This window comes from Dromiciops gliroides, chromosome 4 (genome assembly GCF_019393635.1).
Source record: "Dromiciops gliroides isolate mDroGli1 chromosome 4, mDroGli1.pri, whole genome shotgun sequence".
Classification (NCBI taxonomy): domain Eukaryota; kingdom Metazoa; phylum Chordata; class Mammalia; order Microbiotheria; family Microbiotheriidae; genus Dromiciops; species Dromiciops gliroides.
The window spans coordinates 232158576-232300787 of NC_057864.1; the positions used below are offsets into that span (position 1 = coordinate 232158576).

The following is a 142212-nucleotide window of genomic DNA, read 5'->3' on the forward strand; positions in this document are numbered from 1 at the left end:
GGGTCTCTTTCAGGAGGTGATCAGTGGATTCTTTCAATGATGATTTTATCTTCTGATTCTATGATATCAGGGCAGTTCTCCTTAATAATTTCCTGGAGTATGGTGTCTAGATTCTTTTTCTGGTCATGGCTTTCAGGCAGTCCAATGATTCTCAAATTGTCTCTCCTTGATCTGTTTTCCAGATCAGTTGTCTTTCCGATGAGGTATTTCACATTTTCTTCTATTTTTTCATTTTTTTTATTCTGCTTGACTGATTCTTGGTGTCTCATGGATTCCTTATCTTCCAACTGTCCCACTTTAATTTTAAGGCATTGTTTTCTTCAGTGAGATTATGCACCTTTTTTTCCATTTGGCTAAGTGAATTTTTTAAGGTATTGTTTTCTTCAGTGAGATTATGTAGCTTTTTTTCCATTTGGCCAAATGAATTTTTTAAGGCTTTGTTTTCTTCAGCTTCCTTTTCCAAGCTGCTGATTCTTTTTTCATAGTTTTTTTGTTTTGCTTTCATTTCTCTCCCCATTTTTTCTTCTACCTCTTGCAATTGATTTTTAAAATCCTTTTTGAGCTCTTCCAGGAAGGCTTTTTGTTCTTGGGACCAATTCACCTTCCCTTGTGAGGCTTCAGATGTAGACAATTTGAGGCTATTGTCCTCATCTGAGTTTGTGTTGGCTTCTTCCCTATTGATACAGAAGCTCTCAATGGAGAGGGCCCTTTTTTGCTTCTTACTCATTATTGCAGCTTATTTATTTATTCTTTAAGTTGAGGTCTGCTCTGGGGGCACCAGGGTCCCTGTTTTGGGCTTCTTGTGCAGGTGTATAGGTGCTGTGTGACCGGGCTTTTACTCTGAGGCCTTTATGGTGTGTGGAGATCCCCTGCCCTGCACTTCCTGTCTGATTGTGCTCGGCCAGCCAGGCGCCAGACCCCGGCGTCTGATCCCGCTGTTCGTGGCCCTCTAGGCCGGTGCAGGTAGGTTTTTCCACTGTCCTTCTTGGCCACCAGATTTTTGAACCAGGTTCCGGGAGCCTCAGTTGTTCAGCTGTGGCCCGCAGCTCCTGCTGACTTGCCCCGACCCCCTGGGCGCTGGGTTGCTGCCCTGCGCTGGGCCTCCTTTTTGCCCGAGTCAGACCGACCTTTTCCTGAAGTCTTCAAAATTATCTCTGGTTGGAGGACTGTGTCTCTCTGTCTCTTTGCAGGTTCTGTAGTTTCAGAATCTGTCCAGAGGCTTGATTTAATGTTCGTTTTGAGGGAACAGAAGGAGAGCTCAGGCAGCTTGCTGCTTCTTCTCCGCCATCTTCGATTCTATAGGTTCTTAATTGGGGTCCTTGAACTTGTCTTAAAAATATTTTTATAACTATATTTCAATATAATTGGTTTCCTTAGGGGACAGCTAGGTGGCGCAGTGAATAAAGCACTGGCCCTGGATTCAGGAGTTCAAATCCGGCCTCAGACACTTGACACGTACTAGCCGTGTGACCCTGGGCAAGTCACTTAACCCCCTTTGCCCCGCAAAAAAAAAAAATTGGTTTCCTTGGTAATCCTATGTATTTTATTTTGTGCATTTAAAAACATTTTGAGAATCAGCTTCACCAGACTGAAGGGGTCAGTGATTTGAAAAAGAAAAGTTAAGAACCCCTTTCTTATGGGGGTTCTTTTAAAGCCAGTGTTACATATTTCTATAGATTTATACATGTTTATATGTATGTAAATATGTATGCACATATATATAGTCAATTTGTCTTACCAAAAAGAACAAGCATTTATTAAGCACATATCATGTGAAAAGTGAAAGGTAGTTTGGCTTACTGGATAGAGACTGCTGAATTTAAGAAGATGAAAAATTCTATTTTTCTGACACTTAGATACATGACCATGAGAAAGTTATTTAATCTCTTTAAGCCTCAGGCAACTCCCTAAGACTTATCTAATAAGTTATAGTAGATTTATAAGTTATAGTAGGTTGCAGATAAAAATTTAAATTGTTTTCACCTATTGACTTTTGTGAAAGGTATAGTTATAGGTGGCAGGATTACCAAGTACAAAAAAGTACTTCCCCTTTAGGTTGGGTGAGGAGTGAGTATGGTTATAACCACTATACAGATAAGTAAATTTAAAAAATTGACTGGGCAGAGGGCATTTACTTATCTGTGTAGTGGTTATAAACATACCCCACAATCCAGCAAATGCTGGCAATTTGGTCTCCAGTTCCTTTGCCTCTTTGAAAACTGTCCTGCTCTTCTGCTAATTCTCAGTTCAAATATTGCTGAAGCCTCGCTTGCAGAATCTTAAGCACAACCTTGTTGGTGTGTGAAATGAGCACTATTGTTTGGTAATTTGAACATTCCTTGGTATTGCCCTTCTTTAGGCTTGGGATATAAACTGATATTTTCCAATTCAATGGCTGCTGTTGTGTTTTCCAAATTTGGGGGCATATTGAGTGCAGCCTTTTAATAGCATCATGGTTTTTTTTGGTTTTTTTGGTTTTTTTAGTGAGGCAATTGGGGTTAAGTGACTTGCCCAGGGTCACACAGCTATTAAGTGTTAAGTGTCTGAGGCCGGATTTGAACTCAGGTACTCCTGACTCCAGGGCCGGTGCTTTATCCACTGCGCCACCTAGCTGCCCATAGCATCATCTTTTAGGGTTTTAAATAGCTCAGCTGGAATTCTATCTCCTCTACTTATTTTTAGCTGAGTTCAAAACTAGCCTCAGATACTTATTAGCTATGTGGTCCTGGACAAATCATGTAACCCTTTTTGCCTCAGTCATCTATAAAATGAGCTGGAAAAGGAAATGGCAAACCACTCAAGTATCTTTGCCAAGAAAACCCTAAATGGGGTCATAAAGAGTTGGACACGACTGAACAATAACAAAAAAATAGCTCTGAGAATCATCTGCATAGATGTTTCAAAGAAGCAAAGGAACTGGAGACCAAATTGCCAACATTTGCTGTATTATGGAAAAAGCAAGGAAGTTCCAGAAAAAAACATTCTGCTTCATTGACCACACTAAAGCCTTTTACTGTATGGATCACAACAGAATGTGACAAGTCCTCAAAGTACCAGATTATCTTACTTGTCTCCTGAGGAACTTGTATGAGGGATAGAATAACTAATTGGTTTAAGATTAGAAAAGGAGTATGACAGGGCTGTATATTGTTACCTTATTTATTTAAGTTAAAGGCAGAGTACATCATGCAAAATGCCAGGCTGGATGAATCAAAAGCTAGAATTAAGGTTGCTGAGAGAAATAACAATCTGAGATACAAAGAGGATACCATTCTGATGGTAGGAAATGAAGGGGAATTGATAAACCTCTCAATGAGGGTGAAAAAGGAAAGTATAAAAGCTGGAAGGTCATTTGACCTTCATTCTCGAAGAGAATGAAGTGACATCAGGGTGATGTTATGACTTGCACTGAATTGAATTTAAGTGAGGGAGGGCTGTGCAAGGTCACCCACCTCACTTTCTCCCCCAAACTCATATGGGTCCAGTGGCAATATAATATACATACATACACACATACAATACATATACACACATATGTGTGTATATATACATATAATATGTATATCAGGATGACTGGATGTTTAAGATAATTGGGGTTAAGTGACTTGTCCAGTGTCTGAGGTCACATTTGAACTCAGGTCCTCCCAACTTCCAGTGATCTATACACTGTGCTACCTAGCTCCCCCTATCAAAAAAACTAAGATCTCGGTAACTGTTTCCATCACTTCCTGGCAAATCTAGGCAAAAGAAATGGAAGCATTATCAGATTTTATATTCTTGGAGCTCAAAGATCACTGCAAATGTCAACTGCAGCCATGAAATTAAAAGATGCTTGCTTCTTGGAAGGTAAGCTATGGCAAATCCCAGACTCAAATACCACCTTCTGCAAGACAATTTCCTAGGCTCCCTCTGCAGCCTCCTCCTCTTCCCCATAACTTATTTCTTCCCTCTGATATTACCTCCAATTTATACTACATATATCTTGTATTCAGTTGTTTGCATGTATTTCCATTTGAAAGATGAGCTCCCTGAAGGCTAGAACTGTGTTTCTTCATTTCTTTGTATCCACAGCACTTAACACGGTGCTTACCCCATGGTAAGAGCTTTATCAACTTTTTGTTGACTGAAAGGTGGAGACAGGTAGGAGTTAATTCCAGATATAGGTGATGGGGGAGGGGGGAAATTCACATGAATGCATGGAAACAGATAAAACTTTTAAAAATATTATAAGAAGGATAGAAGTCTGATTATAAAGGCCTTAAACACTTAGCTAAGGAATTAGTATTTTATCTTCTCCCTTGGTTTTTGGTATACCATTCTGTTATAGTTTTTAACCTGATAAGCTCAATATCTTTTCAGGGTTCATGATCTGTTTCCTGCCTTCTGTGTATAAGTATATCCAGGGGTCTGTTCTGGGCCCTAGCCTCTTTCAACAGCCTCTCTTTTGGTGATCCCATCTACTTCCATACATTCAATTATCACTTATGAAGTGTCCCACCCCTCTTCTGAGCTCCAGTGTTCTATCTCCAATTGTATTCATTCTCTCCACATTCTATTCCATCTTCCATAGAACCATGAGAATGTTATTTCTAAAGCATAGGTATGACCATATCACCTCCCCTGGTCTGTGGCTCCCATCTGACTCTAGGATCAAATACGCACTCCTTTATTTGACATTTAAAGCCCTTCACATTACTCCTCCTTGAGCATTATTTATTCTAGCTAGACTGGTCTACTTGCTGCTCCCTCTGCAAAATATCCCATCTCCTACCTCCATTTGCACAGGTCTATGTCTAAAATGCTCTTTCTCCATCCTGTTGATGCTTAGAATTCTTTTTTATTTTTTATTTTATTTTATTTTATTTTTTGATGCTTAGACTTCTTAACCACCTTTGAGGCTCAGCTTATGTGCCAACTTCAAGAGGGCTTGCTTGATATCCCTGGTTGTTAGTGACTTTTCATTTGATGTATTTAAAATACATACATATATATATATATATGTTTATAGTTTAAAAACATTTATATATACCTACCTGTGAACATAATGTAACCCCCTAGTAAGCTCCTTGATGACAGGGACTGTTACTTTTGTACTTGTATCCCCAGCAACTAACAAATTACCTGTAGCCACTTAATATTTGTTAATTGATTAGTACTTAAGGCATTTTGCTGTTAAAGGGTTTTGGGTTGTTTTGTTTTGTTTTTGTGGGGCAATTGAGGTTAAGTGACTTGCCTAGGGTCACACAGCTAGTAAGTGTTAAGTGTCTGAGGTCGGATTTGAACTCAAGTTCTCCTGAATCCAGGGCCAGTGCTCTATCCACTGCACCACCTAGCTGCCCCTATTGAAGGTTTTTAAGCTAGGCATATTCATGGTTATATTTTTTTTGCTATTTTGGGGAGAATGAATTGGGGTAGGGGTTAGACTAGAACTAGGGATTGCAATTAAGCCACTACTATAGTTCAGATAAGAGGGAGTTTAAATAGGGTGATGGGTAAGTGAGTGGAGATATGAAACACTTAAGTTTGGTTTTGCTGATCTTTGGTTGTATTATTTCATATGGGTCTTTCCTATTGTTTTTTTTTAATGTCATTGGGTTCTACACATGTTAATATAGTTAATGAAAATTCAGTGGATTAAAAAGTGTAGAGCTGAGGAAGGTGGGCTTTGTGTCATTCCAACGGGTTAAATTCTGGCTTATTACCCATTTCAGTTCCTTTATTTCACACCAAATGCCTTTCCAAATGAGTGATAATGTGGTAACCTTGTATCCAAACTAGGGGTAAACCAGAGATCCACATACTAAACTTATGTATCCAAAGGAGATTTTAAAAAGAGTATATATATATATATATATATATATATATATATATATATATAATTTTATTTATTTATTTGTTTGTTTGTTTGTTTGTTTGCAGGGCAATGACTTGCCCAGAGTCACATGGCTAGTAAGTGTCAAGTGTCTGAGGCCAGATTTGTACTCAGATCCTCCTGAATCCAGAGCCAGTGCTTTATCCACTGCGCCACCTAGCTGCCCCCTAGGATATTATTCTTTATAGACAGTTGGGAATGGGAGTGGACTGCTGCAGATGCCAAAATTTGGATCCAGATTGGGTAGCTAGTTTGGCAGTACCCTAGATTTGGGCAATATAGCTTTTCCAAAGATAGCTTCCTCTCCTTTTTTATATAGGAAAAGTCACATTTTTGTTGTGTATTAGACATGTTCCTTTCCTCCTTTTCTTGGGTGTCAGGATAGTGACTGGTAGGGACCATTCCTGTTTTCAGAACAATTTGAGATCTTGGAGTGGAGTTGTTGGTTGAGGAGGATGAGAGTATAGGAATGGAATATTCCTTTGTTCAAGGTTAATTAACAAGGAGGTTCCTATTTTATGGGACTACCTGGGCCCAGAAGGACATTTATTGCAAGGCAAAGAGGTAGCTACCTTCTGCTGCTTTTAGGGTTGGAAACACAAAGCCAGGGATATATGTCAATTAAGCATCAGGAAAATGACCTTGGGTTATTCTCTCACTGAATGTCTATAGATTTTTGCCCGCTTTGGGAATTCTACAAGAGAAATATGTGTCTGTACATATTATATATTACATATATAATGTGTGTGTATGTATAGTCTTTGCAATATTTACTTGCTATGTTACCCTGGACAAATCACTTAATCTTTCTCAGCCTTAGTTTCCTTAGCTATAAAACAGAAATAATAATAGCACATAGTTCATAGCATCATGAGGAACAAATGAGATATGTTTAAAGTGTTTTACAAACCTCAAGGCCATATATAAATGCTAGCTATTGTTATTGTTATTAGCAAGAAATTCATTTAGGGTAAGGATAGATTGTTATAAAGTTATGAAATACAAAATCACAATAATAAAGACTTACAGAGACCAGACATTATGGAAAGCATTGTAGCAGTTTTGTTGGCCCTACCACACAGGTGTAACAGACTTTGCCTAAAATATTCTTTCTTCCCTTGGCTTCTTTGACATGGCTCTCCTACTTGTCATTTGTTTCTTGATGATCTCATTAGCTCCACTAGGTTCAATTCTTGTTTTATAAAAACATGCTTTATGTGACTTCACATGTAGAATTGATATCATATTCCTTGCCTTTTCAGTGGGTGGAGGAGGAGCAGCAGGAAGATAAAATTTGGAAATCAAGTTGTTTTTTTTTAAACGAAGGTTAAAAATAAATTACCATATAAACAAACAAATAAATAAAAGCAGGAAAAGAACCCAAACTTCCTTGTTGTATTGAGGGTACCACCATCTTCCAAGTCAACAAGGTTTACGATCTCATCATCATCCTTGGCTCTTCATTCTCCTTCACTTTCCATATCTAATCAGTTGTCAAGTTCTGTTCATTTTTACTTTCATAATCTCTTTTTTCCCCAGAATATTCACAACTGCTACCCTAGTTCAGAACCTTATCATCTCACATAGCTGTAAAAACAATTGTTTGACCATGTCACTTCCCTGGGATAAAATTGAAACCCTTGCATTTAACACAATTTGGCTTTGATACAACTTTATATCTAAAGAAAGACTATTTTTCAGCCAAACTAGACTATGTACTTCTCAAACTCAACATGCTTACCTTTATGCATTCACACAAGCTGTTCATACCACCCCAGAAACCTTATTTTTCTTTAAGGCTTACTTTAGTTACTGCACCCTCTAGGTAGCCTTCCCCAAATCCTCCAGTTATTAGTGTTCTCCTTTCTCAAATTACGTTGTGTATCTGTGTGTAGTGCGGTTGAATTGGCCTATGGGGTTAATCCATGGAGAATGCTCAGAGTTGCCATTACTGGTTCTGGTTGACCACATGGACATTTTGGGGGCCTGCTTCCAACTACCTGTGACTCAGGGCTTGCACTTTGAAATGAAGGAGAGTCCCTTTATTAGATGTGGAGCTGGAAGAGGTGATGACTCAGTGAATATATAAAAGGGATAGACTGCCCTCTCCTCCCCTTTTCTTTCAGTTGACAAATCATGTCAATTCTGTGGGGTAGGAAAAGAGGCAGACTGCCCTAATTCCAGCCTTGACCTCCATGTAGCTATGAGTACATGGCATCTAATGCACATGTCTTGCCTAAGCCTGGATTTAGACTTCCTCTTTTGTGTTTGTTCTTTTGATTTTAGGCAAGCAAATATTTATACCATAATGGATGTTGCCAGGCTTAAAGGCAACCTTCTGAGCGATAGAAGTCCTAGGCCCATGGGGTAAAGCTGAATGGTGGCAAGGGAGGAGTCCATGGCAACCTCTCTGGCTCTCTTAGAAAGAATTAGCCCAAAACTGGCTGTTGTGCAAACACTTTCTGGAAGATGGTACAAAGCAAAAGGGGAAAAGTAAAATGTTTATTTGTTGTTCATTTGTATCCATGACCCAATTTGGGGTTTTCTTTGTAAAGATGCTGGTATGGTTTTGCCATTTCCTTCTCCAGCTCATTTTATAGATGTGGAAATTGAGGCAAACAGGGTTAAGTGACTTACCCAGGGTCACACAGCTAGTAAGTGTCTGAGGCTGAATTTGAGCTCAGGTCTTCCTTACCTGGGGGGTGGGTGGGTACAGAGAGAGTAGGGGTGAATGCTTTATCTACTATGCCACCTAGCAGCCCTAAAAAATTATATAGTTAACAGTACTAAAAACTGCTTTCTACCTCCTGAGGTTAGGTTTCACCTTCTCAGCATATTGTAATAGTAAGTTCTAAGTTTTTACCGAATCTTGTTTTAAGTCTTTTGGTTAATGCAAAATATGAGCCCTTTATGTTTAACATTTCTTTTGTATGGGATTGTAGGATTAGATTGCCCAATTCACATTGTAACTGAGTATTCTTTTTTTAACTTCCCCTTTTTAGGGAAACCCTGGATGTCAGTCATAACCTAAACTATACGTAAAAACAGATCAGAGATAGCTGGGCAAAGGGTCAATGAGGTGGATTGTGAGAAAGGGAGCCTAGCCCCTTTCTTATTGGAGTCCAGGCTCCATAGAACTGAGCCCAATCCAAATCCTATGCCTGGAGTACAGGGCAGGGACTCTTTTTTGTTATCCTCAGGTACAAGGTTCAACAAACTTTTATTGAAATTGAATTGGCAAGAATAGCCTTTTGTTTGAGGGCTATTCATGGCCTGCTTTGTTACCTAGGTATACATATGTATTAAACATACACATATTTAATCCCAGTGGTCACTGGAAGAAGAAAGGAAAGACACTTCCTTGGTTGCCCTGCTCCTTCCCCTATTCCAGGCTTCTCATCAAGTCACGGAGTGTTTTGATTTTTAATAGATTTTTTTTTGGACTCCTCAGTCACTGAGTGGGTCCTTATGTGGAAATGCCTCCTAGGACAAGGAGTGCAGAGAGGGGAGGGGAAGGGAGGGCTGGTTGGGAGAACTCTGAGCAAGCCAGGAAAGCAATTTCTCTGGAAAAGCAGGACTATCTCCAGATTCCCCCAATCAGAAAAGTGTTGGCAGACCTCAAGACAGGGTCCAGCGCACAAAAACAGGGTTTCAGGTTATGGACATTGAATCCCTTCCCCTATTTTTTTTGTGGGGAGAAGCCAAGGACTTGGGGAAGGGAAAGTGGGTATAATAATGATTGAGCAGATACTGCTCTCTGACAGTATGATCATCACATTAAGAGGAATATAACTGTTTTCTCTTACATTATAAACAGGGGAATCCATTGAAAAGGAAGGAGGGCCAGCAGCTGTGAGAAAAGAAGGGGGAGCTCTAACACCCTGAAATTTAATGGAAAAAGGATGTGTAAGGGGAGACACTGTGAAGGATCCAGAGGAAAAAGTTTAGAGAATGGGTGGTCCTGAAAAAGAAAGATCTACAAAATGGGGTGCTGTGATTCCTCCACTTTCAGAAGTTGTTGTCAGTATTCCAGACATCTCCACTGAGGGCATTAGCTGCTCCCTGCAGGGTCCAGGTGAGCAGAGCCAGCTGGCGGCGTAAGTGACCCTCTTCCAAACGAGGTCTTGAATATCTTAGGGAGCCATTCACAGCCCCCTTGCCCCTCAGCAGCTGCAGGTGTTCGAGCAAGGCCCCCAGAGTGTGGTCCCCTTGACCCAGGAAGATGTGGCGGAATGGGTAGATTGCAGGTGACACATACTGGGATAGGAAGTAGAATTCTACCTGCCACAAGGGGGCATAGGGGGTGGTCAGAGAGGAAGCAGAGGATCACTTTTTTTTCCTCAACCCTACTTTGGCCACCCATCAATACTATAGCTTCAGTCCCCTCCCCCCTTCCCCCACCCCGCCCCTGCCATCCCCGGCCTTCCCCGCCAACCCACAGTTATACCCAATCATTTTCTCTTTGCTTAGTTTCCCCACTCCCTCTAGCACTCCTTCCTGATTCCCCAAGTTCCTTAGCCTTACCCCTCCCCCCTGCTCTTTTGCTATAAGATTTAAATCTGGAAAGAACCATTGATCATCTAGCCTAATCCTGGGATTTTTTTTTTTTTCAGATGATGAAGCCAGAGCAGTTAAACAATTTGCCCAGTGTCACATAAGTAATCAAGTACTTCTCACCTCCCCACTTGGTTCTATAGCTACCCTGACCTCCCTCACTTTCCTCCCAAACACTTCCCAATTCCATCTAATCTTCCCCTCTACGTCCTCACATGATGTGAGCTTTTCATGGCAACCATGTCCCTCAACAACTGCCTCAGTTCTCTTTCCAACCACCCAAGCCTTTCTCCCTCTGATCACTCTTTCTAAGTCTTTCCTTATTCCTGGACAGGTAATCTGGGGTTTATACTGTCAGTGGCATTCTAGTGAGAAGCAGTTGATAGCAAATAGCCAGGGAAGAGACTGGATCCCCTATCTCTTGCATCATTATTTCCTTCCTGCTCCATTGGCTCTGCAAGTATGCTCAGGTCTTCCTTTATCCTAAAAACACAGCAACAAGTCCTTCCCTCTACTTGCTGAATACTTCAAGCCCTATTTCAGTCATCATGTGGCAAAACATCTAGAAAGAGTATGAGTAGTGTGCTTTGGATGTCTTCCTTATTACCCATTCACAGCCCAACCCCCATTAATCTTCTAAACCAACTTCCCTGAGTGAAAGATGACCTCATCAGCTAAATCCAGTGGTCTTTTCTCATTCCTCGTTGCACTCTATTACATTGGCTTCTTTGGCATTATTTTCTCCTGATTCTCTTCTTTTATCATTCTCCTGCCTAAGTGTAGCTGTCTTTTCCTGGTCCTTTTTCTCAATATTCTCTCTTCTTTGGTAATTTAATCCCAATTAAATCTAGGTGTTCCCCAAAGCTCAATACTTCAATCCTCAACCCTCTTCTCTTTGCTCATTCTCCCCTAGTGATTCCAGGCGGGAGAGGAGAAAGATGAAGGAATAGGGCAAGGGGGTTATTAAAGGAATTGGAGAAAAGAGATAGGAAAGGAGAGGGAAGATAAAGGCAGGGAACAAGACAGGGAAGTATGGGAGGATAGGATTGGAGCTAGACACAAGAAAGAGAATAAGGATACGGAAAGGCCAGAGGAAGAACCTTGGGATGTAAGACCCGAAAAGCAGAGAAGTAATAACAGCAAAGGGAATAAGGTTTCTTCACACTGCTAACTGGGGTTGCTGGCATTGGGGATACCCTATGACAGTGGTTATAAGGATAAGGCTGACATGTGAGTCTGACTCACTCTCATGATTCGGACATTGTACATTCGCATCAATCTCTCATTGCTGTCCTCTGAGCTGTAGATCTCCTTCTGCAGCTTCTCAGCTGACCGGATGTAGTCTCCTCGTGCTGAGTAGATCCGCTGCAGGGTTAGGCCCCGGGCCTAGAGATTAGAAAGGGGCTAAGGATAGTGCCAGGGTGCCAAGGAAGGAAGTGGGAAGCATAACTTGGGGACTTTAGGGAATAGAGAAGGGAAAGGCTGGAGATCAGGATGTGTCAGAGAAATGAATTAAGATTCAAATGGTTTAGAGAAATGAAAGGAGGTAGGATAAGGGGCAAAACTGTTCCAAAGGGATTGACATTTAGAATATAGGGTTCAGGGAAGAAATCTCAACTCTGGCTAGGGACTGATACCCAATTTCTAACCTTGAGATCCCCAGAAAACTCATTGAGTCTGGCAATGTGCTTCAGAATGACATCACCATAGCAACTAAAGTCTAAGGGTAGCAGGTGATCATGGCTGAGCCGGATGAGTAGTTGGCCTGCTACCATGGCCACAGCTCGGGCCACAGCTGGCAGCCGCCCTTGTAATGCTCCATGTAGATTGTCATATGTGTCCTCTTTGGTGTTCAGGAAGGGGTAGCATGGGCCTTCCTGATGACAAAAGATAGGGAAGAACAAGGTCCATAACAGTTAAAGATATAGAAATAAGGGTAGAGTTTGGGGATAGGATAATGGGTCTAGGATTTGGAATGGTGACTAAGGTTGGAATGATGGGGTTGTGACAAGCGAGGGCATATTTGTAAGTGGGGTTGGGATGGGGCTTACCTCAGTGAATGAGAACTCAACAGCAGGGACTCCTCCAAAGGCAGTGAAGGAGTAAGCACTGCTCTCCATGGGAAGAGGCCGGATCCTGAGGATAGGAGGCATGGCCAAGAGTAGCCAAGAGTGGAGAACAATTTCCTGCTCAGATTTCTCAGATCTCAGTAAGATACCAGCACCACCATTACCACCAAGATCTGTTCCTCTCCCTCCCCTCCCTTTCCATGACAGACTTGAACATCCCATCCCCTGAAAACCTGTCACTTACACCTCAGTCTCCCAGCTCTGGCCTGGAATCACCACCTGATCATAAAGGGTTTGACCACTGTGGTTGGGAGAATCCACCTGGATCAGGAAAGGATAGAGGAAAATACCTCAATGGTCAGACTTCACCTAGACTTCTGATCGCCATGGTTTTTTTCCTATACCCTATTTCTGTTCTCTCTAGCCTCTGTGGCACTGAGCAAGTTACTTCTCAATTCTGGGTCCCAGTTTTCTCTATGAAAGGAAAGAGTTGAATGATGTACTTTCAGGTTCCTTTCAGTTCTGACAATCTGTGGGTCTGAGACATCTTAGGGACCTCACCTGCTTTAGGATGCTCTCAATGAGGCTGGTGAGAAGAGGACTGGTTTTTGCATGGAACTGGTCATCTCCTGAGGAAACAGGTGGAGATGGGAAGATAATTAGGTTCAGGGCTCAAGCTGTAACTTCCCTTCTAAACTTTCCAGCTTAGATTTCAGCTCACCAAGCACAGCATTGTCCAGGCTCACATAGACAGCAGCTTTGAGGTGCAACATGGTGAGGTAACCCTGAAGGAGAGAGAAAACTAAGGATAAGCCTATTCCCAGCACCCAGGACCACCATCCCCAGACTCTCTCCATTTCTGGCCCATTACCTCTAGCCATTCAGTGGCTCCCACATTTCCAAAGTCACCAGCATCCCAGCTGACAAAAAGCAGACTTCGTCGAGGCTGAAAACCTGATGAATGGGAAGAAAGGGAGTGAAGAAGAATAATTACTTTTCTCATCCTTATTTAAGTAGCCATCCCTAGAATTATCACCTTGTTTTAGTTCTTCACGTACCCCCATGTACCTTCAATCTCCCCTTCCTACCTTTGGTTTGGAATCTTCCTTAATTCCTTAATAGAAATTCCTTTCTCCCCAGTCTTTTCCAAGCCCTCTTTCTGCCCCCTCCCCAATCTTGTCCTTGGATCTCCTCAAATCTTAGTCCCCACTTACATTTAATTCCTGAGGCCCTCTTTCTCTACCTTCCTCACCTTAGTATCTTAGCTCTGGCCTTACCATTCCTCACCATGGCAGAGAAGGTGCGCACCAGCTGCAGCAGGATGGCTGTGCCCACAGCAGATTTGGCTGCCCCTGGACCCCAGGCATCTCTCTGAGCCCCAATGACAATGTAATGATCTGGGGCAGGAAGAAAGAGTAAAAGAATGAAGGGGCTGTATCTGAATCTTTAATTCTGCCTACAAAAGAATTGATTTTTTTTAGTTCTTTTCCATGTGGCCCCTTAAACACACACACACACACACACACACACATATACAGAAAGAGAGGGAAAAGCAGTGGTGGCTCTAAACTCTTTCGGGGGGTCAACTTCAAATGCACCGAGATACTTTGGAAGCTGACATATAGGGGAAGTTAGTTCCTCAACATGATTGATTCCCACTTTTTTTTTTGGGGGGGGGTTCCTCTTGAGTGGAATAAGGACCTCTCTCTTGGTTGAGCTATGATCTCATCTCATTGCCATTTAAAGAGCCATTCTTATGCATTTCTCATATTCAAAACTATATAAATTCTCTAATTTCTACTTGCCTTTTGCTTGGGAAAATGGGTTTACTCATTCTCTATTTGTGATGGCCTTCTATGTAACCAGAGTTTGGTGGGAAGGGGTAAAGGTGATGGATATAAGCTTGGAGCAACTTTCCCCAATTTAAGGGGTAGTGGCCAGGAAAGCAGCTTTGTTCTGAATCTGTATACTTCTAGACCAGCAATATGTAGTGGGGAAGATAAATATAATTCTAGTCTGATATGTCTTTTGGAGACTGAGGAAAAGGATGCTGAGTGCATGCCTTGCCATGCTCTGGAGTTTGTCTCTCTTCCTCCCACAATCCTGTTGGCTTTTCCTTCTCTTCTCATAGGTAGTCCAGGGGGCAGCTAGGTGGAGAAATGGATAAAGCACTGGCCCTGGATCCAGGAATACCTGAGTTCAAATCTGGCCTCAGATATTTGACACTTACTAGCTGTGTGACCTTGGGCAAGTCACTTAACCCCCATTGCCCCACAAAAAACAAACAAACAAACAAACATAGGTAGTCCAGACATCAGATCAAACCAATACCTCCCTAAGAGCATCTATTTAGACAATCCATTTGGACATATGTATCTTACACAGGCAGCACAAATTAGAAGCTGAACCTAAACCAAAGCCCACATCTCCTACCAGGTTCAGAGTGACCTTCAATGCAGCCGAAGATGCTGATAATGGGAGTTGAAATTTGATGGTTATTGACAACAAGGCGCAAAGTTGGCCCAGGTCCCAGTCGGTATGGAGTGTCAGAGAGAGTCCCTTTCCATTCATGGGGGGCGTTGGGCCCTGACAGCTTCCTAGGAACAGGAACTAAGTCAGGGAGGCAAGAGAACTCTAGAATAGGCCCAGGTAAAAACAGGGTTGAGGGGAAAGGCCACAGACTTGTCACAGAAACTTTGCTTCTAGGATCTGGAGATAGAGAAGGGGCAGAGGCACAGAAAAGGGTGAAGAAATAGAGAGGGGAGATGAGGGAAGGAGGGAAAAGGAGATGACAGCCAGAGATAAAGGGATAGAGAGAAAGGGAGAAGGGAGATGGGGTAGGACTGAGAAGAGAAGAATGGAAAAGACAGGTCTTTTTTGTCTTTGTGTCTTGGCATCTTTGTGATCTTCCCCTACTCACCTCAGAAGTTGGGCAGTGATGTTGGCACTGATGGGCTGTACTGGGATATTAGGGAGACCAGAGGATTCCACAGGTGGGAACTGGGTTTGATTAAAGGAGGGGAAGCCAGGAGTATAGGGATCCCCTGTTCCCAAGTGAACCTGTTGGGGGAGTTGGGGCATAGCTATCAAGGATAGAAACAGAACAAAGCATCATCCCTATCCTTATCTCCCTGTTCCCATTCCCCACCCAGTCCTACATGGACTCATGCCTGGTCTTCCTTTCTGAGGATGTCAGGGTCCTAAAAAGCAAGAAGGGCCCTTTGGGTTCCAGGTGCCAGACTTACATGTCCATATACAGCTGTGTGGTTAGAGAGCCTCAGCTTCTTGTGGGGTTCTGGGTGGATGTCAGCAGGGTCTGGGTAGATGAGAACGCCCAGAGCCCCAAAGGCCTCAGCATTTGACACCTAGTGTAGGAGTCAAGCCACATCATTCTCCTGAATTCACCTGCATGCCACTTCCCAGTTCTCAGACCCTCCTGAATCCTTGCTATACCCCCATGTTTTCCATTTCTGAACCCTAAGAATCCACATCCTGTTTTCTGTGCTCCCCATACTTATTGTTTCTCCAAAATCCATTTCCAATTTCTCTATATGGTTCCTACTTCCCTAACAGTTACTACTTCCCTGTTTCTGCATGTCATTTCCTCTTTCTAAAGAGGTTTTTTTTTTTTTTTGGATTTCTTCTGTTCCCTTCCATTGCCTATTTCCTAATCATAACAATAATAGCTCTCACTCTAGAGTCCTTTAGGGTTATCGAGTGCTATCTGCTATCTGATTAGATCTTCATGAGAACTCTGTGAATGAAGCAGGGCAGGGACTGTTATTCCTCATTAACAGAGGAGGACATAGGTTAGAATTTAGATTTCTCTAAGTTCACAAAGCTGATGAGTGACAGTTAAAACTCAAACCCAGGTCTATTGACTCCATGTCCAAATATCCTATTTCTTTCCATTGGCTTTCTATGATAAAAGCTCTAAATCTAGCTGAGGAGGGAGTGGAAGGTAGTAGAATTAGGGTGCTTTTTCTAGTCTCTGCAGCCTGGGTCTTTCCTCCCTCTTCAGTATCTACTCTCCCAGAGAGGTCCCTCACCTTCTCAGCAAAGCTCACATGTCCTATTCGCACCAGTAGCAGGTGTCCCTTGGGGTCCAAATTCTTCTTTTGGAGCTCTTCCATATCCTTCAGTCGCCCATAGTTGGCATAGATGAGTCTTCCCTACAGAGTTCAGCAAGGCAGATAGTGACCAAGTCAATAGACGCCCCAGCCACTGAGCCTGGCCCCCATGTAAGGAATAGAATGGTGTAGAACTGGGGTGGGGCAGTACTTCTGGGGCAAAAAGAGGCCAAAGGGAACCAGGAATGGGGTAGGAAGTCTGGGGAACAAGTTTGTCTGGATCTGTGAGAACTAAAGGGATGTGGTAGCTGGGGCTGGCAAGGTATATCTGGGCCCCAGGAAATCCTCTTACAACAGCACTGCCTTTGGCACTGTAGGGACAATAGACATCAGGATCCTCCAATTGTAACTCTCCCAAAACATTGCCAGATCCATCGACCCAATGCAGTGTGTTTGGCCGGACCCTGTGTTGGGAGAAAAGTCAGGGATCTTCCCACCTCACCTTCTATCTAGTCACCATTGTCCCACCAGACCATACTTTCTTTCAGAGCAGAGTCAATCAGGCCTAAAACCACCCCAACTCACGGGTCAGGGAACTGCAGCCCCACATAATGGGTATCCATCCACACATGGTCTAGCTTCTGCTGGGAGAACATATCTCGGATCTGGTGAGACAGAGTAGTCATTCCAGGAGAGCCTGAGGATCTCTCTAGAAGGCTGATGGTCCTGTTTGGGGAGAGTGCCGGACACTTGGATTCTGGGAGAGGACTGATCACTGAGGGGTTAGATATCTGCCTCCTACAAAGAAATGTAGGTTCTTTTGTCCTAAGTTACTCCCTTTCTCAGTTATTGTCAGTCTCCTCTGATTCCTTTTCTTTCTTTTTCTTTTTTCTTTTTTTTTTGCAACAAACATTTATTTTATTTTTTTCAGTTACATGTAAAAGTAGTTTTCAATATTCATTTTCATAAGATTTAGAGTTCCAAATTTTTCTTCCTCCCTCCCTTTCCTCCCCCTCCACAAGACAGCAACCAATCTGATATAGGTTATATATGTACAATCCACAAGTGTTCTTCTTTCCTGTGTTCAGTCAATATCAGTTCTTTCTCCAGGAGTGGATGGTATACTTCATCATTAGCCGCTTGGGATTGTCTTGGATCATTGTATTGCTAAGAGCAGTTAAATCATTCACAATTGCTCATAGAGCAATACTGCTGTCACTGTGTACAGTTCTGCTCACTTCACTATACATCAGTTCATATGAGTCTTTCCAGGTTTTTCTGGAATCATTCTGCTTGTCATTTCTTATGGCACAATAATATTCCATTACAATCATATGCCATAGTTTCTTCAGTCATTCCCCAATTGAAGGACATTCCCTTGATTTCCAATTCTTAGCCACCACAAAGAGTTGCTATAAATATTTTTTTTGTACAATTTCCCCCCTTTTCTCTTTTTCACAATTACTATTATGAGCTGTTTTCCTCCATCCCATTCCCTTCCCTATGATATTTACTCCATTATCTATCTTCTTTCACCCTATCCCTCTTCAAAAAGGATTTGCTTCTGACTGTCCCCTCCCCCAATCTTCCCTCCCTTCTTTTGCCCCTCCCTCCTACTTTCCTGAAGGGTTAGATTGCTTCACCCAATTGAGGGTGCATGTTATTCCCTCCTTGAGCCAATTCTGATGAGATTAAGGTCTTTGAGCCAATTCTGATGAGTGTTAGGCTCTTCCCCCACTCCATAAGCCCTTTTCTATTTCTTTCATGTAGGATTTCACCCCATGCTACCTCTCCCCTTCCTCCTCCCCCAGTGCATTCCTCTCACCCCTCAATTTTACCCTAAAGATGTCATCATGGGGCAGCTAGGTGACACAGTGGACAAAGCATCCACCCTGGACCCAGAAGGACCCCAGCCCCAATCTGGCCTCAGACACAAGACACTCACCCACTGCACAACCCCAGGCATGTCACCTAACTCCAACTTTTTATGGTTCTCTAGGGTCTTGTATTTGAAAGTCAAATTTTCCATTCTGTTCAGGTCTTTTCATCACAAACACTTGAAAGTCCTCTTTTTATTGAAATCCCATTTTTTTCCTCTGAAAAATTATAATCAGTTTTGCTGGATAGGTGATTCTTGGTTGTAACACCAATTCCTTTGCCCTCTAGAATATCATATTCCATGCCCTCTGATCCTTTAATGTAGAAGCTGCTAAATCTTGTGCTAGTCTGACAGGGGTTCCACAGTACTTGACTTCTTTCTTTTTGGCAACTTGCAATATTTTCTCCTTGACCTAGGAGCTCTGGATTGGCTATAATATTCCTGGGAGTTTTCCTTTTGGGATCTCTTTCAGGAGGTGATTGGTGGATTCTTTCTTTTTCTTTTCTTTTCTTTTTTTTTTTTGATTCTTTCAATTTCTATTTTACCTTTTGCTTCTAGAATATCAGGGTAATTTTCCCTGACAATTTCTTGGAAGATGATGCCTAAGCTCTTTCCTTGATCATGGTTTTCAGGTAGACCAATAAATTTCAAATTATCTCTCCTGGATCTGTTTTCCAGGTCAGTAGTTTTTCCAAGAAGATATTTCACATTGCCCTCTTTTTTTTTTTTAAATTCATTTGGATTTGCTTTATTGTGTCTTGGTTTCTCATAAAGTCACTAGCTTCCATATGTTCAATCCTAATTCTTAGGCAATTATTTTCTTCAGAAAGCTTTTGTATCTCCTTTTCCATTTGGCTTTTCAGGCTGTTGACTTTTTTCCTCATGTCTTTCCTGCATCACCCTCATTTCTCCCTCTACCTCTCTAACTTTATCTTCAGAGTCCTTTTTGAGCATCTCTCTGGCCTGAGACCAATTCATATTTTTCTTGGAAGCTTTAGATATAGGGGCCCTGATGTTTCCATCCTCCTCTGAGGGTGCACCTCGATCTTCCTGGTCACTAAAGAAACTTTCTATGGTTTTCACCTTTATCTGCTCATCTTGCCTTTCTTTTACTTGACTTTTAACTCCTTAAAGTGGGGGCACTGTCCCAAGCCTCAGGGGGTCTCAGGTGGTATGATTTGAGGAGAGGCACATTCTGCACTTCTCTGGCCTGTTCCCTGGTCTGTAGATAACCCCAGACCAACTTTCTAATCAACCAGACAGCAAAACTTTGTGTGCTGTGGTTGTCAGCTTCAATGAGCCTGTGTCCTTCCCCAACCTGGGCCACTGCTACTCAAGCCTACCTCCTGATTCCCAGCAGGGGTGAAAAACCCAAGTTCTGACTCAGCACCCGCAGAGACCCCTGTAATCTCCCCCCTGCCAAGGGCTCAGCCCTCTCACCAGACCTTAGTTCCAGATGTCACTGGCACTGCAGCTGATTCAGAGGCTCTGGGGGTCTCTTTCTCTGGCAAGGCCTTCCTGGGACTGGATCTATGTCAGGGTGACTGTGGGGTTGGGTTCCATTCCTGTCTCAGCATAGCAGCTCCCTCCTTCTGACCTTCCAAGCCATCCTTGGTTGGAAAATGATCTCTGCACATTCTTCTGTGGATTTTGCTGCTCCAGGAATTGTCCTATTATTTGGAGGTTTTTTGTAGCAATCGTGTTGTAAATTTGAGAGCTCACTGCCTTTCCTCTTCCATCTTGTGGTTTCTTTTCTTTCATCATCAAACATTCTCAGGTCTCCTCAACCCCCCAACTCCCTTCATCCTCTGACTCTCCCATAGTACCAGAATGTCATTTACTTCTCTATCTAACACTCAACAAAAACTGCTCCTCCAGTGTGTGTCTCCCAAATCAACATTTCCTGAGTCCTTCCAATCCTATATCTCCAACTAACTGCTAGATATCCTTTGGATATCCCACAAGTTCTTCAAACTGAACATTCCTTGAAACCTCCTCCTGGAACATTGTACACAGTAACAGCAACATTGTGTGATGATCAGATATGAATGACTCAGCTCTTCTCAGAAATACAATAATCCAAGACAATTCCAAAAGATTCATTATGGAAAATGCTCTCTATATCCAGAGAAAGAGCCATGGAGTTTGAATGCAGATTGAAGCATACTATTTTCACTTTTTTGTTTGTTTTTCATGTTTTTTCCCCTTTGTTCTGTTTCTTCTTTCACAACATGACTAATGTGGAAATATGTTTAACATGATTGCATAGGTATATCAAATTTCTTGCTGTCTTGGGGAGGGAGGAGGACAGAGAGGAAGGGGGAAAATTTGGAACTCAAAATTATATTTAGAAAATTAATGTTTAAAATGATAATTGGAAAAAATTAAATACTATTAAAGTAGGGGGTAAAAGAAAACCCCTCTTGTTAATAGAGCCACCATACTTGTTCTTGAAACCTCAAGTTCTTTTTTTCTATGAGGGGAGAAGGGGAGGGTTCCAGACCTGGGATTTCACTGGTGTGGGGAAATCCATCCACTGATACAGATCAGCAACTCCTGTGTAATTTATAGTTTCAGAGAGTTGTCACCAATTTCTGTTACTTGAGCTCAAACCTTCAGTTTTAGACATATCATCATAAAAGTCATTCACATTTACATTTTGCTTTAAGGCTTTTATAAATCACCTTTCTCACAGCAGACCCTGAGATATGTAAGGGCTAAAATTCTAGCTATGATGTCTAAAATCTATTAAAATCTATTAAAATTTAGACTTTTAAGTATTTATTAAATATATTAGGGGTTAGTAAAGAGAAACACTTGGATAAAAAATTAGATCTGACAGCTCTCTCCCTAATCTCCTTCCCCTACTCCCAAGTCGAAGTGTCCAACCCAAAAGAGACCCCTCCTCAGGGGCTTCTTCCCAAAGCTTCCTGCAAAACAGGAAACAAGGCCATCCATACACACAACTCCAAGCTAATTGACTGGTAACACTGATTGACACAACTAACAGGTGGTTCTATAGATGTAAGTTCGGGATGCCAGTTAACTTCTGGATGCTAAAGTCACATGGTTTCTAAATCACATGCTTTTTCCTCATGGTGGAGCTTCCCTGCAATATCTTTCCCAGCAGGGGGTGCTATTGCAATTCTCACAGATGTATTGCAAATACTATTTCCACTTCACAGATGGGTAAGTGAGAATAAGACAAGGGTCTTAGAGATCACCTAGGTCAACTTTCTACCCAGTGCAGAGAATCATTCTACAGCTTCCCTGGTGAATGGCTGATATACCTTTGCTTGAATACTTCCTGTGATATTAGTCATACTACTCCACGGTGAGATCAACCCATTACATTGTTGCACAGCTCTAATTCTCTCTCTCTCTCTCTCTCTCTCTCTCTCTCTCTCTTTTTTTTTTTTTTGGTGAGGCAATTGGGGTTAAATGACTTGCCCAGGGTCACACAGCTGGTAAGTGTCAAGGGTCTGAGGCTGTATTTGAACTCAGGTCCTTCTGAATCCAGGGCCGGTGCTCTATCCACTGCGCCACCTAGCTGCCCCACAGCTCTAATTCTTTTTTTTTTTTTTTTTTTTGGTGAGGCAATTGGGGTTAAGTGACTTGCCCAGGGTCACACAGCTAGTAAGTGTTAAGTGTCTGAGGTCGGATTTGAACTCAGGTACTCCTGACTCCAGGGCCAGTGCGCTATCCACTGCGCCACCTAGCTGCCCCCCAGCTCTAATTCTTAAGAAGCTTGTTCTCATATTGGGCCAAAAGGGGCTGCCTTCTTAGAACTTCCACTGTTTCAGCCCTCGGAAGGAAGGAAAGAAGGAAGGAGGGAAGGGAGGGAGGAAGGAAGGAAGAAAGGAAGGAAGGAGGGAGGGAGGGAAGGAGGGAGGGAAAGAAGGAAGGAAAGAAAGAAAGAAGGAAGGAGGGTAGGAAATAAGAATTAATAATAATAAGCACCTGCTGTGTGCTGGGCATTGTACAAATATCTCATTTGGTAAGTATTGGTTTTACACCTATTTTATAGAAGAAGAAGCTGAGACAAGCAGAGTGACTTGTCCAGGGTCACACAGCTAGTTCGGTAGATTTGAATTGAAGACTTCCTGACTGCAGACCTGGAACTCTATCTGTTGTGCAACCTAGCTGCCTCTCCTAGTAGGAGAAGAATGGAATTATGATTCAAGACTTCTAGTCCTGGCTACACCCCTAACTTGACTGACCTTTTCTCCCATCATGAGGTGCAGACCTGGACTGCTGTATCTTCCAGCTCTGTACCCCTGAGCAGCTGGGGCAGTGCTCCTGCTATTGGCCTGGCCCGGCCTTGCATGTGGTGAAAAGTCAGAAAGGATGTCATCTTGGGATGGAAGTGGAGCCATACACAGGGTTATGTGTAAGGGACTCCTTTGGGAGGTAGTACCTACATCCAAAGCAAGTCAAGAAGGCTTTGGAGACTGCATCTTCCCTGTGATGGAGTCGGCTATTGAATTGGAGACAATAGTTAATGAACTGTCTTTACCATATTCCATTATGCTTCCCAGACCCCCAGAAAATTGAACCTATGGAACAGTACAATATAAAGAAGGTTGGTTTGAGGGTCTGGAGATCAAGGTTCAATTCTGGGTGCTACAGTCTACTAGCAGCTCATTTTACAGATGAGGAAACTGAGGCAAACAGAATTAAGTGACTTTCTCAGGGTCACAGTGCTAGTATCTGAGGCCTGATTTGAACCCAGGAAGAGGAGTCTTCTTGACTCCAGACCCAGGGCTCTATCCACTGTGCCACCAGTGATCCTAGTCTGTTCCTCAAACAAAAAATACCATCTCCTTACTCTGACATTTTCAATAGAAATCTCCCATGCCTGGAATGTTTTCCCTCATCTCCACTTCTTGGTCTCCTTCGAGCCTAGCTAAAATTTCAGGAAGCCTTTCCTGATTCCCCTTAAGATTTTAAGAGGGGAAAGAAAGAGGAAAGTAAAATGAATACATTCATGTAGAAAGGAAGAAGGGGATAGAACTTGAAGTTTCTCATAACTTGGATATATGAGAAGAAGAATGTATGAACATGGAAGAAGGGTAAGGGGAGGAGGGGAATCAGATAAACCTCACTCTTATCTGAACCTGACAAAGAAGGGTTGAACATATCATACATAAAGAGGTTGGCATAGACTGTATCAAATGCATTAGGTGTGTATCAGGAGGGGGAAGTTAAGAGGGAGAATCATATGAGGGAGGGTAAGAAATGACAAGACAACTTGAAAGAATTCTGGGAAGTATGAACTGATATATAGTAAAGTGAGCTGCAACAGGGGAGCATTTTACGTAATGATAGCCAAACTGAGAAGAAAAACAACATTGAAAGCCCTGAGAACTCTCTCAAAGCAATGATCACTCTCCAGAGGACCTATGATGAAGCAGGTTCCAGTCTTCTGGACAGAAAGGTAATGGACTGGAGGTGGTGAAAGATACAGTCTCTTTGCACATGGTTTTTGTGTTAATTCATTTTGCTTAACTATGAGTATTTGTGACAAGGTGTTTTTTAAATTTTAATTTCTCTACTTTTAATTAGGATGGTAGTGGAGTCAAGAATAGTGATAGGGGGAAACATACCCAGAAGAGAACAGAATGAAGTTCAGAAAGAAGCACAGAAAAGCAAGATAGTTTTGAAAATAAGAGGTTGAATGCATTATATGCTCTCTCTCTCTCTCTCTCTCTCTCTCTCTCTCTCTCTCTCTCTCTCTCTCTTTTTTGGTGAGGCAATTGGGGTTGTGACTTGCCCAGGGTCACATAGTAAGTATCAAGTATCTGAGGCCAGATTTGAACTCAGGTCCTTCTGACTCCAGGGCCAGTGCTCTATCCACTGTGCCACCTAGCTGCCCCCATATGCTTTATTTATTTATTTTTTTTGCGGGGCAATGGGGGTTAAGTGACTTGCCCAGGGTCACACAGCTAGTAAGTGTCAAGTGTCTGAGGCCGGATTTGAACTCAGGTACTCCTGATTCCAGGGCCAGTGCTTTATCCACTGCTCCACCTAGCTGCCCCTTATATGCTTTATTTTTTAAAAAAAGCAAGCATGGGGCAGCTAGGTGGCACAGTGGATAGAGCACCGGCCCTGGATTCAGGAGGACCTGAGTTCAAATCCGACCTCAGACACTTGACACTTACTAGCTAGCTGTGTGACTCTGGGCAAGTCACTTAACCCCAATTGCCTAAAAGAAAAAGAAAAAAAAAAAGCAAGCACTATGGGGGCAGCTAGGTAGTGCAGTGAATACAGCACCAGCCCTGGAGTCAGGAGGACATGAGTTCAAATCCGGCCTCAGACACTTGACACTTACTAGCTGTGTGACCCTAGGCAAGTCACTTAACCCCAATTGCCTTTATTTATTTTTTAATTATTTTTGTGAGGCAATTGGGGTACTCTATCCACTGTGCCACTTAGCTGCACCCCCAATTGCCTTTTTTTTTTGTGGGGCAGTGGGGGTTAAGTGACTTGCCCAGGGTCACACAGCTAGTAAGTGTCAAGTGTCTGAGGCCAGATTTGAACTCAGGTACTCCTGAATCCAGGCTGGTGCTTAATCCACTGCACCACCTAGCCGCCCCGCAATTGCCTTTTTAAAAAAAGTAAGCAGTATGAAATGGAGAGTCACAGTTTTGTATACTTTTTGTACTCTGTTGTGTATATGGAAATGCTCTTTTTTCTTTTTCTTTTTTTGTGTATTTGTTTTTGATTTTTGGTTCAGTATTTTAAAAAATTTAGTATAAAAAACAAATAAGATGAGGGGGAGTTGTACTAGATGACAGGTTCTATCTGGTTCCAAATCCTATGATTGTATCCTATGAACCTAAGTGATAACTATGGTGAGATTTAAAATGCAGTCAAATTCATGAATCCTGGGTAGGTCACAGATAGTATATCTATGTCTGTTGCTGAATTTGAACTTAGGTCTTCCAGGTCTACCAAGTCTGCCTTATTATATTGGGTGAGCTCCAAGAGACCCAAAGAAAGGAAGGCAAAGCAACAGGAAGTCTCATTCATGAAAGCAGAAAATCTGGCACTCAATTACAAATACAAATACAAATACATATACAAATACAATAATTATTGTATTTGGGTTATATCAACCTGCTTCTAGATTCCCATGATTTTCCGAATGGTTCCTTCATTTCCTAGGGCTGCTCAATGTTCCTAGGCATTGAGATATCGTGGAAAGGGGATAGGATCTGGTAACAGAAGAACTAACAGTGAGTGTGACCTTTGTTGGGCATGTCATTTAACCTTTCTGGGTTCTTAATTTTCTCACTTAAAAATGAAAACATCTTGTCCAGTTTCCTTCACAGGTTTGTTAGCAGGAAAGTGCCTTGTAAATCTTAAAATCTTTATAGAAATATGACATTTTGTATTGTTAAGCTTATCCTTTAAGCTAAGGCTCTGTCAGTGTCATTGTTGTCATCATCATCATGTCAATAGCCTCTACTCTCTCCTTTCCCCCTTCCATCTTCCACATAGCCACCAAAATGATATGCCTAAAGAACAGGCCATTCCCTTGCTTAGTAAACTTCAGTGGTTCCCTATTACCTTTAGGGTCAACCCAAACTCCTCTATTTGGCAATTAAAGCCTTTCACCACCTGACTCTAGTTTTCCTTTCCTACTTCTTCATGAACTCTACAATCCTGTCAAACCATTCTTCCTGCTGTTCCTTACATATACCACTACATACCTTTGTACAGATATGCCTGGAAAGTCCTACAAGTAAGTGGAGACTATTGGTATCAGAGACCCAAATCTTCTCTATCTTAAACATCTCCAGTTCCTTCCTCTTGACTCTTCTGGAATTTTTTTTTCTTTTAAGAAAATTATTGATATCTTTTATGTTTACATTGTTTTCATTTTCATATATATAGACTATATAGATACACCTTGATTTTTTGGTAATTAAATTTTTTTTAAACATATATATATATATGAGAGAAGAAAAAAACATTGCCATGTAAACAGCAGAATACAGGACAAGATTCAATATAAAACAATGAATTTACATTTCAAGAAAATTCACAAAATGAAATACTACACATTATTTTCTTTCTTTCTTTCTTTCTTTTTTAGTGAGGCAATTGGGGTTAAGTGACTTGCCCAGGGTCACACAGCTAGTAAGTGTTAAGTGTCTGAGACCAGATTTTTTTTTTTTTTTGCAGGGCAATGGAGGTTATGTGACTTGCCCAGGGTCATACAGCTAGTAAATGTCGAGTGTCTGAGGTCGGATTTGATCTCAGGTACTCCTGAATCCAGAGCCAGTGCTCTATCCACTGTACCACCTAGCTGCCCCTGCTATGTACTTTTTTGTTTGTTTGTTTTTTGTTTTTTGGGGGGTTTTTTGCAGGGCAATGGGGGTTAAGTGACTTGCCCAGGGTCACACAGCTAGTAAGTGTCAAGTGTCTGAGGCTGGATTTGAACTCAGGTACTCCTGAATCCAGGGCCGGTGCTTTATCCACTGCGCCACCTAGCCGCCCCCCTGCTATGTACTTTTAACTTTATTATTTTTCTCCTTCCCTCCCCTGTCCCCACTCTAAAGAAGGCTGCAATTAAGTGTATGTATATATACACACATACATGTATACACATGTATATATGTATACATAGGTATCTATGCACATACATATATATGTATATACACATATATACTCATACACACATATGTATATATTACTATGCTTATTTCCACTCATCATCTGTTTCTCTGAAGGTGCATAGCATCTTCCTTCAGAAGTCCAAGGCTTTCCATGACTTTCTAAGTCAACTGGTTCATTAATCTCCTATACCACAGCAATATTGCAACCCATTCACATCCTATCTGAGAGATTGTCCATGAAAGTTTTCCCCCAATTTTCTGCATTCTATTCTTGGGTACATAGATTTTATTTATACAAGAAAAATTGAATTTAAAATAATTGAAAATATCCATTTTACACTTCAACAATGATCTCACCTTATGGTATAGTTTAAGTGATATTGCTGAAACTCTTTCCTTTATATCTTTATTCCTAGATTCTTTGAAGTTCCTGACCTTTTGTTTTTCCTACTGAGATTTGTTATTATTTTTTCTAACTCAGAAAATAATTTTTAAATAATTTAATTGGGATGAACTCCGGTCTGTAGATTTAATTATGGTAAAATTGTCATTTAAAAAATTACATTGGCTTTACCTACCCTTTATATGTCCGAAAGCAATGTATTATTCAATTCAAATTTTTATTCGGTTATCCTTTTCTGTTTTATGGGTAAATTCATCCTTCCTATTTTTCTTCACTATCCTTCTCACCATATTTATTCTTTTTTTTTCCTTTTTCTTTTTTTTTTGCGGGGATGGGGGGCAGGCAATGAGGGTTAAGTGACTTGCCCAGGGTTACACAGCTAGTGTCAAGTGTGTGAGGTTGGATTTGAACTCAGGTCCTCCTGAATCCAGGGCTGGTGCTTTATCCACTGTGCCACCTAGCTGCCCCTAGTAATTACTCCTTTTACTCTCTCCCTACAGAGTTTTATTTTTCTTAGAATCACCCCATCATGCTCAGGTCAGCCAAAGCATTTCTATCAAACTACCCAAATAATAATGACATTCATAAAGGTGCTGCTAATATTTTTACACATAAGGAAACACTTTGTCCTTATTGCATCCCTTAAAATTGATCTTTAATGTTTACCTTGTGTTTCTCCAAATATATATTCTTTGTAACAAAGAATTAAGAGGAAAAAATGCATGGCAGCAAAACTAATTAACACATCTACCAAGTCTAAGAGCATATGAGATGCTGCACACCTATAATCCCTGGCCCTGAATGGGCCATTTCCTCCTCTCTTCCTCAGAACCAAATTTGACTATTATAATTACTCAGCAGAATTTTCTCTTTCTGACAGTTCTTAGTAGTAGAGTGACATGCTTTCAGATGAATTTTATCTATTTATCCTCACCCTCTTTCTTATTGGCTTTGGGCTCGGTCCTAATAGTTGGCTCTTCCAGAGGTGACTAGACATCCTGGTTCATGGACTGTGCAAAAATGATGAAATTCAGGAGCTAACATAGCTTTTCCATGGACACTTCCAGACACAGCTGCCTTTCTCACAGGGGAAGTATTTTGCCAAGGAGGCATAGAAATCAGCTATCTATATCACACAGGGCATTATTCTTATCCTTGTTTATCTGTTGTCCAACTCTTGCAAGAACTCCCTGCTGAGATATTTTTCTATTTCTCCTGTCTTGTGTCATTCATGAATTTGATATTTCTTCACCCAATTGACTGACTAGAGGACAGAGGCCTTCAGCACCCCACTAGAGATTTCTGGGTCCAGTTAAACACTGTCAAGTCCATCTAACATCAACCAGTCTATAGATTGCCCATAAGGATATCAGGAAAAAGTTTGAATGTGTTGCTGAAATACAAATACAAAAACTCTTCTTATAACCTTCCCCTCCTGATCACCTTAGCAAAATACAAGTATAATGTCTGACTGTTCCCTGTCTCTTAATATGTAATCAGTTATCAAATCCTAGTAATTCTTCCTTCATAATGTAGTCCTTGGTAGGAAAACAGAAGGTCATCTAGGCCTTTGCATCCAAGTGAAACCATAGAAAGCTGAGTAAAAACTGTCCTGCATGGGTAGAGTAAGGGATGTTCAACCTTGCATCTGGATTACTGTAAATCTATATATCTATATATAATACTTATAGCTGGGTTTATAACCCCTTCCTCTCATAAAAGGGTAGAAATTAATAGGGCCCTTTAAGAAGCAAAATGAACCATGCAGCTGGAGCTGCTATTGCTGCCAGAGACAAAGAAACAGAGAGATCCATGAGGGAGACAGTCAAGCCCAAGTGCCACTGGGCATGAGAGGTTTACCTTGAAAGGTAGGATACAAAACCTCAACTGCCTGGAACCTTGGAGAAATGAGCAAGGTGAGTATGCTTGCAGCCAGAGAAGCAGGGCTGGTTTGCCTGCAGTGGGAGTTGTTGAATCCTGGGAGATTTAAGAGTCACCTGTTGATAAGCCAGGGCTATGCACCCACCAACCCACAAAAGTGAAAGTGTGGGACCACTCAGAATGTGAAATGAGGCTACCCCTCTTCCCTGAGCTATGACTATAATATTGCAGCCTGGGAAGTGGGGTGGGGAGGACAGTAATGACTGACAGTTCTTGTTTGTTTTTGTTTTGTTTTGTTTTGTTTTGTTTTGCAGGGCAATGAGGGTTAAGTGACTTGCCCAGGGTCACACAGCTAGTAAGTGTCAAGTGTCTGATGTCGGATTTGAATTCAGGTCCTCCTGACTCCAGGGCCGGTGCTTTATCTACTGCACCACCTAGCTGCTCTGACAGTTCTCCTTTACTAAGGGCTTCTGGGATGAATGGCTTTTTGGGGAGGTGCTCAGACCCCAGTTCTCTTGGGACAAGTCCATGTGTGAACTCAGGCATTGATCTTGGGCAGCTGCTAGACTTACAACAGATGGCTGATCCCTTTTTTTAAAAGCCAAGTATAAAGCACATTTTGGGAATCTTAATATGTACTATTATCTCTCAGCTCCTTGCATCAAATATGCTTAAATTATAGAGTGTTTTTCTTTTGAGTCACTTGAAACTGGGATAGAAATAAAAATCTTATTGAGGAAATTAGACATGAGTTAAATTTTGGAGATTTGCTCAAGGTAATTTGTGATAGATTGGTGAAATATATGCAAAAAGATTATTTTATATTTAAAACCCAAGACCAAGCCTAAAGAAAGTTGGGCTAAGGTGAGGTGAAGTGTGTGTGTGTGTGTGTGTGTGTGTGTGTTTACTACAGTTGGGATGATTCAACTCTTCAGATGAAACTAAATCTCTGCTTTCCTTTGCCTACCTTGAGTGAGAGGATTAAACTCATCAAAAAAGGTGCATTCTCAAGGTATATGTGGGATGAACATCATTATCACCTTTAGATCTTTATATCTGTAGTCATAAGGGTGCTATTATCCCAAACTCTTGGAACTCTTTACCTTTTTCCCAAATACCTCATTTCTGTCAGTATGACCTACCCCTTTTCCAGCCTCCAAGACTACAATTTTAGGAGGTACATTTGATACAATCCAAGTTGTCACCAACTCTTATTATCCTACTTTTTCAAATATCTTTAGTATTTTTCTTCTCCTTCCCACTACTACTACAATTACCTTAGCTCAGGTCCTCATTGCCTTGCACCTGGGCCATGTAATAAGTTGGTCTTTTAGCTGGTATTTTACTCTCTGAGCTCTTTTCACTCTAGTCTTTCTGTGTCAGCTTCTCCTTTCTCTAGGTATTCAGTCTCTACATCATGGGTGGGAGAAAGGAGGAAATTTCAGACATATACTCAACCAGTTGGTCCCAATTTCAACACTGCCATGCATGATGGTAATCTGACCATGCTATGGCCAATCCCTGGCTTCTCCACCTTCTGGTAGTTGAACACAGATTGACCAGGGCCTCTTCCAGAAACTATTCTTTTCACAAGTACACAGATACACACATACACATGTGCTAGACAACATGTCCTGTCCCTGGCTGGACCATCTTTACAGAATGAAAATAGATCAACAGGAAGGAAATCTCCTGATAATTGAAGGCTAAGAGAGAGTATGCCACTTTTCAAACCCCGGAGCAGTTATATTATAATACTCACACTGGGACTGTACTAAGAGAGGCCTTGATCATATATCATATTGTACTACATCACATCATGTTACATCATAGAATTGAGAGACCTTAGAAGTTATAAAATATCATCCCCACCTGATGCATATATCTACAGCTTTCCCAACAAGTAGTCAGCCAGCCACTATTTACTTCTTGGGATGAAGAACTCATCACCTCCCAGAGCAATTTATCCTACTTTTGAACTGCTCTAATTGTTGGGAAGTATTTCCTCACATTGGGCCAAAATGTGCTACCCCACAGGTTCTAATTCTTCCTCCTGGTGTCAAGCAAGACAAATCCAATCCCTTTTTAAAGAGAATCCTTCAAATATTTGATGACAGGTATCACAGATAAAGCAGCATAGTACTTTGGGAATATGGCTAGCTAGCTTCCAAGTCAGAAAGACTTAGATTCAAGTCCCACCTTGGACATATAATGGCTGTGAGATCCTAGATAAGTCACTTAACCTCTTGGGGCCTTAAATGATTCCATAAGTTGAAGAGCAGGTACAGATCTGCATTAGTAGAGGAATTTTTGTCACTGGGAGTTCCATATACCAGTGAAATTACAGTTCTGGCCCTATCTTCTCCTTCTCCTCCCCCACACTCACCCATCATGTTTTTGGCCCTATGGTGTTGAACAATTTTACTGTAACTTGGACGAAGTCATAGATGGCACACTTGTCACATCTGCAGATGATAGCAAATTGGGAGGGATAGCTGATGTGCTGGCTGACCAAAATCAGCATTCAAAAAGATCTACAGTTTAGAAAGAGCTTCTTAAACTGTGGGTCACAACTCCATATGGGGTTGCCTAACTGAATAGAGGGGTTGCGAAAAATTGGGCAGTAAATGTCTGATTTGTATGCCCATTTTATACACCTATAAACCTGGGGTCATGTAAAAATTTCTCCAGTGAAAAGGGGTCACAAGTAGAAAAAGTTTAAGAAACCCTGGCCTGGAGCATTGGGCTGAATCTAATAAGATGAAATTTAGTAGGGCTTAAAGTAAAGCCTTAGCCCTGGGCTCAGAAATTGCTTCACAAACACAAGATGTAGTTTGTCTGAAAAAAGACAGGGGTGTGGGGTGGGGGCGGATAGCAGCCTACAAACAGAGGTGTGCTGGAGAGCTCTGACTGGTTTGCCACTGTTAAATTTTCAGTGTGCGTCTACACTTCAGAAAGCAGCAAACACTGATCTATTGTTCTGTTGATTGTTTAGACTTAAGAAAATGATGGAGAAAATGTTAATGATGTAGTTCAAGCTTAAAGTATGTCCTTCATATGTCACACACATGCACACACATGTGCACATGGATATGCACACACATACAAACCCCACCACCACTACCACCAGATAGCTAGATGTTAAGCATTTACCATCATGCCCTCCCTACCACCACTCTATGGAGTCAGTAGTGTGATATAGAAGTCAAAAAGTTAGTGTGATCTTATATCATTGGCTGGAAAGGACCTCAGAGGCCATTTATGCAACCTCATTTTACATATGACAAAACTAATAGATACCAGAGGGAACATTTTCAAGTGAAAGCCTGACCCCAGAATCAAGGCTCTTTATACTGTACTTGTTGGGGGAAGACACTGACCAGGTGGAGAGAATTCAGAAATCAGCAAATATATTGAGTCCATATTGTCTGGGGTCAGCCAAAGGAACTGGGAATGTTTAAATGAAAGATTTTGGAGAGACAGGATAGCTAGCTTGAGGTATCTGAAAGGCTTTCATGTGGATAAGAGATGAGATGTGTCCTGTATGGCCCCAGAGGGCTAGACCAGAAATGTACAGGTGGAAGTTGCAAAGAAGTTAGTTAAAGGCTTCATATCAGGAAAATCTTATGATTAAAGCTGTGTAGATGTGGAATAGGTTGCCTCAGGAGGTATGGAGCTTCCCCTTACTGGAGATCTTTAATCAAAGGCCAGATGGCAATGAAGCATGTTACACTTTCTTGCCTAAGAGCCATGCGATGTCCAAACTTCTTAGCTTTGTGTGAAAGGATCAATATCTACCAGGATTCCCCTATTCCTGCCAAGTAGGTTGTATCAATACTTTCCCTAAAAGGCAAGGAAGCTGTCCCCAAGACTAGAGTGGCCTGGGGGCTAAAGCCCAAGCCCTTGCTGTTGACACAGCTTCCTGGTCTCCTCAGGCTGTGTTGATATGGTTTCCGGGAAACCTAAGGGCATAAAAGGGGCTGACCCTCTTTGAAGTTTCCTAAAGCCTTGTAAGTCACCTCACCTTCCTCTTCTGATCAGATCCATTTCACTATGAAGGTGAGAGGGCCACATCTACCCAAGCTAAATGCTGTGTTCATGTTAAACAGTCTTTCTATGCGATGGCTAAGTCAACCTACTTTTGTAATTGTTGAATGACCTGTGAGTGTTTCATTTCATATCCTAATCTAGCCTAAACTTCCAGGGGACCAGTCTGAGTGGGGCCCAGCTCACACCTGTATTCAAGGACTTCTATGATGGGGCCCCAACCTTCCTTTCCAGTCTTGTCTTCAACTGTCCACCTATGTAAATCTTACATTCCAACCAAATTGTCCCACACAGTGGTTTGAACACATCTTACTGAGTCCTCTTATGTTCTTTTGATCACCCTATCATCACTCCTGCTGTTTGGCTTCCTCTCTCTCTATCCAAATCCCTGCCCTGAGTCCAAACTTCATGAAGCCTTCAGCAACCACTTAAGTTCTCAGACCATTCTGGCCTCTTATCCCTTAGGACACTTCCTTTCTGTAATTAGGTCCTATCATTTACTATGTTATATTGTTTTTTACCCATTTCCTGTGTTTATGTGCCTTATCTCTCATTAATTGACTGTAAGCTTTATGAAGGCAGGTAAAGTGCCTCCCAGGATTAAATTGAGATTAAAATGAAATATTTATAAAGTGCTTTATAAAACTTAAGTTCTGTATAAATTCTAGTTATTGTTTTCCTCCTCCTCCTCCTCTTCTTCTCCTCCTCCTCCCCCTCCACAGCAGAGTTGTAATTTGGATTTTCTTCATTTGGGGGCAAAAATAGCGCATGTATGTTACCCCGGGGGAGGGGGGCGGGGGAGAGGAAGGAAAGGGACCTCAAACAGATGTAGACAAGACGGAAGGGGTGCAGTCCAGCCTTTTTTACTAAGAAGGTCAGGGTTTATGCAGTGGACAATGGGGAGCTATTTTATTTCATGGAGATAGCAGTCATCTAGGGAAAGAAGCAGTATACCTTCTGGATATCGGAGCCTTGAGGCAAGATACATACTGTTTGTATGGGGGCAGCTAGGTGGCACAGTGGATAAAGCACTGGACTTGAATTCAGGAGGACCTGAGTTAAAATCCAGCCTCAGACACTTGACACTTAACTAGTTGTGTGACCCTGAGCAAGTCATTTAACCCTCATTGCCCTGCAAAAAAAAAGATATATACTGTTTGCATCTTTGTAGCATAGTGCACTGTACGGAGATGTTTCTCAATGAACATTAACTGAGGCAAGGAAAGTGGGCTGCCTAGATACCAAGAATTGAAGTTGAATGAGTCAGGAACCATGGGATTGGAGGAAAAGATATCTTGAGTTTCCCATTAGGAGAAGGAGTGCAAGATTCTATTTGAAGTGCTCAAGGTCCAATCCTGGGTCTTACCTGATGGAACTTTTCAGTTGCTCCTCATCCAAGTATTTGTGGAACATCTCCCGAAGGTCAGCCCAGTACAGGGTAGAGCCAGTGGCTTCTGGATTCAGCTCATAGCCTAAATCATCACTCACTTCTGACACATAATCCTTACAAGACTGGCATGAACCCCGAAAGGCAATGTAGCCCAGGAGGAAGGCTGGGATAAGGAAAGCCAAGTGATTGATTTACCTCTAATAGCATCTCCCATCTACATGGGCTCCCTCTAGGACTGTTTTCTTCCCTCCATTCTAGCCCCCTGAGACTGAGGCAGTCAAGAAATCAGCTCTTCTCCAAGACCACTCACCACTTCTTTGTTCACCCCTTCATCATTCTGTTTCTTCCACTTCAGAACCTAGAAATCTAGACCTCCAACCTTTCCCATATATCAAACTTAGCATCCTCCTCACTGAGTCTTTCATTTCACCTCTAGGCCCTCCCCTCACTTTCCAAGCTCATCCCAGTCCCATGGCTGGGGGGCAGAGAATTTGTCTTACCCAGAGTGAAGACTAAGAGATTGATGAGTATAAGGTGGATAATTAATTTGGGGGTCAGATTCTGCCTCCCAGGTCCCCCCTGCTTTTGCCCCTGTTGGTTTATGGTCCTTAGCTCCATGTCCATGATGAGAGCAGCTGGATCTTCTTCTCCTTGTTCCTCTTGCTTCTCATATTCCTCCAATGGTTTTCCCTGGTTCTCTCCTACTTGTTTGTAGATGGTATAGGAATGGTGGGAGGACAGCTCTTGATGCTGGGAGCAGAGAGACCCTGAGGTCAGTAGAGGGGTAGATGGACAGAAACCCATGGAAAAGCCTTTGGGGAATTGATGGAGGGGAGGATGTTTGATGAGGAGAGGGAGATGGGGGAAGGACATTGGGATGGGAGAGAACAGAGTGATGGAGAGATAGGTAGATGGTGTAGGAGAGGGAGATGGGAGAAGACAATGGGGAAGAAATGGGGAGAATAGGCTGGGGCAGAGGGGAACTGGAGGATAGAGGATAACAGGGATTATTAGTATGATGCTGGGATTGGGGTAAGAGAGAGTTGAGGAAGGACAGAGATAGGGAAGGATAGAGAGAAAGGGTAGGACAGGGAGATGAGGGAGCAAAGAAGATTAGGGGAAGGCACAGAGTCATAACTAGGGTGAGGTAGCTGAGCCATCTGGGGGTACCAATTACTTCCTGCAGTAATGTGGAGGTTGTCCTGTCCTTCAGTCTTTTGTTCATCTTCTGACTCGTGCCCTGACACTGGTTTGGGGGATAGCAGCCCTGGGTTAGGGCAAGGGATGTGATCACTAGTGGTAAAGGTCAGAAGAGAGGTAGAAGGAATAGATGACCTCCTCTCCTGATGCTACTGTACTAGCTTACATCCCTGTGGGGGTTGGAGGATAGAGGAGGAAACAGGTTCCTTCTCTTCCTCCCCTATGATACCTGAGCTCAAGATCTGTCTCTTCTAGGGACACACACCTTCCCACCTTCAAAATCCCTTCCCCCTCCCCATCCCCCCCCAACTCCCCACTGTCTCATTACTATCCAGCCTATCTAGTCCTTCCTGATCCTTATCTTTCACTGCCTGGCCTCTAGAATCCTCTTTATTATGAACAAATTCCCCTCCATGCCTTTCCCTCCCCTATTCCATCCACTTTCTGGAACTCACTGAAACCTAGCTTTCTTAAGACACTCTAGTTAATGGCTATCAGGAGCTCTATGGAACTAGAAGACAGACACCTAGAAGAGGAAGCAACAGGGGAAGAAGAGGATGGTCAGGGGGTAAAGTGTTCTGCAACTGGGCATGGGGAAGCAGATTGTTTAAGGGTGGGGGATGGGGTGTGTTGGGGTTGGGGAATAGCATTTCCCTCCAGTTTTCAAAGTCTTACCGCTTTCAGGAAGAAACCCCGAACTTTTTCCATTTGTTTGGTGTCTCCTCAGTGCTGTGCCTGAGGACAGGCCCTCAGGCCCCCTTAGCCCTAGCAGCTAGGTCTTCTCTGTAGAAAAGCAATTTGCTGGGCTTTCACCCCAACTTTCTGGTTGTTTTCACGATGCCTAGTCTCTTTAGCACCCACCTTCCTTTGGGGGTGGGTGGTAAATAAGTCATAAATATCAGGGAACTCCACCCCTCTCTCCTCCCACCCCTACTCCACCCCTTCTCTGCAGTAAAATCAATTTTCTACGATAGAACAGACTTTGGCCTTTGGGTCTCTGCTGGGAGTGTGGTTGAAGTTGTGGGTAGGAGTGAGGGGGGTTGGGAGGAGGTAGATTTAGGAAGGAGGTTGACCCCTATTTTCCCTTCTCCATTGGCCTTCCTCCTCTCATCCATCCAGATAAACCCAACACCTTTCCTTGTACCTCCAGCACACTTATGTTCTCATTTCCCCACCTGCTCTAGCTGTTCCTTTCTCAAAGGCCCCCAATGCCTCTTTTGGAATTCAAGAGAGAGTCTGACCTGGGGCCCAGTTACTCCAATCCAGGCAGTCTGTACTCTGGCCTCCAGTTTCTCTTGGGTGAGATACTGTATCCTGTTATCCATTAACCTGTCCCATTCCTGTCCCCCATCCCTGTCCCATCTCTCTCTCCCCAGAGAGGTTGTTTGGTTAGTGACTGAGGCTCTGTCTCATGCCAGGCTAGGTGGTATCTAAGTGTCTGTGTTTCAAGAGTGTGCTCTGACAACCAAATCCTTGGACAAGGAGATAAAGGTGACATGCATGTCTGTTCCTATGATCATTTCATCCTGGCACCTTTTTGCCCCTTTCAAGATGGGCCCCTGGAAAGTATTCTCCTCACTTCCACCTCTTTTGGGAGTGGAAATGGAAACTCATTTACCCAACTCATTCACTCACCTGAGTGATAGTGTCTGGCTAGGCCAGAGCTATCAGTGATTCTGAGGCCACCCAGGGCTGTTATGAGGCTTAGATTCCTTCTTGTTTCTACCCAATTGTTCTGTCCAAGCCCTCCTGTCTCTTCTCCCTCCCATCTTTAGTATCATTTCCCTCCATCCATCTCCTATTTCCATTAGATGGTCTGTTCCCTACTATGAGCCTGAGTCCAGACATTCAGGTTCTATCTCTTTTCACTGGTCCCTCCTTACCCACCATTCCTTTAAAAAAAATGACTGCTAGACTGGTTATGTGACCCCAGACAAATAATTTCACCTTTTCTGTGCCCCATACAACTTTCTAAGATTAGAAATTGCAGAACAAGTGCAATAACCAAAGAAAATGTGAAATAAAAATAGTAAACAGAGTGCTTGGCCTGGAGTATAGAAGACTCATCTTCCCAAGTTAGATCTGGCCTCAGACACTTATTAGTTGTATGACCCTGGGCAAGTCACTTAATGCTGCTTGCCTTAGTATCCTCATCTATAAAAATGAGCTGGAGAAGGAAATGGCAAAAACACTCCAGTGTCTTTTATTTTTTTGGTGAGGCAATTGGGGTTAAGTGACTTGCCTAGGGTCACACAGCTAGTAAGTGTTAAGTGTCTGAGGCCAGATTTGAACTCAGGTCCTCCTGATTTCAGGGCCAGTGCTCTATCCACTGCACCACCTAGCTGCCCCACACTCCAGTATCTTTGCAAAGAAAACCTCAAATGGGTTTGACAGAGTCAGACATGATTGAATAACAACCAAAACATTTATATAGTGCCTGCTGAGTACCAGGCACTGTGCAAAGCACTTGCCCTGGGAGGTAGGTACTTTATTCCCATTTTATAGATGAGGAAACTGAGACAAACAGATTTGTTCAGGGTCAAACAGCTGCTAAATGTCTGAAGCTATATATGAACTCAGGTCTTTTTGACCCGTGGCCCAGGGCTCCATCCACTGTACCACTTAACTGTACAGAAATCAAGTTGAAAGGAGTAGCCAGGGCAGACTGAGGGACTGATGTGAAGTCTCACTTGGGCAGCTTGAGGAGTGTGTGGGAGAGGTTGTTTCCTAAATTTTTATGTTGTTGGGGGGGGGGTATGAGTTTATCATGGAGTAGTCTCTCTCTCTCTCTCTCTCTCTCTCTCTCTCTCTCTCTCTCTCAAGCCCTAGTTTAGGTAGCTCCTGCCTTACTCTTTTTTCTTTTTTTGGTTTTGGTTTTGGTTTTGGTGAGGCATGAGGTTAAGTGACTTGCCCAGGGTCACACAGCTAGTAAATTGTCAAGTGTCTGAGGCCAGACTTGAACTCAGGTCCTCCTGACTCCAGGGCTAGTGCTCTATCCACTGTGCCACCTAGCTGCCCCAACTCCTGCCTTACTCTTGCCAGCTGCCTCCATGAAATCCGTTGTCTCCTGTGTGAGCTTTGATGCAACGCCGGGATTATGAGATTTTAGCTAGAGGTGGAAAAGATCCTGTAACCCTGCACCTCCCCACCCCAATCCCTCCAGCCTTATCCTCCCAGAAATTCCACTCTCTGGCTCTCCCTCCCTTCCCTCCCCAGGAGTCCCCTACTCTGGAGCTAGATCATTCTTTTTTCTTTTTTCTTTAAAAACTTTTTTATTATTTGTCAAACTGAAACATCACAACAGAAACAGTAGAATGGGTCTAGTGGGAAATATTTGTGTGTAATGGGTGGAAGGTGGGGGTAGTAGGCCTGTGTGAGAAAGAGAAAGAGAGTGGGGGGGGTTTCCTCTCCCGGAAGCATCTGGGGGAAGGGGAATTGGGAAAAGTAGGCTGGGATTTTTTCTCCTCAGACCCCTTCTTTTCCCTCTCCCCACTTTGGGCTTGGCATCTCAGGGGCACTTGCGCTCCACACACTGCTTCCCTCCCTCCTCATACTCCTGTTTGGAGATCCACATCTGCTGGAAGGTGCCCTGGGGAAGGGGGAATGCTTCAGAACTTGTAGGGAAAGGGAGATTTCTTCCCACTGAGTCCTATTCTCTAACCCCTGTCTTTTCCACCCTCTCAGAAATCCATCCCAGGACACCTCCTGCTCCATCACCTTTAGTTTAGTTTTTCCTTCTTCTGTCTTGGCCTCCTCCCTCACTCCCAGTGACTAGGCCCCTGTCCTCCCTCCCCCATAACATTCAAAGAAAGAACTATACCTCCTCCTTCCCCAGTCCAGTCTACCCATCTGTGCTCTGGATTCTCACTCAGTCCTTGCTCCCTTAATGCCCCTTTCCTTTTTCTGCATCTTTAGTCTGTCCCTCTTCACTGCCTCCTATTTCTTGACCCTCAAAAATGTTTAGATCTCTCTAGCCTAAAATACCCAAAACATATCCATCTACCTACCTACCTATCAATCTATCATCTTTCCTTAATTATATATTATATACATACATATATGTATATACAAATATACATATACATACACCCCCATATATATATGTATGTGTATATATATGTATGTATGTGTGTATATATATATATAAATAATGGTAGCCTCTATAGCTACTACCCCACTTCAATCTTCCCTTCACTGGCAAACTTCTAGGAAATAGCAGTCTTCATGACCCCTTCATGGCACCACCATCTTGAGTTCCTCCACCCTTGGCATGACAGCTTCTAGCAACATCCTTCTACTGCAACAAGCTTTCTCTAGGGTTACTAATAATTTCCTAAAGTCCAAGTCAAAACATTTTTGTTTCTTTCTAAACTCTGCCTCCTATAGTATTCTTAAAAAAGTAGACATTTGTTGGATGGGATTCAGGTGTTCATTCTGTGCAAGGCAATGTTTGAGGTACTATGGTGTTGTGTTCCCTCATACCTTGACCCTTTCCCCAAATCCTTCCTTGCTACCTTGTTCTCCTAGCCATTTTCTCCATTCTGAACCCTACCCTGTCCCACTCCTCCACTCTATCCCATTCGTCTTCCATTCTCCCCTTACCAGGGAGGCCAAAATGGAGCCCCCGATCCAGGGGCTGAACTTCCGTTCCATGGTGCTATTGCTCGCGATGAGTTTCAGTCGCATGCTCTGTAGGAAGAGAGGTCTGGGTTGGGGAAGGTAGGACCTCCAGGTCCTGGGGAGGGGCCTCAGGGCCTGGTGTGGGAAAGGGCCTGGAGCAGCTACATGGGAAGAAAGAAAGAAGTAGGGATCTCCATATAGATCATCCTACCTCCAAAGAGGGAGAATGCCTCATACCTACGAAGGAAGTTTGGCCTAGAGGAAGAGAAAGGGGATGCAGGTAAGGAGGCTTGGGTCCTGAAAATGGAGAGCCAGGATCCCTGGGGCCCAAAGGGGTCCCTACCGGGGGTGTTTTCTGGGAGAGTTCTCTGTTGAGTCGGTCAGTAAAACCTTGCAACAGTGTATTCCCTCCAGTGACAATGACACTGCCGTAGAGACCCTGTGTGGTATGAGATGAGGATGATCTGATATTGAAGAGGAGGCTCCTGCCTCAGCCCAATTCTCCTCTCTTTCTCTTCTTCCCACCTCCCACTCCCACTCCCACAGGCCCAGGGGCACCTTCACTCACCGGTCGAATGTCTATGTCACACATCCCAATGCTAGTAGTCACTACGTGACCAACGCCCAGCATGGTATTACCTGACAGACCCTGGGGGAAGACAAGACACCTGTTGTTATAGCTGTATGTCTACCTCATGAAGCATCTCCATCACCCTGAGGACCCCACTGCCCGACTCCCATTCCCCTCAAGATCCCAGGGTCCAGCCCCCCAGGCCAACTCCCCTCTGGCCCCAGTGTACTAGTCCAAGGCCCATTCCCCTCAGGGAATGTCCATCCCAGGACCTGCTCATTTCAGGGATCCAGACAAGTAGTCTCCCAATACACCCCCACCCCCACCCCAGGACTCTGGCCCCACCTTGACATTGGAGGGATCAAACAGCCCCTCAGGGATGCGGAGCCTCTCAGCCCCATAATCTGTGTTGTACCCATTAGGCATCTCATAGTGCACTGTGGGCATCTGTGCAGCCACCCTGCCCAGGGCATAGGGAAAAGTAAGGTTAGTACAGTAGCTGGCCAGAAAGAGGTATTCCTGGGGAAAACTAGTGGAAGTAAAAGGAAATCTGGGGCTGTTAGTGAAAGATGAGTATATGGGGGTGGCCCTAAAACTGTAAGTTCCTGCCTTCCTCTTGATCCTAGTTTCAAACCCTTCCTTCACCCTCCCCTCAGCCCTAGCCCTGGCCTTGTCTCAATCGTTTGTGTGTGTGTGTGTGTGTGTGTGTGTGTGTGTGTGTAGGGGGAGGTAGGGGTACACAGAGCCTGGAGTGCACATGTAAACACACACATCACTGGTTTTCCCACACCAGACTGTTGTTTTCCTCCTGAGAAATAGGTGTTCTCCCCTACTAGACTCCATGGGCCCCAGCCAACAGTCCCAGCCCTTACCCCTGGAGAGTTTCACTTACTGTTCATCATAGGGAGAATCAGAAACCTGCAGCACAGAAGCTTGGAAATCCTGGATCACCTCCTATCCTCCAGGGAGGGGTTGAGGAAGATAGGAATCCCTGAGGGCTCACCCCAACTTTCCCTTTCCCTTCCCCAGGGTTGGGAAGTACTATAGGGACTTGGGCAGCAGGGGAAGGAGGGACCAGGAAGGAAAGGGAAACCTGGAAAAGAATGTGGAAGGGAGCTCTGGGGGCAATAGCAGAGACAGGGCTACAAGTGGAAGTTTGGGTCAGGGTGGGGACAAGGCAGGGAAGAGCCCAATGGAAAGGAATGAGAGGACTTTGGAAGTTGTAGGGGGTGGGCAGGGAAATCAAGAGTCTCAGGTGCCTCACATTGCACATGTAATTGTGCCAGGACTTGGACACCTGGGGTAGCTTCTCCTTCTTCTTCCAGTTTGGGGGAGCTCCTTCCCGGACTGGCTCCTGTGGTGGGGTGGAAAGGGACAGACTGGTCATCTCACTTCACCCTACTTACAATAGTATCTTGGCTTTTTTTACCCTCATTAGGATGAGCTGGTTCTGAGTCTATATCATCATCCAGTCTATAAATTTTGCCAAGTGAAGTGAGGTGGGCACTAGAGATTTTGTTATCACCAGTCTACAGAAGAGGAAACTGGAGCTCAGAGTAAACAAATGAAGTGCCCATGGTCAAATAACCAGTAAATGGTGATGGTGGTGGTAGTGGTGGTGGCAGTGGTGGTGTGTGGGTGTATGTGTGTGTGTAGTCCTACTCTTGTACTTTTTCCATTGCCAATGTCAAACTGAAGAGTCCACAATTGCCTCAGGAGTTTTAAGGGAGGAGCAGGGAAAAGGGACTCAGAAAGTCAGCCCTTGCCTTCCACCTCCCCTCAAAATTCCCCCCTGAAAACCTTAAAAACTCCTAACAATTCCAGCTTTCTGTGAGTGGACAAAAAAGATGGATTGCATCTCATCCTCCCTCCAGATAGAGTCAAAAAAGTGTGAAAGCACTCCTATCATCTAGTAGGCAAGAGGGTAGCAAACAGGAAACAAAAACTGGAGAAATTCACAGGGAGGGAAAAAGAATGGGACTAATTGTGTCTCCTTAATAATGGACTCGAAGTCAGACTTAGGTTCTTGTCCAGACTTGTCTACCAGCTCTCTGAGCAGCTCTGCAAAAGTGGCTTCCCTTTTCTGGGGGTCATTCTGGATCCCATATATAGGGTGAGGAGAGGTGTGATCATGTGATTTCTAAGGTGTGATTCTGTGCTTGTGTCTAAAATTCCATTATTAGAGTCTATTAGAATTAGATGTCTCTGGGATAAACTGCTAACGCCTTGATTTTGTTGTTGTTCAGTCTTGTCTGACTCTTTGTGCCCCCATATGGGGTTTTCTTGGCAAAGATACTAGAGTGTTTTCCCATTTCATTCTCCAGCTCATTTTACATATGAGGAAACTGAGGCAAATAGGGTGAAGTGACTTATCCAGGGTCATACAGCTAGTGTCTGAGACCAGATGAATTTTCCTGACTCCAGACCTGGCATTTTATCCACTGGGTCACTTAGCTGCACCTAATCCCTATTAAGGATTAGTTAATTGAAAGTCAGCTGGAGGGGGCAGCTAGGTGGCACAGTGGATAAAACACCGGCCCTGGATTCAGGAGGACCTGAGTTCAAATCCGGCTTCAGACACTTGACACTTACTAGCTGTGTGACCCTGGGCAAGTCACTTAACCCTCATTGCCCTTCAAAAAAAAAAAAGAAAAGAAAAGAAAAAAGAAAGTCAGCTGGAAACCAAGACTCTGAAGGAAAGGAATGGTACATAGGAAAGGAACTAAAGGGTTAAGGGAGGAAAAATCCTGGGAATCGACAGAACTGAGTTCTAGTCTCATATCTGCCATTATTTGGATGACAATGAGCAAAGACACTTCATTCAGGGCCTCAGTTTCCCCCATCTTTAAAATGAAAGGGTTGGATTAAGACAGTCTCTATGGTTCTGATGTTCCATGGTTTTATAATTTCCCCTATAGAGTATAAATTCCTTAAGGTCAGGAGCTGTTTTCTGTCAATAGTCAAGTAAGTAGGTACTTAAGAAATGTGTTTTGATTGATGGATAGATTCTATAATTCCATGATTTTGATGACATGATGGTTCTCTGGTTCTCTGATGACTGGATGGTTCCTTTGCTCCTGAGGGGTTCTTACCTTTGCTGCAATCATGTACGGCGGAATGATGTCGATGGCCATTTCCTGAAACAGCTCTCGGCACTGCATAGAGATGAAGTCCCCAGCCAAGGGTGACTTCACGATGCCTAATGAGCAAGGTAGGGATTGGGGTCTCAAACCTCAGGGATCTGGCCATGGGATTCCCTAAAACCCCAACATCACACAACTTAGCCCCTGATCCCTCCCCGCTGAGGTCCTACCTTGCTGCAGGACATAGCCATCATGCACAGGGATGGCTGTGGTGTGGGTGGCCCCACTGTCCAGCACCAGGCCTGTTGAGCGCCCATTTGCAAAGCTGGCCCAGTTGGAATAAGTCAAAGAGACAATAACAAAGTGAAGATGGTGCTGGGAAGAACCACCCCTCTGACCCCCCCCACTGGTCAATTTACAACACTCCTAGGCCTATCCCCTGACCCCTCCTTTCCAGGTCTCAGACTTTCCTTTGAGGTTCAAATTTCACCTCCTCCAGAAAGTCTTCCCTGAATCCCCCCAGTCTACTGAGGTCTCCCTCCTCTAGGACCTTAGAGTATTTATTGATTGTACCATTCATTGAGTTCTGATTACCCCCCATTACTATTTTGCTTTTCATGTGTATTGTCTCCTCAAGTAGCTTTTAAGTTCCCTGAATGGAGGAATTTTGTCTCCTACTTCTCTGTATAGTTATTTCAATATTTTTAAGGTCTGTAATTTTCACCCACACAGATAACAACTGCTTTCTTCCTTAGGACGTGGATTTTTTTCTTTTTTTTTTTTTTTTGGTGAGGCAATTGGGGTTAAGTGACTTGCCCAGGGTCACACAGCTAGTAAGTGTTAAGTGTCTGAGGCTGGATTTGAACTCAGATCCTCCTGAATCCAGGGCCGGTGCTCTTTCCACTGTGCCACCTAGCTGCTCCAGGAGGTGGCTTTTGATAGATGTTGTGGCCAAATAATTCATTATTCTACAATCAACTGGATGATAAGCCTCTCAGAACTTAGACTGGTTCCTAGACTTTTGTTGACTCATGAACAACTCTGTGATCCTGTGAACTATGGCATGCCAATATTGTCCATGAGGTTTTCTTGGCAAAGATAAAGGTATGGTTTGCCTTCTCCAGTAGATTCAGGCAAACAGAGATTGAGTGACTTGCCCAGGGTCACACAGCTAGTAAGGCTGAATTTGAATTCAGCTACTTACCTTCCTATACCTCCCTAGACTATATGCGGTTAATTGCTAGTGTTAATCAGGCCTATCCATGAACTTCTCTGGGTATTATTTGCTAATATATACATTGATAGATTTTTTTCAAGACACACCTCTTCCCACACTTGTCTACCATTACTTTGTCCAGGTCACTCTTTGCCTTGCTGTCCCTTCCTATTTCCACCTCCCCCTTCTTTGAGTATCATCCTATTCTGTGTTGGGGAATAACCCCCATGCGTGAGTTATTGTGAGAAGGGAATTTCTCCTTCTCTTTGTCCTGATATTCTGCTGTCCTTGGTCATCTCAGCTGTTTGGGCCCTTTAAGCTGGCTGTTCCTCTGAGGAAAGTCAGGAGAGTAGGCTTAGGAAAAAATGCCAATGCTCAGTCCTCCATTGTGGGTTGGAGTTTAGCTCCTTAACCTTTGAGAGCATTCAGTCCAGGGAATCAAGCCCAGACTCAACTTGCTTCAGCAACCAACTACCTTCCTCACATGGTGCTCCCACTGTGCCCCCATGACTCCCCTTTTTCTGGCCAGCCCAGGGGATACGCGGTGAGCACTGCTGTCTTGCACAGGAAGAAGGCAGGAATGTTGTACTGTTCAAACATTAGCTCTGTGAGTTTTTCCCTTTTGGCTCGAGTGTTCCACTATGGGAGGGAGGGAAGAGAGGATAAAGAAGAATAAGGTTGGAAAAAAATACACTAACACGCACACACATAGTTATGCATTACATGCACATATATATATATACCCAATGTACATGTTCATAAACACTCCCACTTAGAGTGGGAGGCAGCGAGGCCAGGGATCAGGCCAACTAACATAATGCAAAATGATCTTTACCATAATACCTCCTCCCTATCCCCAGTGAATGAGTCCTATCCCCATTCATAGAAATATGGGAGAGAGGTATATGAATATGAAAATGAGGAACACTTGTGGAGAGGGTAGGTGGAGAAATGATGATTGGAGGAAAAGGGGAGATGGAGTTCAGTTTTGATGAAGATTTTGACGGGGAGAAATATGGGGTGGCTAATTGGAATCCCCGGGTTGGGGCCAAATGTAGAAACAAGGGTGATAGATGAAGGATTCTGGGGTAGGCTGGTTAAGATGGAGGACAGACTCCAGAGGCAAGGAGACCCAGAACTGGGAGTACGTACCGGGGCCTCAGACATGAGTACAGGGTGCAGATTTGGCTCCGATTTGACATGTTTGCTGTAAGTGTGATCCAGAATGGCCCGGAAACACTCCCAGTCCTCAACTGGGCACCGGGAGGGGAGGAGGAGACAGAGGCATGGGAGAGGAGGGATGGTGAGAGAGGAAAAGACAGCCAGATATATGGGGAAGGGAGACCAACAGAAGAGGGAAACAGGATGATATTGAGGAGAAAGGAAAGTCAAGAAGAGAGAGACAGAGGGAGATTCAGAGAGAGAGTGGGGAAAGGGATAGAGAAAAAAGAAAGATACATAGAGAAATACAGAGAAAAAGAGTGAGAGACGGGGAAAAAGTAAATGAAATGAAGAAAATAGAAACAGACAAATGTGTGGTCAGGGTGTTTGTGTGAGAAGAGACAAAGACAGAGATGTAGGTAGGAGAGGTGGGTAGAGGAAGGAAGAGAAAAATGGGGTGGGGGTAGGCCTGAGTAGAAAAGCCAGACCCCTTTCCCTACTCTAGGGACCTGGGAAGTATGGTTGAAGCTGGGGGAGGAGGGGCAGAGAGGAAATAAGGAAAACTGGATAGCCCTGGGACGTGGTGAGGGGAAGTCCTGATCAGCTTTGGAACAGCTGGCTATATGTCTGGGGTGGGGGTTGGTCAGGGGCATACTGTGGTTATGGTGAATGGGACAGGGTCAAGGGCTGCAGCAGTAGTGTCCCCAGGACTTGAGATTGGGGTCTCCCTTACTCATGCCATTCTTGAGGGGTGACATGACCTCAGCCCCATCCCGTGGCACATGCAGGGCATTGGTGTCGATGTGGAATGTTTTCCCCTTCTTCTCCTTCTCTCCATCCAGCTCTAGCCCACCCCCCTCCTCCAAGGTCAGCAACCCTACTGTAGTGGGGAAGTCAGCCTGGGGGGAGGAAGGGAGAGCAGGTTACAGTCACCTTTTCTTTTCTCCACTTACCCTATATCCCTGAACACCCCCTTCTCAATTGCCACATGCCTTTGTTCTTACCAAATCCATCCCCTTCCCTGGGCTCACATCACCATTTTATTGACCCCATATTAGGACTTTCCCAAACTATCAGGAGCTTTCCCGTAACTCTTAGAAGATGTTTACTATGAAGGAAGGGGGTGGGGTTCTGGGGACCAAGAGGGAGAGAAGTAGGACTGATGTGGACTTTAGGTTGGTTGGGATGGGGGTGGGGAGCTGGAAGGCTCACCTTAGGGCAGTCCTCCCCAGCATACCCTGCTCGAACTGAGAAGGAACCTATGTCAAAAACCAGCGCTCCAACTTCATCTGTGTGTGTGTTGGGGGGGGGGAGGAGATTGCAGGTCAGAGCAGAGGGGCTCTCCCCACTCCCAACCCCCACCTCAGAAAGCCCAGGGAGAAATGGAATCAGGGAAAGGGGACTCTCCTCCCTCCCCCAAACTCCACCTAAGGGAGGCCAAAGAGACATGAGGTCAGAGGGGAAGGAGGAATCTCCTCCACAAACCACAACTCAGATGGGCATTTTGGGCATGGGTTGTGGAATGCAGGACAAGGAGGGGGGGTGATTGTACGTGTAGGGGGTGGGAGCTCCTAGCATCCACAAGATCTGAGGTTTTGGGTTCGGGTGAGGGACTGCCTGGGAGAAGGGTACAAGAGGTAGTCAAAGACCAGCGGGCAGCAGGAGCGCTGAGGGCCCTAAGGAAGGTGAGGAATGCTCTACCAATGCTGGCCACGGGACACTTGCCCTGCAGGTATGAACCAGCTAGAGCTACCAGGAATTGAGGGCTGGGGCTGCAGGGACTGGGCATACCAGGGTTAGGGGTGCGGTGTGAAACGACCTGGCTTGAAAGCCGGGGTCTCGGGGCTTGCTCACCTCCCCCATAGACACCTCCGCTCATGGTGGCTGCTTCCACTCTGGCTCCAGTTCCTGCGGCGGTTCCAGGCCGTGGACACAAGCAGCAGCGGCAGGATCAGCACCAGATAGCCGGACAGCTCCAGGGACCCGGGAGGTGGGGAGAGGGTGCTTAAGGACCGGCCAATCAGAATACCGGATCCCCCACCCCCACACACGCTTCCAATTGGTGGGGAGCGCAGACAATAACCCAGGCCGGCGCCTCCGTCTTAAAGGGCCAAATGCCCCCCAGGAATTTCTGGCGGGGAGCGGAAGGGGGAGGGTGGAGACGCGAACAACTATAAAAAAGGGAGAGGGAGATAGGAAAACCCCTCCATCAGGCCCTGGAGGAGAGAGTGGCGTGTGTAGTCTTTGTCCTAAGCCAGATCTCCTGGAAGGCTCTTACTGATTTAAATTGGATTGTCTAAAGTCTAACTAACCAAAGTGGTGCTAACACAAGCTCAAGAGAAAACTGAAGGCCAAAGGGTGAAGGAGAAGGGAGAAATGAAGGGAGAGAAGGAAAGAAACAATTGAAGGATGGAAGAATCCTTTCCTTCCCTATAGCTAACCTTTAACTTGGTGACTAAACATTTTTTTGTGTCATAAAACCCTAGGGCAGTGTGGTGAACTTCATCTCAGAATGATGTTTTTAAACGCATAAAACACATAGAATTACAAAGGAAACCAATTATATTAAAATTTTATACATATACATATATATACATATGTGTATATATTGTGTATGTGAGCACACACACACACACACACACACACACACACAAATTCAGAGGCCAAGAAGTCCTTGTTCAGGAAATGATTTATAAAGTGAAAATCAAGTGGATAGTTCAAGTGATCGATCCTAGTGGCTCCCTACTCTCTACTCCTCAAAGCACACTGAATTTGGTGTGGAAGCTGGAGCACTGGAGGTGGTGTTTCAATAAAAAAATCTGTTTTGTTTTTTTTTTTTGTGGGGTAATGAGGGTTAAGTGACTTGCCCAGGGTCACACAGCTAGTAAGTGTCAAATGTCTGAGGCCACATTTGAACTCAGGTACTGCTGACTCCAGGGCTGGTGCTCTATCCACTGCGCCTCCTAGCTGCCCCCTCAATAAAAAATCTGTAGGGGGAAAAAAAAGATTTTGGGGAGATATGTCTTTAAATATTTGAAGGTTTGTCATGTCCAGTAAGGATTAGACATATTCTTGTACTCATAGGCTCAATATAGATCTAGAGCTAAAAGTGACCTTAAAAGTCATTGAGTCTGGGGCAGCTAGGTGGCGCAGTGGATAAAGCATCGGCCCTGGATTCAGGAGTACCTGAATTCAAATCTGGCCTCGGACGCTTGACACTTACTAGCTGTGTGACCCTGGGCAAGTCACTTAAACCCCATTGCCCCGCAAAAAAAAAAAAAAAAAAAGTCATTGAGTCCAACCATTTTATTTTGAAGATATTGAAAGTTCAGTGACTTGCACTGTGTGACAAAGTTGTTAAGTGAGGTGGGATTCCACTGTAGGTCTTCCTGACTCCAACTCCACTGCTCTCTTTTCTAATCTATGGGAGTAATGGCAAGGGGGGAGCAGGGAGAGAAGAAAAAGACAGACACAGACACAGATGCATATCTTGGTTAAATATGACACCAGTTTCAATAGCTCCTTTTTGGTCGGGCAATGAGGGTTAAGTGACTTGCCCAGGGTCACACAGCTAGTAAGTGTCAAGTGTCTGAGTCAGGATTTGAACTCAGGTCCTCCTGAATCCAGGACTGGTACATTATCCACTGTGCCATCTAGCTGCCCCCTTCAATAGCTCCTTTAATAGAAACTGCAATACTGTTACTGGATTAAAAGGCAATGGAATCTTGGGAGTGGCAGTTGAATGAAGAATATTTTAGGAGGTTTGGAGCTTAACTGTCCTGGAGAAGCTCTTAACTGTGATGGGTGAAGAAATGACAAAAGAAAATTTCTTGAGAGAATGGAGTGTAATCCTTATAAAAAAACCGGAGAGTTCTTGAGAATATTTTAATTGGTCACTAGGTGGCGCTGGGTCTGCAGTCAAGAAGACCTGAGTTCAAATCCAATCTCAGACATTTACTGTGACCCTGGGGAAATCATTTAACCTCTATTTGCCTCAGTTTCAACACCTATGAAATGAGGATAACTTTTCCTTGAAGAGTTGGTTGTGAGGATCAAATGAGACACTATTTATAAAGAGCTTAGTGGAAGTGGACTTGGCACATACTAGACAATGCTTGTTTCCTTCCTTTCTTCCTAATCTGGTTCCAGAAAGAGTTGCAAATTGGTTCTATCTTGCTAAAATTGAGAAGCAGCTGTAGAGATCCTTAAAGGTAAATTTGAATGTGATTTTTTTTGGGTGAGGCAATTGGGGTTAAGTGACTTACCCAGGGTCACACAGCCAGTAAGTGTTAAGTGTCTGAGGCCGGATTTGAACTCAGGTCCTCTTGACTCCAGGGCTGGTGCTCTATCCACTGTGCCATTTAGCTGCCCCGAATGTGAATTTTTTGGCAGCAGATAATTTAAATATTTATGTCTTTGTTTTACTGTTTTGTACTGTTAAAGTCTAGGAGGGGAGGTTAATGGGCAACAAGTATGGGAAAATGGGTTTCTCCAGTTCAAAAAGGAAAAAAAACCCCTCTTAACAATTAGAGCTCCTAATTACTAGAGTTCATCAAACAAAGACTGCATTACCATTTGTTGAATATGATATAGAGGGAATTTCTGTTTAGGATAAGGATTGATTAATTTACCTCTAAAAGACTGAGATTCTAGAATGAGTATGCAGTCAGTAAAGAATTACGTGTGTATACTGAATTTGTTATTGGTCCTTGGGGATTTTTTTAAGGGGATAGGTGGCAAAAGAAGGAAAGACAAAATGGGATTACACCAGATATTCTCTAAAGTCCCAGCTGATGTATTATTGGCTCTGGGTACTTTTCTGTTTTAAAATATATGCTCCTTGTGAAAAAGGGATTATTTCATCCTTTTTATTTATATTCATTTATTTAGCTAGCTAAATTTATTTTAAATAATTTAAATAAATTTATTTATAGCATCTTGCTCAGAACCTGGTACATTGTAAGGATAGAGGCTGGACCAATGGTTTTATTAGCACAGAGCTCCAGGGTGAGGGGATTTCTTCCTTCAATGTACCTTCTTTGCAATTTAGTTTTGGAGAGTTGCTTAGAGCAGTGGTGTCAAATTCAAAATAGAAATGATATGAAAGGATCCTTGCAGGCTGCTTACTGACTATTGTATGTTTATTTTATTTATCTATCAATTTATTAATTTACCTGCCCATCTATTTATTTATCCACTCATTCATTCATTTTTATTATGTTTTTAATTATTTTGATAAATATTTCCCAATTACCTTTAATCTGGTTTGGGCCCAGTCCTGAGTTGCAGAGCCACATGTGGCTGTTAAACCCCAAATTTGATACTTCTGGCCTAGAGCTAGTTAAGAGAAGGAACTTGCCCAGGGTCACAGAGCTAGTATGTTAAAAGGCAAAACTTGAACCCAGGTCTTCCTGATTTCAAGGCTAGCTCCTCCACTATGCCACACTGTACACAGTAGGCACTTAATAAATGCTTGTTGATTTTGTTTCCTAAGCCGCAGTGAAAGCATTTTTATATATGTAACTGGCAGGACTTGTCTATGAGGAGGAATTATGTAGAATTTCTTCATCCAATATTTATTCCACAAGCATTTCTTAAATACTTAAATTCCTAAATACTATTCTGTGCCAGGCACTGCTGGTAATACCAAGATAAAAGAATGAAACTATCTCCTGGTCCTCAAGTTTATATTCTATTGGGAGAAAATAACATGTTTATATTCTATGGGAAAAAATAATAAAAAATACATGTCTGAGGCTTGTTTGTTTGAGGTTCATGGATTTACTCAATCAAGCCACTCCTCCCCATAATAAGGTATCTCATATTAATGAAGTGAGAATAATTTTCAGTTAATCAAAGGTCCTTGAACAGTAGGTGTTCAAAGAGTCTGAGGAAACCTCAGGGTTTCATGAGGGTGATTTACAAATTATCAGTCCAACTGACAACATTCCAGAGACTGGAGCAAGTGTGACTTCCAATTATACTTCCTAATAATAAACTGCTTGTACAAATGGTTTCCAATCTGTTTTGTTTGGTTTGGTGGGGAAATGAGGGTTAGGTGACTTGCCTAGGGTCACACAGCTAGTAAGTATCAAGTGTCTGAGGCTGGATTTGAACTCAGGTCCTCCTGAATCCAGGGCCGGTGCTTTATCTACCACGCCACCTAGCTGCCCCTCCAATCCCCCTTTTCTGAATGGAAGGACTTTAAAAATTATGGAGAATCAAGAGGATTTTGGTCTTCCCATTTTCCTATCATCCATCATCCATCATCATCATCACCATCATCACCACCATCATCCAAGTCAAGCCAAGGATAGACTGGACAAAGATTCACTTTGCTAAGAAGGAACTTGTTGAGCACCACATAAAAGGGCTGCAAGTTACTCCCTTGCCACTCAAGCCCACTTTGTTGTGGTGTCTCCCACCAGTATATATTTGTCATTGGAGAGAAAGGATGCTTTGTACCAACTGTACTTATTGTACCCACCTTACTGAATATCCTTTCTCAAAACAATCACACAATCATGATGAGAACACACCAGAATGAGGCCTGGCACCAAAAGCATTAAAGGTGTTCTCCAACCTAGAGCCATGTGGGGATTTAGGAACCATTCTCTGAGGACAAGAGAATACAGGGCACCTTTGGTGAGGGAGGGGAGGTATTGCACATACCAAGGACTTTCCCAGTGGTGCTAGTGAGGAGAGCGGGAGTGTGATAGGGGATCAGGAAAGGCTATCTAAGGAAAGGTCCTTGAAGTGAGCTTTAAAGAAAGCTAGAATTCTCAAAGGCAGAAGTGAAGAGAAAAAACATTCTAGGCAAGTGAGATTATAGGCAGATAGGGGATGAGGAGAAAGAATATCACGTATTGGGAAGAGCAGGCAGTCAGTTTGTCTAGAAGGTAAGAGTATGTGAAAGGGAGTAATATATTCAATAAGCCTGGAAAGGCAGGCTGGAACCAGAATGTAAAGGGCTTCAAAAGTCAAAGAAGTCTGTATCTGACTCAAAGGGGAGTGGCATAGTGAGACCTGTGCTTTAGAATATCAACTTGACAGCTTGGTGGAAGATAGAAGCAAGGAGAATACTTCCCTCACAACAAAATGCTACCAACTGATACCCCCACCCTCAAAATCAGACATCTTGATTACTGGGGACATATCCTAATTCTGAGGACTCTACTCTCCACCAAAGATAGAGCTGTCTTCTCCTGGTGGAAGACTGGGGAAAGTGGGCAGAAAGGACTCTTGGACTCTTCAATAAGAAGGGAGGAAGGAGACAGGATACATGATTAGAGGTTAATAGGTGATTAGTTGAGACTTTTACCCACAATCCCCACATATTCTCCTTGATGCCAATACCTGTTTTTTTCATTCTTCAAAGATATCTACCTGTGGTTTCCATGATGACCAGTGCAAAGCCTAGATGTCCTTAAAGACTTGAGTTCAAGTCCTATGCTGAGTGACTGAACAAATAACCTTTTCAGTGATGCAGATAAAATCTTCAGCACTATAAATTAAGGGGAGATGCTGATCTATAATGGTGGCAGGCGTTTCCATTCCCAAAATTCCCTGAATGTAATAGATATGAACCAAATATATGACACAGTAATAATAATGATGATGATAGAACATCTCCCCCATATACACAGTACCTATGGGAAAAGTAGTCACAAAATGAAGAGTACAATGATAGTGAGGCACACATGTAGGGCACTTATGAGCAAGGTAGCTCACGAAACCTGAGTCCTTTCTCTCTGGTGGATCTTCACAAAGCTTCATATTCTTACTATCTAGTTCACAGAGTTGTGAAGATCAAATAAGATAACAAGCCTTTTGTAAACTATAAGATGTTAGACAAACATAATATCCCCTGAAGTTTAACAGGCTCTGCTTATGTAAATCATTAGAGTTAAAGGGGCTGTAGCGATAAAGTAACAAAACCCTTTATTTACCAAGTGCTTAAAGGTTTACAAAGCACTTTCTGTCATAACCATTCTTTGAAGTAAAAAGTATTAGTGTTGGGACAGCTAGATGGCGCAGTGGATGGAGCACCAGCCCTGGAGTCAGGAGTACCTGAGTTCAAATCCGACCTCAGACACTTAACACTAGCTGTGTGACCCTGGGCAAGTCACTTAACCCCAATTGCCTCACTAAAAAAAAAAAAAAGTATTAGTGTTACTCAAATACTCTCAGGAATATAGGCATTCCCTCCAATTATGCAGATTGAAGGCTACCATGCATGACCTTGTGTGTAACAGGGGGCCCACCTATTGTGAAGATACTAGTAGAGCACATGAATGGAGCTCATGGGCTGTCCAACAGTTATCTCTCTCCCAACATGACCAACCCATCTTCTTTTTCTATCATACATTTCCCTAAAGGCCTTTACTCTGGTTCTTTTTGAAAGTTCCTGGTTTGTTATATCTTCCATCACTTACTGTAAACCCACCATTCTGTGTGATGTTCATTTTTAGTTCTTAGGAGATGTAGTGTTCCATGGCTTGCAGCTGCATAACATCAGTAAAATATTGGTGTTAGAAAGATGGACTTTTATTTATTGGAGAAGTTCTGCAATTAACCAAATGGAATTCAATTTGCTCTCTTCTCGCTAATTATGCACTCAAATTATTATTCATTTGTATTGTTTGTTTAAGACACACACACATACTCTGGGGGAATATTAAGTACAATATGATTTTTTGACTAGCAGGGTGTTCCACAAATCTTAATGCAGTTTTGTTTTTGTTTTTGTTTTTTTTTTTTTTGCGGGGCAATGGGGGTTAAGTGACTTGCCCAGGGTCACACAGCTAGTAAGTGTCAAGTGTCTGAGGCCGGATTTGAACTCAGGTACTCCTGAATCCAGGGCCGGCGCTTTATCCACTGCGCCACCTAGCTGCCCCCTTAATGCAGTTTTAAGCCTTAAAGTTTCCTATTATATAAATAAGAGGTAGAGAGAAGTTAAGTGACTTGGCCAGGGTTACATAGTATCTGAGGCAGAATTTGAACTCATTCCTGACTCTGTCCAGCACTCTATCCACTTTGCCACCTAGCTGCTAGATTAGCTAGACGGTCATCCATCTACATGCATGTTCTACTCTGGACAACAGACCTTCATCCACTTCCCCCCCCCCCCCCACCCCCATGGCAAACAGTTCTGAGTAGTTATGGCTCTCTTCCAGGAAGCTATGAAACTGTTCTGGAGCTTGATTCGATGAATACAGTGTCAAGGGCAAACACAGCATTCACAGGACATCTCTCTTTAGTATTATTACTCTCATTTTACAAAAGACACTGAAGCTTAGAGAACCTTGGTTGAAAGTTTAGTGTCAAACTGATCATTTGTACCCTCTCCTGAATACATTTCACTACATCATCACAACGATGCCCAACAGGCTTATTAAACTGTGGTCCTGAGAAGTCCCAAAATCACACCTGCAGTTAAATAAACTTACTCCCCCCCCCCCCACGAGGGTTAAGTGACTTGCCCAGGGTCACACAGCTAGTAAGTGTCAAGTGTCTGAGGTTGGATTTGAACTCAGGTACTCCTGAATCCAGGGCCAGTGCTTTATCCACTGCACCACCTAGCTGCCCCCGAGAGGCATGATCTTTAGGCATTTCTTAATCAGTCATTTAATGGATAAAATGCAAAACTGGAAATTAAAATAACTGGACTCACAGTTTTGACACTAGCTGTGTCACTGTAGGCAAAGTCACTTAAAACTTCTTTGAATGCCAGTCTATAACACAGGCATAGCAATATGTCGTTATCTTCATTTTGCAATGAAGACTTAAGTGCATGCGTGAAGGGACACGCCAAAATGGACATGGCTCACCCAGGGAGTTAGTGGCAATACTAGGTCCCAGACCCAGGTTTCCATTCTAACAGGCTGCCTCCTATAGAGCTGTATAGAAAAAGGCTTGGAGCTGGAGGGGACCTTGGAGGGCATCCAGTCTAACTCCCTCATTTTACAGGTCAGGAATTTGATTGCAGTGTCGATATTCAAACACAGGTCTTCCTAACTTCGAGACCAGTGTTCTACAATTCAACACTGCCTCTCAAAAATTTCAATTTGGCCACATTTTGTAAGATCATGGATTGAGAGCTGGAAAGGACCTTTCAAGTGAAGTCCAGTCGCTTTCTTTTACAGTTGAGAAAACTGAGGCATACAGAGTGTGACTCACCCAGGATCATACAGCTTTTAAGGGCATAAGGCAGGATTTGAACTCAGGTCTGCCTGCTTGTCTATCTACCTGCACTCTACCCACTCCCGCCAGGCCTAGATGGGCTCTAGAGAAACCCTGAGTGCCCAGAGCCACCCTTTCAGGAGGTTCCTTTGTTCTTCTGCCGCCCCGGCGTCGGGTCAGATCGGAGCCGGACCGACAGTCCCCCGGACGGGCGGGGGCGCGGTCAGGATCGGTAATAAGGGCACCACACTCCCTCCTCCCATTCCGGAACCACCTATTCCGGGAGAGGAGGAGGGGGCGGTCATGTGACTACCGAGCGGCTTCACGCCCCCGCCCCTCCTGGGCTGGTACCAACGGGACCGGTCCCTGGAGGGAGCCATTGCTCCCCTTCGAGGGCACGAGTCCCTCCGGACGACTTCTTGCCGCAGGGAGAAGGTGAACTTGTCTCTCTCTGCCTCGGACGGAATTAACGTCCGCGTTGTGCGGCTGTTTTTCCACGTCGTACCCTCCTGCGTCAATTGGTCTCATCCTCGGCCGGACCCAGGGCGCGGCGGGCCACAGCGATCACGTCACGTCACGAGCGGGCGGGATCCCTCCGCTGCGGGGAGAGCTGTGTAGGCTGCACTCACTTGAGGGAGACTTTGAGAGATCCATCCGCCGCCGCCTCCGCCGCGGAGGGAGACAGGGACCCCGAGCGCGTCCCTGCGGACCCCCCTTTCATCGCAGAGATCCACCACCACAGGTACCTCCGCGGGCAAAAGGAGTCCCAGGTTGCCCTCAGAGCCCCCAGTCTCTCCCACCCCCCACCCCCACTCCCCTGCGCTAGGGGAGCTTATCTTCCTTCCGCCTCCGGGGCCTGGCCTCCAGGGAGCGGACGTAACTCTCCGGCCCTCCCTCCTACCCTCTTCCCCCAGGAGTGCCCAGTCCGCTCCAAACCCGGAAGTGGAAGTGGGGGACCCTCGCCCCCCAAAACGTTTCGCGCGCCCCCTCACCCCTGCTTGGGACCCCACGGGCCACGCCCCCGGCCGCCTCCCGCGTTGGGGGTGGGGTCGTTGATTTGGGGTGGGCTCCCTCGGTCGTCTTTCCCTTCTTCCCCCGGCTTCTTCTGGCATCTTTCGGTGACCCTAGTTGTATTTGGGTGAGGGCTGGGGGTGGGGGGAGACATACTTCTTCCCTCCCTCTCTTCCCCCCCTTTTCCCCTCCGTCCAGTGGTTTCAGTTCCCACTCTCTGTACCTGGAGACTCCACCTCCAAGCAAGTCCAGCTCGCCCCCTACCCCGGATACAGCTACTTTCTTGACTCTCCAGAAAAGCTCGGAGAGAACATGGGGTGGGGTGCGGGGGTCTCACAGTACTTTCCTCCTTGTTATCCCTGGGAACTGGGTCTTTTACTCAGTTGCCAAACTTGCAAGTTCCTAGCTTTCAAGGATAGGGGTCATCCTTTAGCACCCCTAAACCTAAGTCTATCCCACATTTGCTTCCCCCTTTTCAAACTCCCTTGGGATTTCTTGCACCCCAGGATTTTTTCAGGCTGAAGAAGATTCGTGGAAAGGTGACAGGAAGCATTCACCCTTCTCCTTTCCCTCATTTTGGGGTGAGGCCTGGGCTGAGCCTTTAATAGTTGGAGAGGGGTTTTCTCAAGGACTCATGAAGTGTTTTGCTTGCCTTTTTTTATCTCCTTCACTCTCTTCATCTCCCCAAAGATATTCAATGTGGAGGGCATCCCTAATGCCTCAGATATTGGGGGAACAAGGGGGAAAAAAGGCTTGGTCGAAGAAGGAATCCTAATAGCAAAGTGGAACCTGTAGGAAAACATGACCACTGGGTCTCTTAAAGAGGAGGGTTTACCAACCTCCACAGGGGCTCTAGTTCCAGACACTAGGTGGTCTGGCTCCCAAGAGCAGAATACAGCATTACTTGTGGTATAGTAGAAAGAGTGATGGATCTGGATCAAATCCCCTGTGAGACCTTGGGCAAGTCACTTCTCTGGATTTCCTCAGCAGGGGGGTTGGATTTGTCAGGGGTTCTTAATCTAAGATTCATAAATTTGTTTTAAGATTTTTTGATAACTATTTCAATGTATTTGATTTTCTTTTGTCATCCTATATATTTTATTTTGTGCTTTTAATAATATTCTGAAAATGGGTCCAGGAGCTTCACCGGACTGCCAAAGAGGAATATGATACCAAAAATAAGTTAAGAACCCTTGGGTTAGATGGCATTTTTATAAATTGATGATTTTATGATGTATAGATCTGCTTAGAAAATTGGAGCCAGAATGCTTGGTATCAGGATGCCTGTGTCCTGGAGTAGAGCCCAGGGCAGGTCCTTAGAACTGCTGGGTCCTAGAGTAGGGAAAAGCAGATTACTGGATTCTGAGTAGAACTGAGCCAGATGCCTGGGTCCCCAGAACAATGCAGGGCCAGCATACTTGGGTCCCTAGCAGTGTGGTAGGAATAGGGCAGGCTTGACTGGGAGAGAGCAGTTCTGCTTCTCTGCCAGGAGTGTCTATCTGTCTCCTTTGGAGGAATCTAATTACTCCTGAGTGGCTCCCTGGGGCTTCTGCTTGCTATCATTGAGTGCCCTGGAGAGGAAAGGAAGGATTAAAGGCCAAGAGACTGCAGGAAGCAGCCTGGGGGTTCCCAAGCCCCAGTTGGGTAGCAGGATCACACACAGGAGGCTAGTAAGGTGCACCTAGTTTTGGGATGAGCCCTATTAAGCTGTTCCCATGCCTACTATCTCTCTATGGGCTTTTCACAGTCCATGTAAACCACCACCCCAGAACCTGGGGTAGGAATGCTAGGCCCAGAACCCTTGGGTGGAAGCTGGAAGGGGATGGGTCACTGTTCCCCTTGGGACTTAGCTGGGGATGTCGTTGCCGGGGCTACAGGCAGTGGTGGGGCATTTGGCCAATGAAGAACGCCAGTGAGGTGTTCTTTGGATGACAGTTGCCTAGGCAACCCCACGAACCAACCCAGCCTTCCCTTTCAAAGTGGTGTGTATATATATATATATATGGTGGTGGGGGTTGGATTTAAATTGGCCCTTTTCCTCATTCGAATTTTTTTGAGGGGGGTGGGAACATAACAGGAGATCCCCCTTGTATTTTTCTTTTACTATTTCCTGGGTTACAGTGAGGCATGGGGAGCAGGAAGGGGCAGAAGTGAAAGGAAGTGGGATGTTTCTGTGGCTGTTTCAGGCGCAGTCCTGGCTTCCAACTCTGAAGGTGGGTGTCCAGTGCTGGCTCAAGAAGGGAGGGGACTAGCACTCTTACCTTATCTGAGTTAGTGAAGGTGCAGAGGGAGAATTTACTGCTACTTCAATATATATTTGATCCTCAGATTTCAATTTGATTTCCCTGGGCAGGAGGAGGGTTCTGAGGACATAGGTCATTTTCTCTGATTGAGGTGGTTGGTGGGAAGGAGAAAGGGGCATCTTGTTCCTCTTGCCCTTGGGACACAGGTCCTTGTGCCCCCTGAATGTCTTGGAGGCACCAACCTCAGACTCGGTCCCCTCCCCAGATCTCCTTGGACACTGAAGAGCTAGCTGTGTAGCCCTGGGGCCCTGCTGCCCTGCTGCCACCATGAGTGAATTGGAGCAGCTGAGACAGGAGGCGGAGCAGCTCCGGAACCAGATACGGGTAAGGGGCTAGCTGGAGAGGGAGGGAGCAGGTCCTAGGGGCCTATGTCAGGAGTCAAGGGTGTTGTTTCATAGGGTGCTTCTCCATCTCATTCCTGATATCTTTCTCTTTACTCCTGTTTTCCTCTACTTTCTTGTGACTTTTTTCTTCTAATTTTCCTGTCTTTTCTACCTCTACCCATTTCTTGCTGCTTCCTCTCATCTGGCTTGTCTCTGTTGTTTTCTTTTCTCTGCTTCCTGTCCTCTCTTTTTGTTCTTGTATTCCTCCCCCACCTCAGTTTTGTGCTCTGGCCTATTGTCTGATTTTTTCTGTCTCCATCACACAGGATGCTCGGAAAGCGTGTGGGGATTCAACACTGACCCAGGTGAGAAGGGTTTGGGAAGTGGGGGAGGAGGAACAAGACAGAATGCTTTGGGTTCTAGACCTTGTGACTCTCTCTCATGTTACCTTGTACCTCCAACTCCTCTGCCCAGATAACAGCTGGGCTGGACCCTGTTGGAAGAATCCAGATGAGAACACGACGGACCCTCCGTGGTCACCTGGCAAAAATTTATGCCATGCACTGGGGGACAGACTCAAGGTACTAAAGGGAGGGTGAATAGCGTCCAATAACTAATACATCATGTGTGTTCCCATCATACGTAGGGTGGCTGACCTTCAATGTTAGAGAAGCCTTTCCTTGAGGGGATGATGGAAGCTTTAGTCAAGTGAGCTAGACCCATTAGGAATGATTTTGGAAGTTTGGGGGGAGGGCATTTTCCTTAGGGCTCATGGTCCTATCTTGAACAAATTGTGGTTGCCTCCTCATTCCTGCCTTTTAACTTTCTACTTCTACTCTCACCTCACCACTGCCCTAGAACTACAAAATATCCTAATTGGAGAACATCTAGTACAACTAATTTTCATCTAGAAAATAAGCTTAGAATGGGGAATTAATTTTTTTCAAGGTCAAAGGTAGGAGAACCCCAGAAGGAGGAATGGGGAGAAATTATTTTGGTTCTTCCTCCGAATTTCCAAACCTTTCCTCTGCCCTGGCTTCTTTCTCCTCAGGCTGCTGGTCAGTGCTTCACAGGATGGAAAACTCATCATCTGGGACAGTTATACCACCAATAAGGTAAGTAGGGTCAGTCTGTGGATCTTTGAAGGGAACCCTCTTGGAGGTGTGGGAGTGGGTGGGAATGATTGAGGATGTTGAACAAGAAGCCTGGTTTGAAGACTAGGCTGAGTTGTGACCCCATGTCCTATATACCTTCCCTCTTTTCCCCTTCAGGTCCATGCTATCCCTCTCCGATCCTCTTGGGTCATGACCTGTGCCTATGCACCCTCAGGGAATTTTGTGGCTTGTGGGGGGCTAGACAACATCTGCTCCATCTACAGTCTCAAAACCCGAGAGGGCAATGTCAGGGTCAGCAGAGAGCTGCCAGGCCACACTGGTAAGAGGATGCTGACTTGGGGAAGTCAGTTGGGATGCATTTTCTTCTCTTCTGTGGCAGCCATCCTGACACCCCCACATACTCCTCCTCTTCTTCCACCCAGGATACCTGTCCTGCTGCCGCTTCTTAGATGATAACCAGATCATCACTAGCTCTGGAGATACCACCTGGTGAGTTCCCTGGGGGAGATCACCCTCCAGCCCTTCCTGGATTACTTTGTATCTTTGCTTGGCTATGGCTCCTTTGTACATTGGGTATGGTAGGATTGTTGAATGGGGCACCTGAGATCCCTGTCCTGTTAGGCTTCTTTTAACCTCTCTGGTTGGAACCCCTTCCCCCAACTTCTTCCAAAGAAGTTGTGGGACCCCTTTCCTTGAGGATTTTTGAGCTGGGATTGGGGGGGGGGTAATAAAGAGGGAGCATATCAGGTGTTCTGCCTGCTTACCACTCATGTCATGTGATCTCCCATCAGTGCCCTGTGGGATATAGAAACAGGACAGCAGACAGTGGGCTTTGCAGGACACAGTGGAGATGTAATGTCCCTGTCTCTGGCTCCGGATGGCCGAAGCTTTGTCTCTGGTGCCTGTGATGCTTCCATCAAGCTGTGGGATGTTCGGGACTCCATGTGCCGGCAAACTTTTACAGGCCATGAGTCTGACATCAATGCTGTTGCCGTGAGTGAGGGGACTGGGTGGGCAAGAGAAGATAGTGGTGTTGGTAGTCTTTTGTTTCTCTTCCTTTCACCTTTTTCCTGACTCTGCTTCTCTCCCCTTGTTCTCACCCTGCCAGTTCTTTCCAAATGGCTATGCCTTCACCACGGGCTCTGATGATGCCACATGCCGCCTCTTTGACCTTCGAGCAGACCAGGAGCTACTCATGTACTCTCATGACAACATCATCTGTGGCATCACCTCCGTTGCCTTTTCCAGAAGTGGCCGGCTGCTGTTGGCTGGCTATGATGACTTTAACTGCAACATCTGGGATGCCATGAAAGGTGATCGAGCAGGTGAGAGTAACTGGGGAAGAATCTAGGTGCCTGAGGAAGTGTACGGGGAGCTGGGACAAGTACAGGGCTGATTCCAATCAACTTCTTCCCAGGTGTCCTTGCTGGCCATGACAACCGTGTTAGCTGTCTTGGGGTGACTGATGATGGTATGGCTGTGGCCACAGGTTCCTGGGACTCCTTCCTCAAGATCTGGAACTAGCTGCCATACCCCCAATGTATCAGGCCAAGAAGGGGGAGGGGGGGGGCCTTGCCCCACACTACAGGCCAGGAGCTGGGGGGGGGGGGAAGGGGACTGGTGGTACACATCTGGGCCTGGGCTCCCTCCTCCCTGGGGCTCATTTCCTCCCCCAGAGATGGGGATGGGGATGGGATGGGGGGGAATCTCCCTACCCTCTTCTTTGCCTTCCCTGGTCAGAAGCCTCTCCCTGCTGGAGGGCCAGGGTCAGAGCCAAGAGTGGGAAGGCTCCAGGAAGTGGCTTTTTAAAACTGGTTTTATTTTAATTTTTATTATATTTTCTGTTTTTCCATAAAGGAACCAATTCCAACTCTGTACCCAGCCTCTGACCCTGCTTTGCCTCTCCACCTCCCAAAAAGTCCCTAGACAAACTCAGCACTATTGGAAAATGAGATGCGTTCACATTCCCCCAGGTTAGAGGGACAGAATGGGGGTATGGAGAAGACAAAAAGGATAGGTGATAGACGTAGCTGAGCCAGAGGACTGCCTCACAGAAGCAGCTGAGTGAGAGAAGGGAAGAGGTTGCAATCTTGCCCCCTTCTCATAGTCCCTAGAGCTCTAATTGACCAAGGGTCAGGGCCCAAGTGACTGCAAAAGATGAGGATGTGGAATTTCCTTACCTAAGCCAAAAGTGAAGTCTAAAGAAATTATTCTTGCAGGGTAGACTAGCTCTGTCTCCCAAAGGAGTTCCAATCCTTTTCTTGGTAGATGTTGAACTACTGTCCCAGGGACAAACTGGCTTCAGTCCCTGGAGTTGACATGACCCCCTTCTGTCTTCCCTCCACCCCCAATAAAGAGACAGCTAAGGCATAAGGGGAGAACACACACTAAGTTTTATTTAGGGGTGGGGTGGGTATTTACATGGGGGAGGTGAGGAGTATTGTCACATAGAATTTGGGGTATGGGCAAAAAGGCAGACCAAACAGACTGGCCCTTCCCTTGCCCCTGCCCCAGGAAAGAAGGAGCAGCCAGGGCCCAGGAAGACAGGTTTGGGGGTGGTGGTGGGGGGGAATAGGATGGAAACAGGGTGCAGAGTCCCTGGGCTGAGGGGCTCAGAGATTTGTAAACATTGACCACTCTCAGAAAGGGGGTGGGGGTAGGGGTCCCCTCCCTCCAGCTTCCTTACAGGGTTAAGGCCACTCCAGGCTCAAGGGTCCCCTAAGTTCCAAGTCTCTTCAGCTGGGGGAGGGGAGGGGAAGACACAAGGAAGGGGATAATCAGCCTCCCTACACACACACTGGCTGTGGCAGGGCGGTGGTTACATTCAGTCACAATAGTAGCCCTCCCCCACCTCTAATGCCACTGAATACTGGCAGAAGGGGAGCAGAGAGTAAAGGGAAGGGGGAGTCAGGGAGGCCAGCAGCAACAACAACAACAACAAAAAAAAAACATTCCCCACCCCATCCCCATTATTGCTTTAGAGAGTATTACACAGACACTAACACTGTTGAAGAAGCCAAGGGGAAGCAAGTAGGGGAGCCTCCCCAACCCAAGGCCATAACCAACTCTGAACCAGTTGCCACTTTGGTGCAAAAATAAAAATAAAATAAAAAAATATGGGATCCAAGGGGGGGGGTAATGTTGCTCTCCCCCCTCCCCTCCTCCCCCAGGGTAGGGGAACAAGTACATTCATGAGGGGGAGGTAGAGGCAGAACCCTAGCCTAATACTGTGCACTCTGGGGGGTTGAGAGCAGTGTGGATGTTGGGGAGACAATGTAAGAAACCCAGATGGATGATAAAAGAGAAAAAGAGAAATTCCAACCTACCCTTACACAAGACAAACAGACATGTCTTGATATCCTCCTCCCTCCCCCATCACAGTATTTGTAAAAGGGAGAAGGGGAGTGGAGAGAGACCATCTGTTCCTCTCCAATTTGGTCAAATTTAAGTTGTGTAAAGCTCCCCCCCCCAAATCTCCAAGCTGCCTTTTCCTGTGTTCCCCCATCCCCCCCACCCCCCCACCCCCGCAAAGGTAGGGCAGCTGCTAGAGGGGGGTGACCATTCCCTATTCCTTCTGCCCAAAATGGAGGGGTAGGGCATAGGTGCCATGTCCCAAAAATACATTCATAAGGGGGACTGGGGAACTGGGTTACCCAGCACTAATCCCCCCCCCACCCTCCCCAAAGGCAGAGATGGAAGAAAGCCCCTCAACTCGGGCTACTGCTTCTAGAGCTCCCTTAACAGGGCTAACACTGACACAAGGCCTCATTCCCACTTACCCAGCCAAGGCTGGTGGGCCCATCAGATTTGTGCAACTTACCCTAAAGCAGCAGAGCAAGGATGGCTTCCTCAGCCCTTGCTCCCCAGAAACATCAGCAACAATCACAGGAACCACCCCAAGAAGTTCACATTGGGTCCAATAGAGTCAAAGGAGACCCTACTGTGCAAACTGTTCTTGCCCAAGCTTCCAGTTACACAGAGGGCTGGTATATGGGATAGCAAAGGCTAAGTGCAGCCTAGGGGAGGAGGAACATGGACTAGGCAGGTCCCTGGGCCTTAGTTCCCTTATCACCCCCAAATAACAGTGTTTTTTTTTAAATCAGAACCCACCCTCCCCTCTCATCATTTATTTAAAAGGGACCCTTGGGACTCCATTGCCACCCCAATCAGATCCCAAACCCATCAACCCCCAAAGGGGAGAAAGGGTATTGGGAGGGGAGGGGGAAGTCTAGGTGGGTGTTTTTTTAAACAATTTCTTCAGGTTTTAATAAAAAAAAAAAAGTCCCCCTCCCCCAAACCCTCCCCTCCCCCCAATCTGTAAAGTGCCTCGTGGTGGGTGAGTTAAGGTGCATCATGTGGTTTGTAGCAAGTGCTGAGGACTCTGCCTCTTCCTCCAGCTTCTGCCTTCCCCCTATCCAGGGGGGAACCTGGCCAGGCTCAGGGTCCCAGGTATCCAAGCCAGCTCCTTTCCCCATTCAGGTGGGGTTGGGGGGCTGGCTATTCAGTAGTCCTCCACACTCTCGATCTCACTGGGGGATCCATGCAAGGAGTAGCCTGGGGCCAGGGAGTGAGTGATTTGAAAACAAACTCAATATTCTCTCAGACTGTCACCAACTAGTTCCATGCTCCAATAACCCTCGCACACACCTCCCTCCTGGTTTTGGCTCCACAGGAGGGGATCCCCAACCATCATACCTACCCAGGATGCTGGGGTCTGCATGCAGCATCAGTGCTCTCCTCTTAGCCTTGCTGCCTTCTCCTGGGCCCAGCTTGGTGTTGTGATTGGTTTGGAAAGCAGCTTGTAGGGAGCTTGTATTGAGCCATGCCTCCTGTGAAGACAGTGGATGATCAGAAGAAAAGCTGAGAAACATTATTTCCATTGTCTCATAACCAGAGCAAAGAGCACTGGTCCCCAACTAGCCATGGATTAGTCCCTTTGGACCCCTACCTGCTGCTGCTGTTGCCGTTGCTGACTAGCTTTATTCTTGGCCCTTCGCTCTAAGAATTGTTTGGCAAACTCTTTGGCTTCCAATGTGTCCCCTAGACAGGACCGGATGTAATCGTGGACATCATAAGGGGATTCCACCTCTTTCAGGATCGCCACAGCCATGGGCACTGTAGAGGTTTGTGGGAAATATCAGGGCCCACCTGAGTATGTTTACACCGGCCCCTGGCTCCCCCACTGTGACCTGCCCATACCATCTAGGCTCCCAGTGGTGCTCAGCGTGTGAAGCATCTGTTCACACCACTGGGTGAAGCCATCCTGGGGCTTAGGAATGCCCTGCAACAGCTTCAGCAACTTCTCTTCCTCATCTGTCTTCTTTCGCCCTGGTCGGCCAGAAGGGTGGCCATAGGAATCGCTGTGTTGAAAGAACAGTGAAATCAGGGCTCAGAGCTGACCCTGCCCCATCCTTCACCCTGCTTCTTCCCTGCCCTCCTTCCTCCCAGACTAGATCAGGTCCCACACCCACCTGAGCAAAGGACTGCTTCGGCTGCTCTTGAGGCCCAGGCTTCTGGCCAGGTTGCTGCTGCCCTTGAGTGTTTCCTCCCAGAGCCCCAGACTTCCACTGCCCCCGCTCTTCTCTAGCCCACCCCATAGGGGTCCTGCCTCTGCCACCCACTGGGATAGAGGGGCGCTGCCCAGGCCCCCATGCTGCAGAGACACAGAGAGTAGGGGAAGTCAGATTAGTAAGGACAAAAGAGTAGTTGCCAAGAGAGCTGGGTGGGAGAAACCTATTCTTGGTATTTGTGTGGGGATGGGGAAGGGGAGACAGGTGAAGAGCACATATTAACAAAAAAATGAAAGATCCTCAAAATTAAACTAGACTTTAGAATAAGAGGAAGGGGGAAGCTAGCTGGCATAGTGGATAGTCAGGAAGGCCTGAGTTCAAATCTAGCTCTGTGACCCTGGGCGAGTGACTTAGCCTCCCACAAACAAACAAACAAAACAAAGAGGGAGGGGAACGAGCACTTTAATGTCTCTCTTCTAGATGTACTCTACTTCCCATTAAGCTCTAGGTCACCTTAGGAAGCTGAAGGCAATAGGGCAGATGGTCCCCCTCAGGTTATAAAGTATCACTCTCATATATAGTATAAATGATATCAGGTGGGAAAGACAGTGAAAGAGGATAAGGGGGCTCAAAGGAACGGTTATGGAAGCATTGCTCAGATCTGGCTCTGGCTTACCGCCCGCTGGGCTGGGGCTTGGGTTCGAGGAGGCTCCCGATGTTGCTGCTTGTGCAACTGCCGATCACCTTCCAGCTGTAGCTCCAACAAGGTTTTCATTGAGAGGCCTTGCTTTGCTAGACCAGCCCAGAGTGGAGGAGGTGAGCCTGGTGATGGAGGCACTGCCTGCTGTTGCTGCAACAGCTTTAGGAGCAGTTCTTGCTGCCGAACCTGGGAAGAAATCTAAGTCAAAAGTAGGGTATTTGACTAGACAGCATCTAAGGTCCCCTTCTAACTCCTAAGAATGGATGAAGCTGGGGCAGGTAGGTGGCGCAGTGGATAGAGCACTGGCCCTGGATTCAGGAGGACCTGAGTTCAAATCCAGACTCAGACACTTAACACTTACTAGCTGTGTGACCCTGGGCAAGTCACTTAACCCCAATTGCCTCATCCCAAAACAAAGAAAGAAATGGATGAAGCTAAGGCTCCTGACTGCTATGGAAGGAATTGCTCCCTTACATTCCCTACCTGCTTTCGCCGATACAGCTCCTCCTCCTCCTGCCTCCGTTTCTGTTCCTCCTGCTGCTGCCTCCGCTTTTCTTCCCGGCGTTTCCGTTCTTCCTCCTCTCGTTTTGCCCTGAGCTCTACATCTCTCCGCTCCTGGAGCTGAGAAGGAAAACAGCATACAGAACCCTACCCTTTGGTCCTTGAGTCAATCCCATCCTTGTGTTCAGCCTTAAAGTGACTCACTTTATGTTGCAGCTGGAGTTGTTCTAGAATCGGACCCTGAGTCGAAGAGTTAATTGGTATGTCCCACAGACTGGCCTCACCACCTGCAAAGAGGCAAAGGAGGGGAAAAGAGATTTTCAGAGAACTTTTAATCCTGCAGGCCTCTGCAGTTGGTGAGGCTCTAATGGGTGTTACTCTAGGTGATCACTTTAGTGATCAACTGCTTCTTAGTTTTCCAACAAGGAATGGAAAGGAAGGTAAATTTTGAGTGAGGTTTCTTTCTGATGGGAAAGTGGATACTTTGTCTTTTTAGATAGAGACATGGTTGTAGAATGGCAGAGGAGAGATGGGAAAGGACTCAGATGATCTTGCCTAGTTATATACATACCTGACTGTGATGAAGCTGAGGTATGCAAATCCCAGAGGGTGCCTGAGTCTGGCACCGACAAGGAACGGTTTATCGTTGGAAGGAGGTTCTGGTCCCCACCTCTGAGAAGGAATAGGTCTGACTTAGGACTCTCATCTCATTCCTAAATGTGACCCTTCCTTTCACATTTTGGGGACAGAGGGAAGGGGAGAAGGATCTCCTGTCCTGGTTATACCTGGGTTTGAGAGCCTGTAGCTGCTGCAGAAACACAGTGAGCTGTTGCTGCTGCTGAGGCGTCAGGTCTCCCATAGCTGCCTTTTGCTGGAGTGCACACTGTGGGAACTGGCGGCTGGGTAGTATGTAGGACAGTCAATTTCTACTCCTTGCAGCAAAACTTCAAATCTCTGTTCCACCGAGCTGAGGGAAGGGGCTTTCTCCCTCTGCCCACCCACCTCAAGACTCTAATACCTGTTGATGAGCTGAAGGAATTGCTGGTGCTGCAGTTGCTGGTACAGTGCAGCCGTTGCTAACTCCTGTTGCTTCTTCAACCGCTCTTGATCCATGTTTCCCTGAGAGATGGACAGAGACAGAAACACAGAAGCAACAAGGCTCGAGGTGGTAGGAACAAGAAAGCACTAGACACCATGGGAGAGCACTCCAGAAGGAAGAAATCTTCCTCTTTCCAAGGAATCCCTAACCTCACACCCTCAAGTTTCCCCTATGAACTAACCACATTCTTCCTTGTCTTCCCTGTCACCATTCATGAGGTAACCCTCTCATATAAACCCTAGGGCTCTGGGTTTATGTTAAGTGTGCTTACCAGCAGTGGGGGAGGTGAGGGTCCTGGGGCAAATGGCACACGCCCCCACATCTTGATAACCTCACCCAGTGGTTGGAAACCTTCATCACAGCCCCGTTTCACCAGCAGTGCCATAGAGAAATAGCCAGCTTGGAACCATTCTGCCATCTCCTGTGTTGTGAAGGGACCTAGACCAGAAAGAATACACTGAGGTCAAGAGGAACTGAAAGCACATGGATGTTCTATCTCCAAATTCGAATTCATCCTTTCTTAGACCAAGTTATCAACTCCCTCACCCTCTGAAATACCTTGGATCTCCCCCTGTGGGTCCTTGTAGAACCACTTTCGGGCAGCCCCATGGCTGAGTGGAAGAGCAGCGGCAGCAGCTGAGTGTCGAAGTCCTTGGCCCTGCATGGCAGCTGTAAACTGTTCTTCCTCTAGGGAGCTATCCTGTAGTGATGCTACCAGCTTTTCTGCCTCCTAGCACCCCAGGGAGGAAAAGACATGGAGTTTAATGGCTGAGGCCAGAACAGGAGGAGGGGCAAAAAGATGGAAAAGGTCAGTTAAGAGTTAGAGACATGTCAACTTGAAATTGGGCAAAGGTAAATCTAGGGAGTCCTCAAGGTATCCCCTTTATCACCTGCTGCAGATGCTTCATGCCCTCATCATCTTCTGTGTCTCCAGGAGAACCAGGTGGTAAGCCAACTTCAGAGTTTACCCTAGTTTCATCCCCTAAGAGAAGAGGATGGGGAAAATAAAGGAGATGTCCACACACCTTGCCTCCAGCTCTAGAACAACTGAAACAAAAAGCTCCGCTCCACTCCTCTACCCCTCCCCAAGATTGTTCCCACCAATCCCTAAAATCACTGCTTTCTATTACCTTCAACCACTGGAAGATCTTTCTCAATAGCCTCATCCCCTTCCCCATCAGATCTCCAGAGAGGATCCAGAATGGGCAGGGGGGATGGAGGATGCATTTTCTCTTCCTGGATAGGTAGTGGGACTGGCTCCATGCCTAAGAGAGAAGTGACATAGGAAAGTATCATAAAAATCACAGAACTTGCTAAGATACAAAAAGAGGTTACATGGTCCCTGCACTTAAACAGCTGGAAGGTGAGGAAAATGAACCAAGGGAAGTCATCATCTTTTGCCCAAGGGTACACAACTTTTCTGTGGAAGAATCTGGACTTTTGATTGAAGTCCAGTGTTATTTTCATCACTGGAAATATTACTGCCCCTCCTCCCTCCATTGATCGATACTATAATCCTATCACTTCTTGTAAATCCATCACAATGGCCATTCTTTTCTTCAGTCTCACCTGACTCAGTTCCCTCTCCATTCTGCCCATCCACCTTCTCCTCTTCCTCTTCTTCTAGGCCCTGGAAATCTAGCTCTTGTTCCTCAGGGATTGGCTCCTTTGGACCCTTCTGTACCATTTATTTATTTGGGGTAGAAGGGTAAAGAATGAGACAACCTAGTAATGGTAGAAGTTACTACCAGTTCTCCCAGATCATCCTTTCCCAATCTTTCTCTTAAGATACCTTAAGGGGCAAGAAGGCCCCAGATGAGTCAAAGGTGCCCATTTCCTCATCTTCATCCTCCAGACACCACTCAGGGAGTCCATCCTTGTCATCATCAAAGCCATCAGGACCCCGAGACCTCCGGGGGTGGGAGCCTCCCCCACCCCGCCCCTCTTCCTCAACACCCCCACCCCGCTCCCCTCGCAATTCAAACTCAAATTTTCTTCTTCTCTCCCCATGCTCTCGCCAGCCAGCAGATCGGGGTCCACCATCTGAGGAACAAAAGGAGGTAGAGAAAGGATCAGTATCTGAACTCTGTAGTTCTGACTGACCTCAATAATCTTAGGAAAAATGTTCAAGTCCAAGAAGGTACTTCCTCACCCCCTCAGGATTTTCTCTCTCCCTTCCTCTATGCTTGGGACTCTATAACAGCAGGAATTTCTCCTTAACTCCCATGCCTTTTCCCCTCATCCCCTTACCAGGACTGGTGGAACGCCATCGATCTCCATCTCGACGGGGACCTGCCCCAAGTCGCCAGCTGCCTTCATCTTCCTCTTCTTGGTCCTCCCGTAGAGAACGCCAATTCTCACTGTCTGAGCGGGCATGTTCCTTCCGGGGTCCTGATCCTCCTTCCTCAAACCCAGAACGCACTGGGGGTAGGGAAAATAATTATTAATAAGATTAGAGTTGGAACAGCTAGGTAGTGCACCAGCACTGGATTCAGGAGGACCCGAGTTCAAATCCAGCTTCAGACACTTGACACTTACTAGCTGTGTGACCCTGGGCAAGTCACTTAACCCTCATTGCCCCACAAAAATAAAATAAATATAAGATTAGGGTTGGGGGGGAGGGGGTGTATGGAAGACCCATTAATCTGAACCTTACTAGATAATGAGGCATTCATCCCATAGATGATGATTCCCAAAGTTTCTTCCAAGGGGAATCCCCTATCCCCTTCCCTCCCAGGATTAACCCCATTGTACTCCTTCCACATTCTCTGTACCTCCATCTCTCCTTGTTGACTTCTCAAACCGCCTCTCGCCTCTGTAAGAGGTAAAGTGGTGAGGAAGATGTCAGGTCAAATTAAAAAAATCCCAATTACCCTGAATTGTATGTAGAAAGTTCTGCAGATCCCTAGCCATTTTGTACTAAGAAAGCAGAAGGAGGGGACAAAGGGGAGCTAAAGAGAGAGAGGCCTAGGTCAAAGGAATATTTGAGACTTAGAATCTGAGGAGGGTGGGGTGGGAAAAGAATAAGAACAAAGGATCAGAACTGAATTTAACAAAGGGTCCAAAAAGATACATGTGAAAATAATAGGCCTCTGTTCAACTTTTCCCCATCTATATATTCCTCCCTGATTTAAACCCATACCTATCATCCCAGCTCTGGCTGCGCTGGATCTCCCGGGGATTTCGTCCAAAAGCTCCATCTCCTTCTTCAATGCTTCTTTGGTAAAAGCCACTATCACCTCTACCCCGGCCTGGAAAAAGAAGGGCTAGACACCATAAACTGGTTGGCAGAGGAACCTAACAGAAACCACTTCAGGAATCCTTAGAATCATTTGATCCACTTCCCTCCTCCTACAGAAATCCCAGTAATCCCCTACTACCTCGGCTCCTTGTGCTGCCTCTGCCACGAGAGATACCGCCTGGGGGGGGGCCAGCCCCCTTCCCCATCAGCCTCAGCACAGCCACACTGTTCACTGACAGGGAGAAGTTTCTCTGAGGAAGGAGCCATTGTTGAAATGAGAACCCAGGGTAACCTGCTTCCCTAATACCTGGCTTTCTACAAGTCCACCCTAATACCCCATCTTCCAAAGTAATCCCTCCCTCCCCCCCCCCAACCAGGTAGCTGACTTTCCTGTGCATTTACTTTCTAAAACATAGTTATCTAGTTCTTAAGCCCCACCTGCTCCTCTTCTGTCAGAGGCTCCAATGCCAGTGGCTGCAGTGGTTCCTCTTGTAACACCGCAGCAAATTCTTTGTCCTGTAATTCATCTGGGATCTGCTAGTCCCAAAGTAGAAAAGTTGAGACACTATATATTCTCACATACTTCCCTAGTGGAGTATGCACACTAAAGAACAAAATAGTCCCTCTGGGTACTCTTTTGGGTAAGCCTACCCACCTTATTCTCCTTGACATAGAGTGCCAGCATCTCTTCACGCCCATAACGATACTCAGCCAGCTTATATTTAGGCATGGCAGGGGAAGGAGGTGGGGAGATCACACTACTCCCACTTGACAGTGCCCGAAGCCTAGGGAAGGGTAGGGAAGCAAATAAAAGGTCACAGAAACCCCTCCCATCTTCTCATGGTTCTTCTATCCTTTCGGAATATGTTCCAACTCACCACTCTGGACCAAAGTTGAGAGTTTCTGCTGCCATTGTGAAGCTGCTTCCTCAAGGCTGGAAGTTGGGAGGAGATGGAGAGAGTGTGACAGGAAGGTAGAGGCTTGACACTTGATATCCAAACACTTAAATGGAAACAGGGAAGGAAGATGGAGCACTGGGGAACCAGAAGTCAGAAAAAGGGATCAATCAAGGCCACCAGGGTTTAGGGCTAAAAGTAGAGGTTGCTTTAGAATACCTGGATTATAGACAGTTGTGCAGGGCCATTCACAACATAAGATGGCCAGAGATAAACCAATCTAGGAGGATAACCTAGAAGTGGAGAAAAATGGACAAGTTAAATAAATGTGATTAATTTTTTCCTTTCTAGTCCCTGAAGGTGACCTCCCTAGAAATGCTAGGCTAGGTCCTTGGTCCTTCACCCTATCTCAGAGCTTACCTGGCAATCTGTCCCCCAGGTACCTGGGGACAGGGAATAGAGGAGATGGCTCTCTTCAGGCAGAGGCTGGTGCAAGGGCTTGAGCCAGGGGTCAGCAGTTATCAGATATGGTCCTTAGTATAACGGTGACCAGGGGCCCTTCACATCTGGAAAAGTTCCTTAAGAGGGGATGAAGAAGAAAAGTTAGATTTACTTGCCTCTTCTCCTGACTTTTCAGTCACCACAGATTTCAGACCGTTTCAAAACCTACATTTGTACAGGGTACAGATTGCTGCCTACATAAAAACTTAGAAGATGCTTATCCAGTGTGTAGATTACGCCAGCCCCTAGTTTTTCTACCCCCTCCTTTATTACATACTGATAAATGATCAACATCCCTACCAGAAGAAGGCAGGGTAAGAACAGTATGAAAAATTACTTCATAAGCTACTCTATGAAAGGCTTGGTTGGGGAAGTGGGAGAATCTAGACCAGGGGTTCTTAACCTAGAGTACATGGATAGATTTCAAAGGGTCTGTGAACTTGGAACTTTTAATATTTTGAAAGTGATTTCAATATAATTGGTTTCTTTTGTAATCCCACATATTTGTTTGTTTGTTTGTTTATTTATTTATGTGAGGCAATTGGGGTTAAGTGACTTGCCGAGGGTCACACAGCCAGTAAGTGTTAAGTGTCTGAGGCCGGCTTTGAACTCAGGTCCTCCTGACTCCAGGGCAGGTGCTCTATCCACTGTGCCACCTAGCTGTCCCCCCCACCCCATATTTATCTTATACATTTAAAAACATCATTCTAAGAAAGGGTCCATTGGCTCTACCAAATTACCAAACGGGTAGATCCATGATAAAAAATAAGGTAAGGGGGCGCAGCTAGGTGGTGCAGTGGGGGACAGCTAGGTGGCACAGTGGATAAAGCACCAGCCTTGGATTCCGGAGAACCTGAGTTCAAATCCAGCCTTGGACACTTGACACTTACTGGCTGTGTGACCCTGGGCAAGTCACTTAACTCTCATTGCCCTGCCCCCCCCCCCAAATAAGTTGAGGACTCCTATTCTAGATAAACTAAAGCCAGAAATAACCAGAGAGGAGTTCACTTTATAGACACAGTAAGATGGAAAATAGAGGAGAAACCTGTTCTCATGATAAAGAGGATACATGAAAGAAAGGGACTAGAAATAGAAAGAATGTTAGCAGGGAGGCCTCTTTAAGGGGTACTGAGAGGAATCCTGGTAGGCACAGGGCAAGCGGCTTTTTTTTTTTTTAAGTTTGGTTTCTATTTGAATCCCCAGCACTTAGTGCTTAATAAATGCTTGTTGGAAGCTCTGGAAAGAATCAAGTTCTGAGTTAACTGGAATGGAAAAGTTCAGAAGTACACTCAAAGGTAAGACGTGGTTATCTGACAAGAACAGACAGGGGCCACTCTTCCAAGGCTTCCCTTCCTCCCCCAGGGTGAGGAGGAAAAAGTTGAGAAGTAGTTACTGGGTGGGAAGTTCTTTTGCTTGGAGAAATAGGAACTAAAGGCATTTCTGCCCCTGTAGAGAAAGAATAAGATGTGTGCATCTAAAAAGTAAAAGATTGGGGCAGCTAGGTGGCGCAGTGGATAGAGCACCGGCCCTGGAATCAGGAGGACCTGAGTTCAAATCCGGCCTCAGACACTTGGCGCTTACTAGCTGTGTGACTTAACCCCAATTGCCTCACTAAAAATACCCAACAACCCCCCTCCCCCTACACACACAAAATAAAAAGTAAAAGATAAAAACATGAGAAGACAGGAAGAAGAGAATATATGAAAAAGTTCTCACAGCTCTAAATAGAGAGTCAGAAAAAAGAGGTAAAGCTTTCTTCATTTCCTCTGTTATTGAATTATTCCAATGCAAATGTATCATTGTCAGATTTTGCTCTTTAAGAAATGAAGACTAGCGCTGGGGTCAGTGGTCAGTGATACTGGGTGAAGCCCTTTGTTTCCTTTCTTAATCCCTCTGCCCAGGTTGTCAGAAACAAATGCAACTTATATGAGGTAGGAGAAACAAGAAAGTGTAAACAAACTGCAGAGAAAGAAAACCACATTGGAAGCTGCAATTTAAATTATCAGAATAATTCACTTTTGTTAGATATATACAATGCTCCCACACTTCTGATCTCTTTCTGGGCTGGGGGAGGAAGGAACAGGGTGCTTGGGCCCCAAAAGGCAAGTAGTTATCTAATTCCGTTTTTGCTTTTCCTAGTCTCATTGCAGTCCATCCTAATTCACTATGAGTTGTTAGGTTTGCTCAAATATTCCTCATCTTATTCAACACCTTTTTTTTTTTTTAAGTGAGGCAATTGGGGTTAAGTGACTTGCCCAGGGTTACACAGCTAGTAAGTGTTAAGTGTCTGAGGCTGGATTTGAACTCAGGTACTCCTGACTCTGGGGCTGGCACTCTATCCACTGCGCCACTTAGCTGCCCCCGCCCCCAATCTTACTCAAAAACCAAATTGTTATTATGTGTCTCTTCTCACACAGCCAACTCTCAATTCACTGTGTTCATTTCAGTAAACATACCTACTATATGCCAGGGATTGTGCTAAGAGCTGTGGATACAAAGAAAATAAAAACCAGTCCTTGCCCTAAAGAAGCTTATATTTTAGTAGAGACAACATGTACACCAATAAAAAGATTAAAGTAATTTCAAGAGGGTGAAGGAAACTTGAAAGGGGTGGGAGGACAGAATATCACACGAAACATGAATATAAACTGTGCTCTGAATTCTATTAGGTAGAGTTTAATTCCACACATGGGGAACCATTTGTGCAAAGACAATGAGGCAGGAGACAGAATGTTGTGTTTGAGGAATAGTTAGCAGCCAATTTGGCTAGAATGGAAAGCATGCAGAAGTGAATAATATGGAAGACTGGAAAAGTCTGTGACAGACAAAATCATAGAGATTTAAATGACAGGCTGAAGATTTTATATTTTATCTTATGATAGGGAACTACTGAAGATTTGTGTATATGTTGGGAGGAGTGTCACATGGTTAGATCTGGGTTTTAGGAATATCAAGTTGGAAGCTGGCCTAGAAAAAGGAGAGCCTGGGAACCCTCACGATTGTTCATGGGAAAGCTGATGAAGACATAAGCTAGGGCCAAAGTCGTGTGAGTAGAGACAAGGGAATGGATGAGAGAAATGTTGTGGAGGCAAGCTAAATAAGATGTGACAAATGACTGGATATGAGGACTGAGGAAGAGGACAGTAACTCCAAGGTTGTAAACCTGGGTGACCAGAAGGAAGGTGGTGGTATTAACAAGAATGTGTAAGTTTGGAGGAGGTGTTTTTTCAGATGGGAAATATGAAATAAGTTCTGTTTTGAACATGCTGAATTTGAGATGCCTTCAGGACATCCAAGTGGAGATGTTCATCAGGCAGCTGATAATATAGGGCTGGAGTTCAAGAGCAAGATTATGACTGGATATGAAATCTGGGAGCTGTCTGTATCAGTAAAGCATAATTGAATCCATAGAAGCTGATGAAATCACAAAGAAAGAAAATATATACAGAAAGCCAGAAAAAGTCATGGGGGAAAAGGTGAGGGTTACTTGACCATACTAAATTCACAATGGTTCAGTTTTCCCGTCTGCACTAATAGGAAAGCATCATACCCTGGATGAAGAAACTGTGATAGGAGGATCCTTGGAAAAAAGAATAGTTTTAAAAATGCATAGTTGCTTAAAATGTGTACTGACATGAACCAAAAGAAGCAGAGGAAGGGAGGGGTGAGAATAAGGGGAAAATGTTAGAGAACTAAGGACTGGGGGCCCTAAATGTTCTAAAGTTTTGTCAGATTCAAGGTAATAGGAAGAGAAGCACACATAGTATAACTAGCTTTCTTTTCTTCTGGAACTTACTGACCATATTCTTCCCTTCTCCCAAGTTCTCTTTGTGCTTGAGCCTTATTCCCCTCCTCTCTCCTTCTCTCACTCTCTCCAGAATCCATGCACCATCTCACCTCAGTTTGAACTTTCTCCTTTATGAATACAGGAGGAACACCACCAAGACTATGGGACAGTGGTAAATGAGCCAATCAGTTTTTCAATCTTAGCTGGTGAATAGGAAAGAAAAGAAAGATGAAGGTGGGAATTAGGTGTCTAACAAAGTTCTATGTCAATGCCTCATCATAGTATGAACACCATGGTGTTCCCAAGTTCTTGAAAGCTATGCCAGCAAAGCACAAGCTTTGTCAGATTGTATGTATTGTCTGAGGGCAAGCCTGGCTAAGTTGCAAAGGTTCATCACTAGGTTGGCCACAAGGTGATATTTTTTTGGCCACAGTTAACTTTTCAAAATTACTAAGTCACAAAGGAGGTAAAAATCTGCACTGGTGGAGGAAGGACTCAAACCATTCTAGATCCTTGAATCTTCTCAATACTCCAAACTTAGCTCCAATCATAAGTGATGCTCCTGGAACATAGAGGAATATAACTATGACAGAAGAATCTCATTCAAATCTCTAATATCCAAACTAGTTGTCCCTGCTTGGGGCTTCTAGAGATTCCCATTTAAAAAAGACCAGACCTTTCTCCTATCCTCTGAAAAGTTTCTTTGAGGCTTAGAAAAGGAGGAAGTCTATGGGGGCAGGGGGAGCGGTGCCAAGCGACACTGGTCCTTATTTCTCAAAACCATCAAAATGATAATTCATATTTGCGCAATGCTGAAGTGTGCTTTCATGTATGCTTTCACATCCTTTCATCTTGTTTGACCTCTTCTACTGATTCCTCCAAGCTGATGGGAACTGAATGAATTAAAGGCATTTATTAGTTGTTTACCACATGCACTGTACTAAGGGATAGCTGTTGCTATCCTGTTCCCAGGTACAGGCAGAAGAGGACTTTATATCAACTACATCTCTTTTCTTATCATCCCTAATTCCTAGAGATACTTTAGTTTCTGAAATTTTATTTGTTGGATTGCTTTTCCTTACTTTACTGCCAAGATCAGGCAAGGGTTCAATGCTCCACTCAAAAGTTCTCCCCTAATTTCTTCCTTCCCAGTTACATTTTTATATTATTATTTCTAGTAACTCACTGGTGCAAAAAAAAAATTCTAGTATATAGCCTGAGTAATAGTCACATTGTTCAAATATAAGAATCCAGTTTCCCTAATGGTTCAAAGTCCATCAATTCCCACATATGCTCATATGGACTGAAATATCAGGAGAGGTAGCCCAAACTCTTGATTCTCTAGTGTCTACAATCACCACCAAGTACCCTGAAGACCTTGATTTCTCAGCTGAACAAGGCTCCAATGAGATATGATTAAACATAACCAAACACTACCAGAGCATTCCTTCCAAACATTCTTCAACCTATTCATACATGCATAAATCAAAATGATACCTCCACAGGAAGTGTATTCTGAAAGAGCTGGGATATTAGGTCTGGTTGTTATTCAACTGAAGGGCAAAAGTGGGTGAAGAACTATGTTCACAGAATCATATGAACCTTAGACATAATCTCTTCCCATACTCTCATGATACAAATACAAAATTGAGGCCCAGAGATATTAAGTGACCAATCTAAGGTGACACAAATAAAGAGTAGCACAGCTAAGATTCAAAGCAGCTAAACTATACCAAGTTATTACTGTTTATCTAAAAATATCTAATGCCTCTAGCAAAAGAAAATGCTGATGAATGGAGTGTGAACCTAAATTGCAAGGGATGATGAGGTTGAGATGATCTTTAAATTAGGATCTCTTTATTGGGACTAAATAAACAGTAATTTGGAAGGAGATTCTTTTGACAGAAATTCAAACGATTTATTCAGATAGTCTCTAGAGATAGTATTGCTTTGTAAATCTTTATGTTCTACCTAAATGTGGGCTACAAGAAGTATTACATGAACAGCACCATGAAAGCAGAAGCCTGGAATTTCTGGGAGCTGTGCAGAAAGGCTGAAGTTCTGAGAATGGGATTCATGAGGGTGTCTACTCTGTTTGTCACTGACAACAGTCAAGAAAATTTAGGGGAAAAAACCCAAACCAAAACACTATAAAGGCAGTATGGTCTAATGGACAGAATCGTGGACTTGGAATCAGTGAGACCTAGGTTCAAGAATCCCCAAACTCCCTTCCAGCTCTAAATCTAGGATCTTATGACCAATGAATAGAAAAGTGGAGATTATGACATTGTGTGGAAATGTATTTCTTTGCTCAAACGGTCAGAGTTATTGTGGAAATGAGAAGAGTATATTGTTGTGGTGGGGAGTTTAGAAGAGCTTCAATTTGGGGTGATTTGTTTATGGGGAAGGAATTTCCGTGTTAAAAGTCGACTTATAATGTCAAAGTTAGGACTGGGATCACTCTAGTCCAACCCCCTTATGTCACAGGAGAAGAAACCGGGGTCCAATGGGAAGGGGGTAGTCGTCTTAAAAAGAGGGGGGAGGGGGAATAGATCTGTGTGGAGAAGGATGGTATCAAGGACCCCAGGCAGCACACCCCTCGATGAGATTCGGGGCCCGTTCCCCAAAAGGCCCAGAAAGGCGGTGGGTCTGGGGTCTCCACCACCTTAGTGGCCGAGAAGAGCCCGGGCTGGGGGAGGTTGTGGGGGGGAAGGGAGGGAGGGATGACAAGGAGGCAGCGCAGGATGGGGAAGGGTCTCCAGTGGAGGCCGGGATGCTGTTGGTGCCCTGCACGGTTGGGCGTCCACTGTGAGATGCAGGAGGGGCCTGGCCCGCCCAGTCCCGCCCTCAGGGGAAGAGGGGTTGGCCCTAGAGGGGAGGGGGGGAGCGAGCCTCGCTATGGCCTGCCGCCCCTCCAGCCTTCACGATCCCTCGAGTGGCTGCTGGGGTTGGGGGAAGGCTGAGGGTGGGGATGCCGGCCCGTAGGCCCCAGACGCCCCCCGGCAAGGCCAGGGGGCTGGGCTGGATGGGACAGACGCGCTCCTTACCGCTGGTGGGCGGGCGGGCGATCCCGGGCCGACTGCGCCAGGCTCGGGCTCCAGTTCCGGGGCGTTGGTGGCGCGAGGCTAGGGCGCGCGGCAGACTGGCCGGCGAGGGGGGAGGGGAAGGGAGGCGAAGGAGGGGGCGGCGCGCGCTAGCGCTCCCGCTGCAGCCGATCCTCAGTGTTTGTGTTTGTAGCAAGATGGCTGCCCGCCTTGCGCCACGTGACTAGGGAACGCTCCGCGCCCAGCCCCCCCGCCCCCCCACAACAACTACCCCCACTCCCCGTCCCGGGCACCGCTACACACATACAGACCCACGCGGGCGCGCAGACACACGCACACACCACACACTCACACACCTTCGCAAGGGGGCTCCAGTAGGCGCGCTGAACAGCACCTACCAAGCTGCACGTGATCGGGGAGCCCAGCCTGGCGCGTCACGTGACCCGGAGCCAGTTGGGATGGGTTGTTTGGTGGTTTTATACCGCCCTCCCCTCCTCCTCTTCTACTACTCCCCCAATTAAGTGCGCCAGCTCCCCCGGCACCTGACAGGCGGCCCGCCCTGCAGCTCCGAACTGACGGACCGACGGACCGACGGACCGACGGACTTACGTCAGGGCGCCTCATGGCGTCATCGACCCTCAAACATTAGCAGTCAAGCTGCATCTCTTCTCCCGTGGGTCCGATTTAGTTGAACGTCCTACGAGTCAGGCCCATGAGGATCGATTGCAATTAGACACACAAAAGAGGAGTGAAACCCCAGGCCCTGCCTGGGCACACATAGCCCAAGGCAATGTAGGACGGGAGCTCGGGAGCGCGGGAGCGCCCCTCTCCCAGGGTTATTGTGAGGCTCACAGGAGATCATGGTTTTGAAAGGCACTTTTAAACACTGTGAAGAGTATCAGCAGCACAATAATAGCATTTTTGTAGCTCTTCAAGATGTGGAAAGCGTTTTACAATATTCTCTCTCTCTCTTGTTTGGTCATAAACTGTTCTCCTTTCCAAAGATCTGAAAGGTAAACTATTCCTCTCCTAGTTTACCTATGGTATCACCTTTTATGCCTAAATCATGTATCCATTTTGACTTTATTTTAGTATAAGGTGTAAGGATGTTGGTCTATGCCTAATTTCTGCCATACTATCTTCCAGTTTTCCCAGCAGTTTTTGTCAAATACTGAGTTCCTATCCCAGAAGCTGGAGTCTTTGGGTTTATCAAACAGTACATTACTAAAGTCATTTACTACTGTGTCTCCTGTGCCTAGCCTATTCCATTGATTCTCCACTCTATTTCTTAGCCAGTACCAAATAGTTTTGATGACTGCCATGGAAAGCACTTTACAAATCTTATTTGATCCTCACAACCATGGGAGGTAGGTTCTATTATTATCCCATTTTACAGAGAGGGAGAATAGTAATTTTCCCAGGGTCATACAGTTATTAAGTCTGAGTCTGGATTGGAACTCAGGTCTTCTGACTACAGGCATGGCACCTAGCTGCCTCTTTGTCATTTACTCAGTCTGTATTTAGTTTGTACTTCGTGTTTTTGCAAGTTATTTCCACATTAGACTGGGAGGTCCTTGAAAACAGGAACTGTCTTGCCTTTCTAGAGCTTAGCATGGTAATTGGCACATAGTAGATTGTTTAAATGCTAGTTAACTGTCTCAAAAACATTCATGTCAACTTCGTGAACATCATTCTATCTAGTGTGTTGTAGTACAATGGAGCTTCTTTCACAGTCTACTAAATTAGGAAAGTATTCATTCAATCAGTCAACAAGCTTACTAATATGCCAGGCGCTGTGCCAAGCACTGGGGATACAAAGAAAGGAAACAACATGGTCACTACCCTCTTAATGCTCACTTAATTCATTAGGATTAATGGAAAAAATAACATTAGAACAATTGTACATACAGTATGTACAGTGTAAATGGAAAGTAGTTTCAGAAGGAAGGCACTAAGTGGTGTTGGGGGTGAGTGGAATGAAGATCAGGAAGGGCCTCCTGCAGAAGGCAGAATTTGAGCTGAGATTTGAAGGAAGCCTGGGAAGTGAGGAAGTAGAGATGAGGAAGAACATTTCATATACTAGGGACAATGGATGAAAAGTCACAAAATGGAGCGTCCTGTGGAATGAAACAGCAAGAAGGCCAATGTTGATGGATCACTGGGTTCATGGAAAGAAGCATAAGAAGTAGGCTATAGGGTGCCAAACAGAGGATTTGATATTTGATCCTGAAGGTAGTAGGAAGCCACTAGATTTTTGTTTGTTTGTTTGTTTTTTTACTTTTTAGTTAGGAGATGATAAAGACCTGGACTTGGTGGTTTGGAGAGAGACTTGAGATATGGATACCAACCAGGTTATTGCAATAATCCAGATGAGAAGAGATAAGGACTAACACCAGAATGGTGGCCATGAATTGAGAGATTTCATGAAAGTAATAAAGACAAGACTTGGTAACAGATTGGATATGTGGGCAGTGAGGATGACACTGAGGAGTTTCCAGTGAGTGAGGAGTTGAGGATTACACCAAGGTTTTAAGCTTAGATAATTGGGAGGATGCTGTGTGTCCTCTATATTAATAGTTGGGAGGAAAGGAGGGTTTGGATGTGATTAGTAAGGAGGATATAATGGGTTCTGTTTTGGACAATAGTGTTTGGGATGCTTAAGGGATATCCAGTTGAGAGGTCCAAGGGGGAGCTGGTGATGAAAGATTGGATCTCAGTATAGAGCTTAGGGCTAGATCTGGGAATCATCTGAATAGAGATGATGGTTGAACCAATGGGAGTTGATGAGAAAACCAAACAATATCTTCTAGAGGGAGAAGGTATGGGGGCCCAGGATATTGCTTTTGGGGACCTCCATGGCCTAAATGAAGATCCAGCAAAAGCAGACAGATGCAACAGACAGGTCAGACTACCAGGTAGTAGGAGATCCAGAAGAGAACTGAATCTTCATTCATTCATTCATTCATTCATACATTCAATTCATTTATACTGGGGGACTAGCCAAACATTAATCAAGCAACCATTATGAGTAAGGTACTATTTGTTGGCCTCCAGTCTACTGTTTTTTTAAAAACTAATTTATTCTCAACTCAAATGCCAAAAAGTAGAACAGAAAAAGAGCATTGTACATGAATCTTCAAATCTTTTATGAAAAGATTAGAAGACTTAGCACAGTGCCTGGCACATAGTAGATACTTAATAAATATTTATTGATTGATGATAAACAGCTTGCTTTTTCCTTTTAACTATATAATAAATTCAACAAATTTGCAAAAACATGTTGTCTTTGTTTCCTTCTGGCCTTTCCTATATTTTCTTCCATGTGTGTATACACACACATATATACATATACCCATGTATATTGCTATATACATATGTGTGTACATTTACATATGCATACACACATGTGTGTATATATGTATGTGTATATATGTAGTTCAATAACTCTCTTTTTTGTATTCTCTACCTTATAACTCTGCTCTCCCTCCCAACTTGACCCACTGTAAAGAATTAATTGTTATTTGAGGTTTTTATGCCTCCGTGCGCACTGGCCTGGAGCTCTGCAAACTGCACAGTGCTCCACCCACTGGTTGTAGCCATTGCCATGGCTCTGGCACCTCACATTATCACCACTCGCCGATGCCTATATGGGCCTGGCAAAATTATAATGATTGGAAGCCTAGTGAGGGCAGTCATGTGACTGTCAGAGTGGCCATCCAATTGGCTGGGGGCTGTGTGGAGTGCGGGGAGGAAGTAAGTTTTTTTTTCTCTCTGGCATTCTGGCTGGAAGCTGGAAGGTGACAGGAGCTCTGCTGTGTATTCTCAGCTGATTCCTGGGTGGTGGTATTTTTCAGGTTGTATAATTTCCCTTTTCCCCATTTTATTTCCTTTCCCTTGATCCTATTGATCCTGTTTGTGGTTTTTTTTTTTTTTTTAAGTTCGTTCTTGTTAAAATAAATCCTGTTTTGTTTTGAGGGAGGCTGCTGGTCTCCTTCCTTGCCTCAATATTGCAGTGAGCCACTTAGCTAACACTCCCCCATTAAAAATTGGTCCCCATAGTTTTTGGCAAGTCAACCAGGAGTTGATTAACCTAGTGAATTTCTTTAACCCACCCCCCCTCCCCCTTATTTGGCCACGAGCCAACTAACCTGGGGGACCTTCTTGGCCCTTCCCCACTGCCCCCTTAGGCAATCTCCCTTGCTCTTAAAAAACCTTAGAGTTTATCTTGCTGGTCAGAGAAAAGCCGGTTCATTTTGGACTGCACCATGATTGAATATTTGGCTCCCCCCTTGTATATTCTAACTGGCATATTTTAGGACAGCATATTGTCCTGATTTAAACTATTGGCATGCTCAATACTTATTCATGGCATTGCTGGTTTCCTCCTCACAAACACAGTAAAAAATCTTTGGAACAATGGTATAGGAGAGTTTATCCCTCCCACTGAGCACATATACAATATTACTGGAAGCATTACAACTAAATTCGAACTTTACTATAATTATAGCTCAAATGGCTATAAATTTTATTCTCGTTATTGTCATTATTACAATGTAGTATTTTTTCCAAAAAAGTCGTAAAGAGAGGAAGGGATATGACCATGGTAGACCACGTGTTCAGACGGATACCAGTACAGGTCCCTCTATTGGAGATGACCTGAGTTCATGACAGTTTCGGATCCGGTAGGCTGCTGGAACAGGTTCCAGTGCTGCTACAGGTAAGATGTTAAGGAAAAAAGACACAGAGACATAGGATGGGATTGGAAGGGCCCCATGCACTTGGGTGGAGGCAAAAGGCAAGGTTTATTCGGACAGTATGACATATTTATACTTGAGGTGAGCAAAAGGAATGTCTTTGTGTGAAGTTCGCGCCAAAAGAGCAGGATGAGGGGATTGGTTCCTAGACCTTGGACCATGTAGGCCTTATCTATGATAAGAAGCTTGTTTCTATCCTTTGAAGTTTCCTTGGCGCCTATGCAAATGCATCATCCTTGGTGCCCAGCAAATGCATCTGCATCCAGGAAGGATCATTGTGGTTTACAGCCAGCCCTCTTATCAAGGGCTAACTAAGAATCAGCGCATATTTTCTGGAAGGGGGGTTTCTGTCTGTGAGCTTTGCTCAAACAGTAAAAGGGGGACTTGTGTTAGCCCCTAACAAGTTCAGAAACAGATTTAGACCAGTCTTTAGAATCAGATCAACAGAAACTGCTCCCCCTATAGGATGTTACAGCCTGCAGAGGAGCGCGACGTTAAATATATAGCCAAAGGATCTGAGTGCATGGAAGAAACTTATACCTAGGTTTGATCAGAATTCAAAATCAGTAATTTCACAGGTAAGGTCTATATTTAATACACATCAACCCACTTGGGCCGATGTCACTTGTCTTATGGAAATTATACTATCCCCAAGTGAAATTGTAGATATTGTCACAGCAGGAAATTCCTTAGTAGCCTCAGGAGAAGCTTACACAGAATGGCTTCTCCAGGAGCCAAACTGGGATTATAACGATCCACAGCAATTCCAAGAATTGAAAAATGCTAGGGAAATGCTTCTGAAAGGAATGGAATCCTGTTCTAAGAAATCTGACAACTGGCAAAAAATTTTTAAACTCGCTCAGGGGCCTAATGAACAACCTAATAGATTTTTATGATAGACTTTGTGAAGCTGCTAGGCAATTTACAAGGCTGGACCCACTAGACTCAAAAGACTCCTATATTGTATGTAATACATGTGTATATCAATCATTGCCAGAAATCTGTAAATTTTTTATGACGCAGTGTCCAGGCTGGGAAGATATGGCTGTAGAAAGGCTTAAAGAAATTGCTACCTATGTCTTTGAGGCGAATGAAGACAATATGGCTAAGCAAAGCATTCTGGCACCAGCACTTTCAGGTCAGGCATTTAAAGGTCAGGACAAAATCCCTAATGTGTGTCAGTACTGTGAAAAACAAGGACACTCATTGAGAGAATATAGTATTAGAAAGCAAGAACTCAGGTGGGCAGTAACTGAGGGTCTGGAATATTTTTTCAGGAGAAACCAGAATAATTATGGAAATTTTTACCAGAAAGGAAACAACCAAGATAATTACAGACCTTATTACAACCAGAATCAGTATAATCATAGACCCTATCAGGGAGGTACAGAAGGACAGAATCAGAATCAGGGTAACTCTAGAATCCCTCAGGAGACTCAGGACTGATGGGGAAGAGTGGAAAATAAATACAGAAAGCTTTACTTTTCCAGATCCTGAATTTTTGAACCCTCTCGTACCAATCCATTCACCTCCTCAGAGTAACAAACCCCATGTGACCCTCAAAGTTGGGGACACGTATTATGATTGTCTATTAGATATAGGAGCCTCTAAATCAGTCTCAGTGCGTAAACCAGACCCTGGATGCAATGCTATTGGCTCTTTAAATGTGGTAGGAGTCTCAAGTAAGGCCCAAAGAGTGGCAGAATTAACCCCTTGCATGGTATCTATGGGGCTTTTAACTGTAGAACATTCATTTTTACTTATGCCTGATGCCCCTGTAAATTTATTAGGTCATGATCTCCTTTTTAAACTTAGAGCAACCATCCATATCTTGTGCTCCAGATGGGGCTGTCTCTGTGCTTGCCAGAGGATTCCGTTCATTTATTACCAATTTTGATTGCAGATGCTCAAGGAGCAGTAGGGGATACATCCAAAATCCCCTCTGACATTCCTGAATCCCTATGGGCCTCATCCTCTACTGAAGTGGGGCTCCTTAAATCTGCTATGCCTGTTACTATTAAAGTTAAAGGTGTGGGGGGGTGGAGCCAAGATGGCGGAAAGGAATCAGCAACCTGCCTGAGCTCTCCTTCTGTTCCCTCAAAAAGAACATTAAATCAAGCCTTTGGATGGATTCTGAAACTACAGAAACAGACAGAGAGACACAGTCTTCCAACCAGAGATAATTTAGGAGACTTCAGGAAAAGGTCAGTCTGACTCGGGTAAAAGGGAGGTGCATCACAGGGCAGCAGCCCAGCACCAAGGGGGTTGGGGCAAGTCAGCAGGAAGCTGCGGGCCACAGCCGAACAACTGAGGCCCCTGGAACCTGGCTCAAAAATCTGGTGGCCCAGTAGGACAGTGGAAAAACCTACCTGCACAAGCTGAGAGGGCAAGTTGCCAGCTGTAGGGCCACAAACAGGACAGGCACAACTAGGCCCACTGATCTAGTGCGCTCAGACAGGAAGTGTAGGGGGGCAAACTGCACACACTATAAAGGCCTCAGAGTAAAAAGCCGATCACACAGCACCTATACCCCTGCACAAGAAGCCCAAAACAGGGACCCTGGTGCCCCCAGAGCAGACCTCAACTTAAAAAATAAATAAATAAGCTGCAATAATGAGTAAGAAGCAAAAAAGAGCCCTCTCCATTGAGAGCTTCTGTATCAATAGGGAAGAAGCAAACACAAACTCAGATGAGGATAATATCCTCAAATTGCCTATATGTGAAGCCTCACGAGGGAAGGTGAATTGGTCTCAAGAACAAAAAGCCTTCCTGGAAGAGCTCAAAAAGGATTTCAAAAATCAATTGAGAGAGGTAGAAGAAAAATGGGGAGAGAAATGAAAGCAAAACAAGAAAACTATGAAAAAAGAATCAGCAGTTTGGAAAAGGAAGCACAAAAATTGACTGCAGAAAACAATTCCTTAAAAAATTCATCTGGCCAAATGGAAAAAAAGGTGCATAATCTCATTGAAGAAAACAATGCCTTAAAAAATTCATCTGGCCAAATGGAAAAAAAGGTGCATAATCTCACTGAAGAAAACAATGCCTTAAAAAATTCATTTGGCCAAATGGAAAAAAAGGTGCATAATCTCATTGAAGAAAACAATGCCTTAAAAATTAAAATTGGACAGTTGGAAGATAAGGAATCCATGAGACACCAGGAATCAGTCAAGCAGGATCAAAAGGATGAAAAAATAGAAGAAAATGTGGAATACCTCATTGGAAAGACAACTGATCTGGAAAACAGATCCAGGAGAAACAATTTGAGAATCATTGGACTACCTGAAAGCCATGACCAGAAAAAGAATCTAGACACCATATTCCAGGAAATTATTAAGGAGAACTGCCCTGATATCATAGAATCGGAGGATAAAATCATCATTGAAAGAATCCACTGATCACCTCCTGAAAGACCCCAAAAGGAAAACTCCAAGGCATATTGTAGCCAAATTCCAGAATTATCAGGTGAAGGAGAAAATACTCCAAGCAGCCAGAAAGAAGCAATTTAAATATCATGGAGCCACAGTCAGGATTGCTCAGGACCTGGCAGCTTCAACATTAAAGGACCTCAAGGCTTGGAATATGATATTCCGGAAGGCAAAGGAGCTTGGATTGCAGCCAAGAATCTATTACCCAGCAAACCTGAGCATTCTCTTTCAGGGGTAAAGATAGACATTCAATGACATTGGGGACTTTCAATCTTTCCTGATGAAAAGACCAGAATGGAATAGAAAATTCGATCTTAACATACAAGACTCAAGAGAAGTTTATAAAGGTAAACAGAGGGGAAAAAAAAAAGGATACCCAATAGGTTAAACTGTTTATATCTCTACACGGGAAGATAATACTCATAACTCTTAAGAATTGTAAATGTATTTGGGCAGAGAGAAGGAGTTTACACAGAGGGTATAAATATAAATTGTCTTTGATGTGATGATACAAAAAAAATTAAGGGGTTAAAAAGGGAGTCTATGGGGAGGAGAGGAAAGGGGAGGTGGAATGGAGTGAATTATATCATATGAAGAGGTGAAAAAAAAACCCTATTACAATAGAGGGAAAGAAAGGAGGGGTGAACATTGTTTCAACCCTACTCTCATTAGATTTGATTCAAAAAGGGAATAACATATACGTTCATTGGGATAAAGAAACTTAACTCATTCTTTGGGGAAGCAAAAGGGGAAGGGAAAGGGGGGACTGATAGAAGGGCGGACAAAAGCAAGGGAGAAAAGGGTAAAGAAAAGAGAGGGGTGATAAAAAGGGAGGACAGATCAGGGGAGGCAGGGGTAAGAAGTAAAACGTCGGTGAGGAGGAATAGGGTGAAAGAAGGGGGGAAAAGTACAAAGGGGGTAAATAGAATGGAGGGGAATAGACAATTAGTAATAATAACTGTGAATGTGAATGGGATGAACTCTGCTATAAAATGGAAGTGAATTGCAGAGTGGATTAAAAACAAGAATCCTACAATATGCTGTTTACAAGAAACACATTTGAAGCAGAGAGATACACACAGAGTAAAGGTAAAAGGCTGGAACAGAATATATTATGCTTCAGTTAAAGTAAAAAAAAAACCAGGGGTAGCAATCCTTATCTCAGACAAAGCGCAGGCAAAAATAGATCTTGTTAAAAGAGATAAGGAAGGAAATTACATCTTGCTAAAAGGTACTATAGATAATAAAGTAATATCAATATTAAATATGTATGCGCCAAGTGGTATAGCATCCAAATTCTTAGAGGAGAAGTTAAATGAGTTACAAGAGGAATTAGACAGTAAAACTATACTAGTGGGGGATCTGAATCTTCACCTCTCAGAATTAGATAAATCTAGCTGAAAAATAAATAAGAAAGAAGTGAAAGAGGTGAATAGATTACTAGAAAAGTTAGACATGATAGATGTCTGGAGAAAATTGAATGGGGACAGAAAGGAATAAACCTTTTTCTCAGCAGTACATGGCACATTTTCAAAAATTGACCATGTATTAGGGCACAAGAACATCATAGTCAAATGTAGAAAGGCAGAAATAGTAAATGCATCCTTCTCAGATCATGATGCAATAAAAATTACATGTAAGAGAGAGCCAGGGAAAAGTAGAATGAAAATCAATTGGAAACTAAATAATTTCATTCTAAAGAATGAATGGGCCAAACAACAAATCATAGAAACAATCAATAACTACATCCAAGAGAACGATAATAATGAGACAATATACCAAAATCTATGGGATGCAACCAAAGCAGTGCTTAGGGGAAAATTTATAGCTCTAAATGCTTACATGAATAAAAAAGAGAAAGAGGAGATTAATGAATTGGGCATGCAACTTAAAAAGCTAGAAAAAGAACAAATTAGAAATCCCCAATTAGATACTGAACTAGAGATTCTGAAAATTAAAGGAGAAATTAATAAAATTGAATGCAAGAGAACTATAGAATTAATCAATAAAACTAAGAGCTGGTTTTATGAAAAAAACAATAAAATAGATAAAATATTGGTTAATTTGATTTAAAAAAAAAGAAGAAAACCAAATTACCAGTATCAAAAATGAAAAGGGTGATGTTACCACCAATGAAGTGGAAATTAAATGAATAATTAGGAATTATTTTGCCCAACTGTATGCCAATAAGTTTGACAATCCAAATGAAATGGATGAATATTTACAAAAATACAAGCTGCCCAGGTTAACTGAAGAGGAAATAAAATCCCTAAATAAACCCATATGAGAAAAAGAAATTGAACAAGCCATTAATGAACTCCCTAAGAAAAAATCCCCAGGGTCTGATGGCTTTCCAGGTGAATTTTACCAAACATTTAAAGAACAATTAATTCCAATATTATACAAATTATTTGGAAAAATAGGTGAAGAAGGAGTTCTACCAAATTCTTTTTATGACACAGATATGGTGGTGATACCAAAACCAGGCAAAGCAAAAACAGAGAAAGAAAATTATAGACCAATTTCCCTAATGAATATTGATGCTAAAATCTTAAATAAGATATTAGCAAGGAGATTACAGCAAGTGATCACCAGGATAATACACTATGACCAGGTGGGATTTATAGCAGGAATGCAGGGCTGGTTCAACATTAGGGAAACTATTAACATAATCAACCACATCAATAAGAAAACTAACCAAAGTCATATGATTATCTCAATAGATGCAGAGAAAGCTTTTGACAAAATACAGCACCCATTCCTAATAAAAACACTAGAGAGTTTAAGAATAGGTGGAGCTTTCCTTAAAATAATTAACAGTATCTACCTAAAACCATCAGCAAGCATTATATGCAATGGAGATAAATTAGATGCCTTCCCAATAAGATCTGGGGTGAAACAGGGATGTCCATTATCATCCCTATTATTTAATTTTGTACTAGAAATGTTAGCTTTAGCAATCAGAGAAGAAAACGGAATTAAAGGAATTAGAATAGGCAAGGAGGAAACAAAACTATCACTCTTTGCAGATGATATGATGGTATACTTAAAGAATCCTAGAGAATCAACTCAAAAGTTACTTGAAACAATTAACAACTTTAGCAAAGTAGCAGGAGGCTACATGCTTCACAGTGGTAGACCTCTGCTCTGCCTTTTTCTCTATACCAGTGCATGAGGACTTCCAGTATTTATTTACCTTTACCTGGAAAAATACACAGTGGACCTGGACTAGACTCCCACAGGGATTTGTATACAGTCCTACATTATTTTCTCAAATTTTACAATAGGACCTGGCCTCTATTACTTTTTGTTTTGTTTTGTTTTTTGGTTTTGGCGGGGCAATAGGGGTTAAGTGACTTGTCCAGGGTCACACAACTAGTAAGTGTCAAGTGTCTGAGGCCAGATTTGAACTCAGGTACTCCTGAATCCAGGGCCAGTGCTTTATCCACTGCGCTACCTAGCTGCCCCCCTGGCCTCTATTACTTTTAAAGGTTCCACTTTAGTGCAGCATGTTGATGATTTACTTTTAGCCTCTCCTGATGCTGACACCTGTCAGGAAGACAGCTGCCATTTATTATTAGAATGTACAAGAGAGGCCACAAGGTGTCTAAGTCAAAGGTGCAATGGTGCTTACCTCAGGTAGAATATTTGGGCTTCATTCTGGCTGCTGGAACTTGCTCTGTCTCTCCTAAGCAAGTCCAGGCTATTCAACAACTTGCCGCTCTCTCCACTAAGAAGCAGTTAAAGGCCATTATGGGAGCAGCTGGTTATTGCAGACAATGGATACCCTCTTTTGGTGAAATTACTAAGCCTCTTATATCTCTAACCAAAAATTCTGTCCCAGAACCTTTACAGCTGGATTCCCAGCATCTCTCAGCTATAACAGAATTGAAGCAGGCATTGTTATCAGCACCTGCACTAGGACTCCTAGATTACAGTAAGCCTTTTACTCTTTTTGTGCATGAACAGAAGGGAGTGGCTTCTGGGGTCCTGATTCAATCATTAGGACCTGTCCAGCGTCCAGTAGCTTATTATTCCAGGCAACTAGATTCTGTGGCCTCTGCGGTGCCACCCTGCCTCAGGGCAGTGGTGGCTACAGCCCTTTTGATAGAAAAAGCCTCTGATTTGGTCCTAGGTATTCCTCTTACAATACAATGTCCCGGGGGCAGCTAGGTGGCACAGTGGATAGAGCACCGGCCCTGGAGTGAGGAGTACCTGAGTTCAAATCCGGCCTCAGACACTTAACACTTGCTAGCTGTGTGACCCTGGGCAAGTCACTTAACCCCATTGCCTCACTAAAAACAAACAAACAAACAAAAACCAATACAATGTCCCCATGAAGTAGAGGCCCTCTTACTACGCCATACAACACAAGCCTTTTCAGATCAAAGGCTGGCTAAGTATGAAGTAACCCTGCTAGGTCATGAAAATATCACTTTAAAACGCTGTACAGTCCTTAACCCAGCAACACTGCTCCCTAAATTACCACTCTTGGGGGAGTCGCATGACTGTGCCTCTTTAGTTCATATGGCTGAGATACCCTGTGATGACCTTTTGGATACACCTTTAGAGAAACCCTGATATTATACTCTATATGGAAGGTTCTTTGTTTATGAAAGAAGGCACCTGTTTCACTGGGGCTGCTGTAGTTTCTGATTATGACATTTTTTGGGCAGCTTCTCTGCCTTCACATTTTAGTGCACAAGCTGCTGAACTTGTGACTCTTACACAAGCCTATAACATAGCCAAAGGGAAGAGCACTACCATTTATACCGCCTTCTGTGTAAGCCATGCTGTAGGCATGCTTTGGCTACAGAGGGGCTTTCTAACATCCTCTGGCAAAGCTATTGCTAATGGAGACCTTATCAAGCACCTCCTATCTGCCCTGAAACTTCCCTCTGCTCTAGCAATTGTACATTGCCCTGCCCACACAAGGAATACTGATCCTGTTTCAAAGGGAAATGCACGAGCTGATTCAGCAGCTAAGCTCACTGCTTTAGAAGCCCCTGAACATGTATTTAATCTCTCACCTTCTGAGGATGTTTCTCTCCACCTAACTTATGATGATTCTGAAGTAGAAAGGTGGAAAAAGAGATTCCAGGCTAAACAGATCAATGGAGTCTGGATGTCTTCAGAGGGAAAATCACTTCTTCCTTGGAAATTCTATCACCAGGTATGCCTCTCTATTCAGAAGAAAGGCTATTTTGGCACACAAGGCATTGTGGACTCAGAAGGACCTGGTTAGCACCAGGTATAACTAACATAGCATCTCGAATCTGCTCAGACTGGTCCACATGTCAATCTTACAATCAACATGCCTTCTGTGCTAAAGCATATAGAGGGCGCCCTTTGGCATATATACCTTTTGAACATCTACAAATTGACTTTATTTCTATGCCCAAAGCAGGACAATATAAATTTTGCCTTGTTATTGTTGACCAGATCCCTCGATGGGTGGAGGCTTTTCCTGCCATGTGAGCGACTGCTGGCTTTGTGACCAAAGTTCTCCTTAAAGAGATTGTTCCTTGCTTTGGGCCACCAGCATACATTGACTCTGATAGAGGTACACGTTATACAGATTCAATTCTCTCCCATATTTATTCTTTCTTGGGAGTAACTCCTAGATTTCATACTCCTTACCACCCTCAAAGCTCAGGTCAAGTTGAATGTATCAATAAAAAGCTTAAGAGCATGATTGGCAAATTATGTACTGAAACCCATTTGAAATGGCCTGATGTTCTACCCTTGGCATTATTCTATCTGCACGGTAGACTAAGAGGTGAACTTCACATATCTCCTTATGAGATGCTTTTTGGTCACCCTTCTATCCAAGCTAAAAATTTTTCCCCAGTCTATACATCACTGGTGGGAGGTTATACTTCTGTTGCTTCCTATATACAGGAACTACAAATTAGGCTACGTGAATTCCATGAAGCAGGAGTTGCTGTACAAGCTGGTCCTTTAGATTTTTCCTTGCATGATTTAAGTCCTGGAGACATTGTATATATTAAGAATTTTCAGCGGACCAGTGGGATCCAGCCCACTTGGGAGGGACCTTTTCAGGTATTATTGACAACTCCTACTGCTATTAAAAATGGAGAAAAAGAATCTTGGATTCATTGTTCCTATGTGAAGCCTGCACCATTTGTGGGTAAAGTAATTTCAGATAAAACTCAACTAGCTGCTAAAGAGAAAAGAAACCAAATGGAGCCCAGGGGTAATAGACAGTTCCAATTTGCAAGCATTATCACTCAATTGCAAACCCTGGGACTCAAACTCCGTAAGGTATCAGGAGATGGAAATTGTCTTTTCAGAACCCTCAGAGACCAGTTAGAAGGTCATTCAAGAAACCATCTCAAACACAGACAAGAAACTGCTAATTATATGCTCAGTCATAAAGAAGACTTTGAATCTTTTATAGAAACAGATATTCCCTTTGAAGAATATGTTGCTGATTTTAAAAAAGCTGGTACTTGTGCTGGGAATGATGCCATCATAGCCTTTGCCAAACATAACCAACTGAATGTAATCATTCACCAGTTGAATGAACCTCTATGGCAAATTTGTGGCACAGAAAAAGCTGACGCTAAAGGACTCCATATTTTCTACCATAATGGTCATTATGACAGCATTAGAAGAATCAATAATGATTCAGAAACCCCCGCTACTTTGGCATGCAGAGAATTGGGGGACCAGTTTAAAAAATGTGGTATACCCCAAATTCTAGCATTATAAGCTCTTACCTTAAACAAACTTTTCCTCCTACAGGTGAAGAACTTCTCCACCAAGAGCACATGGCTCTGTCTTCTAGAAAGGGTTATTGAACCTTATTGCTTGATTTATAAGACAATTAATGAACATATTGAGTCTTGCTGATGTATTATTTCCTTTTGATAAATTGTTTATCATTTTGAGTATCTGTTATTGTACGAGATAGAGAATTCATGGACAAGATGATGTGGTTTACTTGCTTAATGAAGATTCTGTAATAATGTTTAATAACATCAGCCATTTATATTCATTTATCATTTGTATGTCATTGTGACTATGTATAATCTGGGTATGGTTTGGGATTTTATATATATATATATATATATATATATACATATATATATATATATATATATATATATATATATATTTCAAGTACATCCTAAGTTATGCAGTGTAGCACACATTTTTACCATCATATTGTCTTTGGTGAAATTAATACAAGATTTATGATTTATGGAAACTTACCATTTCAGAGACTAATTGCTCTTACAGTGAGCTTGATGGAGATAGTTCAACTCCACAATGCCAGCCCTGGAGAGAATATATGTACAACAGGAGGAGAGACAGGTACATGTAAGATACCCTGATGGAGGCTGAGAGAACAGCCAAATACATTCAGGAAGTCCATAGTTTGCTTATGAGAGCAGCTATGTAGAGCACAATTGCTAGACATAGTCCAGTTTCTTCCTCTCTCACTCCAAAAATGTTCTGGTTTCAAGTTATCCTTAATGCATGCACCTGGTTTAACTTAACTTGGCTTCTTCACTCAATCTGGTGGCATGGTCAGAATCCATCCACCTGAGGCCTAGCACAATTATTAGATGTCTATGCACCACAAGATGTGGTATGGTAACTTTTCCATAACATTTTCAGGTGTCATCATGGACACGTAACTAAATTTGGCCTCTATCCAGACATATAGTGGTAAAAAGTGTTGGTAATGTCATAACTGTCTCAATTTTGTAGTGCATATGGATATGAGTATCCTCCAAAGGGGGGACTCCAATATGTTGTATATATATCAGCACATTCTTCTGTGAGTTTTGCTTATGCTGTATATATTTCAAGTTTAAACTTGTTTTGTATATTTTGAAGAACTTTCATTGTTTAATTTGAACATTTATGGACAATGCTATGCTAAAGATTAATGAAAATCCAGCAGTTCCAGAGACAACCAGAATCCAGAGACAGCCAGAATCCACACCAGAGTTCAGTTCCCCTGATGACATTTCAACCCTCCTTTGAAGACAAAATTTTATAGACATTTTTGTTTGTTGTTTTTCCTTCAGTTACTATATACATCATCTGTAATATGCATTTCCCTTTCCTATATTGTTATTAGTATATTGTTTGTTAGCATTGGTTATGATATTCTGTTATTTTTAAAAATTTATTTATTGTTTATTATTTATTATTTATTGTTCCATCAAGGAAACACCCCATGTTTCTTGATGAAACAAAGAGGGGAATGTAAAGTATTAATTGTTATTTGAGGTTTTTATGCCTCAGCGCGCACTGGCCTGGGGCTCTGCAAACCGTACAGTGCTCCACCCACTGGTTGTAGCCATTGCCATGGCGCTGGCACCTCACATTATCACCACTTGCTGATGCCTACGTGGGCCTGGCAAAATTATAATGATTGGAAGCCTAGTGAGGGCAGTCATGTGACTGTCAGAGTAGCCATCCAATTGGCTGGGGGCTGTGTGGAGTGTGCGGGGAGGAAGTAAGTTTTTTTTTTCTCTCTGGCATTCTGGCTGGAAGCTGGAAGGCGACAGGAGCTCTGCTGTGTATTCTCAGCTGATTCCTGGGTGGTGGTATTTTTCAGGTTGTATAATTTCCCTTTTCCCCATTTTATTTCCTTTCCCTTGATCCTATTGATCCTGTTTTTTTTTTTTTTAAGTTCGTTCTTGTTAAATAAATCCTGTTCTGTTTTGAGGGAGGCTGCTGGTCTCCTTCCTTGCCCCAATATTGCAGCGAACCGCTTAGCTAACACTCCCCAGTTAAAAATTGGTCCCCACACCACCCATTGGGAAAAAAAGAAAAAAAAACTCCTTGTAACAAATATGGATAGTCAAATAAAACAAACTCCTACATCACATCTGTATCACCATGTGGGTTATATTATCATTGGTTCTTTTTATTCTGAATATAACAATCACCAAGTAAAATGGGTATTTTCATTTTCTACATAGTATAAAAGTAAAAGAGGATTGTACATGAAACTTTGTATCTCTATTATGTACATTTAATGGGGGTCTGAGACATGCCTAGAATGCCTTGTGGAAGAAGCTAAGAAAATTGTGTCTCTCCCATTAAGATGCTAGGGAAATGCTTCTGAGAGAATTGTGGTGATGTTTAAGAGTCTCCAAGAGACAGACTGTGGAGCTATTTAGACATTCTGTAACTGATTCTGGTTGGCTAACCACATGAAGAGGAGGCTCTTTGATTTGCTGAGGAGGCAAAGGCATGTCAGCTTCAGCTATTGTCTCTTTTCCTCAGCACCCTTGAGGGAGCTTAGCAACAAGTGAAGGAGTGGATCCTTATGACCTTGTGAGTTTGAAAGGTCCAGAAGGTTCCTCGATGCTTTGGTTATTACAGAGTTCAGGTTTGAAGCTAGAGCAACATCTGTATCCAAGGTAGAGTCTTCTTCCACATCCTGGAGTTCCACAATTCAAGTTTACAACCAGAACAACAGTGATACTGATCATGATTAAGGAGGGACCTTCTGGATTCCAAACTGCTGATAGCCAAAACAGGGACCTCTGGACCTGAACTTGGTGGGACTGATGTTATGTAGGAATTGAACTAAATTTTGAATTTACTACCCCAGAAACTGAGATAGTGTGAAGGAGTATGTGTGTAATTTTTGTATATTTGCTTTTGCTTTATCTTTGAAATAAGTATCATTTTGTAAAAGTTAATCTGATGTTAAGTGGTTCAGTGGAACTGAGTAGCCCCTTAATAAATGGGGAGAACACAGCAGGTGGGGGCTCAAGCTGATGGCATTAGAAAAGAATAGCTCAACTGAGGGCAGGGAATGTAGTAACCTGGCCCCTAGAGAGTGATGCCAGAGCTACGCACAGCTTAATTTTCTTTAAAAATATACAATAAATTTAATATGAAATGTTAATTATGTATTAACTATATGTGTATTAATTATGCAATATGTATTTGTGTATCTAAATTATGTAATTATGTAACATAAATATGAATTAATTAGTATGTAATACTTCTGCTTGTCTTTAATTATTTCTAGACTTTCTTTTATTCCTTTTTGTGCATTAAAAATGTTCCAATGACCTTATTTTCTTCCTTTCTTCCTTTCTTTCCATTCCTTTATCATTTTTTTCCCAGGGCAATGAGGTTAACTTGCCCAGGGTCACACAGCTAGTAAGTGTCAAGTGTCTGAGAAAGACCTATTTATTTGTATGCTTTTTAGTGGTGTGGTTTTTTTTTTTTAAACAAAAACAGTTGCTAAATTTTGTCAATTTTTTGGGGGGGTATCTATTGATATCACCATGTTGTGTGTGTGTGTGTGTGTGGGGGGGGTGTTTTTGTTTTTGTTTTTTTAGTATTTTTTAAAAATTGAGTACTGTTGGGGCGGCTAGGTGGCACAGTGGATAAAACACCGGCCCTGGAGTCAGGAGTACCTGAGTTCAAATCCGGCCTCAGACACTTAACACTTACTAGCTGTGTGACCCTGGGCAAGTCACTTAACCCCAATTGCCTCACTAAAAAAAAAATTTTAAAATTAAAAAAAAATTGAGTACTGTTCTTTTCTACCTTCAGTTTTCTTCAGGCTGTCAGTTGTTACCTCTCACTGTTGTCATCACACTTATTTCCATCAGCTCCTGACTACTCTATCCCCTTTCCTATTTGGTGTTTCTGATTTGATGATTGGAATGGGAAACCAAATAACAGCTTGTTAGAATTATAAATACCTTCTAACCTAGCAATATCTTTACTAGATCAAAGAAAGAGGAAAAGTATCCATATGCGTAAAAATGTTTATAGCTCTTTTCATTGAGGCAAAGAATTAGAAAAGGAGAGAGTGACTATCAATTGGAGAATAACTGAACACGTTATGATATATGAAGGTGATAGAATATAACTGTACTATAAGAAATGGTGGGGGGGCAGCTAGGTGGTGCAGTAGATAAAGCACTGGCCCTAGATTCAGGAGGTCCTAAGTTCAAATCTGGCCTCAAACACTTGACACTTACTAGCTGTGTAACTTTGGGCAAATCACTTAACTCTCATTGTCCCGCAAAAAAAAAAAAAGAAAAGAAAAAGAAAAAGAAAAAGAAAAAGAAAAAGAAAAAGAAAGAAATGGTGAAGGGAATGGTTTCAGAAAACCCTGGGAAGACTTCTGTTAACTTGCACAAAGTGAAGTGAACAGATCCAGAAGAATAATGCATACAATAACAATAAAATATAAACAACTTTCTTTTTTGATAAACAACTTTTAAAGAATTACGATCAACACCATGACCAGCCACAATTACAAGGACTCATGGAAAAAACACACTATCCACTTCCAGATAAGGAGATGGATGAATTCAGAGTACAGACTGAAGCATCTTTTCTTTTAATTTCACCTCTTTTCTTTCTTTCCTTCCTTCCTCTCTTTTTCTTTCTTTCTTTCTTTCTTTCTTTCTTTCTTTCTTTCTTTCTTTCTTTCTTTCTTTCTTTCTTTCTTTCTTTCTTTCTTTCCTTCCTTCCTTCTCTTCTTCATCATCATTTTCTCCTCCTCCTCTTCCTTTTTCTCATGGCTAATATGAAAATCCATTTTGCTTGCGCCACAAATGGCACAAGGGAGTAAAAAAAAAAAAAAAGACTTCTTAGCTTCTTCTCCCAACCCCACTGCAAGGATGACTTTATTTCCTTTCAGAAGGGAAAGTAAAACAGGGGTCAGAGATTGGCCACTCTACTCTTCCCAGAGAGAGCAGGTACAAGGCTAGAATATCTATCTGTTCCCTTAAATATTACTAGTGTAATGTAGTTTTCAGGTTAAAGGTACACTTCTGATCACTAGTCGTTAATGGAGAAAGGAAGACCTCCAAGCTCTATATCCAAGGCTTGATCCCTTTCCCAACAAATCCAATTCCACACTGGGCACATATATAGGAAATAGCAAAGAAACCCATTTTCCTAAGCTGATAGCAAGGCAGAAATCAGAGAAAACACACACAGAAGAGTATATTCCAGATGTACTAAGTGAAGGAGCTCTCCCATTAGGAATGAGATAACTTAGCTCAATCAAGCCAAGTTGTAGATTCCCAGAGCTCACCCAAAGGGGAAATTCCCTGAAATCTCTAGTGCAGCAAGGGAACTAATGGAGACTGCTAGCTTCTTTCATGTTCATTTCTTGTCTTATTTTTCCTTCAGCAATCTGGAGTCATCAATGATCATCTTAATTTCCAAGTGAAGGGTCACAAATGCCTGAGGCAACTGCCAAACTTGACAAAGACTGAAAAGTACAAAGAAACTGAATCTCTCCTCTCTTACTCCACACCTCCTGTAACAGAGGCATGGGGCATTGATCTCTACCAATTACCCATACCAATGAACTGTGCTAGGTGGCACAGTGAATAGAGTGCTGAGCCTGAAGTGAAGAAAATTTATCTTTCTGAGTTCAAATCTAGCCTCAGATACATACTAGCTTGGTGACCCTGGGAAAGTCTGTTTGTCTCAGTTCCTCATCTGTAAAATAAGCTGGAGAAGGAAATGGCAAACCATTCCAGTATCTTTGCCAAGAAAACCCCAAATGGGGTCACAAAGATTCTGAACAAGTGGTTTTGTTTTTCTTATCATCTTAGTGGAGGCGAAATGTGAGAGGGAGAAAATTTGGAACTGAAAATAAAATAAATGTGAATTTTAGAAATTAGATTTACATAACATTTAAAAAAGAAAATGAATAAACAATCTCTGACTGGAGAATCTGTAGTGAGATCTTTTGGACAGTAAGACATTTTTCACTTACCTCTCATTTTACAGACGTATTTCAGATGGTTTTATTGCTGGGAACCAGACCTTTTAGTAAGGGGTAGCAGTATTATATGATTGAATGAGTGTGAAGCTATATGATATAAACTAGAAGTTCTGCAGAAATTTTAAAAAGGATAGAATGACACAAAAGAAGCTGAGACTTGAACTAGGAAAAGTCTAATTTGGATAGGTGACCTGAGAATGAGCATGAGGGTGGTGAGGAAACCAGTAGAAATCAACTGGTGGTTCAGTGTTATCAGGTTGGAAGCCAAGATGAAGAAAGGACAACAGATTTTAAAAGGGGAAGTGAATTGGGTATTAAATAAGTTGAGTTTGAGATGTCAGTTCACATTTACATAGTGCTTTAAAGTTCACAAAGTACTTTGTGCAAAATAATTTTAGATAAATAGTAAAAAATATTATTCTCTCTCTTTCACAAATAAAGAAATTGAGGTTTGGCAAGTTTTTTTTTTTTGTAAATTTTTTATTCATTTTAAATTTAAATACAAAATGAGAAAAGAAAAAAGTTAATATTTCCATGTTGTTAAGGGCTAAAATTCTAGCTAATCTGTCTAAAATATCTAATGAGTAGTCGCCAATAAATTATAAGCTTTAGCAAGAGTTAGGCTTTTAAGCATTTATTAAGGAGAATAAGAATTTGGTAAAGAGAGAGAAAGGCCTACATTCATCTATCTATTAAAGGGAGGGCAAGTTTCTAGCTCCCTTCTCTGCCAGAGTCCCCAGGAAAGAGCGCGAGAAAGAGCCCCCGTCTCTTCTTTCTTCCTCCCACAAGCAGATATCACTTCCTGACACCAAAAAAAAAAAGACTCGTGGTCTTGCCCTCAAAGACCTTCGCTTCATGGGCAGAACTCTTCTACAGTAAGTCTCCAGCAGGTGGCGTCATTCCAATCGTTACAATGTACACATCAGAACATGAGAGGATTCAATATAAAACAATAAATTTCCATTTCAAGAAAGCCTACATAATAAATTCTACATTTTGTTTTCAAAGCTACACAGCTTTTCTTTGCTTCCTTCCAGGTTTTCTTTTGCTCTCTGCTGTGTACTTTTTTTTTTTTAACACAAGTCCTTTATTTATTTATTTTGTTGTTGTTGTTGTTCAGTCTGCTATATCCTTTTTACTTTATTTTTTTCTCCCTCCCTCTTTTCCCCACCTACAATTAAACTTGGATATGTATGTGTATGTGTGTATACACACATATTTACACACATAGATACACACATGTGTATTGTGCATATACATGTGTACATTTACCTAAATATCTATAAACATGTATGCATGCATGCATACATTCATATATATATATATATCATACTACGCATATTTCCACTTGTCATCTCTTTCTCCAGAGATAGATAACATCTTCCTTCATAGATCCAAGTTTTTCCTTGTTTTTCTAAATCAACCAGCTCGGCATTTCCTACACCACAGCAATATTCCAATATAAACACATCCTATCTGAGAGATTGTCTATGAAATATTTTTCCCATTTGTCTGTTTTCATTATAGTCTTGGCTACATTGGTTTTATTTATAGAAGAAAATTTTAATTTAAAATAATCAAAAATATCCATTTTATACTTCAACCATGGTTTAGCCTTATAAACTATAGTTTAACCTGTGGTACTTTTGAATCTCCTTCCTTTACATATTTTTCCCTAGTTTATTTTAAATTCCCGACCTTTAAAAAAATGGATGTTAAAAACTGCTTTTACATGTAATTGGGGAAAAATAAAATACTAAATAAAGAAAAAATATCAAAAAGAAAGAAATTCCTGACCTTTTGTTCTTCCAAATGAACTTTGTTATTATTTTTTTCTAACTTGGTAAAATAATTTTTAGTGATTTAATTGGAATGACATTGAATAAATAGATACTTAGGTAAAATTATCCTTTTTATTATATTAGCTTTACCAATGAATAATGAATACCGTGAATAATAAATATTACTTCAATTATTTAAATCTTACTTTAATTGTATAAAAAGTACTTTCTGTTTGTGTTCATATAGTTCAATGTCTGTTTTGGCAAACATACTCACAGGTATTTTATAGTGTTTAGTTATTTTCTTTGTTTTTTTTTTTGTTTATTTTTTTCTGTTTAGTTATTTTAAATGGCAAAAACAATATTGAATAATGTTGGTGACATGTAGTGTAGTTTCTCTGTTTTCTTTTAATTAAATCTATTTTAGCTTGAACTTTTTCTGAGGTCTTGATTACTACCCCTGCTCTTTTGTTTTGGTTTTTTTTTTGTTTGTGAGGCAATGAGGTTTAAGTGACTTGCCCAGGGTCACACAGCTAGTATGTGTCAAGTGTCTGAGGCTAGATTTGAACTCAAGTCCTCCTGAATCCAGGGCTGGTGCTTTATCCACTGCGCCACCTAGCTGCCTCCCCCTTGCTCTTTTTATATAATACTCCAGCCTTTTATTTTATCTTTGTGTGTATCTTTCATTTTTTTTGTGTCTCCTGAAAGGAATATGTTATTGAATTCAGATTTTTAATTTGTTATCCATTTCCATTTTATGGGTAAATTCATCCCATTCACATTCTAAGCTATGATTATTTTTGTATATTTTCCTCCTTCCTATTTTTCCTCACTATCCTTCTTGCCCTATTTACCCTTTCCCTTCTCACTTCTCTGTTTTACTTCTACCTGCTATTTTGCCCTCCTAATGCTGAGCCTACCCACCCTTCTAAGAGTCCCTCCTTTATCCTCTCTTCCCACCTTATTCCCTTGCCCTCTTATTTTTTCAAAATTTTGAAGACATCTATGCCCTTCTAGATATGTTATTCCCTCTTTAACCCATTTCTGATGAGAGTAAGGTTCTAGCCCTACCTGCCTCCCCCTCAATTCTTCCTTTTATGCCTCATAATTACTCCTTTTAATCTCTCTCTACCCAGTTTTTTATACTCATCCCATCATACACAGCTCAGCCCAAGCCTTTCTTTCAAACTACCCAAATAATGATGGCAATCATAAGGGTACTGATAATATTTTCACATATAAGAAGTAAATAATTTGACCTTACTGAGACCCTTATAATTGGTCTTTAATGATTACCTTATATTTCTCCTGGATCTTATATGTCAAATTTTCCATTAAGTTCTGGTGTTTTTGTCACAAATACCTGAAAGTCTTTCAGTTTGTCAAATATCCTTTTTTTTTTTCATTCAGGATTGTACTTAACTTTGTGGGTGAGTCACCTGTGGTCATAACGCTAGCATTTTGGGTCTACAAATATAGTATTCCAAGACCTACAGTCCTTCAATGTAGTAGTTGCTAGGTCTTGTGTAATCCTTTTTATAGTTCCATGATACTTAAATTGGTGGGGTTTTTTCCCTTCCTGCTTGAAATATTTTCTCCTTAACCTGGGAGCTTTGAGACTTGGCTATGATATTATTCTTATAAATTTTCTTCGGGTAAACATCTCTTTCAGGTATTGATTGGTGGATTTTTTTTCTATTTCTGCTTTGCCTTCTTGTTCTAGAACTTCAGGACAATTTTCTTTGATAACTTCTCATAGTATTGTATCTTTTTTTAATCATAACACCCAGGTAGTCTGACTATTTTTATATTGTCTCTCCTTGATCTGTTCTCCAGATCAGTTGTTTTTATCAGTTATTTTATTATTTCTTGGTGTCATTAGCTTCCCTTTGCCCAGTTTTAGTTTTCAAGAAAATATTTTCTTCTTTAAGTTTTTGATTCCCTATTTCCAGTTGATTAACTTTATTTTCATAATTTTCCTGATTTTCTTGGATTGCTTTTTTTCTTTTTCCTAATTTTTCTTATTTTTTTGTTTTTGTTTTTTGGGGGTTTTTTTGGTGAGGCAATTGGGGTTAAGTGACTTGCCCAGGGTGACACAGCTAGCGTTAAGTGTCTGAGGCCGCATTTCAACTCAGGTCCTCCTGAATCCAGGGCTGGTGCTCTATCCTCTGTGCCACTTAGCTGTCCCTCTTATTTGGTTTTTAAAGTCTTTTTAAAGTTCTTTCCTTTGGGGGCTTGTGACCATCTGACATTTCTCATTGAAAAGGAGTGGCTTTTTTTTTTTAAGCTCTATTATCTTCCTCTGAATATGAAGTCAGATTTCTATCCCCATGGTAGTTTATCTATGGTTGGGTTCTTTCTCCTTTGTTTAGTCATTTTTATTTTTATTTTGTTCTTGGTAGCTATTATTATAATCAAGTTCTAGTTGGAAGTTTGTGGGGAATGATGCCCCAAGCTTCAGGGCCTTCTGTTATTTTCTGAACTCTGTCCCAGGGCCCAACCTTGGGCAAGTTCTCTCTACCTCTAAGCTGAGGCTAGGGAACCCAGACACACTGTCCTACAAATGCACTTACTCCCTGTGTTCCCTCTGGTGCCTGCAAACTACAGCAGTCCTCTCTGCCCTGGAACTGAAACCAGGGACTCTGCTTTCCTGAAAGTGCCCACAGCCAGCAGGGTCCCCACCCCTCGGCTACTGCACTCACTAGCCATATGTTAGCTCCTTTTCACCCCTCAGCCACAGCCTGGAACCACATCAGGACAGCACAACTATGCTTAGTGTCATGGGGCGCAGAGCACCCCAGAATTTCTCTGGGGCACACCGAGGAATCTTCTCCTTGAGAAACTAAACCAGAGGACAGATAACACCTAGAGGAACCAAATCGGACTGAGCTAGTTTGGGATTCCTACCCTTCATTCTGGTCTCCCTTACCCTAGGGAGATAAATTTGGGTGTGGCTGCGGCCTTTGTGTCCTGAAGAGGGATCCGTAGCCACCCCTCACCCAATTCCTCTAGTCACTACTAGTGGGGGATGGTCCTCCACTCCTCACCCAATTCCCCCAGCTACCACCAGTGGGGGATGGTCCACCTTCATTAAAGGAACTTTCCACAGGCAGATGGTCCACCCCCATCAGGCCTCTATAAAAGTACCTTCCAGTCTCCTGTTCGAGGAGATTTGGTACCTCTGAGCCATGTGCTTTATGCCAAATCTCCCCATGAAAAGTCCAAGGATTTCTTTCATGGTTTCCCTCCCCCCACCCTTCCCTTCCCTTGCTCCTAAATAAACCATCACCTTATTCTAACTACGTTTTGTGTGCAAGAGGGTGTAATTCTTTAAAGAGGAATTCCCAAGAACCCCACCCGTACCCCATTTTTTCCCATATCATCAGCATTCCTCAACAGTAGAAGGTCCTTCAATCTTCTCCTATTCAGCCATTCAACCCCCCTCTACCTGTGAGATAAAAGTTCCTGAGGCTGCCTCCCTATCCAGAACCCCCAGGATTTATTGTTTGTAGACTCTGCACAGTCTGCCTAGAGGTGTTTGCACTTCATTCAGGGAATCTCTGCCCCTGGAGGTTGAATCTTTCCTGGGGTCTTCTCAAGTTGTCTCAGGAGGACAACTGCTTTATCCTGACTCCTGTTTATTTCTGCTGCTTTATGTTCACTCTGAGGTGATGTTCTATCTTTTTTTGTGAAAAAAATCTGGAGAGTGGAAAGTTTTCTGACCTACCCTGCCATCTTCCCAGAATCCTCTCCTTGGCAAGGTTAAGTGGCTTTCCTGCAATCCCATTGCTATTTAGTGTCTGAGGCAGTACTCAAAGCCAGGTCTCATGACTCCAAGTTAAGTGCATTTTAAACTACAGAGTACTGGGACACCGAATTGAATTGAATTGAATTGAATTAAACAGAGGCAACATAGAAAATTGTATTGAGAGCTGGTCTTGGAGTCAATCAATCAGTCAACAAACATTTATTAAGTGCTTACCATTTGCTAAGAACTAGGTTAAGTGCTTAGAATACAAATAAAAGCAAAAAGAAACTTATGTTCTATGGGGGAAGGAAGCATATAAAAGGAGATTGAAAAGGACAAAGGGAAGGAAGGAAGATACCTAGCTTGGCTGGAGGGCATGATAGAGAAGTCCATATTTCAGTCTAGTAAGAAATGAAGAGATGGCTGGCCTGAATGCCTGAGAAAAGCCATCAAGATAAAAAAAAGATTCAGGGCCAAGTACTGTCTCTGATATTCTGGTTGTGTGGTACTGGGCTAGTTATTTCAACTTTTCAAAGCTCCAGACAACTAGGAGTCTAAGTTGTAGAATTGGTGCCAGTTTGCATTGGCGGAGAAAATTCCATCTCTAAGGGCTCCAATGAAGTTACAGGTCTGGCAAAAAAAGAAAAGAAAAGAAATTTGTATTAACTGCCAATATTGTACTTACAATCTCTATTGCATTTAGTAAGGGCATATAAAAATACAGAATCTCACCCTCAGAGGTCTTTTAGGAATGCAACTGCTCCCTTCCTGAACCTACTCAAGTTTACCACTGTTAAAACCTTCTGAAATTTGAGTTTAAAGTATGCCTAACACTTTTCCTATACACTCATGTTCTCTTTTGCATTGCATTTGAAATGGAAGGACTCACCAATGAAGATGCACAATATACCCTGCCTGCTGCAAGTCTACATGTATCCTATGTGAACCTGTTTCTGGAAATGCATAATGTAGGGTCTCTTTCCCTACCTAGTTCCGATCAGATTCAGAATCTTCTCATTACTTCTTTTTAGTTTTTTGCATGGTGATTAAAAGCCTTTTAATTGACTATTAGGCTGAAACTGCATTCTTGATATTCTAGAAGAAGCTAAAATAGAAATTGAAAGAATCTACCAATCACCTCCTGAAAGAGATCCCAAAAGGAAAACTTCCAGAAATATTATAGCTAAATTCCAGAGCTCCTAGGTCAAGGAGAAAGTATTGCAAGCAGCCAAAAAGAAAAAATTCAGGAACTGTGGATCCACAGTCAGGATAACACAAGATCTAGCAGCTTCTACATTAAATGACTAGACAGCATGGAATATGATATTTTGGAGGGCAAAACCAACCAAGAATCACTCACCCAGCAAAACTGTGGATAATCTTTCAGGGGGGGAAAATGGGACTTCAATGAAAATGAGGACTTTCAGGCATTCGTGATTAAAAGACCTGAACTGAATAGAAAATTTGACTTTTAAATACAAGACCTAGAGAAGCATAAAAAGGTAAACAGGAAAAAGAAATCATGAGGTATGGTAAAAGGTTAAACTGTTTACATTCCTACATGGGAAGATGATACTTCTAACTCATAAAAACCTATTCAGTATTAGGGCAGCTGAAAGGAATAAATTTAGACAGAGGGCACAGGTGTGAGTTGAACATGAAGAGATGATATCTGTAAAGCATTTGCTTTTTGTTTATCAGTTAAAAAAATTTTTTTTTTTTTTTTGCAGGACAGTCTGGGTTGGGTGACTTGCCCAGGACTGTGCAGCTGATGGGTGTCTTACGTCTGAGGCCAGATTTGTGCTCAGGTCCTCCTGAATCCAGAGCTGATGCTTTGGTGCCCCCAAATAACCTTTTTTTTTTTTTTAGGCAATGGGGGTTAAGTGACTTGCCCATGGTCACACAGCTAGTAAGTGTCAAGTGTCTGAGGTTGGATTTGAACTCAGGTACTCCTGAATCCAGGGCCGGTGCTTTAACCACTGCGCCATCTAGCTGCCCCCCCCAAATAACTTAAAAAAAAATTTTGCAGGGCAATCAGGGTTAAGTGACTTGCCCAGGGTCAAACAGCTAGTAACTGTCAAGTGTCTGAGGCAGGATTTGAACTCAGGTCCTCCTGAATCCGAGGCTGGTGCTATATCCACTGTGCCACCTAGCTGTCCCATGCCATCTTTAAAATAGAGTGTAAGTCCCTTTAAGGACAGGGTCTTCTTGCTTGCTTGTACTTGTATTCCTAGCACTTAGCATGGTGCCTAGAATATATTAAGCACTTAATAATTTTTTTCTTTCTTCTTACTCCTCCCAATTATTACTTTCCCCAGAGCCTGAGGCAATGGGAATTTGGGAATGGGAGAAATAATAGGGAACTGATCACTGGTGATGATGATGATGAGGAGGAGGAGGAGGAGGAGGAGGAAGAGAAGAATAATAACCATCATCATAATTGATGGCCAGTAAAGTAGTAATAGAGAATTGGCCATCAATTATCATTAATAGTTATTATTAATTCATAATAATGATGATTGTGGCCGGTAGCCCCTATTATTTCTTTCATTCCTCAACTCCTATTGCCTCAGGCTCTGGGAAAAATAATAATTTGGGGGAAGAGGGCTAGTGGGAGGCAAGGAGAAAAATGAAAAAAACATTTATTAAGTGCTTACTACAAGCACCTCATTCTGATCATTAAAATGAGGATGATAACCAGCATTTAAATAGCACTTATTATGTGCGAGGTGCTAAGCTAACTAAATATTAACTTATTTGATTCTCACAAAAACCCTGGGAGGTAGATGCTATTATTATCATTTAAATTTTATAGATAAGGAAACTAAAGCAAACAGAGGTTGTGACTTGACCAAGGTCACACAGCTTATATGTATCTGAAACTAGATTTAAATTCAGATCTATCCTGATTCCAGGTCCAGTGCTATATCCACTATACCACTTACCTTCCTCACCATGCTGTTATGTTTCTCCTCTTTCACTGGGAAGAGACCATGCAAAAGGACAGAGTAATATATGGGTATACTGGGTTGGATGCTTATTATTCTTCCCTTGGCCTTCACATTTGATCTCTTCATCAGCATGCAGAGAAATAGGACACTTAGCAGATGAAGCTCGGGTAGTTGATTATGGGAATCTTTAGCTATAGTGAAGAAGGCTGTGAGTGATGATGAAATGGAGACTACAAATAAAGACCAATCATATGAGAGGTTTAGCTATGTAAGGAAGAACCATAGATGGAAGTGGTAACTTCCATGTATAGCAAGCCATCCATATCTCCTCCTCTGTAACCTTTGTCCATTTTTTCCTGGAAATCCTCCCCACCCAAAATCTAATGTTTTGGGAGCCTTTCTCCACATCTTTTGACATTACATGGGTTGCTATATAGAATTAAGGTTGTCCATAAGTTATCTCTTGCTACATGATTGGTCTACCTCCCTTTCCCCATTATAAATATATCTGATACTATAATTTATACCTCTTTCCCTGCATACTTCTTCAACAGCAATATGCTATAGACTACTCATATTCCCAAGGGGCTCTGGATGATTGATAACTTTATTTCTTCAGATTGGGGTAGCATGAGTGGATCCAACTATGGGATTCAGTCCTTTAAGCAAATGCAGTTATTCCCTACCTGGTTTCTATACAAGAGACCATGTATAAACTTTAGGGAGTCATTTTCTGGCTATGATGACACAGAGTTTGGTATTTTGAGATGATAAAAAGTCTTATCTTTGACTGTGAAGCTAGCTGAAAGAACTAATGACTCAGGAAGTTCTGAGCCAAAAATAAGTGTATATGTAAAACCTGCTCATCTCTTGGTCTTTTCCTTTGGAGTTATTTGGAGGCAGAACTGCTTTGAGCTGAGTAGGGAGAAGGGCAGTTACCTCATCCCCCTTCTCCCCTACCCCTGGAATCAATGATTAGAGTACTTACTCATCTAATATTAGGAAAGAATAAACATAAAGAGACAGAGGGAGTCACAGTTAATATTACATTTGATATTAACAATTTTCTGTCCCATGTAAGGGTGATTATCTTAGTGAGACTAGAGCATGTGTAGCCATGCCGTGATGGATTCCAGTTAGGAATCACATGGTTGGGAGACCTTCTCAATTGGCTATATATAGCCAGAACTATTGGTGTCTTTAAAAAGGCCTGAATTTGCTTTGGCCAAGGCTTTGCCTCATTGTCTTCAGGGGCACTGTGTTGACATGATGGCATCTGCTGAGAAACCATGTTGTAAAGAGAAATGCTCCCTCTACCTCCAGGCCACATGGTCCCTGAGAAATAAGGTCTCCTTAGCCTTTTTGTTCATTATTTTCCATTCTAGGTGTAAAGAGTGACGTCTTTGACCATGGGAGCTATAGGAATTCTAAAGTCAGAATCTCAGCTAAGTTTTTTGCTTAGTTTTGCTGAGCATCAGGGTCCCCAGGAACAAGGAGTACAGTGGAATGATTCATCAAAAAAGCTTCAAATGTTGTTTGTCCTTCATTTTTGAAAAGGACCATGACATTGGGGTGATGTCATGACTTGCACTGAATTGCATTTAAGTGAGGGAGAGCTGTGCAAGGTTATCAACTTCATTCTCTTCTCCAGAGCCATCTGGGTCCAGTGGCAAAACTAGAGATGGCCCCAGATGTCTTAAGGCAATTGGGGTTAAGTAACTTGCCCAGGGTCACACAGCTAGTAAGTGTCTGAAGTGAGATTTGAACTCAGGTCCTCTTGACTCCAGGGCTAGCACTTGTGTCATGTAGAGCTCATTGCTATGTAGGAACTGGACTAAGTTTTTGAGCCTACTTTCAGAGACTAAAGTGGTATAGAAGAAATGCCTAATGCCTTGGAGGCATGAGGGGGAATGTTCACATATTTATTCTTGTTATATTTTTGAAGTAAACATTTCTTTGTAAAAGTAGTTAAATGGAATGGAGGCCACTAATTGGCCCCTAATAGATGGTGGAGGGATGGTGGGGAATATAGCAGGTGGGAGTTCCAGACAATAGCAGTAGAGAAGAGACACTCAGTGTATCCTAGAATCTTAAGGGGAAAGGCAGCTGGCCTGGCTCTGAGAGAGTAGAGCCAGAGGGGACCACAATTACAAAAGGATACTGAAAGGGGCAGCTAGATGGCGCAGTGGTTAGAGCACCGGCCCTGGATTCGGGAGTACCTGAGTTCAAATCCGGCCTCAGACACTTGACACTTACTAGCTGTGTGACCATGGGCAAGTCACTTAACCCCCATTGCCTAAAAACAAACAAACAAACAAAAAAAAAACAAAACAAAAGGATACTGAAGGAGTTAGATAAGAGAAAGAGGTGTCCTCTGTGTATGTGTGTGTGTGTGTGTGTGTGTGTGTATGTGTTTGTGTGCGTGTGTGTTCACATTTTATTTTGGGAGTTTAAGGAGGGGAAAGAGAAGAGGAATATGCTAGCATAGAAAGGAGAAAGAAGGGGGATGACTTGTTATTTCTCATAACTGGGGTGTGTAAAAGGAATATGCACACATGTTAGAAGGAATGAAGAGAATGGGCATCAGATCAACCCCTTTATTCTCTGAAATGGACAAAGGAGGCTTGAACACATACACACAAATAGTTTAGTGTAGAAATACATCAAATTTAACAGGGAAACAAGTGGAGATGGGAAGGAGAGTTTAAGAGGGAGGAAAAAATGTCCTCATCTAAAAGGAAGATTAAAGAGAAGGAATGGGGAGAAAAGAAAAAAAAGCACCACTAGACTCTAAGGGACACCCTAGAGTATCTCCTAGACAACTGGGGAATAGCTGAACAAATTGTGGTGTATGAGTGAATGTAATTAAATATCATTGGGCCATAGGAAATGATAAGAGACATTTTTCAGAAAATCCTGGGTCATATGAACTGATGCTGAGTGAAACAAGTCCAATCAGAACAACTAAACAAGAACACCAACATGGTAAAGAGAACAACTTTGAAAAACTTCAAAACTGTGATCAAACTGATGACCAACTCCAGAGGATTGATAATGAAGCATATTCTCCACCTCCTGACACAGAGGTCATAGACACAAGGTGCAGAGACGCACATTTTTGGACAGGGTCATAGTATAGATCTGTTTTGTTTCATATTGTTAATTAGTTACGTTTTCCCCTCTTTTCTTTCTGAGGATTGTAGGAAGCTAGTAATAGTGATACCCCCCCAAATAGAGGACCACTGAAGTATTTTTTAAAATTTGTAAGAGAAAGTTCAGTCTCTTCCAATTAGTATTAATCAGTTTGATATTTTACATTAATTATATAGGGATAATTAGATAAGGAAGGCTCTTATGTCTTTATATTAGGACTCAAACTTTAATGTAATGTTCACTACTTGTTTACCAGTTATGAAACCCACTTGCACAACCTCAAGAATGGTGACAAAGATATCTCCATCCTGTTCTACTTGAATTCCATGTCCATACCCAGCATGGGTGGGATGCTTTGATTCTTTGGAAAGGCTCTCAATTTATTTTTGTACCTCTGGACCACCCTCTCTTGACCAACATAAGCAGGTGACCATCTTATGACCACTTGGTCACCAAAAATGTCTCTTGCCTTGTCCATCTTAATTTTTGGATCTCAAGAGCAAGGTTTATCAACCAATGAGATTCTGTATTATACCATGCCTCTTTTGCATATTTGGGTATCAAATTCTATAAAAGTGAGATCCCAGGGAAGTGCCGTTGGCTCAGAGCTCTGCCCCAGTTTCTTTTATTGTATGTTGGACAACTGTAAACTCTGCAGAAGAAAGCAGAGACAAGTAGGATAGTTTTGAAAATAATAGCTAAGAGGCTGCTAGGTGGCGCAGTGGATATAGCACTGGCCCTGGATTGAGGAGGACCTGAGTTCAAATCCAGCCTCAGCCACTTGACACTTAATAGCTATGTGACCCTGGGCAAGTCACTTAACCCTAATTGCCTTGCAACAAACAAACAAAAAAACAACCTCCCCCCCACCCAAAAGAAAGTAATAGGTAGAATTTATTACATATCTTTAAAAGAGCAAGTAGTGTGAAATGGAGATTCATGGTTTCATGTTTCACACATTATTTTTGTGTTCTGTGCATATAAACATGATTCGGGGGGCAGTGTTTAAGTTCAAAATTTAAACAAATTTTTTTAAAAAGAAAATATTTCTTTAAATTGAGTTAAAATATGCCTTCCTTGAGCTTCCATTCATTAGTTGTTTTTATCTTTGCGGTCAAGCAGAACAACTCTTAATCCTGCCACATGAGGCCTTTCACATATGTGACTGGTGTACACTTTATGTTGCTTTCAGAGCTGCTTTTTGAGATCTGAGAATAAGGCTGGGGATGTGGTATAGATTTTGGCCAGCAGAGGTCACTCCAATTATATACAAGTAAACTACTTTCTCCTCCCACCAGCCACAGCTCTAATGAACTTGTATGTGGCATACGTAGTCTGGCTTTGGTTGCTGTATGGATCCAGGTATATAATGTAGAAAATTCTCCAAAACACTAAAATTAGAAAATTTTTCATTTCTTCTCTCAAGTCCCTATCTCCATTTCGGGATTCCCCCTTTGTCGTTCACAACCTGATGTGACTTTATTCATAGGCCATATGTATAGTAACCATAAAACTGTAGCATAGCATAAGAACCAGACTGGAAAGAAGTTTTCAAATAAATATAAAGGGATTTGATTTGGTCCTTGATCACTTGAGATCCATTATAGAACAAAGCAATATATTCACAAGTGTGCCAGCAGATAAAGGTTTAACAACGGGGGAAGGGGCAGCTAGGTGGCTCAGTGGATAAAGCACCGGCCCTGGATTCAGGAGGACCTGAGTTCAAATCCAACCTCAGACATTTGACACTAGCTGTGTGACCTTGGGCAAGTCACTTAACCCTCACTGACCCACAAAAAATTCAAAAAACCCAATGTTGTTTCATGCATGTTTAAAAAAAAAGACAATTGGGGGGGAAATGTATATATAATAAACTTTTAAAAAAAATAAACATTTTATTTAAAGTTTTGAGTTCCAAATTCCATCCCTCCTTCCCTCCCTTCCCTTGAAGTGGTAAGCAATCAGATATAGGTTTATACATGTGCAATTATGTAAAACATTACCATATTAGTCATTTTGTATAAGAAAACTTGAATAAAAGAAAAAAAGGAAACAAAGTGAAAAATAGCATGCTTCAGTTTGTGCTCAATATCAGTTCTTTCTTTGGAGGAGGCTTTATCATATCATTTGTCCTTTGGGATTGTCTTGGATCATTGTCACAATATACTTTTAAATTTAATCTGCACTATTAACATTTTTCCATTACTTTATTCACTCTAGACAATTAACAAAATAAAGCCCTGATCTGTAATGTTTGCTTATTTCTCAAAGTGTTAATTCTCACAATCAAAATTTAACAACCAATACTTGGGAACTGGATATGATCTAGCTCCATACCTGGCTCTAGCACACCTCTGACTATGTATTCAGATGTATTTTAATACGTATCCATATTTTCAATCTCCACTTTCACCTTTACATGGATATCTATAGGGACTCATAAGCAACCGATGATGTGGTCAGATTTACTGTCTTGGGGTCCAGGGTGATTAATTCTGGTTCTAGCAATCAATCAATATTTATTAAGGATGTACTATGTGCTAGTCACTGTACTTAGTGCTGGGAATACAAAAGGAGTAAAAGACAGTCTCTGTCCTCAATCTGTACTTCTGTACCATCTCTACTTAATGCCTGTACTTCTCTAGCAGTCTGTTCTTTGGAATTAGCTTCTGGGATACCAATTCTAATTTCTTTTCTTGGGTGTGTTCATCCAAACCATGGTTCTATTAGAAGATACTCTCACCTCTTTGTACTTTACTGGTAGTGCTCTTGCCTAACACTGTTAGGACCTTGGTTCCTTTGATTCTTTGTCTTAGAAGAAGAAGAACATTTTTGTCTGTAGTTCCATCTCTCAACAGGTTTTCTGTAGGCTCCTTCCTTTGAACTTAGTGCTTCTGTGATAAGGTGAAGTTGAATTTTTTCTGAGGTTGGTTCCTTTTTCTATTCCTAAGCCAATCTTCAAAGTTTTCCATTTATCTTAGCAACTTGTCACAACTATTCTTTTTTTTTCATTATACAAAGGAAAATAGTTTATCTCAAAAATGGGAGGGGGTGAACCAAAGAGAACAGATGTAATTACTTGACATGAGTGGTGGGTCGATATAGAGAAACAAAGGTATTATTATAAGCTTATCACATCAATAGGACCAAAGGATTTTTTCCAAAAAATCAACTAAACCTTTTGCATTTTTACACCAGATCTTTCCTTGTCATTCTGAGACATAGACAATCCATGTTGCAAATTTTGTCCTTGAAGGGCATGTCATTAAAAGGAGCAAAATCCAGTTATTGTGGTGTCTTCACAAAAGGAACTCTTAACTCAGTAGATAGCCTGGCAGCTTCATTCTCATGAACACCCTCGCCATGAAGAAACTCAAGAGGACACTGACGAAACCAATGAATAGAAGAAGAAACCTATTGAGTTTGGGAATAATTGGTGCATTGGATCGGTCTAGGATTATGAAACCTAAACCTCCCATTGTAAATAGGAAACTGGATGCAAGTCCTTCCATAATATATTGTCCATTTACTCTCCAGTGATGAGGAAATAAGACACCACCACCAAGGCGTACACTATCATAGCTGACAGCATGTGGGTCCAGGGCAGCTTCTTCAACTTCAGGTTGGGACATTCAAGGACCACGAAGGGCACCCGGTACAAAGTCTCCATGTCAGTGGTGATGTACTACCGCCCTAAGCCTTTTGCTCCTTTGTCACAGGAGTTCCAATTATTCTTATAAGATGGAAAATCTCTTCCTACTTGTACCTGTAAGATAGTGTCCACTTTCTCAAGTAGCTACCAGCTCACATAGTAGGCTGTGCCCAAATTTGTTTGGGCCTCTCACCTTTGTGCTTAATGGTAAAAGGAAACTTAGCATACACTTTCCTAATATAAAATATACTTTTATTTTTCAGAATACAGATTCTGGTCAACTTTGTAAGTACTCTCTACAATTACTAGTGATTTAGACTATTTAAAATTATATATATTTTTTTCAAATAGTAAAAATCCACCTTCTCATTACTGCTCCCCCCTCCAATTGAGAACAAAAGGAAAACAAAACCACTGTTACCAACGTGTATATAGTCAAGCAAAACAAATTTCATTGGCCATGTCAAAAAAAAAATCTATGTCTCATTCTTCACTCCAAATCCTTCATCTCTCTACCAGGAGATAGGTATCATTGTTTCATTGTTAGTTCTCTGGATTCATGGGGAGTCTTTATGATCAGAGTTCTTAATTCTTTCAAAATTGTTTATCTTTACCATATTGTTGTCATTGTATAAATTGTTCTTCTGACTCTGTTTACTTGAGTTTATATCCATTCATAAAAGTCTTCTGAGGTACTTCTGAAACTATATCCATCATTTTTTACCACACAATAACATTCCATCACGTTTATATACTATAACTTTATAAGTTCATATGGACTATTTGTGCCTAATCTGTGGTAGAGTCAGATATACTATACCTGGACCCTGACATAATGATATCATTTTGGTCCTCTTTGAGCACAGAGGACAACAACTGTACCATAACTTGTGTGTATATTTCCCCCTCCTTTGCTCAATTCAGAAGAGTGAGGTTCAAATGTTATCTGTTCCTCCCATTCCCTCTTTCTTACTTGAATCATTGTCTACTTGTAGACTCAAGTTATGTAAGACAATTTCCCCTAACTTTCCTTTCTCTTCTTTACCTAGTATATTCCTTTTCCATTCTCTTTCCATTTTTTTCTCTTAAGATTGTCAAGATATAACTGAACCAATCTATGACACTTGATAATAATATGGTTCAGAGGGACACATATATCATCTCCCTATATTTGAATGTAAGCAGTTTGTCCCTATTTGGTCCCTTATCATTGTTCATTGGTATTTACCTTTACATGTTCTCTTAACTCCTATGTTTGAACTTTAAAGGCTCTATGTAGCTCTGGTCTTTTTATCAGAAATACTTGGAACTCTTCTATTTCATTAAAGGTCCATTTCCCCCCGCCCCACCCCCCTCCACCCCATAGCATAATACTCAGTTTTGCTGGGTAAGTTATTCTTGGCTGAAGGCCTATACCCTTTGCTTCATGGAATGTTATAATATCCACTCATTAGTGAACTGATCCAACTATTTCTGGAGAGCAATTTGGAACTATGCCTGAAGGGCTATAAAACTGTGCATAACCTTTGATCCAGCAATACCATTACTAGGTTTGTAAACCAAAGAGACCTTGTAAACAACCTTGTAAACAAAACCTTTTAAACAAAAATAGACCTATTTGTACAAAAATATTTATAGCAGCTTTGTTTGTGGTAGCAAAGAATTAAAAATTGAGGGGATGTCCATCAACTGGGGAATGGCTGAACAAATTGTGGTATACAATTGTAATAGAGTACTAGCTGGTAGATTTTAGAAAAACCTGGAAAGACTTACGTGAACTGATGTAAAATGAAGTGACTTTGGTTTAGATTACTCAATAATTTTCAAATTTTTTCTCCTTGATCTGTTTTCCAGGTCAGTTGTTTTTGCTATGAAATAGCATATATCTTTTTAGTCTTTTAAAATTAACAATATTAATATTTGAAATTAATTATAATGTTTTAGTATTTCTTGTTCAATGTTATGGAAACATTGGCTTCTTTTGGTCTGTTCTAATTTTCAGTGAATGTGTTTGATTCCCTTTCTAATTCTTTCTTCCATAGTTCTTATTTCCTTTAAAAATTTTACCTCATGCATTCTCATTTAACTTACTAAAATTTTTTAAAAACTCTTTTTAAAAACTTTTGCTCTATTTATTTTTGTAGGACAATGAGGGTTAAGTGACTTGCCCAGGGTCACACAGCTTGTAAATGTCAAGTGTCTGAGGCCAGATTTGAACTCAGGTCCTCCTGAATCCAGGGCCAGTGCTTTATCCACTATGCCACCTAGCTGCCCCCTCTTGCTTTACTTTTTCCAGGAATTCTAGTTAACTGTTCCAAGTTGTATTTTTCTCTGAGACATGGCTTATAGATGTTTTGGAGTCATTCTCTTCTGTGTTTGTATCTTGAACTTAACCTGACATCATAATAACTCTACATGGTGGGATTATTTTTCTGTTTGGTCATTCTTCCAGTTTACTTCCTGACTTAAGATTTGATGATAGGGCTGGACTCCGCATACTTCTGCTTTCTTGGGGGTATTGACTGTTTTGTTATTTCAGGCTTTCAGAGACAGGTTGGGGACCTGTAAGCTTTCAGTGCTCTCCAAGTGGTCAGATCCAGTGAAAATTCAAACTGCTCTCTCCCTGATCTGAGCTCTGCAAATTCCTAACCTGGATTTAGGTCCGAATGACAATAGAATGCTGTTGGATTCAACCTCTATAAGGTCTTCTGGTCCAGTGAGAGGATTGTAAGTTCCCTTTTGGTCTAGGATTCCTGCCTTCATTATTCCCCTGCAGACTTCAGATTGGTTTGATGTAAAGCATTTTAAAGAATTTGCTTTATTCCTGGGCTACTGATTGCTTCTGAGCTTGCTATTTTCTTGGCACACCTCCCAGGGCCTTCCTACCCAGGAGCCCTCTCCAGGGCATAGGTTCTTTTCTAGGTACACCCTGGATTTGTGACCTAGAACTGAGTAGTGGGTAACAAAGTTGTCAGTTGGCACCTGTTCCTGCTCCTGAACTTTGCAAGAGATCTGGAACCTCTTTTTGCCCTGGTTCATAACTTTTTCTTGGATGACAGGTGTGGAGTACTCTATCTGAGGTGAGCTCCTGGTTAGATCCCATCTCCAGTGTTGGTGGACCTCTTTGTTGACTGGGCGGGGCAGGGCTGAAAGCTCTTGCTTTCAGTTTTATTCATCTCTTCTTTAATTTTCAGAATTTCTACTTTTTTATTTAGTCGGGGTTTACCGATTTGTTGTTCAAATGCAAAAAACAACTACCTGCCCAATTCATTGATTTGGGGGGCGGGGTTTGGGTCATTTTTTGGTGATGAAAATGCTTAGAGATATAATTTCTTTCCCTCAGAACTGCTTTAGTTGCACCCCATAGATACTTTGTCTTATTGTTTTCATTTTCATTTTTTTTCTTTTTTTTTTTTTTGGTAGGCAATTGGGGTTAAGTGACTTGCCCAGGGTCACACAGCTAGTAAGTGTCTGAGGTCGGATTTGAACTCAGGTACTCCTGAATCCAGGGCCAGTGCTTTATCCACTGCGCCATCTAGCTGCCCCCTGTTTTCATTTTCTTTGATGAAATTTTCTATTGTTTCCACAATTTGTTCTTTAATACACAAGTTCTTTAGAATTATTTTATTGCAGGGGCAGCAAGGTGGCACAGTGGATAGAGCACTGGCCCTGGAGTCAGGAGGATCTGAGTTCAAATCTGGCCTCAGACACTTGACTAGCTGTGTGACCCTGGATAAGTCACTTAACCCCAATTGCCTCACAAAAAGTTTTAAAAATTATTTTATTTCATTTCTAATTACTTTAAAATTATTTCTTTAAGGGTATTTTATTGAATATAATTATATTGTATCAGCAATTAGATCCGTAAATGATGGGCTTAATACTTCTGCTTTTCTACATTTTTTGGTGTGGTTTTTAGTAACAATTCATGGACAATTTTTACAAAGGTGTCATATGCAACTGAGAAGTATGTATATTTTTTCCATTCTCATTAAATAATCCCCAGATATTGATCATCTTTAATTTTTCTAAAGCTCTATTAAGGTCCTTACCTTCAGGGCAGCTAGGTGGCGCAGTGGATAGAACACTGGCCCTGGATTCAGGAGGACCTGAGTTCAAATCTGGCCTCAGACACTTGACATTTACTGGTTGTGTGACCCTGGGCAAGTCATTTAACCCCAATTGCATCATACACACACAAAAAGTTCTTACCTTCTTTCTTTTTTGCCTTTTGACTATATATCTAGATCTGAAAGGAGAACATTAAATTTCCCTACTATTGTAGTTTTACTGTATCTACTGTATTTCTCTTTTACCATCAGTAGTGTCTGTTTTGGGAGCCAAAAATAGACTGCATATAAATACATGACTCTACAAAGAACCCAGAAAAGAACTAAACTATACTTACAGGGAATTTCTTGACCACCCCAAAAATGAGAGAAAAGAAATTCCAGAAACCAGGATTTGATTATCCTTTTGCTATATGTGCTCTCTAAGTTTAAGCCCACTTTCCCCTGGGCTCTTTATGTACCTGTAGGAGAGAGTGTGTTACAGATTTTGCAGGGAATTTTTTTTTCTTTTACCAAATCTTCTTACTGTACCACCATAGTGGTACTGCACTGCATCACTTTCTAAAAATGACTTAAGGCTGGTTAACTAAAATGATTCTTGATTGATAATGTTGGCAGGGAGCACAATGGTAGAGGTTCAAGTAAATGACATAAAAGAATTACCTGGACTCCTCAAAGGTATCCCCAGAACCCTGAGAGGTAGAGGGAGCCTTGTTCTTGATCCTGAGATTCATCAATGAGAATGGGAATTGGAATAAGGATCTTCAGAATTTCTATTAACTACACATGCATCTTCTAATTTTGACATTCTATGCTGGTTGCACTCAGAATCCAGTATAGAACAGTTTTCACTTTTAATGTAATTGCTACAAAGGTGAGATACCATTGTTGATCAATTACTATCCAGAACTCTGGTTATCTATGTCATGAATAGTTATTGTCTCCAATAATTTTGTCAAACCAAATACAAATCCAGATTTAAAACTGTTCATTTCTTTCTTTCTTTTTTTTTAAATTTTGTTTTTTTGTGGGGCAATGAGGGTTAAGTGACTTGCCCAGGGTCACACAGCTAGTAAGTGTAAAGTGTCTGAGGCCGGATTTGAACTCAGGTACTCCTGAATCCAGGGCCGGTGCTTTATCCACTGCACCATCTAGCTGCCCCAAAACTGTTCATTTCTAAAGGTTGCACTGTGATTTCAGCTGTTTTTCTGATTTCACAATACCAATATCTGTGAAATGAAGCTTGGAAAGCATTAGAAATTTCAACTATAACTCCAGCTCCCTGGGGAGAAACTGTCTCTTCAGAAGTAGTCTATTGTCCCAGATATTTCCTAGGAGATAGGTTTCCTGGGAAAGATTTCCTTTTTGCTGGTCTATTCCTTTCCAGTCTTTTCCAGATTTTTTTCATTGCCCTTTTGGCTCTGGAATGCTTCATAAATTCCTTGAATTCAATGTGAGCTTTTATTATCAGTGATAGGGATACCTTCTAGACAAGGTATTCCATATTTATAATAAACATTTCTCCAAGTGTAATTCAAATCTCTAGAATCATGACTATTCTCTTATCTTGCTTTTCTCTTCTCGCTTTTTAAAAAAGTTGTTGCAGTTTCTGCAACCTAGACAATTTGGGAGTTTCTTGTAAACTACTGTTGGATTTTGCTTTCTTTTTTTTTTCTTTTTAGGTATTTATTGACTTTTATTTTCCACCCAATTACATGTAAAAACAATTTTAACATCCATTTTTAAAACTGTGTTCCAAATTATCTTCTTCCCTCCCTTCGCACTCCCCATCCTTAAAAACACATTGCTTTCTTTCTAAAATGAATTTTTATTGATGTCTTTTGTTTTTATATTGACTAAATTTCCTCTTGTACATTTCCCAGAGAGCCATCTTTTATAAGAATGATTTTTTTTGGCTGATCTCTAGTGATCAGTCTGTCAACATGTTGCCGCCTTTTAATAAACTCCTTTTAATTCTTAAAAAAAGAAAGAAAATTTTTAAAAGAAAGGAAGAGGAAAAAATCAATAAACTGATCATACATCAAAAAATTTACATTCTAAACAAAGTTCCACACTCAGGGGTTCCAACATCTGCAAAGGAGCAGACAAAGATATCTTTTCTTTTTTGGGACTAAGCTTAATCTTATACTTTAAGAACATTATTATTGTTATTTTGTGGTTGTTTTTTATCATTTATATTAAATCAATTTGTATATTGTTTTCCTAGCCCTGTTTATTTCATTTTGCTTCAGTTCATGTCAGTTTTTTCATGATTCATTGTGCTTATCATTTCCTACAGCAGTGTAATATTTCATTACATTCATATACAACAATTTGTCTAGCCATTCCACAACGGATAGGCATCTATTTTGTTTCCAGTTCTTTGCTACCACAAAAAAATGTTGCTATAAATATTTTGTTTTATCTAGAGCCTTTCTTTTTGTTAATTAGCTCCTTGAGTTATATATCTAGCAGTGGAGTCTCTGGGTCAAAAAGTATGAACATTTTATTCCTAATATGTCACCGTCCTCTTTTTAATGGATGAGTTCATCCTATTCACGTTCAGTTAAGATAGTTGTGTATTTCTCACTCTCTTGTCCTCTTGTCCTCTTCCCTCTCTTTGCCTTCTACCCCACTCTTTACAGAAAATAAGGTGTGGAGGGGAGTGGAGTGTGCTCCATATTAGGCACTTTGTTGTTGTTCAGTCATTTCAGTCATATCTGCCTCTTTATGACCCCATTTGGGGTTTTCTTGGCAGAGGCACTGGAATAGTTTTGCCATTTCCTTCTCCAGCTCATTTTACAGATGAAGAACTAAGGTAAAAAGGGTTAAATGACTTGCCCAGGGTCAAACAGCTCGTGAATGTCTAAGGCCAGATTTGAACTCAGGAAGATGAGCCTTCCTGACTACAGTTCCAACATGGCAGTGTTGAACTAGGCACTAGGGATCTGTATTTGATTAAATTTGTTTTTGTTCCATTTGTCTATTTTTATTTTTTGCCCAGCAACTGATCACATGTTATTACCATTTCTTTCCTTTTTTTGGGGGGGGACAGGGCAATGGGGGTTAAGTGACTTGCACAGCTAGTAAGTGTCAAGTGTCTGAGGCCGGATTTGAACTCAGGTCCTCCTGAATCCAGGGCTGGTGCTTTATCCACTGAGCCACCTAACTGACCCCCAACCCTCTCTTTTTACTCCTATTTACTACCCAGTTGCCCAGTAAGCAAGCTGTGCCCTGAGCTTGGCATAACAACAATCCTTTGTGCTCATTCTCTGGATGAACTCTGCTGCAGCAAAATCCCAGAATTGTTTAACACCATATCCCAGTCATGAAACCCTTCTTTGAATCAAACTTGTCTCATTGTTGCTCTTACCTTTCATTGCCATGGCTACAGCTCACTGTGTAGCCACTGCTCTCTGTATCAAGGCTTGGTTTCCCTAAAGCAGGACTCCTAGAGGAGGTCTCAGCTTGCTTGTCTAGTTTTCCTCCTCCAGTGGAATGAAGAAAGCTTTTTGCTTAAAACCACTGTTAGCTCTTTGGTTAAGTTTTATTTTTCAGAGTTAACAGTTGGGGTATTACTTCTGTGTGGTTTTTGGCATTTTCCAGAGTTAATAGTGGTTGGATAACCTCTATGACTCTTTGGCCATTTATTTTTGTTTGTTTGTTTTTTTAAAGGTGATTGGGGTTAAGTGACTTGCCCAGGGTCACACAGCTTGTAAGTGTCAAGTGTCTGAGGCCAGATTTGAACTCAGGTCCTCCTGAATCCAGGGCAGGTGCTCTATCCACTGCGCCACCTAGCTGCCCTGGCTATTTATTTATTTATTTATTTATTTAGTGAGGCAACTGGGGTTATGTGACTTGCCCAGGGTCACACAGCTATGGCCATTTATTTTTTATTTTTGCGGGGCAATGGGGGTTAAGTGACTTGCCCAGGGTCACACAGCTAGTAAGTGTCAAGTGTCTGAGGCCGGATTTGAACTCAGGTACTCCTGAATCCAGGGCCGGCGCTTTAACCACTGCGCCATCCAGCTGCCCCCATGGCCATTTATTTTTAAAGTTTGACAATATGTTTTATTCCCTGTGCTGAGGTTTTTCCAAATTTCCAAAGCTGGACACTCAGTTCTGAACCTTATATGCATAGGGGATGATATGTCTTCAAAGCTCACTTATCTGATTCCAGCTCCCAGTTTTTGTCTACTTGGGAATCTTGTTTTAGATCTCAATGACCAAAGGAATCTTGATTCTAGGTCATCCATATAATCAGTTATCCTCTTATTCCAGCAGCACTTACTACAATTCTGTATATCTACAGTATGTCCATATATCTCTTCTATATATTTGCCAGCTCTGTGTCTATTAATCAATTAATCAAAAAAACCATTTATTAAGCACCTATTATGTAACAGGCACTCTGCTAAGTACTGGGCAAAAAGAGGCAAAAAGACTGTCCCTGCCTACAAGGAGTTTACAATCTAATGAGGGAGACAACATGCAAACAAACATATACAAAATAGGATAAATGAGAAATAGTTACTAGAGGACAGGTACTAAGAATTAGTCAAAAGTGCTTCAAGCTAAAAAAGAAGGGGGAGAAAACTACCCATTTATAACCACTGAAATTATCCACCAGAAAGCAGCTACAAAGTAAGAAGATTAAAGTCACCCCAAAATTCACAGGAGACAAAATTTTGTAAAGACTCAGCAATAAAACCCATGGCCTCAGATGTCTATGCAAAAGTGTATCAAGGGGCAGCTAGGTGGTTCAGTGGATAAAGCACCGGCCCTGGATTCAGGAGTACCTGAGTTCAAATCTGGCCTCAGACACTTGACACTTACTAGCTGTGTGACTCTCGGCAAGTCACTTAACCCCCATTGCCCCACCAAAAACAAACAAATAAACAAAATATTAAAAAAAAGTGTATCAAGTATGGTGTGTGGGACAGGTATGGATTTGAGTCAGATTAAACTCTGAGGATGGAGTCAGAAAGATACCTAGACGCCCCCCCCCACCCCCCAGAATAGCTAGCCTCTTGCTTTGCCTAAAAGTTAATTGCTTGTCAAATTCTCACTGTCTCCTTTAAGTTTTATTGTTGAGATAATGGACTTGGGACAGTTCTGTAAACTTTGGGGATGGGGTCTGGGAGATATCCAGTCCCCCAGTAAGTTTTATTACTTGTCACAGTTCTACCAATTAGCACTCTTTATTTTACTTCTGCTTAGTTCCCACATGCCAGCTACACCTTATTTTATGGCTTGTAATAAAGCAGTCATCATACTCCTCTCTCACATGTCAAAACCCCAGTCCCTGTCATGGATTAATTGCAGTCAGATAAGGGAGTGATTTCTGCCTCCCTCTTTCTTTGACATTCCTCAGACTTGTACCCCTTCCCCTTCTCCCCTTTGTTCTTGGACATGTCTCCATACATGGATCATGAGCTGGGTACGCATCTTGGGTGAGACAGGATTGGATGTTAGATTGTGAGCTCATCCAACCTTAGGTTACGTGGGGACAGTCCTTTTCAAGATTACTATAAAAACCTAGAGGATTGGGCCTATCTTTGCAAGACTTCAATGTGTAATTGGGTTTTGCCCGTCCTCATGAGGATGTAATAAATCTGTCTCTGCTTGACTTGGTGGTCTCCTCGAGTTATTTGGATAAACTGAGGCAGTTTGTCCCAAACATGGCAATAAGGTACACTAGATGTCCTAATGTAAGGAAGCAAATTTGTCTTCATAGGTATCACTGACAGGTAGGATTAATAGGGATTATAGGATTTAAGACTGGAAAAATATACCTCCTTCAAAAGGAACAGGATAGATGGGGGTGGGGGGGGAAGTAGCTTGGTATAGTGAAAAGTATGCTATATTTGGGCTGAAACCTCAGCTCTCTGACTTATGATGTGTGACCTTGGATAAATCATTTAATTTCTTTATAACTCACTTTGTCCTCGTCTGTAAAATGTCTCTTTCAGAACTGTATGAAATTCAGCAAACAGTGGGGATGGAGAGCCTCGTGGCCATGACAGGAAATATTTGGGTCACCTCGGACAAGTCAACTAACCTCTCTAGGTTTGCTCTAACATTGACATAGTGTTGACCATATGTGCCAGGTGCTTTACGGTTACCTCATTTGATCCTCACAACAACTTTAGGAGGTACTATAACTTTGTTCTACAAATGAGGAAACTGAGGCAGAGGTTAAGTGACTTGTCCAGGGTCACACATTGTCTGGGGCCAAGATTTTGAGAAAAAAAATTCTTATTATATTAATAACCAAAGGACCCAAAGATCCTCTCTTTTTCTCTTATTCAAAGCCTAGCCTCTCAAGGGCATTTCTGACCTTGCCCCCAGATTCACCCCAGTCAGACCATCTTATCTGGGTGGAATTCTTACAGTAACCCCACCATTGTTCTACTCAGGTAGAACTGGGTGAAGATGGATCCCTTTGTCTAGATTAAAGCTTTTTAAACTATGGGTATATGGGGTCTTGTAACTGAATGTGGGGGTCCTAAAATTTGGTAGTAAATGTTTGATTTGTATACCTATTTTATGTACCTATATACCTGGGGTGGAAAAATTTTCTCAGCAAAAAGGGGTTGCAAATGAACTAAGTTTAAGAAGCCCTGGTCTAGATTGCCTGAGGAGCAAGTAGTCTGGGTGGAAATGGGTCTCTTTGTCCAAGAGCTTTGACATTATCACAGTCACTACCCAATGCTTCTTTAGAAAAAGCTCACTTCTCATTATAATATTATTATTCTTGTTTATTGTTAACCAATCAGAATTGATTTTGTCAAGCAGGTGAAGCCCACTCCTCAAAATGCAAAGAAGTCCAAACTGAAAGCAGAAAGCATAAGTTTTTAGGAGGAAAATCAGACACTAGTGCCGCCCTGCCACCCACCCACCCCCACACACAAAGGAAGCCATAGTCAGGAGAGGCAGGGGAGATTTATGCTTGAAAACCACAAAGGGGAGCTTCAGGGAGGGGTTGGGAAAAAGAATGGACCATCTTTCCCAGGAACAGGTGGACATAGAAGCAGGATGTTTTGCAGGAACATTTGACCACAAGGCTGGTTTGGGCCAGTTGGGTGTAGGGTGGGGCACAGCTATGCAAGGTCAGCCAGTGAACACCAGCAAAGGTGTCTGGAAGTGAGCAAGAGTTTGGCTCACTGCAGGCTCTTGATTGGCTCTTTTCAGCAAACAGGCTTGATGTGGGATGGAATTTGGGCTCAAATTGATTGAGTCGTCCCAAAAGAATTACAAGACACAGTGACTCAGTTTCCCAAGTTTTATTGCAATACTTTGGGTGACCACAGGGAGAGAAACAGAATAGTGGAAAGGTAACTCTCGAATAGTGAAAGAAAAGACAGTTATATTTATAGTATGGATAAATTGATTATCAGTCTCATTATAATAATCTCCACTTTAGGGATGAGTGGGATGGGAGTACACCCACTGACCCCTGTAATAGAGACTCGAGGAGAAAGGAGGCCGAAGCATTGATTTTATTTCTTTCGAAAGAAAGGTGTACCACACTCACTGGGACAACCAGGAGGTGTGACACACCGGGATTAGGAATCAAGCAGTTTTTATACTTTTTACAGATATCTAATTTGAGCAAAAATGTGGTAATTGGGTTCAGCAATAAATCTTTCTCCTGGGATGTTCAGTGATAAGTCCCTCTCTCCTGGGTCAGAGTGCCCCAACCTCAGGGGTTCAGTCATAGGTTATTTTGCAAAATTTCATGTTTCAGCAACAATTTATCGTATCTACATAATGTCACGGTGCAGACCCTATGAAGCAATTTTTAAGTTGATATGCCTATATTTAGAAAGGGGGGATAGTAGCTTCCCATTATTGCCTCTCTCTAGAAAAAAAATAGAGGGAGAGAAATAGGGGGCTGTAAAGGGCTTTAAGACTTTGAGATCAGATCACTAGGCCGAAGGGGGGGGCACTTTCCATCTCAGTGGAGGGTCATATCCATATGTCCCTCTCAGGGAGGTACAGGGGAGGCCTCACCTGTCCTACTCATTATAATAATCTCCACCTTTGGGAGGTACAGGGGAGGGTTTATCCTAATTTGGAGTTCCTGGGGTCCTAAGCCAATCCCCGAGGCAGGTGGGTACCTTTTTCAGTGAAGGTGTGTTTTGGGGGGTTACAAAATTGAATCTGGGGTCAAATTTGGCCTTTTCTATGCATGTCTCTTACTGTTTCCCATGCTTAGTTTCAAAATATCTTCAATTTTCATGAGAATTTCTATAGCCTTGTCTTGTGTCTTATTGTTATCTGACCTGACCCTTTATGGTCCCATTATGGGTACTGATCCCTGTGGGTATGAGAACCTATCCATTAACTGGGGTCTGACTCCCTTTTTGAGCTAATATCTGAGTTAAAGCTTGGGTCTTAGGTTTTTCTATTAACCCTTTTTTGCCTCCTACATCAGGCTTACTCTGTGTCCTGTGCATCTGCCTGGACTCATAGAAAAAACATTAATTTCAGGGGTACTTCCACAGTTTTCACCTTCAAGGACACCCCCTTTTCCAAGGGTATTTAAACATTCAGCAGCCTCTATGCAGGGGGTCTTTGGTTTCTACTAGGACCACTGACTTCAATTTATCATGTACTGACCTAATTAACAAACTGACTATTAATTACCCTGAAACTCTGTCTCAGGCTTTTCATTTGTCCCAATTTGAACTCAGATCTTTCTGATTTGAGGGCCAGTGCACTTCCTAGCTCACAGAGTTGTTGCATCACACACGAAATCATATGTGAAAATGTTTTGTAAAATGCCATACATGTGTGCCAGGGGAGGACTCCACAAAGGTGTCCTGTGATTTGGCCTGCGCGCCTGAGGCTGTGGCAATTCACCAAGGAGCGCCATTCTGGGGACGTCAAGCCAGCGGCCTCAGGGCGGTGGCAGTTACGGCCCCACTCCAGCCCGCAATGCTCCGACAATTCAACTGAAGTCTCCTAAATGAACCCCGTCCCCGCCCCCATCACGGCCCTCTTCTCTTGAGCTCCGCTCCCTCCTTTCACGTGGTACAGTCTTCCACGCGAGAAGTCCTAGCGCCCTTTTAGAAACCTCGCGAGACTCCAAAATACGCTCTAGCCAGACAAGGCTGGAGAGTGGAAATGAGGAAGGGGGGGGGGGGGTGGAGGGGAACCAAGAAGAGGGAAGGCGATTGGTGCAAAGCCTGAGGGGAGGATTAACCCTCCGAGGCCAGGCGCGCATGGGCGTTGTTCCTCAAGCTTCGGGAGCCCGGCCCGGCTTCCAGTGCTGGTGTTACCGCCGCCTCTTTCTCCCGGACAACTCCTTCCTGAGCTGCTTCTGCCGTCTGAGGAGCGGGCCAGCCTTGGCACTCCAGGAGGAAGGCGCTCCCCTCAACAGCCGGTGAGTGCCGGGGGTGTGGGGATGGGCTGGGACAGTAGAAGCTGAAACGTGAGTGTAGTTGTGTGATCTTTGTGTGGTGTGAGCGAGTGTGATGTGTTGGTGTGGTATGGGTAATGTGAGTGTGTGTGGTGTGTGAACATGTATGTGGTTGGGGTGTGTGTGGTGTGTAGAAATATAGAGTGAGTGGGGGTGAGAATGTGAGTATGTGGTGTGTGCATGTGTTGTGTTACGTGTGTATGTGGTATTCATATTTGTGGAATGTGTGGGTAGGAGTGTGTAGGTGGGAAACCAAGTTGGGCGAGGGCTGATGAAGTATATAGATGTATAGATATAGCTCTATGTCTGCGTCTATCAGTCCATCTATCAGTCAGTGTTGGGAATTTGGGAGAGCTTAGTGGGCTTTTAGTCCAGGATACCTGGGTTCTTGTCTCACCCCCTCTGAAAGTGAGGGAAAGGGATTCAGGACCCTAGCTGAGTCTTTTAACACTTGATGTCACCTCCTCTGTATGGGAAAGGTGGTAGTCATTGTGAGGCTAAATGAAAATTATGCCATAATTTGTAACCATAAAATGCTACATACTTTTAAGTAGCTACTACTATGCCCTCCTAATGAAAACTGAATTGCACTGAGAGTCAGAGGGATTGACAAACCCAGATATTTGTCAGGATTCTTCTAAGCATCAGTTTCCTTATCTGTAAAATTAATCATTTGCTCTAGATTAAGGGTTCTTAATCTGGGATACATGAACTGTTAAAAATATTTTCATAAATGTGTATTAATATAATTGGCTTCCTCTGTAATTCTATGTATTTTATGTTATACATTTAAAAGCATTATTCTGAGAAGGCATCCATAAGTTTCACCACACTGTCAAAGAGTTCCCTGCACAGAAAAAGTTAAGAATATCTCAACTAAATGCACTCTGAGGTATCTTTTAGATCTAGCATTCTTAGGTTATTTAGAAGAATGAAGAGGGAAAAGTTCATACATGTGCTTCTCAAGTCTTCATCCTGGGGTACGTGGGATCCAATTTAGCTGACCCCTTTCCTCCCTTGCATCACAGGACACAGAAACTATGGCTGAGAATGGAGAGCCATGGGGAACCAGTGAGGCTGAACTGGACCCAGTGGAGTATACTCTTCGAAAACGGCTTCCCCACCGTCTCCCTCGAAGACCAAATGACATCTATGTTAACATGAAGACTGACTTCAAGGCCCAGCTAGCTCGATGTCAGAAGCTTTTGGAGGGTGGTGGAGGGAGTAGGGGACAGGGTGGCTGTCCTGAGATTTATATTCATGGCTTGGGTCTGGCTATCAATAGAGCCATCAACATTGCCCTGCAGTTACAAGCCAGCAGCTTTGGGGCCTTGCAAGTGGCTGCCAACACCTCCACTGTGGAGCTGGTAGATGAGCTGGAGCCTGAGACTAATAATCAGGAGCCACTAACCCGAACCCGAAATAACTCGGCCATTCACATTCGGGTCTTCCGTGTTACACCCAAGTAGTGGGACAGAGTTTGACTGCTTTCTCAGCTGGATAGCAATATTTTCTTCTCTACATTTATGCTGGGCCATGCTTCTCCTTTCCATTTTTCATACTCTGGGCTCTCGGGCATCTTGGTTCCCTCCCCACCTTTCAGGCTCTTAGAGAGAAATCCTGATGTGGGTTTTCCAGTTTTCTGCCACCAATCCTAGAGAAGACCTTTGGTTCAGATTCCTGAAATAAAAAAGACTGTGTGAGGGAGATGTTTATGTTTTCTTTCTTGTTTGGGCCTAAGTAGTGAGGTTTATTTTAGAAGCCAGGATGTTCTATAATTCTCTTTCTTACCTTCCTCTATTGCTGTCACCCCCCCCTTCTCCCCAGTCTTACCCCCATAGGGGTCCTGGCCACTGGAAGGTAATGGGTGTTTTATTTTCTACTGGTGAAGCCCTCCTGATTGACCCCAGTCACTGAAGAATGTATTTTATTTTTTCCCAATTACAAGTACAGATAGTTTTCAACATTCATTTTTGTAACATTTTGAGTTCCAAATTTTTCTTCCCCCTCCCCAAGACAGCAAGCAATCTGATTGTACTTTGCTTAGATGGATCCATGTTTTACCCCATTGCTCTCTCTCATTTGGCTTTATACGTCTATCACAAATGATGAACAAATGGAAAACATTGAGTAAGTTCTTATGATGTACAGATCTCTGTGCCAGGAACATAAAGTAGAAAATGAGAAAATCTTGTTCTCAAGGAGTTTATTTTCATTCTAAGAGGGAGCCATAGGAGGGACACACATAGGAAGGTTTGGCTGAAGTGCAGATATATCTCAGGAGTATTAATGTACTAGTATTACCCATTGCTTGTCTTTTTTTTTTTTTTTTGCGGGGCAATGAGGGTTAAGTGACTTGCCCAGGGTCACACAGCTAGTAAAGTGTCTAGTGTCTGAGGTCGGATTTGAACTCAGGTCCTCCTGAATCCAGGGCTGGTGCTTTATCCACTGCCACCTAGCTGCCCCCGCCCCCTGCTTTTCTTTGTAATAAAAATATAGTCAAAATAAATTTGGAATCAAGTCTAGACAAGTATATCCTATTCACTTTTAGTCTGTTTTCTTAAAGAAGTAGGTGAGGATCGTGCTTCATCAGTCTTCTGGAATCATGATTGATCATTGCATTGATATTATTATCTTAACTCTTTTGAAGTACTTTTTCTTTCTAATATTATGAGCTAAAAATAGTTCTGGTTCTCACTTCATTGTATCAATTCAAGTTTTCCCAAGTTTCTTTTTATCATTAGCTGTCATCTCTTATTGTGCATTCATATACCATAATTTGTCTAGCTGTTGCCCCAATTGAGGGACATCCCTTTAAGTTTCTTTGGTACAACAAAAAGTGTTGCTATTAATATTTTTGTATATGTGCGTCCTTTTCTTTCTTTTGGGTATGCGTAGTGCATCTCTGTGTCAAAAGAATATGCATGGATTTTATTTCCAAGTAGCTTTCCAAAATGGAGGGACCAATGGTTTATCCATCTCATTTATTTTCTGGCATATATAATTGGGCAATATGGTTTCTAATTCCTTTACTTGGTAATTGGCAGTTTGGTTTTCTTCTCTTTTCTTTCATAGTAGCTAATGTTTTGTCTATTTTATTAGTTTTTTTCCCCCATTAAAACCAGGCCCTGCTTTTATCATTTCAATTTTTTTTGGTTTTCATTTTCTTTATCTCTTTGATTTTTCAATATTCCTATTTTTGTATACCTTTCCTAGTTCTTTTTTAGTTGCTTAATTCACTTATCTCTTCTCTCTTTTGTTAATGAAAGTGTTCAGTGATTTCCATCTCCTCATAAGTATTACTTTGGCTGCATCCCAAAAATTTTGTTTCATTGTCATTTTTTAGATGAAATTATCTACTGTTTCTGTGATCATTAATTCTTTAGAATTAAATTAATAAGTCTCTATATGTTTAACCTCTCCTCAAAGGCTCTTTGTTGATTATAATATTTATTTTATTGTGGTCAGCAAATATTCAGCAAATAGTGATCTGTGAATATTAATATTTTGTTTTTTATGTATTTCTGTATTTGTGAAGTTGTATGCCCTAATTTAATACATGGACAAAAAATTGTCACTTTATATTCCCATTCAGCAATCATCGTAGCTCTTTTATTTTAAGTTTTCTAAGCCTTCACTTCTGTATTATTTATCTTTTTGTTACATTTGTCCAAGTCTGAAAGGAAGTTCTTACCTATTAATAGTTTTGTTATCAGATTTTTCTAGTAATTCCATTTACTTTTCCTTCAAGTACTTAGATGTTATGCCGTTTGGTGTATATATATATATATATACATATATACATACACACACACATATATGTGTATATATGTATATGTGTGTGATATATATGTATATAATAAGTACTGATATTATCTATGGTGCCTTTAAGTATACTTTTATTGTTGCCTTGTTTAAGATCATGATTGCTACCACTGTTTTCTAAAAATTTCTTGAAGCATAATAAATTCTGCTCTAGCTTCTTGTTTTAATTTATGAATATTTGTTTTAGGTGCATGTCTTATAAAAACATATTGTTGGATTTTGCTTTCCAATTACAGTTTTCCTTTCCAATTCCTTATAGCCCTCTTATTCTGCTGTTCTCTTCTATTTTTAGATATTTGTCCCTTTCATAGTTACAGTTATAACTGAGGTTGTTGTTACTATATATTTCCCTCCACCATATTCTCTTATACATTTTCTTCTTTACTTCTTAGTCCCCTTTTTACAAAGAAGAAGAGGATAGAGAAACAAGAGGATCAGATAATGACCACTGTTCCTACTTTTTTGTCCCTGCTCTCATCACTAAAGTTCAGATTTTGAACTTTGGTTCTTAGACTTTCTCTCTTTTTAAAAAAATCATCATGATCATTATGCTTAGTCTTCCAAAATTGAAGTTTGTTTTACTTGAAGTATTTCCTGATGACTACTCTCCTTATTACTCTCTTCTCTTCTTCACCTACCTCTCCCTGTATACTTGTAGACTTCAATATATTTCTGCACCAAACTGTGTTCAGTTCTCCTTTATCTAATCTGAGAGGTCATGAGATGCTGAGATGCTTGCTTCCCCCCAACCTTCTCTCTGTATACTCTTTTCCCTCACTCCACTTATATGAAATAGTGAGTTCTTTTTCCTTCCTCACTTATTAACTAGTATATTCCTTTTTTCTTTCTCCTTTTCTTTCCTTTTTTTTTTTTTGTGGGGCAGTGAGGGTCAAGGGACTTGCCCAGAGTCACACAGCTAGTAAGTGTCAAGTGTCTGAGGCCAGATTTGACCTCGGGTCCTCCCGAATCCAGGGCCGGTGCTTTATCCACTGTACCACCTAGATCCCCCTTTTTCTTTCCTTTCTTAAAACCAACAAAACAGAACAAAATTATACCCAACACCTGTGTTTCTTATTAAATTCCTTCTGTGACCCTTAAAAACATTAGAATTCTGAGAGTATTTGCATCTTCTGTATTCTGAGTATTTCATCATATAGTCCCTGTGAAGTGTTCAAGTACATTTACAGAGGCAGCTAGGTGGTACAGTGGATAGAGTTCTGGGCATGGTGTCAGGAAGACCTGAGTTCAAGTGTTTCCCCAGACTTTTACTAGCTAAGGCAAGTCACTTAACCTCTTTGCCTCAGTTTCCTCAACTGCAAAATGGGCCTAATAGCACCTATCTCACAGGGTTATTGTGAGGATCAAAAGAGATAATACGTATAAAGTACTTAGCACAAGGACTGGTACATATTAGTGACTATATAAATGCTAGCTGTCATTAATTATACTTCAAAGTTTCTATTTGGGTTAGGATTTTCATTAGGAAAACTTGAAAATCCATTTATCTCCTTGTAAGACTAAATTAGTTTTTTCAGGATAACTTATTCTTGATTGTAATCCTTTGTTTTTTGCATTTGGGAATATCATACTCCAGTATTTTCTTTCCTGCCAAGTCTTGTGTGACTGTGGCTCCTTGGTACTCGAAGGAACTAACTTCATAGTTTTGTTTTTGTTTTTCCACTTAGAAGATCTTAGTTTTAGCTATGACATGAATATTTTCAGTTTGGGGTTTCTTTTAGGAATATTTTCACTTTGGCCTATAGATCTAAAAAAAATCTAAGCAGGTGGCCATTATCAGTTAAAATATGGAACCCAGGCTTTTAATTTTGTTTGGTTTTCAGAGAGTTCAATGATTGTTAAATTGTCTTTCCTCAATCTGTTTTCTGAGTCAGTTTTTGCTTGTAGATAACTTAAATTTTCTTCTATTTAAAAAAATGTTTAAAAAAAATTTAAAATTCTGTATACTTCATTTTGCGTTTTATTGAGTCTACTACTCTGACAAGGTTTTACACCTCTTTTTTCCTTTTCATTTTTTTCCTCCCAAACTCTCATCTATTACTATATTTACTTCTTCCACCTACTCTGGTAGTACTTATGGCAAAGCCATTTTTTTCCTCTGGGGTTCTGCTATATAATTGTTGTGTTACTCTCTTCTGGGTTTACCTTTATTTAGGCTTTGTATAACCCATAGTATTTCTTAATTGTGATCATTTTGGATTCCACCCCCCCCCCCCCTTTATCTTTTTAGCCTCAGTTTTTGTTTGGGATATTGGGCTCAAGAACTCTTGGATAGTTTGGATCGATATTATTTGGTTGTCCATGTTATAATCTGTATGCCTTTGCTACTGCTGATCTAGATGAGTGGCTGGTATTAGGCCCCACTCTCTGCTTCAATTTCTGGTGTCTCAATCAGTCTCCTAGTGGTCCACTGTGATTTCTGTCCAGGAATAGTCTTCTCTATTTCATGATCTTCAGTCAGGAGTTGGTTTTGTCCTCTGCTGTTGCCTTAATGGACACTAATGTAATGAAGATCTTGTTAATCTAAGACTTCCTGCATAACCCTTCTCCCTACACTCACCAGGACCTGAGTAAGCATTATTCTGCCTTCTTCCTCAGCAGTCAGTGCTCTAAGGTGTGCATGCTGGGGATAGGTCTCCCTATGGAGTGTTAGGGCTCGTTCTATCTCCCACTTCCATTCTGACAGTCCAAGCTCTGACTTGAGACATCCCTTTTTACCCCAATTCTTTGTACCCAGTTCATGCTGGTTTTCCATAGTATGTAACCCTTACTTTCTTGTTTACCTGAGCTGGTGCTTCTCTATTTTGACCTCTCTACCAGTCTCCTTTTCTGGCCACCTTTTTGTGTAGTTATGGAGTGGATAGAGCTTAGTTCTTTTTATATTTCTTTATCGTTGGTCTTTCTGGGACTGTTTTCAGATATTTGTTGGGGTTTGTGTGGGTGAGCTGGGCTTCTTTTGGACATTTCATGATACCATCTTAACTGGAAGTCTTATTCATTTTTGCTGCATGACTGGCTTTCTTTTCAAGTCATTTGTGTTTCTGCTAATTTCTCATTACCTTGCTTATTTTGGGTAGGTTGGCATTGGTAACAGACCTCTAACTGGTTGCATTTGTATACCTCTCTTGAACTTCTTCATTATCCTCTTGTTTTTCATTCTGTTTTTTGGATATAGTGGTTTCTTGAGATTTACAGCTGTAGAGCATTACTAGGAGAATATTGGGGTTAAAGTGAGAAATGTGCTTTATGCAGCAGCAGGCACTTTGAAAGTATGACAAAATGGTGTGTGGGTGTGTAAGTGTATTTTGGTGGGAAGTGTCTGCATACAGTTGAAATGAACATGCAGTCATTTCTATTAGCATTCTTGTTGACTCATGGGGATACCATATGTTAAGGCTGTGTAGCCTAATGGGAGGAACATTAGAGTCAAGAAATTTAGGTTGCATCCTGGTTCTGATAGTAGTAGTGTGACTAGGTGTAAGTTCTATAAAGGTTGAGACTCATGTTCCTCATCTGTAAAATGGGGATTGTAATATTTGGATTCTCTACCTCACAGAGTCCTAAAGACTTTGCAAAAACTTTAAAGTGGTTTGTAAATTGGAGTCCTTGTTAAGGGCCATATTAACTCTTTTTTGGAAGATGGCTTAAGCCAGAGCCTGACCCCTCTGCAGATATTGTGAGAAAGACTTGAGGTTCCAGACTAAGTAGGTATGTAAGTAGGCTTGAAAGAGGGCCATAGGCTACTTGGTGTTTTACTATACAAGCTCTGAATGAGGCTAAGACCAGATGCTCAGGGCTTGGATTTGTTTTTGTAGATTTGTTTTTGTTGTTGTTTTCTTTGCTAAAATCATAATTAGCTTGGGATTCTGAAATGTAAAGAAAAACTAAATGCTTAATTATAAAGGTGTTCTGCTTACAGAAATGTTTAGGGACACACTGAGAGAAAAGTAAATCCCAGGGCTGTGAAACTTCCACCAGCATCCTTAGCCAGGCTGTAATTTAAAAGAGGAGCTAGGAAGATTACTTCTGATCCAGAGTTGGATCCACTTCTTGTGGGCCAGTGGGATTTCTATCAGCATATGGGGCCTAGCCAACATAGGTATCTTGACAATTGCCCTCCCACCATCTTCACTTCCACTATTGGGAGCAGTGACTACTTGGTCTTCCAGATACTTCTCCTCTATTGGGGGAGTTAATTCACTCAACTCAACCCTGTGACATAGCTCTTCTGACTATGGATTAGAAGGTAGTTCACTATCACCTTGACTTTATATGTCTATCCAACTCTAGCCTATCATCCATCAGGGTACCAGGGCCTACCTAGAATAGGGACCTTGACAATTTATCCTTCTGTGAGGGAGGGGATGTAAAATTCAGTGGCAGGGTAGGACCGTAACAGGCAGTGTTACTATTGTAGGAGGTAGCAGACTCTCCCTCACTGGAGATCTTCCAAGGCTAAATGACCACTTGTTGAATATTTTCCATTATAAGGATTCCTAACCTTTCTTGTGGCACAGACTAGACTGCTGTCTGATGAAGTTTTTGGACCTTTCACAGAATGTTTTTGAAGATATAAAGTATACAGGACTATAAAGGAAATCAAAGATTAGTGAAAATAAAGGTGTATACTTTTTTCTTATCCAAGTTCATGGACCTCAAACCTTATCAGTGGACCCTTTAGGGGGGTGGTGTCTTTGAGTTTCATTCAGGTTAAGAACCCCTGTTCTGGGGCGGCTAGGTGGCGCAGTGGATAGAGCACTGCCCCTGGAGTCAGGAGTACCTGAGTTCAAATCCAGCCTCATACACTTAACACTTACTAGCTGTATGACCCTGGGCAAGTCACTTAACCCCAATTGCCTCACTAAAAAAAAAAGAAAGAAGAACCCTTGTTCTATTTCATTTTTATTCAGGTACAATTTGACTACATGGCCTTGTGAGTTTCCTTCCAGCTCTGAAGTTCTATGGTGCAGACTCCTCTTTTATCAAATAGGTGATTCAGAGGAATGTAAAATAATTTTGCTTTAATTTGGTTTAAAATGTGTGCTTTTGATCCAAGTGCCTGAAAACAAGACAGTGGTAACTGAGACTTCTTGTCATCACTTCCCTATGATGCATGGTGATAGGATTTAGAGTGGAAGTAAATTTTAGAGGTCAAGTCCAATCCCCTCAAATTACTGTTGAAGAAGTAAGAAGTGACTTGAAGTAGTAGAGCCTGTTTTTGAATTCAGGTCATTTGACTCTGAAAGCATACTTTCTACTCCAGTGCCTCTCTAAGCTAAGTCTCTAATTGTCATTCCCACTCTGGGCCAGTGACAGCGTCAACATCTGAGTTTCACTATCTTGAAAAAGGAATATATCTGTCCTAAATATAAGGTACTCTCAGATCCAGGACCCACTAGCTAACCCTCTTCCAGGCACTTAAGACCAGGGTTGGTGAGAGCAGAAGAGACAGGAAGGGTATAGTAAAAACAATACAAAATATTGGGCTTGGAGACAGAAGATGGGGTGAATCCTAGTTTGACTTCCTAGGCCAAAGATGTCTTCCAACCTCCAGGCTGCATTGCTGACCTATCTCCACAGGACTTTCTCCACTATGCTGTGTCAAGATAATGGAATGTGATAGATGAGATTTAGCAGATATTCAGGGGCCCACCTGGAGACTGAGTTAAACTGAATTGGATAAGATAATTGTTGACTGCTTACTAGATTGTAAGCACATCTGACTGGTACTTAAGGGTACTTAAGAAAGTAATTGTTCTCAGAAGCTTTGAACTTTGACCACCTTCCAGCCCAGTGAATCAATCAGCTTGAAGAACCTCCCATTTCTGGGAGGGGAACAGGAAGGAGGAAGCAAACACAGTGGAGAGAGCTCTCCTCTTTGGTTGGGAGAGATTGGTGTGGTAGCAGTTAACTTCAAAGGTGGGAGTTTAGAAGTTTAGGATCGCCAGGTTATAGGAAATCTGTTCTCAATCTTTCTTTTTTACTATCTTTCAATAAACCCTTTAAAAACCTAAATTTGTTTATCAGTGATTTTAGTCAGTTTCCCCCCAAACTGGGGGGACAGATTAGAACCCACATTTAGAATTTTAAATTACACAATGCCCCTACACAACACCCCTAACACTGCAGCTACCTTTTATGTATTGTCTTTCCCTCTCCAGTAGAATGTAAACACCTTGAAGACAAGGACTATCTTTTTGCTTCTATTTGTATTCCCAGTGCTTGGCACATAGTAAAGTGCTTAATAAATGTTTGTTGCATGACTGATTAGGTATGTGACCTTGGACAAGTCATTTAACTTCTCTGGGACTCAGTTTCCTGCTCTGTTAAATGAAGGGGGTAGATTCTCTGAAGTAGTCACTAAGGATTCTAAATCTCTTGTCCTGTAAACAATGTGTCTGCCTGCACGTATGTGCAGCAATATCCTTGGCTCATTCTTCCTCTCTTCCTGGCTGAAACCCAGCTGAGGTGGTGACCATGGGCCTTTTTACTTTTGGTTTGTTTTGGCCTCTCCCTTTCTGGGCCTGTTTGTTCTTTCGTCTAAATACATTCCTTCTCCCTGCTCACCAATGGGGCGTTCCCCTGTGGTAGTTCACCACAAATAACTTCCCAGTCTCAACTGAGATGTTCAGAAAGAGGCTGGAATTTGTACCAACATGCCTGGGAGATGCACTGAGCCTTTAGAACAAATTGGAAAGATTAGGAAAATTGGTTCCTTAACCATCCTTTGTCTTACTCAACCCTGTCTCCCTCCCCTTCTACCAACGTCTTTAAGTGACTGAGAAACACAGGAAGGAAAAGACCTTAGACATCATTCTATAACTAAAGGAAACTGAAGCTCAAAGAAAATAAATTGACTCAAGGTTGTCTGGTCGTGACAGCTGAGATGCAAACTGATTTCAAATCTAGTGCTCATTCCACTATGTTACACCGTCTCCACTTTAATTATAGGATAAGGGACAGAAGATTATCTATTTGTGAAGAACATTGAGGTCCAAACTGGGATTGAACTAGGAGGAATCATTCTCATTTCTCTTGGCTCAATAGCTTAGAAATTGATTAAGGTAATAAGGCATAGAAGTTAGTCCTTTATTTGAGAACAATAAGCATCATTGAATTTAGAACAATAGGTAGTAAAATTATTAGCTGGTTCATTTAAAAATACATTCAAGGGTGTTAAGTATCTGTTGGCTCTATGCTAGGCACTGGGGTGTGAAGGGAGGAAAATAAAATCAAAGTATGGGCCTTCCAGCCTAGTAACCACTAATCAGGGAGCTGTAATATGCAGGGTTACATGATTAATGTCTTAGAGTTTTCAAAACAAATCACTGTAAGAGGTATGAGAGACCTGGAGGTCTTTATGGCCCACAAAGCTAACTTGGAGTCCCTGCTTGAACTTAACACGTGGTCACTAGAAGATGGGTAACAAGGTTTGGGGAGAGTGTCATGGTCTGCAAAAATGGAGGACTTTTGGGGTGCTTGCTCAGGTAAGTTGGGAGAGGTATTAGAGAGCCCTTGTTATTTTTTGCCTTGATTAAAAGACAAAAATCTTATGTTTTTGATACTAAAAGCAACTTCTTAGGTAAAATATAAACTGGCATTTAAAGTTTTTTACAACCTGTCCCCAAACTAGAATTCCTTTTCAACTTTTTACACACTTCATGTGCTTCATAGTCCAGCTCAGCTGGCTTTCTTTCTGTTTCTCCATATTCTGACATAGTGCCTTTTTACTGACTATCCCTTATGCTGGAAAGGCACACTCTTCTCACCTTTGCCTCTTTGGAAACCT

General features: G+C 42.5%; 5 protein-coding genes and 1 pseudogene across 17 annotated transcripts; 2 read left to right on the forward strand and 4 right to left on the reverse strand.

The window, feature by feature from the left end:
• Positions 1–9053: 9053 nt before the first annotated feature.
• On the reverse strand, positions 9054–37258 carry TFR2 (transferrin receptor 2). 3 transcript variants are annotated; one of them, XM_044004878.1, is made up of 18 exons: positions 36665–37255; positions 35290–35539; positions 34766–34952; positions 17151–17291; positions 16918–17029; positions 16545–16667; positions 15741–15860; positions 15416–15555; positions 14929–15092; positions 13773–13892; positions 13367–13449; positions 13217–13280; positions 13057–13124; positions 12740–12816; positions 12478–12562; positions 12076–12303; positions 11672–11812; positions 9054–10153 (listed from the first exon to the last, which is right to left on the reverse strand). In XM_044004878.1, the coding sequence occupies exons 1-18, from the start codon at positions 36695–36697 to the stop codon at positions 9881–9883; spliced, it is 2409 nt and encodes an 802-aa protein (XP_043860813.1). In that variant the 5' UTR covers positions 36698–37255; the 3' UTR covers positions 9054–9880. The 3 variants fall into 3 exon arrangements, with proteins under 3 accessions (XP_043860813.1, XP_043860814.1, XP_043860815.1); XM_044004880.1 differs by having other exon boundaries at positions 9901–10149; positions 36665–37258; XM_044004879.1 differs by lacking the exon at positions 17151–17291 and having other exon boundaries at positions 36665–37256.
• A 1992-nt stretch (positions 37259–39250) lies between these two features.
• Positions 39251–48675, reverse strand: ACTL6B (actin like 6B). Of its 3 annotated transcripts, XM_043964772.1 has the most exons (14): positions 48495–48673; positions 47853–47929; positions 47374–47539; positions 46632–46732; positions 46021–46118; positions 44494–44588; positions 44273–44379; positions 42445–42534; positions 42073–42134; positions 41526–41640; positions 41178–41258; positions 40953–41048; positions 40592–40678; positions 39251–39578 (listed from the first exon to the last, which is right to left on the reverse strand). In XM_043964772.1, the coding sequence occupies exons 1-14, from the start codon at positions 48517–48519 to the stop codon at positions 39498–39500; spliced, it is 1281 nt and encodes a 426-aa protein (XP_043820707.1). In that variant the 5' UTR covers positions 48520–48673; the 3' UTR covers positions 39251–39497. The 3 variants fall into 3 exon arrangements, with proteins under 3 accessions (XP_043820707.1, XP_043820708.1, XP_043820709.1); XM_043964773.1 differs by lacking the exon at positions 47853–47929 and having other exon boundaries at positions 48495–48665; XM_043964774.1 differs by lacking the exons at positions 47374–47539; positions 47853–47929 and having other exon boundaries at positions 48495–48675.
• Positions 48676–57150: 8475 nt separating this feature from the next.
• GNB2 (G protein subunit beta 2) lies at positions 57151–63451 on the forward strand. Of its 2 annotated transcripts, none has more exons than XM_044003931.1 (10): positions 57151–57564; positions 60342–60460; positions 60786–60824; positions 60934–61040; positions 61511–61574; positions 61731–61893; positions 61997–62063; positions 62366–62567; positions 62683–62899; positions 62992–63451. In XM_044003931.1, the coding sequence occupies exons 2-10, from the start codon at positions 60404–60406 to the stop codon at positions 63096–63098; spliced, it is 1023 nt and encodes a 340-aa protein (XP_043859866.1). In that variant the 5' UTR covers positions 57151–57564; positions 60342–60403; the 3' UTR covers positions 63099–63451. The 2 variants fall into 2 exon arrangements, with proteins under 2 accessions (XP_043859866.1, XP_043859867.1); XM_044003932.1 differs by lacking the exon at positions 57151–57564 and adding an exon at positions 59903–60046.
• Positions 63452–65110: 1659 nt separating this feature from the next.
• Positions 65111–81393, reverse strand: GIGYF1 (GRB10 interacting GYF protein 1). Of its 8 annotated transcripts, none has more exons than XM_043962694.1 (27): positions 80857–81078; positions 73942–74099; positions 73741–73814; positions 73504–73627; positions 73281–73410; positions 73064–73159; positions 72765–72876; positions 72527–72635; positions 72159–72199; positions 71635–71805; positions 71177–71427; positions 70954–71062; positions 70515–70649; positions 70275–70366; positions 69943–70114; positions 69656–69822; positions 69304–69404; positions 69071–69184; positions 68857–68957; positions 68490–68572; positions 68268–68405; positions 67761–67982; positions 67046–67227; positions 66774–66934; positions 66523–66689; positions 66274–66403; positions 65111–66128 (listed from the first exon to the last, which is right to left on the reverse strand). In XM_043962694.1, exons 4-27 carry the CDS (start codon positions 73536–73538, stop codon positions 66076–66078), a joined length of 3072 nt encoding a protein of 1023 aa, XP_043818629.1. In that variant the 5' UTR covers positions 73539–73627; positions 73741–73814; positions 73942–74099; positions 80857–81078; the 3' UTR covers positions 65111–66075. The 8 variants fall into 8 exon arrangements, with proteins under 8 accessions (XP_043818629.1, XP_043818630.1, XP_043818626.1 ...); XM_043962695.1 differs by having other exon boundaries at positions 67761–67970; positions 80857–81076; XM_043962691.1 differs by lacking the exon at positions 80857–81078 and adding an exon at positions 81252–81393 and having other exon boundaries at positions 65111–66403.
• A 35187-nt stretch (positions 81394–116580) lies between these two features.
• On the reverse strand, positions 116581–117101 carry LOC122725927 (annotated as a pseudogene).
• Positions 117102–130325: 13224 nt separating this feature from the next.
• POP7 (POP7 homolog, ribonuclease P/MRP subunit) lies at positions 130326–132289 on the forward strand. The gene is made up of 2 exons (XM_043999531.1): positions 130326–130544; positions 131609–132289. The coding sequence occupies exon 2, from the start codon at positions 131621–131623 to the stop codon at positions 132047–132049; it is 429 nt and encodes a 142-aa protein (XP_043855466.1). The 5' UTR covers positions 130326–130544; positions 131609–131620; the 3' UTR covers positions 132050–132289.
• Positions 132290–142212: the final 9923 nt, after the last annotated feature.

Bases quoted from the DNA above. Each gene is read 5' to 3' on its own strand.
- TFR2 (XM_044004878.1), bottom strand. From the start codon at position 36,697: ATGGAAAAAGTTCGGGGTTTCTTCCTGAAAGCG. The intron at 35,540-36,664 runs GTAAGACTTTGA...CTCTGCTCCCAG, and splicing joins GGGGTTTCTTCCTGAAAGCG to CATCAAGAGCTGTCCTCCCA. The intron at 13,125-13,216 runs GTGAGCTGAAAT...CTGTTTCCTCAG, and splicing joins CCTGGACAATGCTGTGCTTG to GAGATGACCAGTTCCATGCA.
- POP7 (XM_043999531.1), top strand. From the start codon at position 131,621: ATGGCTGAGAATGGAGAGCCATGGGGAACCAGTGAGGCTGAACTGGAC.
- GNB2 (XM_044003931.1), top strand. From the start codon at position 60,404: ATGAGTGAATTGGAGCAGCTGAGACAGGAGGCGGAGCAGCTCCGGAAC. The intron at 62,064-62,365 runs GTGAGTTCCCTG...ATCTCCCATCAG, and splicing joins AGCTCTGGAGATACCACCTG to TGCCCTGTGGGATATAGAAA. The intron at 62,568-62,682 runs GTGAGTGAGGGG...TCACCCTGCCAG, and splicing joins CTGACATCAATGCTGTTGCC to TTCTTTCCAAATGGCTATGC.
- GIGYF1 (XM_043962691.1), bottom strand. From the start codon at position 73,538: ATGGCAGCAGAAACTCTCAACTTTGGTCCAGAGTG. The intron at 72,200-72,526 runs GTATGGGTTTAA...TACCTCTTACAG, and splicing joins AGCCAGAGCTGGGATGATAG to AGGCGAGAGGCGGTTTGAGA. The intron at 70,115-70,274 runs GTGATAAAGGGG...CTGGGGTGCTAG, and splicing joins GCATGAAGCATCTGCAGCAG to GAGGCAGAAAAGCTGGTAGC.
- ACTL6B (XM_043964772.1), bottom strand. From the start codon at position 48,519: ATGAGCGGAGGTGTCTATGGGGGAG. The intron at 46,733-47,373 runs GTAAGGGAGACC...CCCGGTGCCCAG, and splicing joins ACCCCTCAAGAATGGCATGA to TTGAGGACTGGGAGTGTTTC. The intron at 41,259-41,525 runs GTGGGGCCAGAG...GTCTTCCCCCAG, and splicing joins TTGATCCCTCCAATGTCAAG to GGTCTGTCAGGTAATACCAT.